General features: G+C 40.7%; 1 protein-coding gene across 1 annotated transcript; it reads right to left on the bottom strand.

Moving 5' to 3' along the window:
- Positions 1-29,335: 29,335 nt before the first annotated feature.
- Positions 29,336-139,094, bottom strand: si:dkey-246i14.3 (ephrin A4). Its single transcript, XM_062991634.1, has 3 exons — positions 138,973-139,094; positions 46,218-46,516; positions 29,336-29,418 (listed from the first exon to the last, which is right to left on the bottom strand). The coding sequence occupies exons 1-3, from the start codon at positions 139,092-139,094 to the stop codon at positions 29,336-29,338; spliced, it is 504 nt and encodes a 167-aa protein (XP_062847704.1).
- Positions 139,095-144,179: the final 5,085 nt, after the last annotated feature.

The following is a 144,179-nucleotide window of genomic DNA, read 5'->3' as shown; positions in this document are numbered from 1 at the left end:
AAATGTAATTAATAGGAAAAGTGATAAAACATAACAAACATAACCATATTGCAGGCAAATTACAAAATAGTTAGATTGGTCAGTAGTTTTGTCGGGTAAATAAAGATTCAAGAAAATTACAAATCACAAATTCTTGTTTTATTGGACTACGAAATGTCCTAACTTTTCCCAAAAAGGGATTGGTACACTCAAAGCCGCATAGGAGAGTATACTCAAGATTAACGCCCTTGGTCAGGTGTCTGCATACTTTTGGTCATATAGTGTAGCTTTTTTGTTGTCAATAAACTGTTGCAGTATAAACTGCAACATAGTCAAAACATTATTTTGTTCTTGAATTAATTACACACATTAAAAAGTGTCTATTATCAGACCACAGACAGTAGAGCAAGTATTCAGGGTAGGGACAGTATGGCCAAAAGTATGTAGAGCCTGAGCTTGTTGGGGATTCTATTGCATTGATGGGAAGTTTTCTCAACTGTTGTAACACGACTTTCCACAAGATTTTAGTGTGTCTATAGAAATGTTTATCATGTAAAAGAGCGTTTGTGTTCAGTAGGGTTAAGGTCGATTCATGTTTTGTGCACTGAGGCACATTCAGACTGGTACAGAAAAGAGCAAATCATAAAACACCTGTTGTAGGTTTGAGTGAAACACCTATACTTAATCAGAAGGGGTGTTTAGCTATAAATCAAATTAGTAAACGCTGTGTAAGCTGATAAAAATTGGTTAAAAGTTTAAAAGTGGTGTATGTTGTTTTATTTTGCTATTCTAGGTTTTGGGTGTCAGTGGCCGAGTGTTTCGGAGACAGAAAACAAATGTAAGGCAGCAGCGCCCTCTAGCGAACACAGGCGCACACAGCACTCAACAATAACTGATCCACCAACAGCTAATACACTGATTTTGAGGTTTATAATCACCCTTCTGTGCTTTCTTTTCAAGCCCACGGCAATGAATGAATGAATTTGTCTTCATGGTGCACATGTTTTGATGTTTTCAAATGTATGGTGTTAGAACTGTAGGCCTGTCATCTGTGTGTACTGTAGTTTCAGTTGTATAGCTCTAGATTGGAAGTTGTCTAGTTATTGTCTTGTGTCTTTAAATAAGAATGATTGCATTAACACCACTGCACATTGTAAACAGTGGACTGACCAGAGAATTTTGAAGTTTTTATTAATCTTGTTTAAGTTGAATCATTTAAATTTAATCTTAGATTGTACAGCTTTACCCTAAAGCAAAATCAGAAAATACAGTTGTTTTTTGCATGACTAAGAAAGCCAGTAGCAAATAAACAAGTTGCTATAGTACAGCAGCAGTTAGCACCATGAGATGTGTTAAGAAACATCACCTGCCTGAGACAAACACTGGGTGCATGGCAACAATTACCTTGGACAGGCTGCCAATCCATTGCAGGGCTTTACATTTTATTATTCAATAATGTTGAACCAGCTATTCCAAGGTTGGAGAGGGTAGCCAAGACAATGCTGTTTGCCAGTGTTTACCACTGGCTACTAAAGACACATTGTTGTGACTATTTTCACATGTTTTCTTGATGTAACACTTAACTGCTTAACAGTTCAGAGTCTCTCTCCATTGTCATATAATGCGCTTCATATTGTGCCTCACATTTTTAATATGAGACAGGTCTGCACTGCAGACAGGCCAGTCTAGCACTTGCACATTTCCACTACAAAGCCAAGCTGCTTTAAATATGCAGAATGTATCGTGCCATTGTCATGCGTTTTCTTTTTATGTAGTACTGCCTAGGGTCTGTCAAACAGGTACCCCAGTCTCAGAATTCAGAAGACAGGTACCACTTTAATGTGGACTAAAAAACACACAGAACTTGAAATGTTTAATTGAATTTTCTCTGGATAACTTCATTTAATGTGTTTTATTATACAGTACATTTGTTCCTGCATTTCAGGCCTGCAACACATTCCAAAAAAGAAGGGACGGTAAAGCATTTACTGTACCACTTTGTAAAGTTGCCATTCCTTCTCATAACACTTAAAAGACATTTTGGCACTGGTAATACTGAAGCGATGAAATCTTTCAGGTGTTATTTTGTCTCATTCTTCCTGCAAACACGTGTGCAACAGTACGGGGTCGTCATTGTCACATTTTTTGTTTCAAAATTCTCCACACATTCTCTATTGAGGACAGGTCAGGACTGCAGGCAGGCCAGTTCAGTACCAGTACCCTCTTCTTCTACAGTCATGCCTTTGTAATGTGTGCAGCATGTGGTTTTGCATTGTCTTGTTGAAAAATGCATGGACGTCCCTGGAAAAGATGACGTCTTGAAGGCAGCATATGTTGCTCTAAGATCTCAATGTACTTTTCTGCATTAATGCTGCCATCACAGAAGTGTAAATGACCTTTGCCAAGGGCACTGACACAATCCCATACCATGACAGATCCTGGCTTTTGGACTTGTTGCTGATAACAGTCTGGATGGTCCTTTTCATCTTTGTAAATCTGGTGTTTGTGTGTGTATGTTACATTGTTTTTGCATTGTGTGGGAATGCACAGTACAGCTTTAGGATTAAATATTGCTATTTATTGTGATGTTTGTGTATCATTAGTTCTTTTATACTGTGATTTCTTGCTAAGTAATGGAGTGTCCCATTTGTGTTGAGTATTTAGTATCAGACTGAACACAGTAGAGCAAGTATTCAGTGTGAGCTACAGTATGGACAAAAGTACGTAGACACCTGACTGTAAATTTGTTGGACACTACATTTCAAATCCATAAGCATATTGGTGTATATTTATGGGAATTTTCCCCCCATGTAATAAAAGCATAATTTGTGAGGGCAGGCACTGATGTTGAGCGAGAAGGCCTGGCTTACATTCACCATTTTAATAGGGTTCAATAGGGTCTTATTGGACCTTACTTTGCACACTAAAGCATTCATTTACAGCTCTGACCAACAGAGACCTGGACTCCACAAGACATCTAAAAAAGTTCTGTGGTATCTGGTACCAGGACATTACCAGCAGCTCCTTTAACTTCTAACCATTGTGAGGTAGATCGTCCTACAGTTCATCCTGGTGCCATCTGTTTCACTGTTAAATGATGCACATGTGCCCAGCCATCCACATAACCCTGGGGATATAACAGGATTCGCTGGACCAGTCGACCTTGTTTCGTTGCTCTTATGTCCAGTTTCAATGCCTGCATGACCACTGTAGGTGATTTTGATGATGAACAGGAGTTAACACAGGCACTTTGACTGACCTGTGACTATTTTAGCCCAGTTGTCTGGTCACTCAGGTCTTTATGCCTTATCATATCTGCTGGATTAAATACATAAACTACAAGTAACCGCCATCAGCCCAACATTTTATATATCTTTGACCATTACATGCACAATTGTTACAAAATAGGCATTACCATGCACATTTTGGGTGATGGCCCTAATGTGTTGCCTGACCAGCCTTAAATTGATTTTAGCATGACTGAAACACCCAAAACTTACACAATTACGGCTCATTGTGGCTTAGCTGATTCATTCACAAAAAGGTTGAGAATGCGTGTGATGGAAATAGGTCTTCCTGCCTGGCTGTGCATTTCATAATAAAAGGAAACTGCAGTTTACTGCCCTCATCTGGACACAAGAACTCACATCCGTAAACAAATACACTAAAGACACAAATGTCAAACACCCCTTTAAAAACCTGACTTTGGGTGTTTTAGCCACACCCATAAGTAAGTATGTTTTAGAGCAGGGGTGTTAAACTCATTCTCACCGAGGGCCACATCTGCATTACGGTGGCCCTCAAAGGGCCGATAGTAACGTATCCTGCTGTGATTGCAGTCTGCCTTTTAAGTCTTGGACAATTTGGCTAAATTCTTGTCTTGGCTAAATTCTGTGTTTGGTGTCAAAATGTCAAATTTATCCTCTATATCTACAATGTAAAATTTACATTTATATTGTACTCCTTTACCACAGACACGGCCTCATAACACAAGAGACGTACCGGTTTTTCTTCTTGAAGCACAAACTTGTATACACTTTCCCATCTTACATTAAATGACTTCCTTCTGCTTCAGTTTTCTCTTCTTGTACATTTTGGGATGATTTGTAAATATTTCTCAACATCATTTGTTGGAAAACTGCCTCAGTTAAACACTGATGTGGAAACACTGCTATCTAGTGGTAAGATGCGGTCACTTTGTGGGTCACAAAATCAGCATGCATTGTGGGAGATGCAGTTCATGTATGATTTCACAGTGTATTTTAAGACAGTCATACGTCTTTTAAGCTCGCGGGCCACATTCGATGACATGGCGGGCCTTGAGTTTGACACGTGTCCTAGAGAGCCATTTTGAAGGGCATAAGCAAGCTTTTCTTGTGGCATCTTCTCTCATCATTACACTCTCTACACATCAGCCAACACACTGAATAGTTTGCTATTATAGCAACACAAATGTCCAAATACACAATATAACCAAAAGTATGTAAACCTCCCTTCTAATGACTGATATCAGCTGTTTCAGCTTTTCACAGATTTTAAAAGAAAAGTGCCTCATTTCACAGCAGTCCTTAAATTACACTCATAAATTAAATGATAGAATAAATGGAAGCTACAATACACAGCACAGCCTACCTTAACGGTTGAATTTAAACCTGGAACATCCAGCGACGCTGCAAAGCTTCATGTTCTGTCTCAAAGTCGAAAATTCTTGTCCGTGTTTTGACCCAGCCCCCACGCATCCAGAGAATCAGTTCGAAGTTTTCGAAACTCAGTTACCCGAGTCGTGTTTTTAGCTGCTTTACACTTCATCTTGGACATTCTGACTAAGTGATTGCTAACTGAAGCGCCATAGGATTGCTAGGACCACCCCTAGTGCAGACTAACCAGTAGACGTAAGACACGTTCACTTGTTTGTTGTACACAAATAAAAAATGGTAAAACCTTAAAGTCTGAATTTCACAGCAAAATGCATATTACACAGGAAACGGCTCATTTCACGAGTCGTGACATTCCAACACAAGCATGTATAAATTTTTTGTCTATATTTAAATTTGTTTAAATGTTGTTGGTTAAATAATGAGTGTACAATTTTTTTTTAATATTGTAGGCCCTCTCTAAGGGCATAGAGGGCCCTGATGGTTCCCTTCTGTCTAGAAGTAGTTCCAAATTCAGAGTGCATCAATGGTAGCTAGCTTTAAGTTCAGGTCTTGATTTTTGCAATACAAATTAGTCCACAAACCTAAATGAAGCATTTTCTGCAGATTACAGTGCCAAATTTCTATTTATTGGCTGAATTTAACAAAATTGAAATGGATTAAAATATTAAATGTGTAATATCTGTTGCACATGGCACAATATGTTATGAAAAAATCACTAACCCACTCTTGCTCTGATCCAGGGTTCGAATCTTAGTGGTGCTATTGGCTGGCCGGGTGTCTACACTTACATGACTGGCTATGTCTGAGAGTGGCTGAAGCCCTGCTATGGATTGGCGTCCTGTCCAGGGTATTCCTACCTAGCGCCCACTGTTTCACAGTCATATTGGACCTGCTGCAACCCTGACCAGGATGAAGCAGTAAAAAAGGATGAAAAGAAATACTCAACAGATTCATATTCACTCACCATTATTTATTTCACAATACAGATATTCAAACCTGTAGCTCTTCACAGAAGATGCCAAGTTTTTCACTAAAATGTGAAAAATGCATTATACAAAACTGATAAAAAAGGTACAAATAATAAAAAAAAACATAGAAATGATAACCGATAAATGCTCATTTGGTTTGTATCATGTCAAAATATGATTGTTTAAAAAGTACATGAATTGTTCTTTTTCTGAAACATGGCTTGGTTTTTATACAAGCGTAATTAATTGCAATTGTTTCCATTTCATTAAAAAAACATAAATCGTTGATCATTTAATCAAGATAGTTCAGTGTCTTTCAGTGTCTATGAAATCAGAACGTTAAACCCTCTCTGAAAACAATGAAATGAAATAAAATGACAGTAATTCAAACATCTGTTTTACATTCTTTTCTATTTCAATCTATCCAGCATCTAGTGTGGTGAGCAACACTAACAAAATGCAAAAGCCTCAGACATAATTCCTTCACCTGTGAATTAAACAGTGTGTTTGTATGACGCCTGATAAAGATATTTTATCGACCCAAAAATATATGGAAAAGCATCAAGAAATGAAATGCTTCTTAGAAAATAGACATGTAAAAAACCTAATAAACTGACCTGGGAACAGTTCAGTCAACTAACATCTCTACCAAAAGTAGTGAAGAGGTCTGACCAGTCTTCATCTTCAGGCTTTACTGGCAGTGCTGCAGTGTTTGAAAGAGGCTTTTATACTATGCATATGAAGGATGTCAAAAGAAAACAGTAGTCTAGTCCTAATACCAAAATAAAAAAAGGGTCAACTCATTGTTTGACTTGTTTTTTATACCACAACTATGAACCACTCTCCTGTTTTAATAATTAGAAAGAACTTAAATACGTCTGCCATTGAGTATTTAAGTTTGTAGTTTCCTTCTCTTAAGTCTTTGTGTAAAAAACTTAAATCAGTGATGCTCAAGTTCCCTTAAGCCCAATGTTTCATGCAACTCAGAATGATATATCTCACAATTAGCTCTTAGTAACACATGTAACTCATAATTCCAGTGAAAGTAAACATATGAACGTATTATCAGTCCATGCAGCTGTTTCTCATTTGTTTCCTGAGAGCTCTTCAATTCTAAGTCACCTCAAATAATAAAACTCCTGGTTCATCTGTGGTACTTTTCAAATACAACAAAGTCTCAAGTGTCATTCGAGAATACTCACGCCTTACTTTGGCTCCAGTTCATCCATGAAGGAAAATGAACTAAATAAAGTCAGGTTCTTTTTTTTAACCTAAGCCGTCTCCTTGAATCATCCTGAGAGCTGATGAATGAGCCCTGAGCTTTAATGCCTCTTCCTCTGCACTTTTGCTTAGCAGCGCAGGTGCTACAGGGGTGTCGATTTCTCCCCTCTGCTCTCCTTTTTGGCTCAATTCAGTAGTCGTACTTTGGGTACAGGAAGAAAATGAAAAGGACTAATGGTGGAAAAGAAGGGGGGGTCCGGGTTTTTTTTTGCAGTGGAAGGATTATGTGAAAGAAGAACAGCAGGAATAGGTCTTTGAATGTAGATTAGTGTCAGTCTGATGCAGAATGAATCTATGTCAAAGAAGAGTGGACAGCAACATTTGAAAAAAGAACAGGAGCACACAGGGGGACTAATGCCACTCCAAAAACCACAGGATGAAGGACCAGTGCTGTGTGTCTGAAAGGATGTGTGTGTAGAACTACACATTGCCGATGACCTACATACATGAGGTCCAATTTGGTAATTCTGTTAGCTAGGTTTTTTAATGATCAGAAACGTAGAAACGATGGAGGTGAGAGCAAGGAGAGCTAGAGAACTTGTTCTTCTGGGCTGGGCATTACCGTTAGGCACTGGCATTCCTGTAAAAGAGTATTGTTTACTGATTTGATTGATATATTCATATACAGTCACTGTCCACTTTATTTACAAATGCAAATAGGAATATTCATATATAACCCTGCTCAAATAAGGTAAAGATTTTCATAATTCAGATTTTGCTTTAGATAGTCATTGTCAGTTGAATGATTTATTTATTTATTAGGATTGTAACATCAAGTTTACACACGTTGGTTACATTCATGAAAGGATATGTAATTACTGCTTACACAAGATTAATCAGTTCAAGTCTTTAATTTTGCATCTCAAATTCATCTCTGTGGGAGGAAAATGAAGCTCCCAGAGGAAACCCACGCAGACACGGGGAGAACATGCAAACTCCACACAGAAATGACCCAGACTGCTACACCTGGGGACTGAACCCAGGACCTTCTTGCTGTGAGGCGACAGTGCTACCCACCAAGCCATCATGCTGCCTGAACATACGGTATACTACTAATAAATCAAATGTATGTAGGTAATACTGACACACAGCTAAACGCTAACAGATCTGCTAACTAAATGCTAATAAACTGGTAAACTGGTCAGTATCCAATATATTCATATAGATTTTTACAGTGGTACCTTAAAACTCAACCTCAATTGGTTCTGGGAGTGGTTCTTGAGTTTTAAAGGCATTGAGTTTCAAGGTATTTTTCCCATAAGGATGTATGGGAAACCTGTTAATGTGTTCCATGGTCCCGTGGAACTGCATATATTTTAGGCTAATATAAAATAATGGGGTTTTCGATACGTATACACTAAAAATAACACAAAAATAATTAAAAAAACACTGAAATACAATTGAAAAACAGTTAAAAATCAATAACTTGCACAAAGCTTAACGTGACTTATTGTACTAAAACGAGCGAGGAATTTCATTAGTGGAGAGAACTTATGAGCACCAATAAATAGTGTTTCTATGTCATAATTTTAATACATTAATTTACGGTAAGCTTTTTTAACAATAAGAGTTTTAGACTCTCTCAAAAAAAAGCTGTTTCTTACAATTTCTCAGCACCCCGACAAGTTTAAAAGTAAAACAGAAGAAAAATCCAGCTAAACACAGATATATGTGGAGCTTTCAGAGTGAATTTGACACACAAATGCAGATTTGTCTTATATGTGCACTGTGATGGCGTTTTACTGCACCGCTCAAGCAAAGCGCTGAACAAAGTTCATTGTTCATTTTAAATTAAATAAATAATTTTTTTACAAAGGTGAACACATTGAGTTTAAGAGAAATGTTGAGTTTAAGGGTACAAATTTCTCAACAAAGGGTGTTGAGTTTCAAAGATTTTGAGTTTAGGGGACGTTAAGTTACAAGGTACCACTGTTTATAGTTTATAAAATTTAAATATACACTGATCAGCCATAACATTAAAACCACCTTCTTGTTTCTACACTTACTATCCATTTTAACAGCTCCACTTACCATATAGGAGCACTTTGTAGTTCTACAATTACTAACTGTAGTCAATCTGTTTATCTACATACCTTTTTAGCCCCCTTTCATGCTGTTCTTCAATGGTCAGGACTCCCACAGGACCACCACAGAGCAGGTATTATTTAGGTGGTGGATGATTCTCAGCACTGCAGTGACAATGACATGGTGGTGGTGTGTTAGTGCGTGTTGTGCTGGTATGAGTGGATCAGACACAGCAGCGCTGCTGGAGTTTTTAAATACCGTGTCTACTCTATTAGACACTCCTACCTAGTTGGTTCACCTTGTAGATGTAAAGTCAGAGACGATCGCTCATCTATTGCTGCTGTTTGAGTTGGTCATCTTCTAGACCTTCATCAGTGGTCAAAGAGGCTGCCCATGGGGCGCTGTTGGCTAGATATTTTTGGTTGGTGGACTATTCTCAGTCTAGCAGTGACAGTGAGGTGTTTAAAAGCTCCATCAGCGCTGCTGTATCTGATCCACTCATACCAGCACAACACACACTAACACACCACCACCAGTCAGTGTCACTGCAGTGCTGAGAATGATCCACCACCTAAATAATACCTGCTCTGTGGTGGTTCTGTGGGGGTCCTGACCATTGAAGAACAGCATGAAAGGAGGCTGTTTCTGTAACTAATTCATCCCCTAAACTAACAATCGGAATAATTTATAATTATATTTATAGTCAGAAAATTCTTACCATGATCCTTCCCTTTCTGAGTTGGTTCCACTAAAATCAAAGAAAAAACGAGAAAGAGTGTAAGCATTTGCCACTCTATTACTATTCTGAAGATCAACCATGAGGCAGAAACAAACTGTTTTTAGAAAAATGCACATGAAGAAGAATTTGCCATTACTCACACAGAAATGTCATGAAAAATTACGAACGGCTGTGCAGCCCCAAAATACATCCTCGCTTCTTTTAAAGGTCGCACGCGGAAAAAGATAGCAAGAAAGCAAGAAAGTGATGGGGGAAGATTAAGCATGCTGTAGAGGACCACGGAAAGAACGAGAGATAAAATAAAGAGAGAGAGAGAGGGAGAGAGAGGGAAGGTAATAAATGAAGGTCTCAGAAACAATGAAGACAGAGTGACAGGGTGTAACAAATGAAAGGACAGAGGGACGGAATGGGACAAGAGAGGAAAGGCTCAGGATGATGGCGGTTGGGAACAGAGGGAGTCAGAGACGGGTGAAGGAAGAGACAATGGACACAGACAAAGGAGGCTGTTTGCATCTAACTGTTACACTCAGCAGGGGTCAGCAGGGGACGCACCGAGAGACAGATTGCAGGAAGGAATAGATGAACTGATACATTTTTAACATAGATTTATTTCATCTGTCTGTTAGTAATTAACAATCTGCTCTACAGTGTCCAAACGTCACGTGATGTCCCATTCCAAAAATGACATATAACTATAACAGACTCCATATTTCTGGAAAGGATTTTTGAAACAAGATTTCGGAGTGCGTCTGTGGGAACTTGTGCCCGTTCAGTCAAACTAGAATTTCTGAGGTCGGGCCGCTCAGGTGGCGCAGCAGTAAAACATGCTAGCACACCAGAGCTGGGATTTCGAATACATCGTATCGAATCATAGCTCTGCCATCCGACTGGGCTGGGCAGCCACATGAACAACGATTGGCTGTTGTTCACAGGTTATTTGCACTCATAACTGGTGCAATTACGACCTCTGCTGGCTGATTGACGGCGCCTGTACAGAGTTGGGGAATAATGCTGATCAGGGTGTGGCTCTCCGTGCACAGGGCTGGTCAGCATATGAACTCGCCTCGTGCAGGTGAAAAAAAGGCAGTGGGTACTGATCACGTGCTCCTCAGTCAGCGGTGAAGGGTTGTATCGGTAGAGGTGAAGTGTTACACAGTCAGGTTGATAACAGGGTTGGTCATGGCACTGTGTAGGCCATCTGTATGGAAAGGTGAGAAAAGGCAAGACATTAGTGTGTTGTCTCAGCAAGTGGTTGTTTAGGGCTGTAGCTAAGGTCAAAATACAAAACAGGACAATTCATAATCATAATTCCAGACTTGAAATTAGAAACACAGGGAATACTGACAACATGTAAGTGGGAATTAACCAGTAAGCAGAATGGGCGGGTGAAACGAAAGCAAATCTGAAGAAACTAACATGTGACTATGTAGCTATAGGAACCACATTGCCTATCTGGAGGAAACCCAGACAGACATGGGGAGAACATGCAAACTCCATACAGAAAGGACCCGGACCGCTCCACTTGGGAATCGAACCCAAGACCTTCTTGCTGTGAGGCGACAGTGCTACCCCTGCCATAAAGAGCTTTACGGACTGCTGCAGTGATGGGTGTCCAACAGGTTCTCCTATCTTTGCACAGGACTTTCCGTGCTTGTGGAATGATTGTTGGGTTCTTTCTTAAATCCCTGACCAAGGTCCTTCTGGCCCAGATGCTCTTTCTGGCCAAACTCATAATTTCTATATAATTACAAAATGATTGAGGCCACTCAAAGCCTTGGACATTGTTTTATATGTTTGTTTTTTTTGTTTTTTCCCCCTTTTTCTTCCCCTTTAGAGCATCCAATTGTTCAATTTGCATCAAGCTTCCTCTCTGTCTATGCCGAACCCTGCCCTGACCGAGGAGATCTAAGCTAACCCATATCCCCTCCGAAACATGGGCAGCAGCTGGATGCATTTTTGCCACTCACACATTGATGAGTGTGGCGCCACCTAGCGTTGCATGCGGAGAGACACACCCTAAGGGCACTCTTCCTCATCTCTGTGCAGGCCCCACTAATCAGCCGGCAGAGGTCGTAATCGCATTCTGACAGAGAGAGAGACCCACATCCGGTTCTTTGTCCCACCGCCCAACTGAGCAACCGGCTAATCGTTGCTCATACAGCCACTCAGCCTCGAACCGGTAAGGCAGAGCTGGATTCAATACGAGGTACTCAGAATTCAGCTCTGGTTGCAGCGTGTCTTTTTACCGCTGCGCCACCTGAGCGGCGACATTGTTTTATATGTTGATATATTGATCCTGTATGTCTTGCTGCAAGCTGATGGTGGAGATCCACAGACAGTTGTTCATGGCTTGGTTTTTGGTCCAGGCACTGCAGTGTAAATTGTGGGACCTAATAGACCCAGCGTGTGCCTTTCCAAATCCATCCATCGATCCAACCATCCATCCATCCATCGTCTGTTTTACCACTGATTTATCCGACTACTAGGGTTGCAGTGGGTTAGATTCACTGGGCGAAAGGCAGGAAACACCCTGGACAGGTCGCCAGTCCTTCACAGGGCAAACACACACACACACACACAAAACACACACACACACACACACACATTTACACTCACACTTATACCTAGGTGGACTTTAGTTTCTCCAATTAACCTGACTGCATATTTTTGGACTGTGGGAGAAACCAGAGCAGCCTCCACACAGAAAGAACCCAGACCACTCCGCCTGGGAATCAAACCCAGTATCTTCTTGCTGTAAGGCATCAGTGCTACCCACCGAATACTTTTGTGAAAAACAGTTATCAGTGTTTGATTTTTAGAACACTGCATTTATAAATCAGAGTGTGAGTCTGCAGGTGGCGCAGCAGTATAATACAGTCTAATAGAGTTTAAATTCTCAGATTGGCCTCTCAGTGGTGCTACAGGATTGGCTGGGCACTCACTGGCAAGTTTAGGCATGCCTAAAAGAAAGAAGGTTGAATAGGGTTGATGCTCGTTGCTCTGGGAACAGCAACTGTGCCTTGTGATGGCAGGAGTAGTGGAGGAACACTTAGGGCATAGCGTGACAGTGGAAATTCACACATCTTCACACCTGTCAGAAGGGGGTGAGTGGTAGTATGCTGCTGTCCTCGGCCAGTGTTGGTGTGGAACAAGCAGCAGAGATATTGTAATAGGGAATTGGAAAGGTATAGATAGATGAAAAAACATGAGTAATGTCTAATATTAGGAAGGGTATCAACAATTCCATGGATCTCCTGATTAAATTTGACAGTTAAAATGTTTTTTAGGGATATGACAACAGGTTGTGTGGTGACATAGGGTATATGAGGTGTTTCAGATCTTTTAGGCAACGCAATAGGAGTATTGGGATATATAACCTGGGATATATTCATCATTCCAATTAAAAGGTAAAATAAAATACGCTAGCACACCAGAGATGGGATTTAGAATACATCGTATCGAATCTCAGCTCTGCCATCCGGCTGGGCTGGGCGGCTACATGAACAGGGATTGGCTGTTGTTCACAGGGTGGGATAAGCCAGACCAGGGTTGGAAATCTGCTGGCTGATTGATGGTGCCTGCGCAGAGTTGAGGAATAATGCCGATCAGGGTGTGGTTCTCCGTGCACAAGACTGATCCGCATATGAACCTGCCTCGTGCAGGTGAAAAGATGCTGTCGGTACTGCACATGTGTCGGAGGGGGTGTGTGTCAGCTGCAAAGCTCCTCAGTCAGCAGTGGAGGGTTGTATCAGTAGAGGTGAAGCATAACGCAATCAGGGTAATTAACTATGACTAGATTTACCATATTTCTTTTAATTTTTCATGCTCTTAATAATTTTTTTTTTTTATAGAGTAGTGTGTATGAGTGTTTGTTGACATTACTGCGGTATAATTAATCACTTATAATAACGTGTATCTCTCTTGTTTTAATTTTACATTCTATAAACTGTAGGGTATATTTTACTATATTTTCCTTTAGTTTTCATGTTCTTAATTGCTTATCTCTCTTGTTTTAATTTCATATTTTTTTAATTGTAGGGTATATTTTACAATATTTTCTTTTAATTTTTCATGTTCTTAATTTTTATCTCTCTTGTTTGAATTACATGTTCTTAATTGTAATTAAATGTTTGCAAGAAGTCTTTCTGAGGTTCTAGATCTCAGGAATGTTTTAATGCTTTTAATTTTTCCTTATGTAAAGCACTTTGAAATGCCACTGTGTATGAAAGGTGCTATACAAATAAACTTGCCTTGCCTAGATTGGGGTGTGGTTCCATAGATGCAAACTATGTTGTTTTAAGGCCTTTATCTGACCTCATAACATTTCGATAATATTTACGTATGTTCGGATTCTCTATAATTCTCTATAATGTAATTCTCAGCTTTTAATTTTTTTATTTAACTGCCGTCCACAAAAGTGCATAAAAGAAATAATTCTATATTAATCTAATTGCTTTTTTATTTTTAAATGAAATGAAAGGAAACAAATGGAAAAACACTTGGTTTATATCAGCTATGTTCTGAATTACTCCCCCAGAACCAAACTAATAAAAGAAAGAAAAAAGGCGCAAATGCACTTCACTGGGATAAAAAAAAAAAACTAATTAAGAACATAAGCCATAAAAAACGCTTTGATTTCCAGTTTGTTACACTGAGAAATTTCTAAGAGCCTCGGGAGGGATTCTGTATAAATGACTAAAAGCAACTAACAGCAATGGTTATATCTCTGTCTTCTTTTTTTGGCCTCAACCATCATTCATCTCTATCTTGCCCTGTCATGAACATCCTCCTCTGTCACCCCAACCACCAGCGTGTCCTCCCTCACCTCATCCATAAACCTCCTCTTTGGCCTTTCTCTCCTCCTGCCTGGCGGTTCCATCTATAGAGCTCTTTTCTCCTCTGCACATGCTCAAGATATCTCAATCTGGCCTTCATAGCTTTGTCTTCAAAACATCCTACCTGCACCATCCCTATTAAAAACTCCTTCCTAATCACTACCATTTTCATCTTCGCCACCTCTATCTGATGTAGCAAAATATGTAAATTGCAATTTATACCCAATTGCGTTATGCTTTCTCTCCACTGGAGCCGATCCCCGCAGTAGCCGACTGCATCTTTTCACCTGCACGAGGCGAGTTCATATGCCGATCAGCTTTGTGTACGGAGAGCCACACCCTGATCAGCATTGTTCCTTGACTCTCTGCAGGCTTGTCCTACCCTATGAACAACAGCCAATCATTGTTCATGCAGCCGCTCAGCCCAGTCAAATGGCAGAGCTGAGATTCGATACGATGTATTCAAAATCCCAGCTCTGGTGTGCTAGTGTATTTTACCGCTGTGCCACCTGAGTGGCATAAATTGCAATTTTAAAGTAGGAAAAAATATATATAAATAATATTCAACCAGAGATTACCAAAAGTATGTGGACGCATATGTGTTACATCCTGTTGGCCCCCCACTCTGCCTATTACAGTTTTTTTTCTGAAAAGCTCCACTGATTTTGGAGTGTGTCTGTGGGAAATGTGTGGGGCACAGATGTGGATGAATAATAAAGACACAGTGACGTCACTAATCCAACTCTTCCTGCCTTCTGTTTCTTATATGTAAGGCGTTTTTAAGGACGGTGGTTAAAAAAAGCGGACTAGTAATCAGAAGGTTGCCGGTTCAAGCCCCACCACCGCCAAGTTGCCACTTTTGGACCCTGAGCAAGGCACATAACTCTCAATTGCTCAAATAAAGCATCTGCTAAATGCCACAAATGTAAATGGGGTGGGTCCAGTATCCCCAGAACCCGTAGGCGCAGTGCTGCAAAAACACTCAAGAGAATCCATAACAGGGCTTCGACCACTTCTCAAGACATAGCCAATCATGTCTGTATGTAGACACCTGACCGGCAATAGAACCACTTGGGATTCAAACCATGGATCCCAGCACCAGTTGGCTAGTGTAATTTTTCACTGTGCTACCCGAGTGCCCCATTAAATATGTAAAAAAAAATAATACGCTGCTCAGGTGGCACAGCGGTAAAAAAAGACCAACCAGAGCTGGATTCTGAGTACATCGTATCGAATCCAGCTCTGCCTTACCGGTTCGAGACTGAGTGGCTGTATGAGCAACGATTGGCCGGTTGCTCAGTTGGGGGGACAAAGAACCGGATGTGGGTGTGTAATCAGAATGCGATTACAACCTCTGCCGGCTGATCAGAGGCGCCTGCACAGAGATGAGGAAGAGTGCCCTTAGGGTGTGTCTCTCCGCATGCAACGCTAGGTGGCGCCACACTCATCAATGTGTGAGTGGCAAAAATGCCTCCGGCTGCTGCCCATGTTTCGGAGGGGATATGGGTTAGCTTAGATCTCCTCGGTCAGGGCAGGGTTCGGCATAGACAGAGAGGAAGCATGATGCAAACTGAACAATTGGATGCGCTAAAGGGGGAGAAAAAGGGGAATTTGTAAAAAAAAAATTAGGGCTGTCAAACGATTACATTTTTTAATCGCGATTAATCTCAGAATTTCATATAGTTAATCGCAATTAATCGCATAAAAAAAAATCTGTGTAAATGTTATAGAAAACAAGGATTTCTAAGTGAAATGTTACAATTAAAATGGTGAACACATTTTATGCTAAATGTACTTATGTTAAAAACTGCTGGGACAAGAGAAAACTGTAAGGGAGTTTTATTCACTCACATACTAGGCAGTAATACTATCTAGCAGAGACCCTTGACTTCGTATATATGTCAGATTGTAGGTTAAAATTTCTCCATCAGCAAACATTGTAGATCAGCGGTGCTTTAGGTGGGATAAGGCGTAATTATTGTAACAGACTTTTCTGTGGTTGTATCGTGACAATGGTTTGATGGACGTTTCTACACGAAGTGAGTGTGTTTTGACCCTTTGGGGCTTCCATAGTTCATGGAATAGCATGCTTGGCTAACGACTCTAGCTGTCTGCTATTCGGTACCGTAACAGAAAAAGTAATAAAAGTGTTATGCTCCCGACAACTTGTGAATATAGCGTGTATTTATTTATTTATTAAGAAAGTGCATCACTACGATGCTCGGTTACATTTGAGAAACGCTGTCTTAATGAGAGATGTCGTGCACGGTCAAGTCTCAACATGAACTACGGATGACTCGCAGAGTCAAATAGAATTTGCCCTAAAAAAAATACAAGTGGGGGAAAAAAACTAAAATAAAATGTGAAAGTACGTAGTGCCAAAATGGCAATTTGTTTCTAACTTCTTTTTAAACATGGCTGCTGTGGTGCATGTGAGCCCGGCGATTACAGGAGAGAGGAGAGAAAATCAGGAGATACAAGCAAGAGTGCTGCACCGCTTCATTTCACTTATGCCAATTTAGACCAAAATTAGGTGTCTGGATAAAGAAAGTGCAGTGTAAAGACTCATTAAACAGATGTGTATAAGCGCGGTACGACTCAGCAGCTTGTGCGTTTGGGTAAATGTATTTAGCAGGGTGAACTGCTTGAAAAAAAAACAAAGGAGGGATGAGAGAGAGAAACTGAGATGAATCAGAACAGGAAATGGCATGCTCTCAGCAGGAACAAGAGGGAGCATGAAAGCAAGAAAAAGAGGAATCAATTAAAAAAGCAAGTGAAAGTGACTGTAATGGTTCCTCACAGTGGGAGGAGGAGAGGGGATGAGGAGCAGAACAAACAAGCACTAGGAGAGAAAAACAAGAGCAGAATGAACCTTTTAAAGCTGGTGCATGACAAACCTGTTGAAACATGGATCATTAAAAAAAAAAGCTTCAAAAAATCCTCATTTGTGTTTCGCTGTATTCTGGTCAGGGTAGCAGCGGGAACAGTGTACAGCAAGAACAGGAATACCATAGACGGGACGCCAATCCATCGCAGAGTTGTGACCCCCCCTTCCCCCCAAAATCCTTTCCGCAGACATAGCCAATTATATGTGTAGTTGCCCGGCCGGCCAAGCACTGCTAAGACCCCCATCCATCGCAGGGTTTTGCCCACCCCTCCTTCCCCTTTCCTCAGACATTGCCAATCAAATGTGTAAGTGCCAGGTCAGCCAGAAGCACTGCTGGGATTTGAACCTGGATCTCAACAGTGATGAATTACCATAATAGACCGCTGAGCCACCCATTGACGCTCCTTCAATGTAAAAAACGGCAAATTTTCTACTTTATTTTATTTACATTTTCTCCAACAATTTATTCTGGTCAGCCTTGTGGTGGGTCCGGTTTCCATGTGAACACTGGGCACAAGGCAGCAATCACCTATGTACCCCCATTTCCTCAGACACGGAGAACGGCACACTATCACGCGCCCCCTTCAACACCGCTGCTGAGACTGAGCAATGTTACAATGTTTCTCAGTATCCATGTACACAATGAGCCAAATACTAGAATCACTCGACTAATATGCCGAGACCTGGACTCCATCTGGTACATTACAAGCAGCTCCTTCAATTGTAGCTTTGGACATAGCCTGTTCTACAGTGGGGACATCACTTCAGGGGGTAAACAGTGAACACAAGCCCAGACGTCTAGACGATCGTCTTTAGTATTAATATAGTTCCTAATATAATGTCCAGTAAAAAGATAAATGAATGTACTTAGCAAAAGGCTGATATAACAGTCTACACTAGCAGCACGTCGTTAACATGAATTTAGTCAGTGACACGGCGGTGAGCCAATTAAGAGTCTACAGTCACAGCTGGACTTCACCAACTGTAGCCTTCTTTGAGACCGTGTTCACACACTCATTGGTGACTTATAATAAATGCAAAACTTCCAAGAAAAACCTTAACCCAAAGTTAAAAAGTAACATTTGCTATATGGCCAAAGGTATGTGGACATCTCTCCTAGTGTTTGTAGTAACCAAGGGTCTAGTGGTAAGATTGTTTTTGTCTTTTGATCATTTAGCTTTTTTTTGTTGTGCCAGACAAGTAACATAAGCTATATAGTCAAAAATATGGACAATTCAACTAATTTTAGTAGTAACCAAGCTGATTTTTGGCAACCAGTGTCCAAGGTCTGGTAGTAAGATTATTTGGTAATCATATATCTGTGTTGTGCCAAGAAATGTTTGACATCTTTACAGAATAAAACCATTGTCGGTTAAAGATACTGAAAAATAGATTACATGAAAAGTATGTGGACATCTTAATAGTAACCAAGCTCATTTTTGTCCAATGATGTCCAAGGCCTGGTGGCAAGATTTTTGTGTTCTTTAATCATTTGGGTGATCTGTGATGTGCCAGGCAACCTATTTTGACAAATTTACAGAATAAAACATTGTGGCTTGACGGGATTGGAAAATAGACTAAATGGCCAAAAGTATGTTGACACCCCTCCTAAATATCCTAAATAATAAGAATAATTTCCCTTTTTTCCCCCAATTTCTCTTAATGATCTAATAATAATAATAGTAATTATAATAATAATAATAATAATAATAATCTCATCCAATATTCTTTATAATAATAATAATAATAATAATAATGATCTCATTCAATATTCTTATTTTATTTTTCATAGTAATAATAATAACAAAAATATCAAAGTTTCTATTGTTTTATTAATAATAATAATAGTAATAATAATGTTTTCTATAGTTTTTTTTAATATCCTACATAATAAGAATAATTTACCTTTTCCCCAATTTTTCCTAATGGTCTAATAACAATTAATATTATCTCATCCATTATTATAAATAATAATAATAATGTCTTCTATATTTTATTGTTCACAGTAAAAATAATAATACTCCTAACAAAATAATACATTTTCTATTGTTTTCTTAAAAATAATATTAATAATAATAATGATTTATATTTTTATTTTCTTAATAATATTAATAATAATATATTTAATATTCTTAGTAACAATTATTTAAACAAGCACCCTGACCAGAATATTTAAAAAAAAATTTATAATTTAAAATTTTTCTTAATATTTATAATCTCTTTCAACATTCTTAGTAATAATAGTAATATTAACATGGATCCTGAAGAATAATAAAAAAATGTTTATTCTTCAAATTTTTTAAATAACAATAATAATAATATTAATTATACGCTTGAAGGGACTGGAAAATAGACTAAATGGCCAAAAGTATGTTGACACCCCTTCTAAATATTCTAAATAATAATTTCCCTTTTCCCCCCAATTTCTCTTAATGATCTCATAATAATAATACTAATAATAATAATAATAATAATAATAATAATGCTCTCATCAGTAATCTTATAATAATAATGTTTCTATTATTTTATTTTTTATAGTAGTAATAATAATAAAACAATAATAATAACAGTTTTCTATAGTTTTGTTAATAATAATAATAATAATATAATAACAATGTTTTCAATTTTTATTTATTTTTTAATAACATCCTAAATAATAAGAATAATTTCCCTTTTTCCCAATTTTTCCAATCTCATCCAATATTCTAAATAATAATAATAATAATGTATTCTATATTTTATTGTTCACAGTAATAATAATAATAATCCTAACAAAATAATAAGTTCTCTATTTTTATTTTTTTTAAATAATAATAATAATAATAATGATAATACATTTTAATATTCTTAGTAATAATTATATTAACTGGGACCCTGACCAGAATAATAAAAAAAATGTTTATGATTTTTAATTTTTATTAATGATAATAATAATAATAATAATAATAATAATAATAATAATATTTATTATACACTTGACGGGATTGGAAAATAGACTTAATAAATAGATAGATTCAACTTTATTGTCATTGCTCAGTACAGGTACAAAGCAATGAAATGCAGTTAGCATCTACCAAAAGTGCAAAAAAATAAAAACCCGTATATACAGTGTATCACAAAAGTGAGTACACCCCTCACATTTCTGCAGATATTTAAGTATATCTTTTCATGGGACAACACTGACAAAATGACACTTTGACACAATGAAAAGTAGTCTGTGTGCAGCTTATATAACAGTGTAAATTTATTCTTCCCTCAAAATAACTCAATATACAGCCATTAATGTCAAAACCCCCGGCAACAAAAGTGAGTACACCCCTTAGTGAAAGTTCCTGAAGTGTCAATATTTTGTGTGGCCACCATTATTTCCCAGAACTGCCTTAACTCTCCTGGGCATGGAGTTTACCAGAGCTTCACAGGTTGCCACTGGAATGCTTTTCCACTCCTCCATGACGACATCACGGAGCTGGCGGATATTCGAGACTTTGCGCTCCTCCACCTTCCGCTTGAGGATGCCCCAAAGATGTTCTATTGGGTTTAGGTCTGGAGACATGCTTGGCCAGTCCATCACCTTTACCCTCAGCCTCTTCAATAAAGCAGTGGTCGTCTTAGAGGTGGGTTTGGGGTCATTATCATGCTGGAACACTGCCCTGCGACCCAGTTTCCGGAGGGAGGGGATCATGCTCTGCTTCAGTATTTCACAGTACATATTGGAGTTCATGTGTCCCTCAATGAAATGTAACTCCCCAACACCTGCTGCACCCATGCAGCCCCAGACCATGGCATTCCCACCACCATGCTTGACTGTAGGCATGACACACTTATCTTTGTACTCCTCACCTGATTGCCACCACACATGCTTGAGACCATCTGAACCAAACAAATTAATCTTGGTCTCATCAGACCATAGGACATGGTTCCAGTAATCCATGTCCTTTGTTGACATGTCTTCAGCAAACTGTTTGCGGGCTTTCTTGTGTAGAGACTTCAGAAGAGGCTTCCTTCTGGGGTGACAGCCATGCAGACCAATTTGATGTAGTGTGCGGCGTATGGTCTGAGCACTGACAGGCTGACCCCCCACCTTTTCAATCTCTGCAGCAATGCTGACAGCACTCCTGCACCTATCTTTCAAAGACAGCAGTTGGATGTGACGCTGAGCACATGCACTCAGCTTCTTTGGACGACCAACGCGAGGTCTGTTCTGAGTGGACCCTGCTCTTTTAAAACGCCACTGATCTTGGCCACTGTGCTGCAGCTCAGTTTCAGGGTGTTGGCAATCTTCTTGTAGCCTTGGCCATCTTCATGTAGTGCAACAATTCGTCTTTTAAGATCCTCAGAGAGTTCTTTGCCATGAGGTGCCATGTTGGAACTTTCAGTGACCAGTATGAGAGAGTGTGAGAGCTGTACTACTAAACTGAACACACCTGCTCCCTATGCACACCTGAGACCTAGTAACACTAACGAGTCACATGACATTTTGGAGGGAAAATGACAAGCAGTGCTCAATTTGGACAGTTAGGGGTGTAGTCTCTTAGGGGTGTACTCACTTTTGTTGCCGGTGGTTTAGACATTAATGGCTGTATATTGAGTTATTTTGAGGGAAGAATAAATTTACACTGTTATATAAGCTGCACACAGACTACTTTTCATTGTGTCAAAGTGTCATTTTGTCAGTGTTGTCCCATGAAAAGATATACTTAAATATCTGCAGAAATGTGAGGGGTGTACTCACTTTTGTGATACACTGTATCTATGATTAGTGTAAATAAATAGTTATAACTATAGCTATTTACATATATGGAATTATATCTATGTACATAGTACTAAAACCATAATAGCAATAATAATAATAATAAGCATATGAATAAAATATGTATTATAATAATAGCAGTAATAATAATAAAAGATGTGCAAATAAATAACTATGCAACTATGCAAATGGACAAAAGTATGTTGACACCCCTCCAAATCTTTGTAGTATCCAATCTGATTTTTGGAAGGATAGTCTATGTTGTGCCAGGCACATTTTTTAGTCGTGGCCAGTTGGAGCCTATCGCTCTCTCATCGCTTATCTCCACCCCCACCCCTTATCGAGAGGGGTCGAGGCTGTCACGTGTCCATCTCTGAAATTCACACAGCCAGTAATTGGTTCTTTTGACCTTCCAGGGGCGGGGTGGAGAGCCATGCCCTGCGTCCACCCCCTGACACCCCCCTCCCCTTGCAGGCGCCTTGACCGGTCAGAAGACGCCACACTTGCACCAGCGGCGAGGAACCGTCATTTTTACAGAATAAAACATTGTCGGGTAAAGGGATTGGAAATTAGACTAAGTGGCCAAAAGTATGTGGACACTGCTTGTAATTATTGAGCTCAGGTGTTTCAGGCACCTGCACTGCTAAGGAGGTGTACAAAAATCAATTACATTATAGAAACATATGTTTCAAATATTGTGTCAACAGTTTAAGAAAGGACCTTTCCTCTTGCAGCATAAATGTGCCCCTGTGCATGAGATGAAGTTCCACAAAGACAAGGATTGAGCATGTTTTGTGTATCTTTAGAGGTGATACTGATATTGTTTCTGTAATAGACTTTGGGAACAGCTTTTTAACAGTGACACATGTTCAGCCATGATGTTAATGAGCCTAGAATTCTCATTAGACTTTAAGCAGCATGGCTTTAATTATGTACTGACACAATCACACTCGGTCATGTGAGACAGAAAGACTAAAGACAAAACTGCAATGTCATTGCAAAACCTCCACTGTGCCGACGAATGACCTGGTGAGGAAATTCCTTCAGGTATTAATGTCGACCAATCTGTCCTTCAGCTTTCCTTAAGCAGAGTTATTACAGTGCCAATGACCTATCCAGGAAAAGTGGCTTTTTATACAAGAAACTTCTTTAATTACATCTCATCACCCCTCATGGCTATGAATCTGGCTGTGGTTGCTGCAATGAGGCTTCCAGCTTAACGGCAACCATCAGTGGGATGTGTCCTGTCAGATAAAAGGCTTGCCACAGGAAGAAACCAAAGTCAGTACAGAGTCTAACCGGGGGGAACTAAATCAAGCTGCGCAGAGTCTCCCCTGGTACATAATTCCTTTAGTCTCACCTCTCATCTACTCACTTCCAGATACGACTTCAGGATGAATGTAAACTAAGAAGGAAGAAATGGATAAAAGAATTACAGAGATGTGACCTGATTAAAAGTGAGATATGCAGACGCAGAGTTTAACAGCAGTGTCAGGAAAGCTACTCAAAAGTATAGCTCAGCTACAATGAAGCTATTCCTAATAATTTTCTTAATAATATTCTAAATATTCTAATTCTTAAAAATCATTTTTCCTTTTCCCCCCAATTTCTCTTAATGATCTAATAATAATAATGATCTTTTCAAATATTCTTAATAATAATAATAAGAATAATAATGTTTTCTATTATTTTATTTCTCATAATAATAATAACAATAATAATAACAAAATAATAACAGTTTTCTATTGTTTTGTTAATAATAATAATAATAATAATAATAAAAATAATAACGTTTTCCAGTTTTATTTTAATAATAATAAGAACATTTTTTCCCAATTTCTTCTAATGGTCTAATAATAAAAAAATAATCTCATCCAATATTCTAAATAATAATAATGTATTCTATGTTTTATTGTTTATAGCAATAATAATAATAGTAGTAGCAAAGTAATAATAACAATTTTCTTTTCAGTTTTTTTAATAACAATAATAATCATAATAATGTTTTCTATTTTTATTTTTCTTAATAATAATAATAATAATAATGTTTTTTTAAATTTTTTTTAAATAATAATAACATCTTTTAATATTCTTAGTAATAATATTAACAGAAATCCTGACTAGAATAATGAAAAAATGTTCATGATTTTTAATAATAACAATAATAATAATAATTTCTTTCACCATTCTTAGTATTAATAATAATATTAGCGTGGACCCTGACCAGAATAATAAAATAATGTTTATTATTTTAAATAATAATAATAATAATTATTATTATTATTATAATTATTATTATTATTAATATTGGATAAGATAATAATTATTATTTTATCTTGTACAATAATGTAATGAATTTCTTACAATAGTCTGGAATAATTATTAAATTACTACTATTACTACTACTAATAATATAAGTAAAAATAATAATTATAACAATAATTGTAAACAAATGTAAGATATTTGTTAAAATTTAAATTAGTTGTAAGACTATTTTACACTAGAATTATTAATACGTCTAGAATTATTATAATATATAATATTAATATTATTTGTGTACAGAATAACACAAATAATATATTATGTAATAATATAATATATTTAAAAAAAAATACTATAAAACTATATTTGTCAGCAATTATTTTATTTATTTTACTATTATTATTTATGGTTTTACTGTCTATAATAACTACAGTTATAATCATAATCTAGACAGTCTAGACTAATTTACAATAAACAATTGTCTGGAATTATAATTGCTATAAATAATAATATATTGTCTTGTGAAAAAAAACCAAATGCACAGGAACAGTCATGCAGGAAAAGGCCGTAAAACTGTTGCTACAAATTTGGAAGCAAACGTCTCAACTTTGCTTATTTTATACACCATCAGTGGGATGCATCCTGTGAGATAAAAGACTTGTCAGTCATTTAACAGTCACGGAAACACCTAAACTACACACACATAAACCAAATAAATAGTTAAAAGGAAATACATTATTGAAAGGTTATTCTATTTTACTTTAAAAATGCATTGTTTGTCCCCAAATAAACGAGGAGAAAAACAGACCAGTGATGTCACTGTGTTTCTATAAAACAGAGAAAGAATGTTTATGAGCTCAAACTGTATTTTTACTTTTAAATCATGCAAATTGTATTATATTTTACCACAGTAATTTCCAGGGAGTTATTTGGAGGAATGATACAGACACAGTGATGTAATTGAACCAATTTTCTCTAGCTTTTGTACTTTGGCATTGCACAGCTTTTTCTGCTTCTTTGTCCACTTAAAGTAATGTGTCTCTTGACTAATCATTAAAAATATGACCACATACTTCTGGACATATAGCACTACAGTTAAAAAACAGTACAGCAGTTTAGTGCACAGCTTTGCTGGTAGAACTATTGAGAGGACAAAGGTGAAAGAGAGTGAAGTGTATTAAAGACCAGCACGGATACAGACGGGGAAAAAGGGGCAGTGGGAGACTAGTGCATGAAGCTCAGATTAGTTTTGCTCTGCTAGTGCCAGATCATAAAAAATGAGGATGAGGAGGGAGCAGAAATCCATCCAGAGAGAGAGGGGGAAGATTAGTGCCACTCCAGGAACGTCAGAAGACTTTAAAAAAAAGGAGGGATAAAGGAGAAGGAGAAGGAGGGCAGGAGGGATGGAGAATAGGGGATGCTACACTTTAGTCTGGATTAGTTTCGGTCAGGAAACAGAAAGAGTGTGATAGGAGAAGTTAAAAAGAGGCAGGTCATCTGAAGTGGGTGCATGGGAAAAAACGAAACGGACAAAGAGAAGAAACGCACAAGGCTGCTCGTTCTCTCGTTGGAGCATCTTCTCTGAAGAGCGCAGAGCCAACCTCCTGTCAAAATGGATAAAGAACCGCAAGAACCATCGCAAACCCACCTTATCAAATGCCTGGCTGCTCTGATCTGGTCAGTACGGTCACATCCTCCCAATCACAAACACACAGCTTGGCTGCAATTACACGCCACAACACATTACACCCCCTCGTCAATACACTAGACGACCTAAAGTATTTGCACACTTGACCATGAGTGTGTTGGACATACTATTTCAAAACCACGGGCATCAATATGAGCTAAAACCGCCTTCTTTTTCTGGCTTCCCAAAACATTTTGAAGTGTGTGTGGGGGAATTTGTGCCCATTCAGGCAAAGAAAGCATTTCTGAGTGCAGGCACTGCTGCTAAACAAGTAGACCTGGCTTGCACATGTTCCATTTATTTATTTATTAGGATTTTAACGTCACACTTTGGTTACATTCACGTTAGAAACGGTAGTTACTGGTTACAGCAGTAAGATTTATCAGTTTAAGTTTAATGTCAAACACAGCCATGGACAATTTAGTATCTCCAATTTACCTCACTTGCATGTCTTTGGACTGTGGGAGGAAACCGAAGCTCCCGGAGGAAACCCACACAGACACGGGGAGAACATGCAAACTCCACACAGAAAGGACCCGGACCGCCCCACCTGAGAATCAAACCCAGGACCTTCTTGCTGTGAGGTGACAGTGCAACCCACTGAACCACCACGCGGCCAACTTAATTCATTAATTGTCTGTTTTAGCACAGCTGTATCCGATTCGGGGTTGTGTTGGGTACAATTCACTGGGCGGTGAAGGTAGGAAACACCCTGGACAGGTCGCCAGTCCATCACAGGGCACACACACAAACATTCATATTCAGGGCAATTTAGTATCTCCAATTAACCTGACTGCATGTTTTTGGACTGTGGGAGGATATCGAAACACCAGGAGTAAACCCACACAGACACGGGGAGAACATGCAAACTCCACACAGAAAGGACCTGGACCGCTCCACCTGGGAATCAAACCCAGGGCCTTTTCGCTGTGAAGTGACAGTAATACTCAGATCTTTTAAACAAAGGAATTAACATGGTTGATTTACAGTAGAGCCAAATATTAAGAATTTATGATTTAAAATTTCACTCAAACTGTTATCCAATTAAATGATTAGTTAAAAAAAATCAACACAGTAATTAATCCGAGAATGCAAAATAGATGCATGGTAACTAGTGTTCTAACACTGTACATATACATAGAAGTGTTACTGGACAATTATTTTTGAGGCTGGTGTATAAGCAAAGAAGTTACAGCAGCATAAAAATATTCAGTCTCATAAGAGTAGAATAGGGCTGACATGCATCTATGAGCTGAATGTGTGTGTGTGTGTGTGTGTGTGTGCATGTGTGAGGCGAGAGGTGCAATTGGAGTGGACGGTTCACGGACTGGCCTGCCATTCCCACTCTAACTGGGCAGCATTTCCCACTGCTCGCTCTCGTCAGCTCAGCCAGCCGGAAGAATAACATTACTGCAGGGGGCTAAGAGTCAGTGCCCGTACACACACGCACACACACACACATTCTCATTCACACGCAAAACTCAATTTACACTCACACAATTTACTAATGAAATAACAAAAAGGGCAAACAGGGTAAATTTAAAAAAAGTGTTAAAGAAAAGGTGCTTCAGCTTTGTGGAAAAAAGCAGCATGTGTGACCTGCAAATTCCATGAACACAATGCTTTTTTGGGGGAGCAAAATATTTATTATATTGTATGATACTAAGCGCTCGGGTGGTGCATTAGTCTATTATGCTAGCCAGTCGTAGAGAATAGCCAAAGCCCTGTGATAGAATGGCTCTTTGTCCAGGTATTCCTGGTAAAACACTGATGAAAATAAAATGAAAATATATTGTGACATTACACACTTATATAAGATAACTATCAGGATCATTTCCCTATTAATAAACAGAATGTCTTAATCAATTTGGCAGTAAATTTAAAAGGAAAATGTAAATCAGAATACTATATTTATTTAAATAAACACTTTAATTCAATAAATATATTTTTTAAATGACTCACAGTGGTTCGGTTGATTTATACACAAAGTATTAAACATACAGTATATTGTTTGTATATATGTGTGTACATATACCTCCTTGTTTCTACAATCACTGTCCATTTTATCAGCTCCACTTACCATACAGAAGCACTTTGTAGTTCTACAATTACTCACTGTAGTCCATACGTTTCACTGCATGCTTTGTTAGCCCCATTTCACCCTGTTCTTCAATGGTCAGGACCCCCACAGGACCACCACAGAGCAGGTATTATTTAGGTGGTGGATCATTCTCAGCACTGCAGTGACACTGACATGGTGGTGGTGTGTTAGTGTGTGTTGAGCAGGTATGAGTGGATCAGACACAGCAGCGCTGCTGGAGTTTTTAAATACCGTGTTCACTCACTGTCCACTCTATTAGACACTCCTACCTAGTAGGTCCACCTTGTAGATGTAAAGTCAGAGACGATCGCTCATCTATTGCTGCTGTTTGAGTTGGTCATCTTTTAGACCTTCATCAGTGGTCACAGGACGCTGCCCATGGAGCGCTGTTGGATGGATATTTTTGGTTGGTGGACTATTCTCAGTCCAGCAGTGACAGTGAGGTGTTTAAAAACTCCATCGGCATTGCTGTGTCTGATCCACTCATACCAGCACAACACACACTAACACACCACCACCATGTCAGTGTCACTGCAGTGCTGAAAATGACTTATCACCCAAATAATACCTGCTCTGTAGTGGTCCTGTGGGGGTCCTGACCATTGAAGAACAGGGTGAAAGCAAAAGTATGTAGAAAAACAGATGGACTACAGTGAGTAATTGTAGAACCACAAAGTGCTTCTACATGGTAAGAGAATATATATATATATATATATATATATATATATATATACACATACACACTATATGTATATGTCTATCTATCTATCTATCTATCTATCTATCTATCTATCTATCTATCTATCTATCTATCTATCTATCTATCTATCACATTAATAAAAACAAATATATATGTATATGTATATGTAATTATCTATCTATGTATATCAATAAACACTCATGGTAATTTGGATTTATACACAAAGTATTAAAACATAACTTACATATACAGGTATATACATATATGTGTATATTTGTATATATGTGTGTGTACATATATGTAGAATTCGCAGCCATTAAAGAGAAAACAAGAACAAAAGCGAGGAAGGTTAAAGATAGGCGAGGGGATTGCGTGCAGAGAAAGAGGGTCGGCTGAGTGCGTGAGAGGGTGCGAGGCTCTTCTCCAGTAAAAAAAACCCCACAGTACATCAGCAGAAAAAAAGCTAGAGCGGGGAGTACTTACTACAGCACACTGTGACTTTCAGCTTCATACATGGAAGGGAGGGTCCATCATCAGTGGACAGGGCTAAACAGAGACAAAGAGGAGAACAGAACAAAGATTCAATTTGTGTAGGTTTTGTAAAGTAAGACTTTAAGAAAAAAGGTATAAATCCATGCTCAAAACTTTAATGGAATCGAATTGCACATGAAACAGAACCAAAAAATGGATTTTCTGTCCAGTGTTCAGGGTGGAACATGCATGGTGTATGGAAACATTGTAGAATAAATTTGATGGGTTTCAAATCTGATAGATCGACTACGTTAGGGGTGCGGATCCTGCTAAATGAGTCTGAAGTCAACAAGAACGAGTAATGATTTAATAAAAAATACATATATATTGCCTTAATAAGCTGCGCCACCCGAGCGCCCCAAACTGTCTGAGCGTTTACACAGACACGACTGCGATGAATGGACACTGTTTCCAGGGTGCTTATGTCTTGCACCCGTTGTTTCTCTGATGGAACAGGACCAGCCGTGACCATGACCAGGATAAAGAGGTTTATAAAAATAATTAAATGGAAAAACAATACAAGTACAAACTAAAGCACAATGAAACATTGATAGAATAGAGTGGTTAATAATATGAGAAGGCAAAGCTAAGGTTAAGGAACAGATTTTTCTTTAATACAAACCACATGCCATAATGTTCATCTTTTTTAATCCTACATTTCACTGGGCTAAAATGTCTTTGTGAATAAGTTGTTACTAAGTAAATAAAATGTAGATAAATGTTATTAATCACACTGCAGCTAAATCAAAACTTTGTATTTTTGCCTTCAGTCAACATTACAAAGGCTTAATTCCATAAAAATTGAATAAATAATAATACCATAATAATACCATAATAATAATAATAATAATAATAATATTTATTATTATACTAATAACAAGCAAAAAACAAACAGTAGGCAGGGTTTTAATTATGAAATTCAGAATATTTGCAAAAAATATATAGCAAATTATGTCTTTTAAAATTTACAATCAACTAAAACATATTTAGTGCTCAGGTTTACACAGACATGATTGGCCGAAGCCCTGCTACGGTTTGGGTATTTCTTTCCTTGTGCCAAGTGTTTCCCACCATGATACTGACCAGGATAAAGCAGTTGATTTATATGGAATGGTCATTATATAGAGAATTGGGGTCAGAATAATGTGGGAACCTCTCCTAATAATTCAGTTTTATTTAAAAATGTAGCCACATCCATTGCTAACAGGTGTATAAAGCAACTGCAAAAATTAAATGACATGCAATTGTTCCAGCATGACTGTGCCCATGTGCACAAAGCCATGACCACAACCCTACAGAACATTGTTAGGATTTTTACATTTGTTGTAATGAATTAAATGCATGATTAAATACAATTATCCAAGCAATTGAGAGTTAAGGGCCCTGCTCAAGGGCTTAACAATGGCAGCCTGGCAGTAGTGGGGTTAAAACTGTGCCATCTAGAAGAGGGTTTTTCAAAAGCTGAAGAAAATGGGTTGCACAGAAAAAGAATAATCATTAAAGAAACTTGTAAGCAAACGCCCCCTTATGGAGGCTTTATTTTACATTTTGTAAATCACAGTGGGACCAGATTGTACAGAGCATATGTCTTTGACAGGTGACGTGTAACCAAAGTGGATTGTGGGTTAACCTCCATTTTGGAGGTAATCGGTGGTCAAGTCAGGGAGCACTTGATTTTTGTTCATTTTTTTCTTGATGAAATGGTACGATCCTTCTTAAATATTAAACAGCCACAGAATTAAAAAGTAACATTAATACAGCTGTAATACTGATCAAAAAATGTCATTACAGTGGAACCTTGATTTAACAGGTTTTTTTTGTTTTTGCAGTGATCGTATAGTGGGGACTCTATTATAGAGTATTTATTATAGAGTATAGAGTATATAGAGTATCTATTATTCCGAGTCTGAAGCACTGCTGGTGGCTACTCGAGCAACGCTGGTGCATAACTAAGTACTGGAACTTGCAAAAATTAAGCATAAAACACAGAGAAAAAGGTGAGAACAAAGCAAGCCCCCCGACAAAATACAGCCTATCACTCAAGTAAGACATGCGTCGGCTAGCGGACAATTACTGAACTACTGGTCTTGGTACGGTTCTTTTAATTTTAAACAATCGGACCAGACATTTGGTTTTCCAGATTTTGTCCATTAAATCGAAAATCTGTTAAATGGAAGTCCGTTAAATTGAGGTTCCACTGTACATAAGTAAAGGATATTTATAGCTCTTAGACTATTGTGTCCACCTGCAGTTTCAGAATTACACTGTGTGTTGATGCTTCATCATTTGCCTCATTTGCCTTGTGTTATGAATCGAGCTGACCCAGTCATGCATGAATGTATGGAAAAGTATGTACAATCACATGTTTCATACATGTTCTTGACTCTTTCCTTATTATCAACATTTTAACTTGTCATATTAAGTATTGAAATAAGCTGCTACACCATAACAATAACAGAACCCTTTCTGGTGCTATTAAGAACTGTTTTAATTTACAGCACATTGGCTATTAATCTGAATAACCATTTCAAAGAACCCTTTAGCATGCAAATGCACCATCGTCTTGACTAAAGAACCCTAGTTTTTAAGAGTGTATGCCAGCCATGACAGTAATTAAGTACAGTTATGGAAAATTGAAATATCAGTACTTAATTTGTAAAAATTAGATGCATTGTTTTCGTGCCCTGGTCGAGTAAAAAATCATGGACAAAAAATGTTTGAAAAACCCTGATCCAGAGTACCAGTCCAGTACCTTAACCACTTAGCTATAGCTCATAAACACAGCACAGAGAATCAAAGGACATCCGCTCCCAGACCTGGACTCTGGGGTGATGTATGACTTTCTCCAGAAGAAAGTCAGCAGCATTACTACAGATCCCACCCACCCAGACCCACACAGACTGTTTGTCCCTCTGGATAATAAAAACTCCTGGATGGATGATGGATAGATTGATGATAGATGATAGATGGATGGATAAATTGATAAACAGAGTGGTTGATGATAGATGATGGATGGACGGATGATAGATGATGGATGGATGGATAGATAGATAATAGATTGATGAATGGATAGATAATAGATGGATAGATGGATGGATAGATAGATGATAGATGGATGAATGGATGGATAGATAGACAGATGATAGATGGATGGATAGGTAGATAGATGATAGATGGATGGATAGGTAGATAGATCATAGATGGATGGATAGGTAGATAGATGATAGAGGGATGGATAGATAGATAGATGATAGATGGATGGATAGATTAATAGATGACAGATGGATGGATGATGAATGTATAGATGGATGGATGGATAGATGATGGATGGATGGATGGATGGATGAATGGATGGATGGATAGATAGATGATGGATGGATAGATGGATGGATGGATAGATAGATGGATAGATAGATGGATGGATAGATAGATGATGGATAAATGGATGGATGGATGGATAGATAGATGATGGATGGATGGATAGATGGTTGGATAGATAGATGATAGATGGATGGATGGACAGATAAATGGATGGATGGATAAATAGATGATGGATGGATGGATGGATAGATGGTTGGATAGATAGATGATGGATGGATGGATAGATGGATGGATAGATAGATGGATGGATGGATAGATAGATGGATGGATGGATAGATAGATGATGGATGGATGGATGGATAGATGGTCGGATAGATAGATGATGGATGGATGGATAGATGATGGCCAGTGATAGCTCAGTGGTTAAGGTACTGGACTAGTAAACAGAAGGTTGCCGGTTCAAGCCCCGCCACCACCAAGTTGCCACTGTTGGGTCCAAGGCCCTTAACCCTCAATTGCTCATCGTGTTCAGCTCATTGTGTAAGTCGCTTTGGATAAAATGCTGAAAATGTAAATGTAATGATAGATAGATGGATGGATAGATGGATGGATGGATAAATAGATGATGGATGGATGGATGGATAGACAGATGATGGATGGATGGATAGATGATGGATGGATAGATAGATGATATATGGATGGATAGATAGATGATGGATAGATGGATGGATGGATAGATAGATGATGGATGGATGGATAGACAGATGATGGATGGATGGATAGACATATGATGGATTGATAGATGGATAGATAGATGATATATGGATGGATAGATAGATGATGGATAGATGGATGGATGGATAGATGATGGATGGATAAATAGATGATGGATGGATGGATAGATAGATGATGAATGGATAGATAGATGATGGATGGATAGATAGATGATGGATGGATAGATGATGGATGGATAGATAGATGATGTATGGATAGATAGATGATGGATGGATAGATAGATGATGTATGGATAGATGATGGATGGATAGGTAAACATATGATGGATTGATAGATAGATGGATAGATATATGATATATGGATGGATAGACAGATTGATGGATGAATGGATATATAGATGATCAATGATGGATGGATGGATAGATAGATGATATATGGATGGATAGATAGATGATGGATGGATAGATAGATGATGGATGGATGGATAGATGATGGATGGATAGATGATGGATGGATGGATAGATGATGGATGGGATGATGGATGGATAGATAGATGATGGATGGATGGATAGATGATAGATGGATGGATTGATGATGGATGGATAGATAGATGATGGATGGATGGATAGATAGATGATGGATGGATAGATAGATGATGGATGGATAGATAGATGATGGATGGATGGATAGATGATGGATGGATGGATAGATAGATGATGGATGGATGGATGGATAGATGATGGATGGATGGATAGATAGATAGATGATGGATGGATGGATAGATGATGGATGGATAGATAGATGATGGATGGATGGATGGATAGATGATGGATGGATAGATAGATGATGGATGGATGGATAGATAGATGATGGATGGATAGATAGATGATGGATGGATAGATAGATGATGGATGGATAGATGATAGATGGATGGATAGATGATGGATGGATAGATAGATGATGGATGGATGGATAGATAGATGATATGATGGATAGATGGATGGATGGATGGAAGGATGGCTGAATAGATAGATCGGACCAGACATTTGGTTTTCCAGATTTTGTCCATTAAATCTGAAATCTGTTCAATGGAAGTCCGTTAAATTGAGGTTCCACTGTACATAAGTAAAGGATATTTATAGCTCTTAGACTATTGTGTCCACCTGCAGTCCACCTGCAGTTTCAGAATTACACTGTGTGTTGATGCTTCATCATTTGCCTCATTTGCCTTGTGTTATGAATCGAGCTGACCCAGTCATGCATGAATGTATGGAAAAGTATGTACAATCACATGTTTCATACATGTTCTTGACTCTTTCCTTATTATCAACATTTTAACTTGTCATATTAAGTATTGAAATAAGCTGCTACACCATAACAATAACAGAACCCTTTCTGGTGCTATTAAGAACTGTTTTAATTTACAGCACATTGGCTATTAATCGATAGATAGATGGTTGGATAGATAGATGATAGATGGATGGATGGATAGATAGATGGATGGATGGATAAATAGATGATGGATGGATGGATGGATGGATAGATGGTTGATAGATGATGGATGGATGGATGGATGGATAGATGGATAGATAGATGGATGGATGGATAGATAGATGATGGATGGATGGATGGATAGATGGATGGATGGATAGATAGATGATGGATAGATGGATGGATAGATGGATGGATGGATAAATAGATGATGGATGGATGGATGGATAGACAGATGATGGATGGATGGATAGATGATGGATGGATAGATAGACATATGATGGATTGATAGATGGATAGATAGATGATATATGGATGGATAGATAGATGATGGATAGATAGATAGATGATGGATGGATGGATAGATAGATGATGGATGGATGGATAGATAGATGATGGATGGATAGATAAATGATGGATGGATAGATAGATGATGGATGGATGGATAGATGATGGATGGATAGATGATGGATGGATAGATAGACATATGATGGATTGATAGATAGATGAATAGATGTACAGTGTATCACAAAAGTGAGTACACCCCTCACATTTCTGCAAATATTTTATTATATCTTTTCATGGGACAACACTATAGACATGAAACTTGGATATAATTTAGAGTAGTCAGTGTACAACTTGGATAGCAGTGTAGATTTACTGTCTTCTGAAAATAACTCAACACACAGCCATTAATGTCTAAATGGCTGGCAACATAAGTGAGTACACCCCACAGTGAACATGTCCAAATTGTGCCCAAAGTGTCAATATTTTGTGTGACCACCATTATTATCCAGCACTGCCTTAACCCTCCTGGGCATGGAATTCACCAGAGCTGCACAGGTTGCTACTGGAATCCTCTTCCACTCCTCCATGATGACATCACGGAGCTGGTGGATGTTAGACACCTTGTGCTCCTCCACCTTCCACTTGAGGATGCGCCACAGGTGCTCAACTGGGTTTAGTCCATCACCTTTACCTTCAGCTTCCTCAGCAAGGCAGTTGTCATCTTGGAGGTTGTGTTTGGGGTCGTTATCCTGTTGGAAAACTGCCATGAGGCCCAGTTTTCGAAGGGAGGGGATCATGTTCTGTTTCAGAATGTCACAGTACATGTTGGAATTCATGTTTCCCTCAACGAACCGCAGCTCCCCAGTGCCAGCAACACTCATGCAGCCCAAGACCATGATGCTACCACCACCATGCTTGACTGTAGGCAAGATACAGTTGTCTTGGTACTTCTCACCAGGGTGCCGCCACACATGCTGGACACCATCTGAGCCAAACAAGTTTATCTTGGTCTCGTCAGACCACAGGGCATTCCAGTAATCCATGTTCTTGGACTGCTTGTCTTCAGCAAACTGTTAGCGGGCTTTCTTGTGTGTCAGCTTCCTTCTGGGATGACGACCATGCAGACCGAGTTGATGCAGTGTGCGGCGTATGGTCTGAGCACTGACAGGCTGACCTCCCACGTCTTCAACCTCTGCAGCAATGCTGGCAGCACTCATGTGTCTATTTTTTAAAGCCAACCTCTGGATATGACGCCGAACACGTGGACTCAACTTCTTTGGTCGACCCTGGCGAAGCCTGTTCCGAGTGGAACCTGTCCTGGAAAACCGCTGTATGACCTTGGCCACCATGCTGTAGCTCAGTTTCAGGGTGTTAGCAATCTTCTTATAGCCCAGGCCATCTTTGTGGAGAGCAACAATTCTATTTCTCACATCCTCAGAGAGTTCTTTGCCATGAGGTGCCATGTTGAATATCCAGTGGCCAGTATGAGAGAATTGTACCCAAAACACCAAATTTAACAGCCCTGCTCCCCATTTACACCTGGTACCTTGACACATGACACCAGGGAGGGACAACGACATATTTGGGCACAATTTGGACATGTTCACTGTGGGGTGTACTCACTTATGTTGCCAGCTATTTAGACATTAATGGCTGTGTGTTGAGTTATTTTCAGAAGACAGTAAATCTACACTGCTATACAAGCTGTACACTGACTACTCTAAGTTATATCCAAGTTTCATGTCTATAGTGTCGTCCCATGAAAAGATATAATGAAATATTTGCAGAAATGTGAGGGGTGTACTCACTTTTGTGATACACTGTATTTATATATGGATGGATAGATAGATTGATGGATGGATGGATATATAGATGATCAATGATGGATGGATGGATAGATAGATGATATATGGATGGATAGATGGATGGATGGATGGAAGGATGGCTGAATAGATAGATGATCAATGATAGATGGATGGATAGATAGATAGATGATATATGGATGGATAGATGGATGGATGGATGGATGGAAGGATGGCTGAATAGATAGATGATCAATGATAGATGGATGGATGAATGGATAGATAGATGATGGATGAATAGATAGATGATCAGTGATATATGGATGGATGAATAGATAGATAATAAATGGATGAATGGATGGATGAATAAATAGATGACCAATGATAGATGGATGGGTAGATTCTATTCTATTCTACGTTGAATGCAAGCCAGGCCTTCTGGTCCAACATGAGCATGTAACCTTGCGTAAATTCTCTTAACAAAATGGACACTCACTCCCACAGGGACGCTTGGAAATCTTGTGGGCAGCCTTAGACAGAGTGGAGGCCAGGTTAAACTCCATATTAATTACTGGTCATCAAACAAGCTCATGGCCAACCAGGTGTCCACATGCTCATCTAGACACCTGTGCCTTACAAAAACACACCCCACCTGCATCAACACCTGCAGATGGGAATGGAATGTACAGGATTATTGCAGTTTATGCCTGGTGCATGCAGAGTTACAGATTTACCAGTCCATATCACAGCAGTAGACGTTCTAGCAAGCCTGCTTTGTTTCTGATCATCTGCATTGACTTTAATGCAAATGAGGACCTTTGGAGAGAAAATATATTCTGCCTTTGGTCTAATTTTATTAGCCAGGATATTTTACAGGCTAAGTACACTGGCTAATGTAGCAAAAAATTCATATATCAATATAAGCACTGGAGGCTACTGTAATTTAACACCAGCTATTTGGAGAAGGAGGTGGAGATCTGCTGAATCATACAGGTTACAGGACCAATTAGAGATAATCCTTGAAATGAAATGTGCATTTTCCCAGCATCTAAGCTGGACCCGGGTGGTAAAGATAATAAAAGCTCAGTGGCGAAAAGCAGCATCAGTTCCTTCTTTAATCACATCGCTCGTAACTATGAATCCGTAATGACCATTTCAGTAAGGCATGGCTCGGTGGTGGCCAGTTCCATCTCCTCCAGTCAGGAGCTTTTTAACCGAACTCGTAAACGCACACATTTCCAGTTAGCCAGCGCTAACCGCTTTACACGGAAGCAAGCGAGAACTCCGGCTCGGCTGAGCTGAACAGTCTGTGGACGTGAAGCGGTGAGCAAGTACGCAGAGCGTTTTTAAGAACGGCAGGTCAAGCAAACCTCAGTAGGACTGGAACACGCACGACAGGTCACTGCTAAGATTGTGGGTGACACCGCACCGTGTCTGCTTGAGGATTTGTCGTGCTCTGTGTAGTTGTCGTCTGGAGACACACACAGGTGTAACCATTTATGAACGTGTTTTTGTACAGGCCAGCTAAATGGAGAATAAAAAAAACATTAAGTGGCCAAAAGTATGTGCACACGCTTCCTAATTTTCCAGCCCAGGTGTTTCGGCCACACTAACTGCACATTGATGTATAAAATCAATAATAAACGATAATAAACAATATGCGGAGGAGGATTTGTTCTGTTACAGAACCCAGACTGTACGCTTTCAGATATATTGGAATGTTGATCGCAAGCCAGGCCTCTTCTTGTCCAACAAGAGTTTCCGTCAGTGTAAAGGGGCCATTCTGCTGAATCTGTGCCATTTCCGTACCCAGGACATTATACACTGACTAGGCATAACGTTATGACCACTGACAGGTGAAGTGAATAACACTGATTATCTCTTCATCACAGCACCTGTTAGTGGGTGGGATATATTAGGCAGCAAGTGAATATTTTATCCTCAAAGTTGATGTGTTAGAAGCAAAGCAGGAAAAATGTACAAGCGTAAGGATTTAAATGGGTTTGACAAGGGCCAAATTGTGATGGCTAGACGACTGGGTCAGAGCATCTCCAAAACTGCAGCTCTTGTGGTGTGTTCCCAGTCTGCAAATTCCCCAGGTGTTGACTTGGCCTCCAAATTCCCCAGATCTCAATCCAATCGAGCATGTGTGGGATGTGCTGGACAAACAAGTCAGATCCATGGAGGCCCCACATCACAACTTACAGGAGTTAAAGGATCTGCTGCTAACATCTTGGTGCCAGATACCACAGCACACCTTTAGGGGTCTAGTGGAGTCCATGCCTCGATGGGTCAGGGCTGTTTTGGCAGCAAAAGAGGGACCAACACAATATTAGGAAGGTGGTCATAATGTTATGCCTGATCGGTGTATGTATAAATGGATATGAAAATTAATCATAAAATGCATTTTTTAATTGAGAAAATTGTCCTGCACATTAATCTTATAGCAAATTTAGGATATACAGTGTATCACAAAAGTGAGTACACCCCTCACATTTCTGCAAATATTTCATTATATCTTTTCATGGGACAACACTATAGACATGAAACTTGGATATAATTTAGAGTAGTCAGTGTACAGCTTGTATAGCAGTGTAGATTTACTGTCTTCTGAAAATAACTCAACACACAGCCATTAATGTCTAAATAGCTGGCAACATAAGTGAGTACACCCCACAGTGAACATGTCCAAATTGTGCCCAAATGTGTTGTTGTCCCTCCCTGGTGTCATGTGTCAAGGTCCCAGGTGTAAATGGGGAGCAGGGCTGTTAAATTTGGTGTTTTGGGTACAATTCTCTCATACTGGCCACTGGATATTCAACATGGCACCTCATGGCAAAGAACTCTCTGAGGATGTGAGAAATAGAATTGTTGCTCTCCACAAAGATGGCCTGGGCTATAAGAAGATTGCTAACACCCTGAAACTGAGCTACAGCATGGTGGCCAAGGTCATACAGCCGTTTTCCAGGACAGGTTCCACTCGGAACAGGCTTCGCCAGGGTCGACCAAAGAAGTTGAGTCCACGTGTTCGGCGTCATATCCAGAGGTTGGCTTTAAAAAATAGACACATGAGTGCTGCCAGCATTGCTGCAGAGGTTGAAGACGTGGGAGGTCAGCCTGTCAGTGCTCAGACCATACACCGCACACTGCATCAACTCGGTCTGCATGGTCGTCATCCCAGAAGGAAGCTGACGCACAAGAAAGCCAGCAAACAGTTTGCTGAAGACAAGCAGTCCAAGAACATGGATTACTGGAATGCCCTGTGGTCTGACGAGACCAAGATAAACTTGTTTGGCTCAGATGGTGTCCAGCATGTGTGGCGGCGCCCTGGTGAGAAGTACCAAGACAACTGTATCTTGCCTACAGTCAAGCATGGTGGTGGTAGCATCATGGTCTTGGGCTGCATGAGTGTTGCTGGCACTGGGGAGCTGCAGTTCATTGAGGGAAACATGAATTCCAACATGTACTGTGACATTCTGAAACAGAGCATGATCCCCTCCCTTCGAAAACTGGGCCTCATGGCAGTTTTCCAACAGGATAACGACCCCAAACACAACCTCCAAGATGACAACTGCCTTGCTGAGGAAGCTGAAGGTAAAGGTGATGGACTAAACCCAATTGAGCACCTGTGGCGCATCCTCAAGTGGAAGGTGGAGGAGTTCAAGGTGTCTAACATCCACCAGCTCCGTGATGTCATCATGGAGGAGTGGAAGAGGATTCCAGTAGCAACCTGTGCAGCTCTGGTGAATTCCATGCCCAGGAGGGTTAAGGCAGTGCTGGATAATAATGGTGGTCACACAAAATATTGACACTTTGGGCACAATTTGGACATGTTCACTGTGGGGTGTACTCACTTATGTTGCCAGCTATTTAGACATTAATGGCTGTGTGTTGAGTTATTTTCAGAAGACAGTAAATCTACACTGCTATACAAGTTGTACACTGACTACTCTAAGTTATATCCAAGTTTCATTTCTATAGTGTTGTCCCATGAAAAGATATAATAAAATATTTGCAGAAATGTGAGGGGTGTACTCACTTTTGTGATACACTGTATAATTTAAAATGTTTTTAAAAACACCCTATAACACTGGAAAAATAGTTTTTTCATGTCTCCACTTTCTAACACTACACTTTATGATGAAATATAATGAGTAAAATTTTTCATAAATCCTTTTTCCTTGCATTGTTTGGTGACACCACAGAAAAACCAAAAGTAAATTCTCCCTTTTTTCCTTTGTATGTTTGATAATATTGTAACTTTGATTGAGAAGATTAATTTTAACGTACATTCCCGTTACCTATTTTTTTTTAGTTGGTATTTGTTTATTTTAAAAATATATTCTTTTGATAAATCACTAGACTGTGTCCAGTGTTCTCATGCTTTTAGCATAAACTCCATGCTGCCATATGTCATGTGTTTACTAATTCTAAAAAGTCCTTTTACTTTTCAGTTTTATACATATACTCATCTTCCACTTACAAACCTTGTTAAACATGAATAAATATTTATTAACATAAAAATTAAACAAAGGTGCCTAAGACTGACCGATACACATTCGGAGTAGTTAAGTATGTGTGTTACTAGATTCAGTGTTGAACAAAGATAAAAAATTAAGTTTCATTTCATTGAGTTACTACACGCAATCGGCACCCATTCGGTGGAATGGCACAAATATTTGGGCACAGTTTCTTATAAACACTCCAAAATGTTATCAAAAGCCTTCAAAAAATGTGGGGGCAGGCTATAGGGGTTTGTCGTATCACCAGCACTGTGTAAGCATGTTTAATGTCAGGGATTTACACTAAAAGATCAGGTACAGAGCCACAAACAGAGAGCTCACGCTATGCTGTGTGTTCCTCCTCTACATGTGCATGTGTCTCAACCAGACAGCGGAGGTCGTTAGTGCAGCAACAATGCAACGCAATTTTATCCAACCCGCCCTTACTCGAACACATCCGACAGTGTCTGTTGAGTGCCCAGCGACAGATATATACAAAGAGCCTCAGGACCTACATTGATCAGCCATAACATTAAAACCACCTCCTTGTTTCTACTCTGTCCATTTTATCAGCTCCACTTACCATATAAAAGCACTTTGTAGTTTTGCAATTACTGACTGTCCATCTGTTTCTCTGCATGCTTTGTTAGCCCCCTTTCATGCTGTTCTTCAATGGTCAGGACCCCCACAGGACCACCACAAAGCAGGTATTATTTGGGTGGTGGATCATTCTCAGCACTGCAGTGACACTGACATGGTGGTTTTGTGTTAGTGTGTGTTGTGCTGGTATGAGTGGATAAGACACAGCAATGCTGCTGGAGTTTTTAAACACCTCACTGTCACTGCTGGACTGAGAATTGTCCACCAAACCAAATATATCCAGCCAACAGCGCCCCGTGGGCAGCGTCCTGTGATTACTCATGAAGGTCTAGAAGATGACCAACTCAAACAGCAGCAATAGATGAGCGATCGTCTCTGTCTTTACATCTACAGTACAAGGTGGACCAACTAGGTAGGAGTGTCTAATAGAGTGGACACCAGCAGCGCTGCTGTGTCTGATCCACTCATACCAGCACAACACACACTAACACACCACCACCATGTCATTGTCACTGCAGTGCTGAGAATGATCCACCACCTAAATAATACCTGCTCTGTGGTGGTTCTGTGGGGGTCCTGACCATTGAAGAACAGGGTGAAATGGGGCTAAAAAAGTATGTAGAGAAATTGATGGACGTATCGGTATAGAGAAGCATGCTACTCCATTCGCCAGGTCAGGTGGTAATAGTCAGGTGGGAAGTTGTAGCCTAGCGATAAGGGTACTGAACTAATGATCAGAAGGTTGCTGGTTCAAGCCCCACCACTGCCAGGTTGCTGCTGTTGGGCCATTAAGCAAGGCCCTTAACCATCAATAGCTCAGACTGTATAATGTCATACTACTGTAAGTCGCTTTGGATAAAGGCGTCTGATAAATGCTGAAAATGTAAATGTAATGGGCTAGCGTAGAGGACCGCTGTGCCACTCGAGTGCCTAACATTACAGTTTATGATATCTAATATTTAAATAAGAGGACTTGGCTGGAAGATATGTTTTTTACATTTAGGAGTCGGTACAGTGGATTGTTCTGGTCCGCATACCTGATTTGCCACAGTTTTTCTGTCGGATGCCCTTCCGGACGCAGCCCTCCTTAGTTTATGGGCTTTGGACCGGCACCCAATGGCAAAACTTTTCGCCCAATTCCCGCCCGCCAATCATGTCTGTGTAGACGCTTAACAGTAGTGGGCTGGTGTATTTTGTCACTGCACCACCTGATTGCCCCCTTTTTTTAGAATAATGCACTGGAATAATAAGGTGACGGGGTGGGGTTGCGAAAATTTTAAGCCCTCAAAATGAGGTCACTGTCCAAAAAAGAAACACTAATCTAGTGGGTAGACACTACAGAATGATTCCATCCAAGATCCTGATCCTTTGTTTTCGCTCACCGCGCTGCGAGTTTGAGCATTAGTTACAGTGAGAATGCTGAAACACATCCCCACTAATCCGAGACAGTTTCCGAGGAGGGGATGTGAAGTTTGAAGACAGAGGAACACAATAGACTCTGTGCTGTCTATACTGAGTTTCATGCATGAACAATACCTCATTGTGTTTGTAACACAGCAGTAATTTTATGCAAAAGATACTTGCACCCTGTCCGTCTCCTCTTCCGTTCTCTTCTTTTTCACCCGATCGTCTGCACATGATTGTTCGTTTTTCTCGGTTTCACATTTGCTTGTTTGCACATATTGATTTTTATTTTCCTCTCCTCTAAATCACACGTCTTGTATTTTTGTTCCTTATCATTGCATTTATGCTATGGCAGGAAAGCCAGTCATATTATTTTTATGACATTATTATTTTTATGTGGAGAATGTGTGGGCGGCACGATGGCGCAGCTGGTAGTATACGTGCCTACATACAGACGTGATCGGTTATGTCTGAGCGGGGCAGCAGTCCAGGCCCTGCGATGCATTGCGTCCAGTCATTCCAGGAGACTGGACGAGCTGTAACCCTGATCGGAAGGGGCCGGAGGTAAACCATGATAAAAAAAACTTGGTACATTCATTCATTGATTATTTTATAAGCCACACCTTCCATACAGATGAACTTCATGGACATACAATTACTGTTGGCCTGTACCATTTGTCCCCCCGTCCCCTATTTTTCAGTTAAAACCTATTAACCAAGTGTAATTTTGGTAGTAGATCATTCTAAGCATTGCAATGACATTAACATGATAAAACCTGAGTAGTGTGTGCTGTTCTGGTACAAGTGTATCAGGTGCAGCAGTGTTGTTGGGATCAGGCACGTGCACAGATAGACCCCCAGATAGACCCAAGCACCTGCCCTTTTGCCCTGGATGAGAAAAGTGCCCTTTCTGCTGGAGCCCAATTTTTTTCTACATTCATCAATATTTCAAAATAAAAATTACCCTCTCTGTCATCAATTCCCCCCAAAAGTGTTTTAATATCTGACGGGCATTTATTTGAGTTCTTGTGAGAATTCTGCCCCGACAGTTTTACTGTTTTACAAATTAGACAATTTCACTAGTTTTGTTTTATTTAAAATCGTACTTATTTTGATGTGAAAGCCTGAAGAAGAAAAAAAGCATGAGCACAAACGTTTTGCAGGAGAATGTCAAGTAGCTCTCACAGTAAAGTGTTGAAAATGGTTACAAACATACAATATTTTATAATTACAGCATCCTGGCCAAAACGTTGTGTAGGAAAAGTCACCTTTAGTCAAGGAGTTATTTTCATGCAAGCATTTATACTTCAACAGTTTACAAATGAGAAATAATTTTGCTAGGTAATTAACATTACAAACTAATATATGTAGAAGGCTAAATATAATGCGCTATGATATAGAACAGCATACAAAAAATGATGAATAAATAGGAAAATGTTATTTAGCTGTCTATTTGATTTTATTGGCATAATAATAGACCCGTTGTTCACATTAACTACCCAAAGTGGGTTTCTGATTTGAAATCAAAGGGTAGGTCTTGAGTTGAGCTACATGACAGTCTGGTGAGGTAAATTGATACTAGTAATGGTATATTATTAGTGTAATGCTTCAACTCAGAAAACAGTAAAATGATGTATACTTTGTTCTCTTCTTTATGGAGATTCAGTAAGTCACTCTTGATTATTATGCACAACATTGATTTATCTCATTTACAAATTTTGCAGCATAATGCCAAGAAAAGAAAGGTTACAAAAGCAGAAAGAAAAGGAACTACAGCAAGCAGCTCAGGGTAGCAGCTCTCTTTTATCCTGGATTAGGCCATCTACCAGTAAAGCAAATGAGGGAGATGTATCAGTATCAGTTGTTTGGTTATTAAAAAGCATGCACAATATGGCCTTGTTTTTGCCTGTTTTTCATTTATTTGATAATTTGAGTTATTTGATTAGATGTGTATTGATTGTGTTAACAAAAATAAATATATAAGTTAAATATCCTACTGTGTGTTTTTTATTTTATTTTATTAATAATTTTGGCGATGGGTGCCCTTTTTTTTTGGCTTGAGCACCTGCCCCCAAAAATATCTGTGCACGTGCCTGGTTGGGATTATCAGGGGGAGAACCAAAAATATAAAGCCAGCAGCGTCCTGCCATTAGAACGTGTCCACTGTTGAAAGACTAGAGGAAGGTTAACACACCCTGTGCATGAAAAAAGAACACAGCACTGCTCTCCAACTGTAAGCCTACAACCAGTGCCAACAAGGGACGCGTTCCTAATAAAAAGGCCAGTAAGTGTATCTAGTATTTTAAAATCCCAACACTAGTGCACCTGATATCACTGTTATTACTATGTTATTACTATGTTAATGTCACTGCAGTGATGAGAATGCTTTAACAATAAACTTACAAGTGTGTTTGATAAATGACCTGCCTTATAAGTTCGATGACTTCTTAGAATCCTCTCTACTTTCGAGCTGTAAGCAGCAAGGCAGCTGACCCACAATGTGAGCAACATGGGGCTACAGTCAGTAATTGTATTCACACAAAGTTTATCTGTATGATAGGAGACAGGAACCTAATAAAGCATTTGGTGTGTGTGTGTGTGTGAAAGAGAGATCACAAATAAGAACACACAGACAAACCCCACACTATGGTCCATCTCAAAAAACACTCACAGCTGTAGTAGTAGTGATTTCCAGGAAGGAACTCGATTCCCAGCGAGAACGGTGTGAAGCGCTGGATCTTCTCAGTAAACTGAACCGGACCAAACGGTGCATACGGATTGTTGCACTCCCACCTCTTTATAGCCTCGTTGGTCTTGTAACAGCCTCGGAACTGGGACTCAGCAACCAGATACAAAGCCAAAGTCTCCGGAAGGCCTTCCTCAGGCAAAACAGGGGAAGAATAGTGAGGGCACAGGATGTCCAGGTAGTCATTTAGGTTCACCTGGATGGAGTAGTCCTCACTCGTTAGCCTGAAAGGAGAGGGAGAGAAAGGGAGAGGGAGATTGTAAATCAGTGGGTGTATTTCTATCACACTGAGGATTCACAGCCATGGGCTTTGGGGATGACTTTTCCCCAAGGCGATGGTACAAACTTCTGGGAGGTCAGTAAATCAGGAGGGTTGGTTAGTAATCCTACTTTTATGTCAAATATCAGCAACAATCCATCACTTGGCATTTCTAATCAATATTTAGGACACAGCTGTGTGCTGTACACACCTTTGGGTTTTAATACAAACCCTATTCCCGGAAAAGTTGGGAAATTTATGTAAAATGAAACAAAAAGAAGCATCATTGTAAATATTTTTCACTGAACAACTGAATAGTTTTTACCTGTTACAGGCATTGAATTCTACATTTGTTTATCACTGTGTTTACATCATCTTTCCTATTACTTAAAAATGGTCATTATTTAGGAACTGAAGACACTAAGGGCACATTCACATAAGAAGCAGCAAAACCGTGAATCATTGCTTTGCTCAGTGCTAGGCTTGTGTGTTAAAACGTCATCAAAGCCGCTCAGGTGGCGCAGCGGTAAAAAAAAAAAAAACGCTAGCACACCAGAGCTGACATTTCAAACGCATCGGTTCATACAGGGCGGGAAGCCGGATAGGGACTTCATAACTGATGCAATTACGACCTCTGCTGGCTGATTGATGGTGCCTGCACAGAGTCGAGGAATAATGTGGACAGGGTGTGGCGTACACAAAGCTGATCCACATATGAACTCGCCTCGTGTGGGTGAAAAGATGCAGTCGGCTACAGCACACGTGTCAGTTCACTCTCCTTAATCGGCAATAGGGATCAGCATTGGTAGAGAGAAAGCATAATGCAATCAGGTAATTGGATATGACTAGATTGGGAGGAAAATTGGAAAAAAGACATAAAAGTGCATACGCATTTGTGTGAAATAACCATCAAATTTACTCTAAAAGTTTCTACATATATCTGTGTTTAGCTGGATTTTCCCCACTGTTTCACTTTTAAACTTGTGTTATACTGTAGCTCAGGGTGCTGAGCAATTGTGAGAATCAGCTTTTCTGAGAGAGTCTAAAATGTTTATCATAAAAAAAAAAGCTTAATATGACAATGTACTATAAGAACGACATAGGAACACTAAACTTATCCTAATTATTACTGCTCATAAATTCTCTCCACTAACCGTTTGTTGTTTTAGTACATTAAGTCATGTTAAGCTTCGTTTACGTTAAGCGTTGTTCATACTGATTTAGAAGCTTTTTCTACGTCATATCAAACAGTTTGTCTCATTGAATGTGCTTAGAAAAGGTCACACTGGGTCAAAGTTCAATCAGGTGAGCTTTGAGCGCCACAGCAAGCGCAAAATTCGCTAGCCAAACGCGGCAAAAGTGTGTGGTGCATGCTGCTTAGGAAAGCGCAACAGCAAACTAAGCAACACGACCACACTCCATACAAAACATAGGGTGTGTTCGAAAACCTAGTGAGCTACCTTGCTGTCTTACTGTCTACACAGGCAGCTGCCTAAGTAGAGAGGATTCTAATAAGTCATGGACTTATAAGGCAGGTTATTCGAACACATTACTTAGCCTCATGCCATTTAAACCAATGGGATGGGGTGGCACAACGTGCTAGCATGTCAACTAACATCTCCCTCCGTGTACCGAAAACGGTTAAATTCGCTGACAAGCCTAGATTTGCAAATAAATACACTTGTGCAAGTTTATACTAATTAAAAATCAATAATAATTTATTTACGTTTAAATATAACTCTTCTCCGCACCGTGCGCCATATCTTTTATTTTTCTGTGAGAAAAGTTGTGCCACACTGAATGCTGGGATTGCCTTCACCGCTAAGCAGGATCGAATTCTCACTCGTTCTTGAGTCAAAATACCACTGAAATTTTAAGATACATTACTAGTGAGCATATTAAGGCATCTAGGATTTCAAACAGCGTACTTCTTGGAAGGGCACGTAGGACGACGTAAAATGCTGTCTATGTAGAGAGCTCACTAGGTTTTCAAACACACCCAATGTCACAGCCGGCGTAAAAGCGGTTTTGCCGCTTTTCATGTGAATGTGCCCTAATCGTTGCAGTTTTGCAAATAATTTTTTACCCATTCCTGCTTGATACGAGACTTCAGCTGCTTAACAGTCTGTGGTTATCATTTTTTTGATACCCCTCTTCATAATGAGCCATACATTTTTAACAGTGGACAGAGCTGAACTGCAGAAAGGTCAGTCAAGCACACAAACTGTGTGTCTACAAAGCCACGCTGTCGTAGCATATGCAAGTCATCCATGCTGTGGGCACTGATGCACACACATTCCATGACAGATGTTGGCTTTGTCACCTATCACTGATAACATTTGGATGGATGGTTCTTTTTATCCATGGCATGGAAAACTGTGCTTGTTTTTGGCTAAAACAAGCTAAAACATGGGCTCATCTGTCCATAGCACACATTTCCACTGCCTTTCGGTCAAGAACTTTGCAGCGTTTTTGCATGGAACAGATGAATGGTTTTCTTTGTAGCGGTTGACTGTGTAAAGTAAAAATGGTTTTCAGAAGTGTTCCCAAACCCATGTTTATTTTTAAACTGATTTATAATTCTCTCAACAAGTCTGGCACAAAATGGTAAGCCACAACCCATTTTTGCTTGCAGACACTGAGGTTTTGGTGGATTCTACCTTTATACCTCATTTGTAACATTTCAAAACATAGTGTGAGTCTGCATACATGCTGGGCAGGTCTGCAGCACTCCTCTGCCAGGGTGGGGGTGGTGCAGGTGGCAAAAACTGAAAAACTGACAAAAATAAAGTGGACGGGTAGCAAAAGCACACGACAACCACACACAGCTTGACGTGTCTCTTGTTTGATGGTCGCCTGTCCATTTTAAAAATCTGGACAGTGTTTGTTTTCGTACATTATTTGTTGTTAAAACAAAGTGGGTGCAAAATGTAAATTAATATTTTCTAGACTGGTTAGCTGTATCACCCAGAAGTGACAGATATGGCAATAACCCAGTCGCTCTATGCACACCATGTAGCAACAGTATGTTTCAATCCGACTTCAGTGTTTAGCGGCATGCCCAAGTCCGCAAGCTCTAACTCAATGGCGTGAAACAGTTTTTGTACTAATTAAACAAAGAAGAAAAAGAGAAGTGTGGGTAATGAGTGCTCTGTTTGTAAAAAGATAAGTCTGAGGCCTGGAGAATTGTGGGATATTTAAGGGTCAACATGTTGCTAGTTCATGGCAGCTATATGCTAATTAGTGGGAGAGAAACTCACATGCACACATCAGAGGAGAAACTGGAGCCTCACTAATAGGCTAAGCATTAGCATACAATAGCACTTTGGTGAGCTGGCAACCACGCTAATTCTTGTTTACATCCTGATGTTTGTAGGGACCTGTTTACAAATTTACTACTGAAAGTGGGGGAGGAAAAGCCAGACGTACAGGGCTTTAAAAAATATTCATCCCTCAGCCGATTTGTTATATTTTTGCTATTTTGTCTTATTTTAATGTTTCAAATCTTCCAACAAATTTGAATTTAAGGTAAAAACAAAACAAGCAGACAGTATTTGAGTATTTTTTATGCATGTTACTTCTTTTTCTCTCAATTTAGCATAGCCACTTAGCTACTGGGGACCCCGGTGACGCCCAAGGAGGGTGTATATTCGCCTTATACCAGAGATGTTCACAAGTCACAAAATACGAGTCCGAAAGTCACGAGTCTTTAGGCTAGAGTCCGAGTCAAGTCACGAGTCTTTAGGCTAGAGTCTGAGTCGAGTCACGAGTCTTTAGGCTAGAGTCCGAGTCGAGTCACGAGTCTTTAGGCTAGAGTCCGAGTCAAGTCACGAGTCTTTAAGCTAGAGTCCAAGTCAAGTCACAAATCAATATAATATACACAAAACATATACTGGAAATGTAGGGACAGGGACAGTGGTAGCCTAGTGGGTAGAGCTTTGGGCTATCAACCGGAAGACTGGCGGTTCAAATCCAGGCTCTGCTATGCAGCCACTGTTGGGTCCTTGAACAAGGCCCTTAACCTTAACCCTGTCTGCTCCAGGGGCGCCGTACGATGGCTGACCCTGCGCTCTGACCCCAACTTCTAAACAAGCTGGGATATGCAAAGAAAGAATTTCATTGTACTGTACAACTGTATATGTATATATGCATTTTCTCTCATTTTTTCTCCTGACTTTTAGTGCATCCAATTTTTTAACCAATTGCATTACGCTTCTTCTCTACTGATCCAATCCCCGCCCTGATTGAGGAAAACGAGACTGACACACACCCCCTCTGACATGCGTGCAGTAGCCGACTGCATCTTTTTACCTGCACAAGAGCGAGTCCATATGTAAATCAGCTTTGTGTATGGAGAGCCACACCCTGATCAACGCATTATCCCTTCGACTCTGTGCAGGCGCCATCAACCAGTCAGCAGAGGTCATAATTGCATCAGTTATGAGTCTCGTCCGACTCCCACCCTGTATGAACAACAGCCAATCATTGTTCATGTAGGTGCCAAGTCCAGCTGGATGGCAGAGCTGAGTTTCGACCCGACGAGTTCAAAACGTCAGCTCTGGTGTGCTAGCGTGTTTTGCCCATTTTCAGCATTTAGCAGGCGCCTTGCACAGTCTGAGCAATTACATTTACATTTACATTTTTGGCATTTAGCAGACGCTGTTATCCAAAGCGACTTACAGTACTGTTACAGTATACAGTCTGAGCAACTGAGGGTTAAGGGTCTGTAGGAGCTCAAGGGCCCAGCAGCAGCAACCTAGCCGTGGTGGGGTTTGAACCAGTGACCTTTTGATTACAAGTCCAGTACCTTAACCGCTAGGCTACAACTGCCCTAGGCAGTAACCAGTGCAATCAAATGTTTGGGATAACACACAGAGAGTCATTTACATCGCTGTGGAGGGTTTCTAACCCACTGTTCTTTGCAGGATCATTTTAATTAAACTACAGTGGAAGGTTTTCAAGCATGAACTGGCAGTTTAAGGCCATGGAATCTCAACGGGATTCAAGTCAGTACTTCATTTTGTTTCTTTTTAGCCAGTGCGAGGTGAACTTAATTGTGTTTCGGGTCATTGTCCTGCTGCACATCCCAACTGCGCTTGAGCTTTAGGTCACGAAATGACGGGTGGACAGTCTCCCTCAGGATTTTCTGACAGAGAGCAGAATTCAGTGATGTGTCGTAACACACACTGCTTTAAACTCTTCTGTACATGGGGCTGCATAGTCGCAGGACAGTCGAAGCAGCCATGCTAACTCCTGTCCACTGTTGAAAACACCTACATGAGTATGCACACATTGGAATTGGACATCAGAGCAATGGAAGAAGGTTGACTGGTTTGCTAAATTCTGTTTTCTCCAAGAACATATGGCTGGCCAGCAAAAGAGATAGCACCAAGATGCACTGTACGAGGCTGAAGAAGCTGCCGGTAATGTTCGGGTACCAGAAACCACAGGACTCCTTCATTTGTCCTGTGGAGTCCAGGATTTGGCAAATCCGAGCTATTTTGTCAGCACATTAGACAGGTGGTCCTAATGTTTTGGCTCATCAGTGTACATGTCCTTACACTTCTAGCAATGAGGCCAATTTAGGGGTGTGCCTGAAAACCTAGTGAGCTCTCCACATAGACAGCATTTTAAGTCATTCTACGCGCTCCCGAGAAGAAGGCTGTCAGAATTCTTAGATGCCTTAAAATGCTGCCTAGTAAGGTACCTTAAATTTGAACAGCATTTTGACTGAATAACGAGGGAGCATCCGATGCTTCCTTAGCGGTGAAGGCAATCCCAGCATTCAGTGTGGCTCAACTTTTCTTAGAATCCTCTCTACTTAGGCAGCTGCCTATGTAGACAGTAAGACAGCAAGGTAGCTCACTAGGCTTTGGAACAGACCCTAGATCTTCTCAATCTCTGTTCCAAAAGCTCTTGCTGTCTGAGGAGACCTGCAGGCTAGCACACACCTTTTTGCACTGGCCAGTGGCGGATTCTGTACAGAGGACCATGGCTTTCTATTAGCGCTTTTCCACCAAAAGAATGTTGTTGTTTTAGTACAACAAGCTACGTTAAGCTTTATTTTTCACGTTAAGCAATTCTGTACTGTCTGGGTCGCTTTTACAACATCATATCAAACAGTTCATCTCATTTGAGGCACTATATCTCAAATATCAGCAGCAAACTGGCTCAAAATCTAATCAGGTGAACTTGAAAAGATGAAAGTGCAGCGTCAAGCTCCAAAAAGCGGTTTGCAGCTTCTCATGTGAAAGCACCCAAACCTCACAGATGATGTCTGCGGCTGCAAACACAAGTTTGCTGTTTGGAACCTCTTTTTTTGGTGGAAACGCATTGAACCTGTTCAAAATTAAGTTCGCAAACTGGAACGGAGACCGTTCTACATCGGTGGAAAAGGGGTCTCTGTGTATTCCTTGCCCAGGCACTAGCCTTACCCTATCCGGCATTCACTCCCTCAGAACCGGGTTTATTTCAGCAGTTCAGATGAAGTTTGAACCACTGGATACACAAGTGCTCAAGAAAGTTGCATAAAAGTGTAAAGAAGGTCTAACGTCCAGAGAAAAGAACAAAAAAGAAAGGGGGTTAGAGAACGAGAGACATGACACACTGAGCAAAGGAATGGCAGAAACCTAAAGAGACAGAAAGAGAGAGAGAGAGAGAGAGAGAGAGAGAGAGAGAGAGAGAGAGAGAGAGAGAGGGCTAAAAAGGTGGAGGGAGGTTCTACTTTAATTAGTCGCCCTAGAGAGAGTTTGGTGGGAGACAGCAAGGAGACAAGATGGATTTTAATTGGTCTTTTCTGTGTGTGTGTGTGTGTGTGTGTGTGTGCCGTTAAAAGAGAGAAAGCGAAGGATGTGAGAAGGCCCACGAGGAGAAAAAGAAAAGACAGGATGCGAGAGCAAGGAGGCCAGGCTGGGTCTGTCACCACTACTCTTAGAGAAAAAGCACCAGAGCTGCATGACATACAGAGCAGAGAAAAGTCAGCGGAGAGGAAAAGAGGAATGGGGGGGTGGGGGGGGGGGTCATCCCGGGGGGGTCATCCCGAATTAAGTGGGTGGGCACCTAGAAGACAGAAAAAGGCTAATGTAAAAGCAGAGAAAGCAGAATAAGGAAGCAGGGGAATGAGAAAGAGGCAGATTTTTAGGGGTCATAAGACAAGAGAAACTAGGAGTGAAGCGAGTATCCAACTGACTGGGAACAACACAGGTGAAAACACAGGTGTCCCAGTTATTTTATTTATTTATTTATTTTAGATTATTTGCATGTTTTACCACTGCTTTATTCTGGTCAGGTTCGTGTTGGATCTGACCCGGGACAGGACACCAATCCATCATGAGGCCTCGGACTAGCGTTCACAGCTGGCATCACAGAATACTTGTTTTTTTCAGCGCAAACCATGATGTTAACTGTGGGCGTGTCAAGTTGTTGAAGTTAGGGCGCTTTCACATGAGAAGCTGCAAAATCACTTTTGCCCTGCTGTGCTGTTGTTTCTTATGGAGCTTGACGCTGCACTTCCTTCTTTTAAAGTTATTTTAAGCCAGTTTGCCGCTAATATTTTCAAAGCACCTCCAATGAGACGAACTGTTTGATATGACGCAGTAAAAGCGAGGGCGGCACTGTCGCCTCACAGCAAGAAGGTCCTGGATTCAATCCCGGGGTGGGGCAGTCCGGGTCCCTTCTGTGTTGAGTTTACATGTTCTCCCCGTGGCTGCGTGGGTTTCCTCCGGGAGCGCCAGTTTCCTCCCACAGTCCAAAGACATGCAAGTGAGGTGAATCAGAGATACTAAATTGTCCATGACTGTGTTTGATATAACCTTGTGAACTGATAAACCTTGTGTAATGAGTAACTACCGTTCCTGTCATGAATGTAACCAAAGTGTAAAACATCACGTTACAATCCTAATAAACAAACAAACAAACAGTAAAATCGACTCAGTATGAACAACGCTTAACATGAAAAATAACACTGAACGTGGCTCTTCATCGACCGAGGAATTTCAGCAGTACAGAGCACTTATAACCAGTAATAACTGAGAGAAATGTAGTGTTCATATGTTGACTCTTTATGGCACATTATGATTTTTTGTTAAGCTTTACGTTGACTCGCCCTGAAAAGCTGATACTCAGCATTTCTCAGAGCCAAGAGCTGCATAACACAAGTTTAAAAGTAAAAACCACCACACAGTGAATTAAATCCAGCTAAACACAGATATATGTGGACGCTTTTAGAGTGGATTTGATGGTTATTTGACACAAACAGATGTTCGTGTCGTTTTACCACACTGCTTAACGATACACTCTACCCACGATACGATGCGATTCACGATACTGGGTTCACGATACGATTTTTTCCAGATTTTTTAAGCAATATTAAACTGAAGACAAATTATGACAAAGTTTCCTTTTATTATTTCTCTATAAAAAAATACAATATTTTATTTATCTAAATAATGAGTGCCCTTTTATTTCTGAGGTAGGTACAAACTATGCAAAACAATGCTGCACATTTCCCTTTTTGTGTAAAATTAAACTTTAAAACAAATCCCACATTAAATAAATAAATGAATAATACAAATAAAGAAAGTTTCCTCACATAAATACATTTGGCTGGAAAATTCCGAACCTGGCAACCCTGTAGTAACGTCAACCAGGCGAGGTGAATAGCGCCAGTGCCTTCTGCTGTTTAAAGTGAATATCGATTCATTATACATGTAAACCGATTTGAATCGTTACACATGTGAACCAATTTTTAACCGTCTTGTGATGCATCGTTACATCCCTACTGCTTAAGCCAAGCAAAAACTGGTGAAATGCAGACCAGTTCTCTAAAAAGCACCAAAGTTCAAAGAAACCCAAACAGATCCGGTTCAAGAACCAGAGTTCTATCTAGAGATGGAGCGATCGATCGGCTATGAATCGGTATCGGCCGATTTTTAATCAAAATATGCTATCGGCGATCGGCCGATATTTCCTAAAAGTAGCCGATCCGATCGTGTGATATATAAAAGATCACGTTAAGCTTAACAGCTCAGTGGATTGATCCAGACTTGGAGCTATACAAAGCACCAACCTTCACATCAACATTCGTCAACAATCGTACAGAAACCTTCGTGAAAGCTCTTCATGACCTAAAATAACATCATTAACGTTGTGCATCATACATACGATGTAATTTTGCTGATTGAAATATTTATTAGATAATTCAACCCGACCCCATCTGAGTCGATTCTATCAGCACGTTATATAAACTCCTGGTTCACTTTGGTAAATCGTAAGTGGTTCTTGCTTGTGATGTAGATGAGAACAGAAAACGTTACAGAGCCAATTGGAGGCAAAAGTTTATTCATTACCAAATTCGTTAGTTCAGGATCATCGGCTGAACTTTTAGGATAATCAGAAAACTTTAGCTCCTTAGACAGAACGAGTCTGACTCGGTTACAGATCTGTGGTAATAGCAGTTTAATTAAGCTTTTTAATTGAGCTTTTTAATGTAAGAGAGTCACACAAAATGTTCTGTAGTAGCTGGGGTTTATTTAAAACCACGACATTAATTAATAACAGTAAACACGGAGAGATAACTGAGAAGAGAAACTTACGCTTCGCGAAAAATGAATCGACTCGTGAATCACTTTAAGCGATACAGTGAACAGATCATTTCTCTTAAAGACACAAACACACACACACACACGCTGCTCCGGTTTATCTTCACTGTGAGGCTCTTTTTAAGGTTTTTTCAGACTGAACTGGATAACATTAAACCTGCGTGTGTGTGGTCAGTTAGACTAATGAAATATGTCTCCTGTGGGTACAAAAAATAATTGTTTGATGTACTTTATTTACTGCTAAATTTGCAACCCCCCCCCCCCCCCCCCCCTATCGGAATCGGCCGATATCCCTGAAAGGAGATCGGAGATCGGAATCGGTGCCAAAAACCCCGATCGGTACATCTCTAGTTCTATCTAATCTATCTAATCATGTCTGTATGTAGACGCTTAAACTCTGGATCCCAGCGTTAGTAGGTTAACATAATTGACCGGTGTGCCTCCCGAGCGCCGCCCCAGTTATTCTAAAAATATTAATGTTAAAATCTTAGTGAGAAGTTACACTGCTTTACAAACACCCACCTGTGAAAATGTGAATAAGCTTGGAACACGACAGCGTCACAAAACCAAACCATAACCTTGTTGTTTACTTCAAGCTGAGCAAAACCAGACTCATGGATTCTAAACAACTTGTAAATCATCCTATCAATCTACACACAGACACTGGTGTGTTTTTTTTTTTTTGTTTTTTTTTTAAACGTCATTACAAGTCAAGCAAGCACAGCTTTTATTGAGTATTTACACCCTGATTGATGAGAGCCAATCAGTAGGACGTAACAAGGGCTGGAGACTCATTTATAAACATTCATACATCAGATTTGATCCAAACGTCTATGGATTTTGATCCTCCATAAAAAATGATATACAAATCAGGACATAGAAAGCTGAAGCCCCCGATGTCAGAAAATAATCTTGGTCCTGGTGGTTCTAGGGCCAATTGGTAACATGGTTCATACGGCTGGAATACACCTCGTATAGTACAGCAATATCATGCAGGATGCTACACACTCCTACACTCACTCACCTACTCACTCACTCACACCTAATTTGGTCCATAAAGAGTACTGCTAATCTAAATATACTGTACAATATGGCCAAAAATATGTGGACACCTCACCAAAGGCTTGTTACAAAGCAAAGTACACTTTGGTTACATTCATGACAGAACAAGTAATTCATCAGTTCAATATCATACAGTCATGGACAAATTTGCACCTCTAATTCATCTCACTTGCATGTCTTTGGACTGTGAGCTCCCGGAGGAACCCACGCAGACACGAAGAGACCACGCAAACTCCACACAGAAAGGCCCCCGGCCGCTCCACCTGGGAATCGAACCCAGGACAAGTTCAAAGAAACCCAAACAGAACCGGTTCAAGAACCAGAGTTCTTTTGGTGGAATAGCGCTAACGGTCATATCTAGTCATGTCAGTATGTAGATGAACTCTGGATCCCAGTGGTAGTGGGCTAACATCATTGACTGCTGTGCCTCTAAAAATAATAATGGTAAAAGACACCTCACCACGCAAACTCCACTCAGAAAGGCGGCCGCTCCACCTGGGAATCGAACCCAGGACCTTTTTGCAGTGAGGCGACCAATCCACTGTGCCACCCCTAAAGCTATACACAAAACCACAAGCAATGATGTTACCACATGTATATTCCACCCCCCTCCTGACTATGACAGACCCCATTCATCTAATGCCTAGTTGACACTACACGATTTTTGCCCTGATTTTCTCTCGCCTACTGGTCGCCGCTAGATGTGCCAGCTCGGAGACAACTCGGCGTTCGCTCGGCGATCAAAACTCGACTCTTGATCGCTATGTGTGAACTGTTCAACAACTTGATCCGAGCTCCTGAAGAAAAATATCTAGAATGTTAAATATCTGGATCAGTCGGTTGACTGGCAGTGAATGCGGTGTCGAACTACAGCCAATGAGAATGCAAGATACAGGGTTGGGAAACCTGTGGGGAGGAGTTGTAAATGTGGTTTAGGGGCATAATATAGTTTCTATTAGAATACATCGACACACACGCAAGCTTTACAGTATTTGTGACCCTATCTTCCACGCCAATCCATAATACCCAACTCACTACAGAACAGACAATCCCTGCTGGTCGTGTTGCCAAATCCACTCGGATTCATTATTTTTCCTCTTTGCTTTTATGCTGCACATCAGCGCACAAACAATTTTGATCACTTGCTTATTGTTGAAGTGCATTTTTGGACAAGGTTTCATTTTTGTGACAAAACGTAGTTTGGGAGACCCGACCGACTTATCCTGGTGATAGATTGTTTAGTGTGTGACCCCCTGTAAAACACGACAACTTAAAAGACTCCCGATTGCAAAAGATCCAGTTGTGTAGTGCGATCCGGCAACTCCTAAAGTCATGTAGTGTGAACTTGGCATAAGAGGGTTATATACACAATCTGAGTCTGTAACAGGCACTGATGTTAGAAGAGAAGTCCTGGTCGGCAATCAACATTCCAATTCCTCCCAAATATGTTAGAGTTTATTAATGCCATCCTTGTCTTTACTCTTCTTGTTCCTCAGCCTTTGTACCGTTTTTCGGTTACGGGGTCGGCATTTCTGGCTTCTTCCCGTTAGGGGTCGCCGGCGGGATTTGGCACAGTTTGTACGTCGGATGCCCTTCCTGACACAACCCTCCCTATTTTATCCGGGCTTGGGACCGGCACTACAATGCACTGGTCTGTGCATCCCAGCGGCTAGGTATCTATAGGACAATTCAGTGTTTCCAATTAGCCTGGTGGCATGTTTTTGGACTGTGGGAAGAAACCGGAGCACCCGGAGGAAACCCACGCGGACACAGGGAGAACATGCAAACTCCGCACAGAAAGGACCCGGACCGCCCCACCTGGGGATCAAACCCAGGACCTTCTTGCTGTGAGGCGACAGTGCTACCCACTAAGCCACTGTGCCGCCCAATGCCATCCTTGTCTTTACAATGTCCTTATTTCCTTTGCTTTGATACCAGTGATACCAGATGGAATAAAAAAGAGGCCTACTGCACATTTTACAGCCACAAAGTTGGAAGCATATCATTTACTGCATGTTGCTGAACTAAAACATTAGCAGAGTTGCATGGACCCATATTTGTGCCTGCTGCATTATAAATAATTTATAAAAAGGTTTTAGTAACTCAGGAAATGATTAGACATTCTCATTTAGGATTATTTTATGAGCGGGCCTCAGGATTTGAGAGGTGTAGAATTAAGATGTTTCATTTCTCTGGCTCCCTTTTCCCATCATTAAGGCTCGAAGCTTGTGAAATCTAGTTAGCGCAAGAAAAATATCACAGACTGTGCTCGGTATTAGCGCTGTTCGTACATAAATATATCGGATATTAATGACTCTACAGCTTCGGCGTAAACACAAATCATCCAGGTGCTGAGCAGTAAAACCAGCGATGATTACACAGGCTTGAAAAGAGGTGAGTGGAGAGTCGGGCGTGTGTAATTATGCGGTAATAATATAAACAGGCAAACAGTAAAACCTAAACGGAAACAGCAAAGCTGAGCTTAGGCAGAGTCATTATTGTAAAAGAGCCATCATTCACACACAGGAAATGAAGCGTCCCGGCGGAAATCTTCAATCCTGTGTTCTGGCCAGGATAGTGTGTGTGTGTGTGTGTGTGTGTGTGCGTGAGGAAAAGGAAAGGAAGTAAACAAAAGAGGTTTATTGCACTACTTCTTCCGGCACGGTGTGAGCCGAGCTGTGCGTCACTAAACGGGCTCGATCAATAACCGTGACTGAGTATTGGTGATCAATCAGTGTGACGGGCTGCATCGACCGTGTATCGGTCAAACGCGACTCTGCCAAGGCCCGCCGATCAATGAAGCGTCTGTCTTCGATACCCTCGAGCTGCATGACGTCTTAATTAACACACACACGCACACACAAACACTAACTAACAGCTAGAGTAGCACTGGGTATAAGTAACAGTACCTGTTCTTACATACTTACATCTTGGCTACAAAAGATTCGTATATCTGATTGGCTGATGGAGGACATTTCTAAACAGGCCTCATCAATATAGCCAAAAGTGTGCCTCCACCCCTTTATAATATTAAGTTCGAGTGTTTCAGACACTGCTGTTGGATGACTGAGCCTGGCCCACAATTGATACTTTAATTACTGACTGTGTTGTTTCTTTAAAGTTTGTAATGAAGAAACAATTCAGTCAGTATAAGAAGATGTATTTTCTGGCTGCATTCTACATGAATATCATCACCTCAGGACAATCCTGGACTCGTGCTGTACAGACTGGGTGCACATATACAGTTTGGACAGATCTTTAAAACACTTCCTTTTTTTGTTCATGAACTAAACTGCACCAAAGCTCATTTTAATGGCTGTGGTAGCTTAGTGGTAAATGTACTTAACTAATGATCAGAAGGTCACTGGTTCAATTCCTACCACCCAAGTTGTAACTGTTGGACACCTGAGCAAGGTCCTTAAGTGTCATTTGCTCGCACTGTATTCAGATGGATGGATGGATGGATAGGTAGGTAGGTAGATCGATAGATAGATAGATAGATAGATAGATAGATAGATAGATAGATAGATAGATAGATAGATGGATGGATGGATGGATGGATGGATGGATGGATGGATGGATGGATGGATGGATGGATGGATGGATGGATGGGCGGTGTGGGTGGATGGATGGATGGATGGATGGATGGATGGATGGATGGATGGATGGGCGGTGTGGGTGGATGGATGGATGGATGGATGGATGGATGGATGGATGGATGGATGGGCGGTGTGGGTGGATGGATGGATGGATGGATGGATGGATGGATGGATGGATAGGTAGGTAGATCTATATATATATATATATATATATATATATATATATATATATATACTGTATATATATATATAGATAGATGGATGGATGGATGGATGGGTTTTAGATAGACAGATAGACAGACAGACAGACAGACAGACAGACAGACAGACAGACGAAGTCCCAGTAGCACCCATTAACAGGTTTCCCATACATGTTTATGGGAAAAAATACCTTGAAACTCAACGTCTTTTAAACTCAACGGCATATACAGTATATATATATATATATATATATATATATATATACAGTGTATCACAAAAGTGAGTACACCCCTCACATTTCTGCAAATATTTTATTATATCTTTTCATGGGACAACACTATAGAAATAAAACTTGGATATAACTTAGAGTAGTCAGTGTACAACTTGTATAGCAGTGTAGATTTACTGTCTTCTGAAAATAACTCAACACACAGCCATTAATGTCTAAATAGCTGGCAACATAAGTGAGTACACCCCACAGTGAACATGTCCAAATTGTGCCCAAAGTGTCAATATTTTGTGTGACCACCATTATTATCCAGCACTGCCTTAACCCTCCTGGGCATGGAATTCACCAGAGCTGCACAGGTTGCTACTGGAATCCTCTTCCACTCCTCCATGATGACATCACGGAGCTGGTGGATGTTAGACACCTTGAACTCCTCCACCTTCCACTTGAGGATGCGCCACAGGTGCTCAATTGGGTTTAATCCATCACCTTTACCTTCAGCTTCCTCAGCAAGGCAGCTGTCATCTTGGAGGTTGTGTTTGGGGTCGTTATCCTGTTGGAAAACTGCCATGAGGCCCAGTTTTCGAAGGGAGGGGATCATGCTCTGTTTCAGAATGTTACTGTACATGTTGGAATTCATGTTTCCCTCAATGAACCGCAGCTCCCCAGTGCCAGCAACACTCATGCAGCCCAAGACCATGATGCTACCACCACCATGCTTGACTGTAGGCAAGATACAGTTGTCTTGGTACTTCTCACCAGGGCGCCACCACACATGCTGGACACCATCTGAGCCAAACAAGTTTATCTTGGTCTCGTCAGACCACAGGGCATTCCAGTAATCCATGTTCTTGGACTGCTTGTCTTCAGCAAACTGTTTGCAGGCTTTCTTGTGCGTCAGCTTCCTTCTGGGATGACGACCATGCAGACCGAGTTGATGCAGTGTGCAGCGTATGGTCTGAGCACTGACAGGCTGACCTCCCACGTCTTCAACCTCTGCAGCAATGCTGGCAGCACTCATGTGTCTATTTTTTAAAGCTAACCTCTGGATATGACGCCGAACACGTGGACTCAACTTCTTTGGTCGACCCTGGCGAAGCCTGTTCCGAGTGGAACCTGTCCTGGAAAACCGCTGTATGACCTTGGCCACCATGCTGTAGCTCAGTTTAGCAATCTTCTTATAGCCCAGGCCATCTTTGTGGAGAGCAACAATTCTATTTCTCACATCCTCAGAGAGTTCTTTGCCATGAGGTGCCATGTTGAATATCCAGTGGCCAGTATGAGAGAATTGTACCCAAAACACCAAAGTTAACAGCCCTGCTCCCCATTTACACCTGGGACCTTGACACATGACACCAGGGAGGGACAACGACACATTTGGGCACAATTTGGACATGTTCACTGTGGGGTGTACTCACTTATGTTGCCAGCTATTTAGACATTAATGGCTGTGTGTTGAGTTATTTTCAGAAGACAGTAAATCTACACTGCTATACAAGCTGTACACTGACTACTCTAAGTTATATCCAAGTTTCATGTCTATAGTGTTATCCCATGAAAAGATATAATGAAATATTTGCAGAAATGTGAGGGGTGTACTCACTTTTGTGATACACTGTATATATATATATACTGTATATGCCGTTGAGTTTAAAAGACGTTGAGTTTCAAGGTAATAAATAAATAAATAAAGTCACTTAGGATAAAAGCGTCAATCAAATTCCCATAAGTGTCAAACGTGTATCACACGTAGTCTCTGTGCAGTTCACTTGTTCTATACCTTAGTTAAAGCAAATAAGAAAAAAAAAAAAAATCAAAGCTCCTGAATAAGCAGGAAAATTACAAAAGGGGGGGGGGGGAGGGGGGTCAAAAAAGCAAACTTCAAAAGATGTTAATCTAAGTAATATCAAGCACAACACAAAAAAATGAAGGAAAAGAAAAACAATCCTGTCTGTTTTCCAGTTGTGGTTTTCTGTATTAGGTTAAAGAATGTGGTTGTGTAAGTAACAGTCTGTTGGAACAGAGACTGATCAGGTATGTCTACACCCATTCTGTCAATCCCTGCCTCTGTCACAACTCAGCCTCTCCTAGGTCTCTGACACTACATGACAAAAATATCTTGACACTCCTCATTATTGTGTTCGGCTGTTTCAGCCACACCCATTGCTAACCGATGTGTAAAAATGCTTTTTACTTTGTGGCATCAGATTGGCAAAGATCCATTTCTGTTTCAGAATGACTGTGCCCCTTGCAAACAGGCTGCATTTCTTTAATCTCTGCAACATTGCTGAGTTCGCCCTACGCTCGCTTTTAAAGATGCTGAGATCCTGGTGCATGCTTTCATTAAATCCAGATTAGAATACTGTAATTACTTGTTTTATGGTGTACTGGCTAAAACTCTACGTTCATTACAGTATATCCTAAACTCTGCAGCAAGAGTCTTGCTATACACCAAGAAGTCACTCTCATCCGTCTTCAGTTATATTGGCTTGTAGTTACAGAATGCATCTACCGTTGTTTTTAACATCCTTTTCTATCCCACTTCTTCTAACTAACTGTTAAGCCTATTTTAGAGGTACACTATATTGCCAAAAGTATTCGCTCGTCTTCCTTCACACGCATATGAACTTGAGTGACATCCCATTCTTAATCCATAGGGTTTAATATGATGTCGGCCCACCCTTTGCAGCTATAACAGCTTCAACTCTTCTGGGAAGGCTTTCCACAAGGTTTAGGAGTGTGTTTATGGGAATTTTTGATCATTCTTTCAGAAGCGCATTTGTGAGGTCAGACACTGATGTTGGATGAGAAGGCCTGGCTCACAGTCTCTGCTCTAATTCATCCCAAATGTGTTCTATCGGGTTGAGGTCAGGACTCTGTGCAGGCCAGTCAAGTTCTTCCACACCAAACTCGCTCATCCATGTCTTTATGGACCTTTATGGTGCGCAGTCATGTTAGAACAGGAAGGGGCCATCCTCAAACTGTTCCCACAAAGTTGGGGGCATGAAATTGTCCAAAATCTCTTGGTATGCTGAAGCATTAAGTGTTCCTTTTACTGGAACTAAGGGGCCGAGCCCAACTCCTGAAAAACAACCCCACCCCATAATCCTCCCCTCCACCAAACTTCCCAATCGCTTCCACTTTGTTATAATACCACTGACAGTTGACTGTGGAATATTTAGTAGCAATATTTAGTAGAAATTTCATGACTGGACTTGTTGCACAGGTGGAATCTTATCACGGTACCACGCTGGAATTCACTGAGCTCCTGAGGGAGACCCATTCTTTCACAAATGTTTGTAGAAGCAGTCTGCATGCCTAGGTGCTTGGATTTATACACCTGTGTGATTGCAACACCTGAATTTAATTATTTGGTTGGGTGAGTAAATAATTTTGGCAATATAGTGTATGTGTCTATATAAGCTCTTGTAGTACCCAGAATGAATGGAGGCACCTCAAACTCTGACCTTGGGTCTGTCCGAAAACCTAGTGAGCTCTCTACATAGACAGCCTTAAAATGCTGGCTACTGAGGTGCCTTAATTCTAAGCGATATTCTGACTGAATAATGAGAGAGCATCCAATGCTTCCTTAGCGGTGAAGGCAATCCCAGCATTCAGTGCGGCACAATTTTTTTCACAAAAAAATTATAAATATAATGGACGGATGCAGTGCTTTTCAAATGTAAATAAATTCTCATTGACTCAATTACCCTGATTGCGTTACGCTTCACCTCCACCGATACCACCCTCCACTGCTGACTGAGGCACTTCGCAACTGTCACATGCCCCCTCCGACACGTGTGCAGTACCGACAGCATCTTTTCATCTGCCCAAGGCGAGTTCATATGTGGATCAGTCATGTGCACGAAGAGCCACACCCTGATCTGCATTATTTCTCAATTCTGTGCAGGTGCCATCAATCAGCCAGCAGAGGTCGTAATTGCACCAGTTATGAGGAACCCTGGTCCGGCCCACCCTCTGAACAACAGCCAATCGTTGTTCATGTCGCCGCCCAGCCCAGCTGGATGGCAGACCTGAAATTCGATATGACGTGTTCGAAATCCCAGCTCTGGTGTGCTAGCGTGTTTTTTCTACCGCTGCACCACCTGAGTGGCCATTTTCATTGATTTTTAATTTGTATAAACGTGTACAAGTGTCAATTATTTGCAAGTTCAAGTTCGTCAGTGACAATGTATTTTCCATGTAATGTACCATTTTCAGTACACGGACGGAGATGTTAGCTGGCATGCTAGCAGGTTGTTTCACCTCAGCTCATTTGTTTAAAGCCCTGAGGCTAACTGTGTTAATTTAGTAAGTGAAAACTGTGGTGACGTCTCATTAGAATCCTCCCTACTTAGGCAGCTTCCTAAGTAGGCAGCTTACTAGGTTTTCGGACAGACCCCTTGTCTCTTGTCTCTCCTGTTTTTTTTTTTTTTTTTTTTTTTTAATGCATTTTCTCCCGTTTTTTTCTCCCTTTTTAACGTGTCCAATTGCCAGATTGCATCATGCTTCCTCTTTACCAATGCTGATCCCTGCTCTGATTGAGGAGAATGCACATGGGCATGCCAAATGCATCTTATCACCTACACTGCAGCTCAGCTTTTCTCATGTGCAGGCGCCATCAATCAGCCAGCAAAGGTTGTAATTGCATTAGTTATGAGAGAGAGACCCTATCCGGCTTAATCCCACCCATATCTGAACAACAGGCCAATCGTTGTTTATGTGGCCGCTCAGCCTAGCCGACAGGCAGAGCCGAGATTCCATACGATGTATTCGAGATCCCAGCTCTGGTTCCAGCGTGTGTTTTTACTGCTGCGCCACCTGAGCGGCTCCTCTCCTGATCTATGTCTACAGAAGGGACATCTGTGTAGTGACTTTAGGCTCCACCTATCTGCATGCCCCATCATGCAGTCTAAGGTCCTCTGATGCTGGTCTGTTAGTATAGGCTCTACACTATGGGTGGCAGGTCCACTATTTGCTCCTCTACATCAGCAATTCTCGATTCTTTTTCTATTAGACTATTCTTACACTTTCAGCAAGGATGACAAAAGGTATTGTCTTCATGTTTATGAAAAAATCGATGAAACCATGATGAAGGTAAATATCTTGGTATTTTCAGATTCTGGTTCATGTATTGTGTTTACTTCTGGTGAACTGGTGGTGGGAGCTTCCTCCTCTGGGTCTGCTTTAGCTGGATCTGCATCAACAACTGAATCGAAATCTTTTATAGTCACCGTCCATTTACTTTTCCCCCTTTGAGGTGGGCAAATCAAATATTTGTCTGTTCAAAAAGACCCAGCATAGGCTTTGGGTAGTTTGATATGACATCTCAAGAAAGCTCCTGTACGCCAATAGCCTATTGATTTTCCCGTCCCATCACATATGATTATCAAATGCAATAGGACCCCCCTCTAGGCTTACAGAGGCCCCATAGTGGGCCGAGATCACGCTGCAGTTTCAAAGCTCAGCTAAAAACCTAACTTTTCTCTGAATACCTATATAAATATAAAGTATTATTATTATTTATTATTGACCTCAACCCAACAAAAGATCTACACCAATCAGCCATAACATTAAAACCACCTCCTTGTTTCTACACTCACTGTCCATTTTATCAGCTCCACTTACCATATAGAAGCACTTTGTAGTTCTACAATTACTGACTGTAGTCCATCTGTTTCTCTGCATGCTTTGTTAGCCCCCTTTCATGCTGTTCTTCAATGGTCAGGACTCTCCCAGGACCACCACAGAGTAGGTATTATTTGGGTGTTGGGTGATTCTCAGCAGTGACACTGACATGGTGGTGGTGTGTTAGTGTGTGTTGTGCTGGTATGAGTGGATCAGACACAGCAATGCTGATGGAGTTTTTAAACACCTCACTGTCACTGCTTGACTGAGAATAGTCCACGTACCAAAAACATCCAGCCAACAGCGCCCCATGGGCAGCGTCCTGTGACCACTGATGAAGGTCTAGAAGATGACCAACTCAAACAGCAGCAATAGATGAGCGATCATCTCTGACTTTACATCTACAAGGTGGACCAACTAGGTAGGAGTGTCTAATAGAGTGGACAGTGAGTGGACACAGTATTTAAAAACTCCAGCAGCACTGCTGTGTCTGATCCACTCATACCAGCACAACACACACTAACACACCACCACCACGTCATTGTTTCTGCAGTGCTGAGAATGATCCACCATCTAAATAATACCTGCTCTGTGGTGGCCCTGAGGGGGTCCTGACCATTAAAGAACAGGGTGAAACAGTATGTAGAGAAACAGATGGACTACAGTCAGTAATTGTAGAACTTTAAAGTGCTTCTGCATGGTAAGTGGAGCTGATAAAATGGACAGTGAGTGTAGAAACAAAGAGGTGACCCCACCAGCATTTTTTGATCAAATGAGACTCAATAAAAATGGAGACTGTTGTAGCCTTAATGATGGGCAACTTGATATTGTGGTTACTTATGGCTACTCTGGCCGTAATCATTCTTTTTAAAAATGCTTTTTAACTCCAAAATATTAAATCTCATAAGAAATGAAGTATCTGGCCTTGCAAAACTACACTAATGTATATAATCCACCCTGCACATGAAGTCTGATCACACACGTTAGTGTAGTGGAGCTAAAACGGAACAGTTACAGCGCAACACGCTTTGAATAATGAATCACATTCATAGTAAATGTTAAAAAATAATTGCGTGAGTGTGCGCCTGAATGAAAATGGGGGCTTAGTGGTGCTAGCAGCACCTTTGATCCTGTTATGAAAGAGAATAATTAAAGCATGAACAATTCCACGGGACCAGTGCAGGAATACAAACGAGGCAGGATTGCGTGCGGACAGGAACGAGCGCTGCTCTCGAGCCTTCGTTGCACTGTAAGTGAGGGCGTAATAGCTAAATGGGCCTGATAATTGAATAACAATGCCACATTGTTCCCATGCAAACATACAAACATGGTGGGAAGCTTGGTAAAATGTTACAGTGGGGAGATATGGGAGGGTTGGAGAGGGAACGGATAAATGAGTGGGAATAAAGGGCAATGGGGAGGGATGGTAAGGAAAGGAGCGGTGAGAATAGATTAGTGAAGATGGAAATGCTAAGTGTTTTGTACCAAGGAAAGAAGTTGGGTGGAAAATGAAAGAGTAAAGTGGTAAAAAAACAGATAAGGTAAAGGATAAGAAAAAGGGGTGGAAGGAAAACAGGTGGAGAATAAAGAGGTACAGTGAAGAAAGGGTGGTAGGGAACAAAACTTGGTGCAGAATGAAAGGGTGGTAAAGAAAGCAGGGCTGCAGAACTAAGATGATGAATGCAGTTAGGTGGAGGATGGTAAAGGATGGTAAAATATGAGGAGGTAAAGAGTAAGAAAGAGGGGCAGTAAGGAAGGCTGTTGGGTGTGGGATGGAGGGGTAAAGAGTGGTGGGGTTGAATGTTAAAGAAAAGCAAGTGAATGAATATGAGAGAGTAAAGGGTAAGATAGAGGGGCAGTAAGGAAGGCTGTTAGGTGTGGGATGGAGGGGTAAAGAGTGAGGAAGTTGAATGTAAAGGAAAAGCAACTGATAAAATTTGAGGGGTAAAGGGTAAGACAGAGGGGCAGCAAGGAAGGCTGTTGTGTGCAGGATGGAGGGGTTTAATCTAGGGAGTTTTATGTAAAAGGGAAGCAATTAATAAAATATGAGGGGGTAAAGGGTAAGACAGAGGGGCAGTAAGAAAGGATGTTGGATGCAGGATGGGGGGCTAACTGTAGGGAGTTGAATGTTAATGAAAAGCAATTAATTGAAGATAACAGGGTAAAGGGTAATACAGAGTAATACAGTCAGTAAGGGAAGCTATTGAGTGCAGGATGTAGGGGTAAATAGTGAGGGAGTTGAATGTTAAAGGAAAGCAATTGATTGAAGATGAGGGGGTAAAGGGTAATAAAGAGGGGCAGTAAGAAAGGCTACTAGGTACAGGATGGAGGATTTAAAGGTAAGGAAGTTGAATGCTAAGGATAAGCAACTGATAAATTAGAGGGGGCAAAGGGTAAGAAAGAGGGGTAAGGAAGGCTGTCGGGTGCAGGATGGAAGGGTAAAGAGTGAGAGAGGTAAACATTAATGAAAAGCAACTGATTAATGATGAAGGGGTAAGACAGAGGGACAGTAAGGAAGTTTTTGGATGCAGGATGGCGGGGTAAAGCGCGAGAGAGTAAAATGTAAAAAAAATGCAGTTGATTGAAAATGAGGAGTAAAGGGTAAGACAGAGGGGCAAAAAGGAAGGCTGTTGGGTGCAGGATGGAAGGGTAAAAAGTGAGAGAGGTAAGCATTCAAGAAAAGCAACTGATTAAAGATGAAGGGGTAAAGGGTAAGACAGAGGGGCAGTAAGAAAGGCTATTGGGTGCAGGGTGAAGGGGTAAAAAGTAAGGGAGCTGAATAATAAATGAAAGCAACTGATAAAATAAAAGGGGGTAAAGAGTAAGAAAGAGGGGCAGTAAGGAAGGTTTTTGGATGCAGGATGGAGGGGTAAAGAGTGAGGGTGCTCAATGTTAAAGAAAAGCAATTGATTGATGAGGGAATAAAGGGTAAGACAGAGGGGCAGTAAGGAAGGCTGTTGGGTGCAGGATGGAGGGGTAAAGCATGAGAGAGCCAAATGTAAAAGTAAAGCAATTGATTGAAGATGAGGGGGTAAAGTGTACAACAGAGGGGCAGTAAGGAATGCTGTTGGGTGCAGGATGGAGGGGTAAAGTGTGAAAGAGTTGAGTGTAAAAGGAAAGCAACTGATAAAATATGATGGGGTAAAGGGTAAGAAAGAGAGGCAGTATGAAAGGCTGTTGGGTGCAGGATGGAGGGGTTCAATGTAGGAAGTTAAATATTAAAGAAAATTAAGTTGATAAAATATGAGGGGGTAAAGGGTAAGGCAGAGGGGCAGTAGGGAATGCTGTTGGGTGCAGAATTGAGGAGTAGTGAGTAAGGGAGTTGAATGTAAAAGTAAAGCAATTGATTGAAAATGAGGGGGTAAAGGGTAAGACAGAGTAAGGAAGGCAGTTGGGTGCAGGATGGAGGGGCTCAATGTAGGGAGTTGAATGTTAATGAAAAGCAATTAATTGAAGATAACAGGGTAAAGGGTAATACAGAGGGGCAGTAAGGAAAGCTATAGGGTGCAGGATGGAGGGGTAAATACTAAGGAAGTTGAATGTTAAAGGAAAGCAATTCATTGAAGATGAAGGGGTAAGGGGTAAGGCAGACGGGTAGTAGGGAAGGCTGTATGGTGTTGAAGGGAGTTAATATTAAAGGAAAGCAATTGATTAAAGATGAGGTACGACAGAAGGGAAGTAAAGAAGGATGTTGGGTGCAGGATGGAGGAGTAAACAAGTGGGGTAGTTAAATATTATAGAAAAGCAACTGTTAAAATATGAGTGGGTACAGGGTAATATAGAGGGGCAGTAAGGAAGGATGTTGGGTGCAGGGTGGAAGGGTAAAAACTAAGGGAGCTGAATGTTAAAGGAAAGCAACCGATAAAACATGATGGGGTAAAGGGTAATAAAGAGGGGCAGTAAGGCTTTAGCATACAGGATGGAGGGTTTAAAGGTAAGAAAGTTGAATGTTAAGGAAAAGCAACTGATAAATTAGAGGGGGCAAAGGGTAAGAAAGAGGGGCAGTAAGGAAACCTGTTGGGTGTTGAAGTGAGTTGAATGTTAAAGGAAAGCAATTGATTGAAGATGATGGGGTAAAGTGTACGACAGAGGAGCCGTAATGAAGGATGTTGGGTGCCGGATGGAGGGGTAAAGCGTGAGAGAGTTGAATGTAAAAGGAAAGCAACTGATAAAATATGAGGGGGTACAGGGTAAGACAGAGGGGCATTAAGGAAGGATGTTGGTTGAAGCATAGAGGATTAATAAGTGATGGAGTTGAATGTAAAAGGAAAGCAATTGATTGAAAATGAGGAGTAAAGGGTAACACAGAGGGGCAGTAATGGAGGCTGTTGGGTGCAGGATGGAGGTGAAAGGCAAGCAATTGATTGAAGATGAGGATGTAAAGGGTAAGACAGAGGGGCAGTAAGGAATGCTGTTGGAAGAGCATAGAGGAGTAATGACTGAGGGAGTTGAATGTTAAAGAAAAGCAATTAATTGAAGATAAGGAGGTAAAGGAAGTGAGCGTGGGTCTGAATTCAACCCTCTCATGGGCTCTTTTAAAGCTTGCCGCTCAGTGGCACAGCTAGTCTAGAAAGCAGCTTAACTGGCTATTATTTGCCTCCTTTGCATCCCACAGCATAGGCACATCTGCGACATTACCATAGCAATCAGAACCAAGCTGGCAACAGGGGGAAAAGTGTAACTTCAGAACAACAGACAGATTGGATTAGTACTGGGACGAGAAAGGTGGCGCAAATGTAATTTGGGCAAAAATATGTAAAATCTCGAAGCACTCTCAGAAGTAAAGATGAAAGTTACAGAGGTAAGGATAGAAGTTTTGACAACTCTGGGGTAGTGTTAGGAAAAGCAGAGAGAAAGAGAAAGAGAAGAAAAAACGTTTTCTACAGGCTAAAGCGAGGCAGACATGCTCAGACTTCTTTTTCTTGGAGATCTTCAGCATGGAAACCGAGGGGACATAAATCAGAAAAAATTGAAACTGGCCACAGGGGAAACAAGAAGGTACAAAGATGAGAAAAGCTGAAACAAGGAGTGATCTTTAACCAAGTGCTTTTATGGATCTGATGCCTTTTATCATGGAAAGATATAAAAAAAAAACGAAAAAATTAGAAGACGTTTGTATTGTGAATAATACAGCTAATCAGAAGTCCTTCCTTCAACCCCGTCTTCTGATGCTGCAGTGTAAATATTAATTGTGACGTGGATATGACCTGCATCAAAGTCATCTTTGCCTTTTCTATTATCACTCAACCCAGCTCTCAGTTTTTTTATTTCATCGTGTCATCCCTTTTTTCCACAATTATGCATTATTACGAACATTTAAAGACTTTACCCACTTAGCTTAAAGACATGAGGGTTCTTCAAAAAGTTTCTTCCTTTTTTTACTCTTATTTATTAGGAATTTCAAAAACAAATGACATCACTTTTCTACATAGTCACTTTCTGATGCATTTTTCCCAGCATCGTACTAACTTTTTAATGCCATCAGCAAAAAACGTTTTTGGTTGAGTGTAGGGATGCATCGATACCATTTTTTCCCAATCGAGTACGAGTACAAGTACATGTATTTTTGTACTTGCCGATACTGATACCAATACCTATTTAGAATACCGTTTTTCTTTTAAACAAAAACACATGTGAGAAGTGACGAGAAGTTTAATGATACCACGTCCAAAAATGCACGTCAACAAATAGCAAGTGATCAAAGTGTTTGTGCGCTGATGTGATGAAATCAAGGAGGAAAAATAAATGAATCTGAGTGGATTTGGCAACACGAATAGCATGGATTGTTTTGTAGTGAGTTGGAGGTTAATAAATATGTTTGAAATGTTGGTGTTTTGTTGTTATGTTTTGTAGAGAACGATCAGATCAGAAATACTGTAAAACGTGTGTGTGCCGGTGTATTCTGATATAAACTATATTTTCTTCCTGTCCCACCTGTTTACACTCCTCTCCTGCGTTTCCCCTTACACCGTATCCTGCGTTCTCATTGGCTGTTCGACATGTCACTCATTCCCAGTCGCACATCTCAGATCAGATATCTGACATGCTAGAAAACTCGAGCGCTCGGTGAGCCGGTCGGATCGAGTTGTTGGATAGTTCACACTTAGCGATCGAGAGCCGAGTTTTGATCGCCGAGCGAACGCCGAGTTGCTCCCGAGCCGGCAAATCTAGCGCCGACCAGTCGCCGAGTGAAAATCAGGGCAAAAGTCGTGTAGTGTGAACTAGGCATAACGCAGCAACGTGCACTAGGCACACGGTATCGGATGTTTAGTATCGGAGCCTCGTTTGCGAGTAAGAGTACAAGTTAATGAGCGCGGTATCGGGCAAATACCAAATACCAGTATCGGTACTCATGCATCTCTAGTTGAGTGTGTACCCACTGATGCACCTCTGCTTTCACATCATCATCACATGAAAATCTTCTTCCCATTAAAGCTTCTCTGAGCGTCCAAAAAGGTGGAATTCAGATGGCGCTAAATCCGGACTATAAGCTCTCTATTACCAATTACTCCTCCTCCCGCCCTCACTATTTCCAAACAAAATATAAGTGTGGAAACTTTTCGAAGATCCCAAAAGATTTTTTTTTTTCAATTTTGCACTAATGCAACAAGCGCACTGGATACTACATAGAAGTCGCAGTGGTAGCTTAGTGGTTAATCTACTGGACTAGTAATTGGAAGGTTGCTTGTTCAGATTCCACCAATGCCAAGTGCTACTGTTGGACCCTTGAGCAAAGCCCTTGAACCTCAATTGGTTGGACTGTATTTGGTCATAACTGTAAGTTGCTTTGGATAAAAGCATCAGCTAAATGCTGTAAATCGAAAATAAATTTGATGTTTAATAAATAAATAAACTGAATTTTGGCCAAATGTGCCACACAATAATGCTACACTATCAATGTAAGGAGGGAGGGAGCAAGCTGCTTCTTTGCAAACTGTACTAGAGAATTACACACTGTGAGAGGGAACCAACAACAGACACAGAACAAGCCCTGCACCATGACTTAAAGCTATAAAGAGGGTTGTAAACTGTCTTTTCCTGGTATTTCATTTTAGCAAAAATGTCCTGCAAATTAAGAACCACATTTTCTCTGCACAACTGAAAGAGATTAAGAGATTTTACCTTCTACAGTCCATCAAGTATTGAAAGATTTAGCAGACGCTTTTATCAAAAGTGACTTACTATGACTGAACACAGACAGGCAGAAAGCAGACAGACAGACGGACAGATAGACAGACAGACAGATAGACAGACACAGACAGACACACATAGATAGATAGATATGAAGGCAGGCAGATACAGACAGAGACAGACAGTCAGAAACAAAGAGACAGACAGATAGATAGAGATAGACAGACAGACAGACAGACAGATAGAGACAGATAGACAGACAGACACATGATAGACAGACAGACACATGATAGATAGATAGATAGATAGATAGATAGATAGATAGATAGATAGATAGATAGATAGACAGGCAGACAGACAGACAGAGAGACACAGACAGACAGAGAAAGACAGAAACAGACAGTCAGACAGACGAACAGACAGACAGACAGACAGACAGACAGACAGACATCAATACAATAGATAGACAGACACACCACTACCAATAAGATAGACAGACAGACAGATATCAATACGATAGATAGACAGACACACCACTATCAATAAGATAGATAGACAGACAGACAGATATCAATACGATAGACAGACACACCACTATCAATAAGATAGATAGACAGACAGACAGACAGACAGATATCGATAAGATAGATAAACAGACTGATAGATTTTCCCCATAGTGAGATTATATATAAAAACTCACTGTGGTTGCAAGTGTCCTATGAGGCCATCACAAGTAGGATAAAAAATGTTCTGGTTACATGTCCCTATGTACAGAGTTTATTTTCTACATGATTTAAGTATTACTTTAATTAGTAAACATGGCTCAGTCTAAATGTGACCTTCATGAATACAGCGTCAGCCTCTTTTTCGTTCCCTCTCACCCTCCATCTCCATCCCTCTAGACATTGAGCAAGTTTAAGTACCTTCCTCTGCTTACCCATTTCCTCTGCATCCAATACACTTCATCAAAGCCAAATCTTGCCCTTTTCTACATACTTTAATTATTTAAGTCTGATTTGGTAAAGGTCTTTGTTACAGAAGCCTGACGCTGCATGGAGGGAAGTGTAAGTGGCTTGATGAGAAGTTGGAATGGGAATTGCCCCCACTTTCTCCCTCCCAGCAAGTATTGTCTACATATTAGTTCGTTTGGGGGTACACTATGATAGTTGTGTCTTCTGATATTTCCGGCTGCGTCCCGTGGACGAGCTGGTTTTCCTTTTTTTAACACAAACAAACTCTTCGGCCTTGCACGGTACACTTGAACGTCCCGACTCCTCATTTAATCTTGAGCGAGCTTCCTGCTCGAGCTGTTCTCAGGGTTTTATGTATCTAATGTATCTCACTGTTAAACAAAGACACAGCTTTTCTTTACAGTTCTTTGTTTCATTTCAGTCCTTTATTGCCCGAGTTAAAAGGAGGTCGGCTTGGAAAGACACAGATATTAAAACAGGTTCCATTTGTGCCACAAATAAATGAAGAAAAGAAAGTGTATTGCAGACGCTCTTGTTTATGTACATGCATTGCTGTAATAGCCATTAAGCTGGGGGTTTAGTCCTTGGGGATAATGTGTGTGATTAAGTGAGACTAGTCAAGGCCAGGGTCAGTAGTTTTAAAAGATGTTCACTACTACATTTTCATAGGATGTAATAAATGTAGTTACCATACTTACAGGGGTTAAACAAAAAATTAAGATACTTACAATTAGGGCTGCAACTATCGATTATTTTTGTAATCAAGTATTCTATCGATTATTCCAGCAATTAATCGAGTAATCGGATAAGAAATACTTTTGCTTTAATAAATACATATAAGATTAAATAAGACATGTCTCTGTACATTTTTATTCCTTGCATACAGGACAGTTTAAAGAAAACGTTTTTGAAATGCAAAAACAAATACATCAAAAATAAATCAAATACTTTAAAAATGTAAACAGGCAACCTAAAACTAAGGCATAAATAATAATAAACAATAATACATGAACATTGCCTCTAATTTGTGCAACTTTCAGAACTAAAAGTTTCAGCTACAGCTCACGCAGAACATATAAAGCTTTAATATTTTGTTGGGAGGCTTTGTGGCATTTGTAAGATGCCAAAAAAAATTCTGTCAGGATTGTATCTGTCAGCTGAGGTAGATTTGGCGTTTGTGTGCGTGTACATGTGTGTTTACCTAAGCCTTCAAAAAAGCGTGTGGTGGTTGCGATGAAGAAAAGTAAACTTATCAACAAGACGCTCTGATGGTGTGGATGTTGTTCTGAGTTTTCGTTTTTTCCAGCTTTCTGTGGTTTTCTCTGTCCGGTTCTGTTCGCTCCTCGCTATTTTTTCTCTCTCACCATTTTGCAGTCCGCGCTATCAAATCTCGGCTGTGTTTCAAATCGCAAACCTTCATACTGAACAGTACGCAGGAGCGGCGAACGTGTCCAAAAAACATAGTATTCATTGAAGTGTACGCGAAAAGTACCCGGATTAAGTCCCGTGAAGTACTGTTTAAGTATGAGATTTGGGATGCAGCCCTCGGCTTCTTCACGTCACCTGCTCACAGTGTGAACGCGTTGTGCAAAAGTGCGAAACACCGTGAGCTGTATATAGTTGTATGGATTAAACGATGCCTCGATGCGAAAAATTGGAATCAATGATTTTTAGTAATCGAATTACTCGAGTTTCTCGAGGAATCGTTTCAGCCCTACTTACAATAAGAGAACAGAATTGTGATTCTATTAGACCAACTGCATATTAACAGCATGTATGAGCTACAAAAATGAAACCTGAGATTTTAAAGCAAGATTAAACAACTCACACAGCCCCAAACTTGATTCTAAACCTGTTCAGCACAGTTCCACAAAAAAGGTTCCGAACTGTGAATGTTAACGCTGCGCTTCCACAATTTTTTTGTGCTTGCGGCACTGCTCAAAGTTCACCTGATTTAATTTTGACCCAGTTTGCCGCTAACAGTTTCCAATAAGCCGAAATGTCGGATATGATGTAGAAAAATGAAGCTACAAAACAAAAATAATGCACACCTTTGTAGCGGACAATCAATTGATACTAAGCTTAGCTTTGCCCCCAATTGACACCTAGGGATCAGAGACCACCAATCAGCAAACCACACAAATCACTACAGCAAGAGGCCTAACTTAAAAGTTACTCATACAGTTAGATTTTAGCACTTACACAGTTAGATTGTAGCACAAGTTTGTAAACAAGAAGTCTACCTTAACCAGGAAGACACCTACATTATGCCTAGTTCACACTACTTGATTTTTGCCCTGATTTTCGCTCGGTGACTGGTCGGCTCTAGAATTTGCCGGCTCGGGAGCAACTCGGTGTTTGCTCGGCGATCGAAACTCGGCTCTAAATCGCTATGTGTGACTACTCAACAACTCGATCCAAGTAGCTCGCCAAGTCGGCGATCGGAGAGAGATTTTTAGCTTGTCAAGCAATGAGTGCAGTGTCGAACAGCCAATGAGAACACAAGACACAGTGTGAGGGGAACTGCAGGGGAAGAGTTGTAAACAGGTGGGACAGGGGCATAATATAGTTTATATCAGAATACATCGGCACACACAAGTTTTAACACCAACGCTGCATAGCAAAAAATATTTGTTAACCTCCAACTCACTGTAGAACAATCCATGCTGTTCGCGTAGCCAAATCCACTCAGACTCATTTATTTTTCTCCTTGATTTTACGCTGCACATCAGCACACAAACTTGAATCGCTCGCTACTTGTTGACGTGCATTTTTGGACGTGGTATCATTAAACCCCTCGTCACTTCTCGGGTTTGTTTTTGTGACAAAACGTAGTTTGGGAGACCAGAGAAGCTCGCCTGCGATTCCAGTTGGTGATAGATAGTGTAGTGCGTTACCCTCTATCGCCGATCAGTCGTGTAGTGTGAAAGCCACACCGACTTGAAAGACTCCCGATTACAAGAGATCCAGTTGTGTAGTGTGAACCGTACAGCGACCTGACGACTTGAAGTCATGTAGTGTGAACTTGGCATTAGCAGTACAGAGCACTTATAACCAGTAATAACAGAGAGAAGTACAGTGTTCTGAGTTTGTTCTTTTAGTACATTAAGCCACAGTCTGCTTCTTTTACGTTAATTGTTTTAGACAATTTCTCAACACCCTGAGCTGTAAAACACAAGTTTAAAAGTGAAACCACCATACAGTGAGAAAAATACACAGTGGAGTTACATTATTATGACCACTTCCTACTTTCGACGGTGGCAGCGTGTAGCTCATGAACGAAGTCATGTTTCATGAGCTGGCTTGGTGGGTTTATAAGCTGTCATATATCACTTGTTGCTGTCATGGGTGAAAGTACCATGGGTAAAATTGTCTTTCCTGGGCTGGATGGGATCTTCCAGCAAGACAATGCGACATGTCACATGGCTTGAAATGTCCGACAGTGGTTGGAAGAGCATGACCAAGACTTACAAGTACTACACTGGCCCCCTAATTGCCCAGACTTAATTGACTTAATTCAATGGAGCATCTGTAGGACCACCTCGATCGTCGTGTTTGCTCTATGAATCCTCACTCACGCCCCCTCCAGCAGGTGTGGGATGCACTGCAGTCAACATGACTCCAGATACCTGTGACAACCTACCAGGATCTTATTGAGTCACTCCCAGCCTGTCCAGCTGCTGTCTGTGCTGCACACGGCGGTTACTCTGGATATTAACTGGTGGTCATAATAATGTGACTCAACTGTGTGGATGTATGTGGACGCTTTCAGAGTGGATTTGGTGGTTATTTCACACCAATGGAAACCACCATTGTGTTACTTCTGTTTACTTTCGCTGCGCAATGCCCACTGTTGATGATGCATCCTTGGTTCCCAAAAACCGGGCCGGTTCTCTAAAAAGCACCAAGGGTCGAAGATGAACGTAACCGGTTCAAGAACCAGAGTTCTTTTTGTTGAAAAACACTAACACAGTGCCAAAAAAGTCACTGGCCATGAAGTGAGTACCTAAACTGTATCAAGGGAGGAATCTTAAAGGCCATCTGTCAGGCCACCACCTTAGAGGACACATTAAAAACAAGGAAAAGTGGTCGCAAGTGAAAAACCAGTGACAGAATTGTTTTCTAAATGCCACAGCAGTTCAGTAATTAAACAAGCACCTCTATGACCCAATCTGAAAGCATGTACATGATCTGAACATATATACAGTTAGTGTAAGGCAAACCAACAGAATATCAGCATATATCTTTAGGGTGTTTGGGTTGTGTGTTGTGTGTGTGGATACGCAAGGCAGGCGGTTAGCATTTAGGAAGGCACCGGAAGCTCCCAGTGTTTAAATGCATTTATCAAGCTGGGACCAGGGGCTATTTTCTGCATGTTAGCTCTTCGGCCCTTTTACTAAGAGTCAGCAGGAGCGACGGGAATACAGAGCGCAGGGCTAGTCCACTTTAGCATGGAAGGTGTGAGTCAAGGTTTAAAAGATACGCAAATGGCCATTATAGCCTGGATGCAAGCTATATTTGGTGACACACAGGTAATGAAGTGGACAGTGGGAGACCATTCTGTGGCCAAAAGCAGATATGAAAATAGCTTTGCCTTGCCTCCCTCTTCACTTCAGTAAAACTTAATAGCGTAAAGTCAGCCTGCTATTATTTCATTCAAGGCCATATGAGTATGATAAAAATCCTCTTTACTCACATCTCATGACCAATAGTTAAAGAAAGAGCCTCTCTGGTTTCCATCACATCTGCATATTGTTGAGTTGTTTTACCACAGGAGGCGTACACATGTACAATGTGGTTGTGTAGGAGCAATTTCCTTGCATGTGGGGATGCTGGGAGGATGCAGGAACAGAGGTGTAGTGGTCTGGGAGTTTGTCTGTTTGAAACAAGACTCTGAGCCAGCCTTGCCTCCCTCAGACCTTAAGTTTTTGTAACCCTGACCTAATGAGAGCTCAGGATGCTTTGAACACTTAATATATTGTGTTTTAACATATATAATATATGTATATAATTGTGTTTTAACATATATACTGTTTTATTTTTCCAATTTTCCTCCTACTCTAGTCGTATCCAATTACCCTATTGCATTACGCTGCCTCTCTACAGATGTTGACCACTCTGACTGAGGAGAGCTGTGACTAACACACAACCCCTCTGACATGTGCAGTAGTCGACTGCATCTTTTCACCTGCACGAAACGAGTTCATATATGGATCGGCTTTGTGTACGGAGAGACACACCATGATCCTCATTATCCCTCGTCTCTGTGCAGGCGCCATCAATCAGCCAGCAGAGGTCGTAATTGTATCAGTTGTGAGGAATCCCCTCCATCACCTTCCCTGAACATTTACATTTACATTTTTAGCATTTAGCAGACGCTTTTATCCAAAGCGACTTACAGTTGTGACAGTATACAGTTTAAGCAATTGAGGGTTAAGGGCCTTGCTCAAGGGCCCAACAGATGCAACCTGGCAGAGGTGAACCGGCAACCTTCTGATTACTAGTCCAGTACCTTAACCACTAGGCTACAGCTGCCCTGAACAACAAGCCAATTGCTGTTGGTAAAGGATCCCAGCCTGCCAGCCAGCCTGCTGGGAACCGACGAGTTCGTGATGTCAGCTACAACAGATTTGAAAAGTATTTTGACCCCTTGACCTTATACACTTGTGTTATGGATTTGATTTTGAATGGATATAAACTCCCCCAACAATCTACGCTCAATCACACAGAACCACAAAAAACATATTCTTTTTAGAGTGTTTTCAATTTGGAAATCTATTCTTCACAAAAGTAATCACTCCCTTAATTGCTGCACTAGAAATTATAATCCGGTGCACCCTGTTTGCTTTAACTGCAACAGGTGGACTTAGGGACAATGTCAATTGGGCATAGTTTGGAAAGGCTGCATTTGAAAAGGCTGGTCTGCATACGATTCCACAGATGATTCTGGTCTGCATATGATTCTAGGCATATCTGGGTTTTCACGTCTAATGCCCTTCCTGAAGCAACCCTTTTTAGTTTATCCAGACTTGGGACCAGCACTGACAGCGCACTAACAAGTGCACCTCCTAATGGCTAGGTTGTTTACCCAACACCCAATGATGTTTGGTATGTAAGGGCTAAAAAGGACAAAAAAACAAGACAACAAATGTCTGTGGATTTCTGTAATTAAACTGTGATAAGACATAGATGAGGGCAAACATATAAAACCATAACTAAGTCTTTGAGTTTTCTTAAAATCACAGTGGCCTCAATCATTTTTAAATGGAAGCCTTTCTAGAGTTGCCTGTTCGGCCAAATAGGGCATCCAAACAAGAAGGGCATTGGTCAGGGTCAGAGAAGAACCCAATGATCCCTCTAAAATAATTATTTTATTAGTATTTTAACGTCACTGGTTACACAAGATTCATCAGTTCAAATCTTTAATGTCAAACACAGTCATGGACAACTTAGTATCTCCAATTCACCTCATTTGCATGTCTTTGGACTGTGGGAGGAAACCGGAGTTCCCGGAGGTAACCCACGCAGACAGGGAGAACATGCAAACTCCACATAGTAAAAGACCAGACCACTCCATATGGGAATCCCAGGACCCAGGACCTTCTTGCTAAGAGGAGACAGTGCTACCCACCGAGCCACCATGTCGCTCGCTCTTCCAACACAACAATGACCCAAAGCATACAGCCAAAACAACACTGGAGTAGCTTAGGGGAAAGTCGACCAGCCGACAAAGCTTGGGAGGATCTGCCCTGAAAAATTAACTAAACTGCCTAAGTCCAAGAGTGCAAGGGTTCCAAGAAGATTTGCAGCTATAAATGCTGCCAAAGAGGGTACATTTATGGTGGATATTAATCCTGGGAGTTTAATATCACAAAATTACAAAAACAAAAGTGGTTGAAAGATGAGTAGTTTTAAAGATAGCAATAGCAATTGCTGTTCTTTTTATTTAGGTAAGCTTTTATTTCATTCATATTGTAGTACTGAAATAACATGATATTAAAATACTGTTATTAAAGAATTAAATCAGTGTGAATATTTATATTCTGCTTGTGGAGTACGCAACTCATACAACTCATAACTTTATATTAATACAAATGTCTTTATTTAAAACTAAACCTGAAGATTTACAGTAAAACGAATTTCAGTTTAGCTCAAGCTGTTTCCTTCAAAATCCTTTTCAATCAACTCATGTTTGGCAGTTCATTATAAATCCTCAGGTCTGTCTGAGTGTCAAAGTTGCATGAAGGTCAATCAAAATTAAACACAACAAATAACGATACAATAAAATACAAAATATATTTAAAAAATTATAAAACGTGTTTCCCTTATTTATTGTTATAAAAAAAAGGGTGTGTGCTGAGAGTCTGAGCTGATTTTTAACAATATGTCAATCAAGTCTCTACACCAGAGAATTACATCAGAGAAATTCTGATGCAGAAGCTGCTTCAGCAGTTAAAGGCACCGAGTTAAAGCCACTGAAGAGAAACTACTAAATATTAATCATGACTGCTATACAGTGCACATCAGGGATTTATTTTAGATTTTTATTCACCAATACATTTTGTTTACTGGTTTTAGGGGGTGAGACAGGTAGTGGAGGTCAGGTTTTTTTTTTTTTAAACACAATTTCCTTTAAATGACCTTGCACTTCAGAACAAACAGTATTGATTTTAAACAGAGTAATAAACATATGAATGTGATCGGATTTAAAGAGAAAAATCAGAGCTAGGCTGTTCAAGTTTGCTGTAATAAAATGAAAATAGTATTTTTCACTATTCATTGCTTTTTGATTTGACAGCATACCAAGGGCAGAACTGTCATCCCCAGAATCAGCAAGTTAGCTTGATAAATTGTATTGTAGGTCACATTAAGGCAAGTTTGACTTTAATAAAGAGACTCAGGTGGTTCAGTAGTAAATTCTACTAGCCCACTACTGCTGGGATCCAGGGTTTGAATCCACAGTGGTGCTGTCGGCAAGTCAGGCGTCTATATAAAGACATGACTGGCTATGTAATGGATTGGCGTCATGTCTGGGGTGTGTTAGGGCACTGCACCTAGTGAATCCAGGAAACCCTGGTTAAGGACAAAAAGGTGGTTAAACAGTAAAAAAATGAATTCATGAAAGTCGTAATTTTCCTTTAAAATAACTTAAACCATAATTAGTTATTATTAAAGTATTTATAATGTAAATAGAAATGAAAGTTACTCATGTAAATAATTCTTCAATGTTTTTGGAGTTTTTTTTTACTGGCAAATGTTTTTTTTTGGCTGTTATTCATGAGTCACCACAGCAGATGATTCTGGTCTGCATATGATTCTGCAGATGATTCTGGTCTGCATATGATTCTGCAGATGATTCTGGTCTGGGTTTTTATGTCTAATGCCCTTTCTGAAGCAACCCTTTTTAGTTTATCCAGACTTGGGACAAGCACTGACAGCGCACTGACAAGTGCACCTCCTAATGGCTAGGTTGTTTACCCAACACCAAATCATGTTTATTTGGATTAAAAAAATGGACCTGTTGATTTGAGTTAATAAAGAAAAATAAAGAAAAATGTAAAGTTAAATATAAAAGTATACATTACATGCTGGTCTTAAGCCTGGGAAAATTGGAAGGTTGCGTCAGGAAGGGCATCTAGTGTAAAAACTAGGGCTGGCTCGATACCACTTTTTTATATCCGATACCGATACTGCAAATTGAGTATCTGCCGATACCGATACCATTCCAATATCATCATTTTTCCTCTCAAACAACTAAGCAGTAATAATACATGTCTCAATGCACCATGGTTAAACTAGCTATCTAAATAACAATGCTCAGACTGTAAAACAAATATTCTAAATGAATAAATACAGAACCTACATCACACTTATGCAAAACTGCTGCTTTTATTTAAACTTTTACACACAGAACATTTAGCAGCATTTTTGGCCTGTTTAACAAAAGTGTCTGCAATTGGAAGATGTGGATGTCAATCAAACGCGATGGACCAATTAGAATTGACGCAGAGTTGAGTTTTTTTCGTTACGTTCTGTCACGTTTTCAGATTACTAAACCCTGCTGGATTTTGAAGAGGACATCTGTGGCTAAACGAGAAACACTGTAGTTTGTTTTCTTCCATAACACTAATGGATTAAACGTTGAGGATGTGAAAGATCTCCAAGCCGGGACAAGACCGACTTATCCAAGTCCGATTTATCATTTATAAAGTGATTTATAAAGCAATTTTTATTGTGTTTAAACAGTGTTTCTAGATCTGGCAGTAGTAGATGATTTTTTCAAATGCTAAAAGTTGAAGTAAATCAGTGTGTTTTAATTTCTGAATGGCTGTTGCAGATGAGTTGTAGATCAGTGGCACATGTTAATGATGTCATTAAGAGTGAGTGGCAATAAACGGTGCTCTGTTGGAACGTATCTTTGTGTGTTATTTGCTTTACACATAAACAATGGCCTTATTTACATTAAGTGTTATTTACATTAAGTATTTTTTACATTAAGTGTTATTTACAATGTGTTATTTACATTAAGCAACAGTATCGGATCGGATTACACGTTTTTTTCCTTCCGATATCCAATCCAGTGATTTGGGCCAATATCGGACCGATACAGAGTATAAAATCTGTGCCAGCCCTAGTAAAAACTGTGCCAAATCAAACTGTTGCAACTCCTAACAGGAGCAGAATCATTCACTTGATGGGCGGGGTGGTGAAGAGATAAAAAAAAATAAACCCTGAAGCTTTTCCAAAAGCCGCTGCAAAATCAGTATTTTGAAACAATGACAAGAAGAGGACACAAGTAGTGCCAATATTAGACATAAAATACATTAGTTAAAGTAATAATAGTAGTAACATTCATTCATTTATTTTGACTAATCTTGTTATTTTGGTCTGGATCATGGTGGGTCCAGTACCACCAAAAAACACAGGGTACCTTTGAGGCAGAGTTGTACCACAACAGCTGGCTGACGCACACGTAGATACAGGAGAAAACATGCCAGCTCAAGCACGTTGCTGTGCAGCACCCAGATTTTATTGACATTAACTTTTTAATAGTACACAATCAGACCTGTGTTTTAGCAGGAGCGACTGAGCATATTGGCAAGCTAGCATTTGTTGCTGATCAATTTGCAGTAACCAAACAAATTTATTATGACCTGTATTAGCTTAGGTAAGAATACAAGTATTGCGAAACCTGGGATTGCCGGACGTTTATTTTTCCTTTAAAAAGAGCTAAGGCAGAGCAGAGAAATGAAGCAAGTGCCAAGGCATCTGCCGAAGGTGTGGCGTGACGTGCTCTGCGCTCGGTCCGGACAGCCAGCTGGATTAAGTGGGTTAGGGCGGGCACTGGAAAAAGCTCTTGCTAACAAATAAGAGCTGACGATAAATCAGTGCTGGCTCTGGGAATCCATCATCACTAAAATGGGTCACGCTTTTGATGGGCTAGAAACCAAATTGCCTGGCTTTCTCTGTGTCAGTCTCCTTTCAGTTCTTTGCCTCTCTGCCAAGATTCTCATTTCGCCATCGGCTTTTTGCTTTTCCTTTTTGACGATCCTTTCTGGCTCCAACTTGTCTTGTTCTCTCATTATTTCTCCTGTTCGTGTTCTGAGTGTGTGTGTACTGTAGGTCTGTGGAAGTGCCCATCAAGGAGGGCTGTAGATCTTGAGTCTGAATTCAGTCTGTTCAATATTGGCTTGCTAACTAGCTACATAACTGTACATTAGTTAGCACCACCACACTTCATAGTGAACAGTACCACTACTGGAATGAGATAATATGAGCAAGATGTAATAGATTTTATTTACTAAGGCCGATCGAGCGGCACGATGGCTCGTTGGATAGCACTGTAGCCTCACAGCAAGAAGGTCCTGGGTAGATACACTATATTGCCAATATTATTCACTCACCCATCCAAATCATTAAATTCAGGTGTTCCAATCACTTTCATGGCCACGGGTGTATAAAACCAAGCACCTAGGCATGCAGACTGCTTCTACAAACATTTGTGAAAGAATGCGTCTCTCTCAGATGCTCAGTAAATTCCAGCCTGGTACCGTGATAGGATGCCACCTGTGCAACAAGTCCAGTCGTGAAATTTCCTCGCTACTAAATATTCCACAGTCGACTGTCAGTGCTATTATAACAAAGTGGAAGTGATTGTGAATGACAGCAACTCAGCCACGAAGTGGTAGCCATGTAAAATGACAGAGCGGGGTCAGCAAATGCTGAGGAGCATAGCGCGCAGAGGTCGCCAACTTTCTGCAGAGTCAGTCGCTACAGACCTCCAAACTTCATGTGGCCTTCAGATTAGCTCAAGAACAGTGTGTAGAGAGCTTCATGGAATGGGTTTCCATGGTCGAGCAGCTGCATCCAAGCCTTACATCACCAAGCGCAATGCAAAGCGTCGGGTGCAGTGGTGTAAAGCACTTCCCCACTGGACTCTAGAGCAGTGGAGACGTGTTCTCTGAAGTGACGAATCACGCGTCTCTGTCTGAACATCCGATGGACAAGTCTGGGTTTGGCGGTTGCCAGGAGAACAGTACTTGTCTGACTGCATTGTGCCAAGTGTAAAGTTTGGTGGAGGGGGGGATTATGGTGTGGGGTTGTATTTCAGGAGTTGGGCTCGGCCCCTTAGTTCCGGTGAAAGGAACTCTTAATGCTTCAGCATACCAATTTTTTGCTCCCAACTTTGTGGGAACAGTTTGGGGATGGCCTCTTCCTGTTCCAACATGACTGCGTACCAGTGCACAAAGCAAGGTCCATAAAGACATGGATGAAAACAGTTTGGTGTGGAAGAACTTGACTGGCCTCAACCCGATAGAACACATTTGGGATGAATTAGAGCGGAGACTGTGGGCCAGGTCTTCTCGTCCAACATCAGTGTCTGAGCTCACAAATGCGCTTCTGGATGAATGGTCAAAAATTTCCATAAACACACTCCTAAACCTTGTGGAAAGTCTTCCCAGAAGAGTTGAAGCTGTTATAGCTGCAAAGCGTGGGCCGACATCATATTAAACCCTATGGATTAAGAATGGGATGTCACTCAAGTTCATATGCGTGTGAAGACAGACGAGCGAATACTTTTGGCAATATAGTGTACCTAGGTGGGGTGGTCCAGGTCCTTTATGCGTAAGTAAAATCCCTTACTTTCACTTTTTACCTTAATACCGTTTCTTTACTAGCCTCCTTCAGTCTCTTCATTTACTTTTACTATCATGCACATTTTTTTTAACCCTATACACTACCCGCCCCCCTTTACTCTGTTAGTCGGTTAGTCTTTTTTCAAACCGCATCCATTCTTCATGCTATTTCTCTCTCACTCAGCATTATTTAAGCTGTTTCACAGTCAGTGTGGAATCTAATGGGACAAAACTGCCTTTTCTTTATAAAAACACACTGACTCGTGCCTTCATTTCTCTCGTCCTCGCAGCCTTTGCTCCATCCGTCTCTGTCCAAATGCTTCCCATTTAGGCTGTGCGATTGGGTTCCGGTGGCCAGGCGCTGCACCTCAGGACAAGTACGGGTTGCAAAGGGCCACTCGGCAGCACGCATGCACGCAGTCATGCACGCGTTGGCATTTTATCTGAGCTTTTTAAAACTTTGTGCTTTGTTCCTCCTTCTGACTAGGACATAATTACAAGGAAATTGCAGAACTGACCTGGATTGCACATTAGCAAATGTTTAATATAAAAAGCAAAAATAAAAGTAGAAAATTATTCAAATAAGGACACCGAACAAAAAGTAACATCTCGAATATGCCTGAGGTGTTATCTTATAACTAAGATGATGCAATCTTTTAATATTGGACAAAGAAAATATATAATATATTTCAACACCTGACCAACAAAGGTCCTTTAATTTTCTTACAGGACGGTTATTGACACCGCTTGTCAGTTTGTGACTGATGACAAATGCAAAAGGTTTTAAGCTTGCAATTAAAAAAAATCTGCTTCTTGAACAAAAAGAGCTACTGTTTGGTATCTAAGTCTAACAATGCAAGAATTTTATTGACACAGTGGCCTCCAAATCCACAAAATAAACAAAAATATGTAGGCACCCCTTCTAATGAATGCTTTCAGGTATTTACATATTTTTTACAACAGGTGTATAAAAAATTAGATACAATTTATTCCGCCTTGGGCATGAATTAAAACGATTGCAAACCAAAAATCCAACATCAGTGCCTGACCTCATAAACACTTTTTCCTTCTTATTTTCTTAATATGTAATAATTGCCAAATCTCAAATGCAATTTTCTCGCCACTTGTACCACCCCGGTACTGGCTGAGGAGAGCTAGGACTTCCGAGTGCAGTCAGAGGCCGCATATTTTACCTGCCAGTAGGTCTACCAGAGAGCAGCACTGTGTAGGAGACATTCTATGAACTCCGCGAGTACCCCACTACTAGTGGTAGGAACCTCGACCATACAGCAGAGGTCGCAAATGTACAGTGACATCGAAGCCCAGTTGACCGCCCTCCCTCAGGCACAGACAATTGCGCCTGTTTGGATGCGTGGCCAGCTCAATAGCACCTCCTGGGTTTCAAACCTAAGATCTTAAGAGCTCAATAGTGGTGGATCTATGCATTAAAAGGCTGTGCCACACAAGTCCCCCTTCCTGAAGAATGCTCTTTAGACTGAATGGGCTTACAGACAAACTGAAAAAAATCTTGTGGAATGCCTTCCCAGAAAAATAAAGGCTGGGGTGTCCAATAAAATGATGGCCAGTTGTCCAAATACTTTTTTTTTGCTAAATAGTGTATCATTAAGTAAGATGTAAAATAAGAAGAATGATGCCAGACTCTATAGGTGCCAAATTCTGTAAAAGAATCCATATTTGAGCTAGTGCTAACCAAATCACTGTTACACTGATGGTACACAGCATGAGACAGCCATTTACACGAACAAACCCAATTAGTAATTAATAAATAATTAATTGTTGGCTAAGAGTTTGTTTCTTTGTTCTTATAACTAGTGGTATAGTGTTTTATGCTAGTTGTATTGGTCTTATTAGCCGTGTGACATGTCGCATTGTCTTGCTGGAAGATCCCATTCGCCCCAGGGAGGACAATTTTACCCATGATACTTTTACCCATGACAGCAATGAGGGATATATGTGCAGACTTAGCGCTGCCGTCGTCGACTGTATATGTTTTCAGTCTTATATTATTGATAAATCTGAGGATTATTTCTGTATTATCTTGGATGAGGATTTTATTTAATGTATTGGACGTATGTTATCTTTGTCCTTAACTGTTGTACCTTGGGCGTTCGTTCAGGATGTGTTTTATGATGATGGGTGTCTGACATTCTTCTCAAAGTCTGGGGTCTTCTCCTAGTATTAAGTGTTGGTGTGTCAATCTGGAATGGCCTATTCTACATCTAGTGTAGATAACTTGGTCTGTACATTTTCCATAAGGGATTATTAGTTTGTGTGTGCCATTCAAGTTTGTTGGCTATGTGGACAAACACAGCCTCAGTGGTAGCTCGGGGGTAAAGGTACAGGGCTGATATTCAGAAGGTCGCTGGTTTGAGCCCTACCACTGCCAAGATGCCACTTTTGGACTCCAAAGCAACCCCCTTAATCCTTGGTTGCTTAAATTTAATTAGGTTGCTTAAATGTAATTTAATGTAAATGTCTGTGTAGGCTCCCGGCTGGTGGACAGCATAGCTGAGATTCAAACTCAGCGCCCACTGAAAAGAAGCTGAACAGCCTATTGTATCAGTGGACAAACACAGCCTCAATGGTAGTTGTAAAGGTACTGGACTAGTATTCAGAAGGTTGCTGGTTTGAGCCCTACCACTGCCAAGATGCCACTTTTGGGCTCCTGAGCAACCCTTAACCCTTGGTTGCTTAACTTAATTAGGTCACAAGTGTAAGTCGCTCTGCTTAATGCTATAAATGTGAATGTCTGTGTAGTGCTGATAGGGTAGTGCATAAGACCTTTACGTTTTACATTTTTGGCATTTAGCAGACGCCTTTATCCAAAGCGACTTACAGTAGTGTGACAGTATACAGTCTGAGCAATTGAGGTTAAGGGCCTTGCTCAAGGGCCCAACAGCGACCCTTTTGATAACTAGTCCAGTATCTTAACCGCTAGGCTACAACTGCCCCACAGATTGATTGCAAAGCCCTGTTTGCAATAGGTGTGGCTGAAACACCTGAACTTAATAATTAAAAGGGGTGTATAATACTCTCGGCCATATAGCGTAGGAAAGCAATGACGGTGCAAAATGCTATTGTTTGTCCAGGTAGTTAAGATTATGATAACAACAGAGCAAAGTCTACACATCTGGTTCAACAAGGTGCTTCTCTTCCGCTATAAACTGTTATTATTAGTGTTATTATTATACCGAAATAAAGTGGTACATTAGCAGAGCAGCAATAACGCTTCTCTAAGTAGAGCTAGTAAAAAATAGAAGGATGAGATCTGCCATCACTGGCTGTATTTTCATAATGTATAAAAGCGTCCAGGCAGTATATTACACTCCTCCAAGATCCCAGGTAATGTAGGTATTCCTATATCACTTCAGACAGGTGCCTGTAGGTGTGTGTGCTCTAACACCCGCTGACGCAGTTAAGCGGAGAACAAGACGAGGAACGGACCCGTCCAGACGTATTCTCGGCCTCCCGCAGCAGTCCGGATGCAAATGTAATCCGGGTTGATTTTTATTTTTTCGGCGTGCGTTTAATTTGGGAACTGAAAAATGAAATATTTGTTCAGTCCAATTTCCCGCCATAATAATGCCGGTGAAGCGGCTCTACGTGAGAGTTATTATTCGGGGGACTCAGCAGGAGTGTTCAATTCTACAGAGTAGACACTTCAACAGACCAATCTGCTTGACAAATAGCACCGACATCAAACCGGCTGTGCTTCAACTTTCTGGCTCTTAGGCGCACGCGCCCGCGCTCGCAGTGGGGATAAATCCGTTTTAACAACCTGAAAATCACGAGTCACTGGTTCGAGCTGGTACAATAGCTAACGAAATAACACACCCAAACCTGCACGTACATGAAACTAAACTCCTGCACGCGTCACGCACAGGCACACGCACGTCCCTCGAACTTAAACTCTTATTAAAGCAGAATGATGTATGCGGCTTTTGACACAGCTCAACACTGCTGACATACCGTTCGTTCCAGGTAAAGTCTACTCAACAAGTAGACTGCATGATTACATAATAGGATTATGAGTAGTGGTTTGTGTACAGAAGTGGAGGACAAGGTTATTTAGTTTCAGATTTAAAGTTCAAGCAATGCAGTAGAAACATTAAAGCTAAATACACTATATTGCCAAAAGTATTCACTCACCCATCCAAATCATTGAATTCAGGTGTTCCAATCACTTCCATGGCCACGGGTGTATAAAACCAAGCACCTAGGCATGCAGACTGCTTCTACACACATTTGTGAAAGAATGGGTCACTCTCAGGAGCTCCGTGATAGGATGCCACCTGTGCAACAAGTCCAGTAGTAAAATTTCCTCACTACGAAATATTCCACAGTCAACTGTCAGTGCAATTATAACAAAGTGGAAGCAGTTGTGAACGACAGCAACTCAGCCACGAAGTGATAGGCCACGCAAAATGACAGAGCAGCACATAGTGCGCAGAGGTCGCCAACTTTCTGCAGAGTCAGTCGCTACAGACCTCCAAACTTCATGTGGCCTTCAGATTAGCTCAAGAACAGTGCGTAGAGAGCTTCATGGAATGGGTTTTCATGGCCGATCAGCTGCATCCAAGCCTTACATCACCAAGTACAATGCAAAGAGTCGGATGCAGTGGTGTAAAGCACGCCGCCACTGGACGTGTTCTCTGGAGTGACGAATCATGCTTCCCTGTCTGGCAATCTGATGGACGAGTCTGGGTTTGGCGGTTGCCAGGAGAACTGTACTTGTCTGACTGCATTGTGCCAAGTGTAAAGTTTGGTGGAGGGGGGATTATGGGGTGGAATTGTTTTTCAGGAGTTGGGCTCGGCCCCTTAGTTCCAGTGAAAGGAACTCTTAATGCTTCAGCATACCAAGAGATTTTGGACAATTTCATGCTCCCAACTTTGTGGGAACAGTTTGGGGATGGCCCCTTCCTGTTACAACATGACTGCGCACCAGTGCACAAAGCAAGGTCCATAAAGACATGGATGAGAGAGTTTGGTGTGGAAGAACTTGACAGCCCTGCAGAGTCCTGACCTCAACCCGATAGAACACCTTCGGGATGAATTAGAGCGGAGACTGTGAGCCAGGCCTTCTCGTCCAACATCAGTGTCTGACCTCACAAATTAGCTTCTGGAAGAATGGTCAAAAATTCCCATAAACACACTCCTAAACCTTGTGGAAAGCCTTCCCTGAAGAGTTGAATCTGTTACAGCTGCAAATGGTGGGCCGACATCATATTAAACCCTATGGATTAAGAATGGGACGTCACTCAAGTTCATATGCGTGTGAAGGCAGACGAGTGAATACTTTTGGCAATATAGTGTACCTACCTGAAGACCTCAGAGAGTCTACAGTGGATTCAGAAAGTACAGTATTTAGACCCCTTGACTTTGCACACGTTCAAATTGCCCTTCTCCCAAACAACCTACATTTACAACAATCTACATCACACAGAATGATACAGTGAAAACGTTAGGATTAAGAATTTTGAAAAAGTGCCCAGTGGTGCAAGGGGGAAATTACGCTAGCCAACTACTGCTGGGATCCAGGCTTCAAATCCCTGACTGTGGTATCAGCCGGTCAAACGTCTACATACAAATATGATTGGCTTTCTGAGGGGGGCCCCCTGCAATCAACTGTTGTTCTGTCTGAGGTGTGTATGCATTGCACCCAGTGATTTCGGGGAAACCGGACCAACCCTAACCAGAATAAAGGAGTGTCAAAGCATTAAAAGGGCGGCACGGTGGCTCTGTGGGTAGCACTGTCGCCTCACAGCAAGAAGGTCCTGGGTTCGATCCCTATGTGGGGCGGTCCGGGTCCTTTGTGTGTGGAGTTTGCATGTTCTTCCCGTGTCTAGTGTGGGTTTCCTCCTACAGTCCAAAGTCATATAAGTGAGGTGAATTGGAGATACAAAATTGTCCATGACTGTGTTTGATATTAAACTTGTGAACTGATGAATCTTGTGTAATGAGTAACTACCGTTCCTGTCATGAATGTAACCAAAGTGTAAAACATGACGTTAAAATCCTAATAAATCAATAAATAAATGTGCTTGTAACTTCCATTGTGTTCATTTGTATTCCTGAGTAAAGTAGGCTTCTGGTTGAAGTATATTCTTAACTGTGCTAAAATTTAACTATTTGTAAGAAACTAAAGCTAGTCTGTTGCTGCATTAATCTGTGTTTTGCTGATTGGTTAAAGTGGTTTCAGGTGTCTATTGTTAGAGGCCTAGCTGTGAATTGAGGGGCAGGGCTAAGCTTAGTATAAAATTTAATCTAGGTTTTAATGTCTGTCTGGACTCTTTAATCTATTTAACTTTTACTACTTATCTACACTAAACTAACTTTGGGTAAGTACTATCAGTCTCTGACACTGTTTCATTTACCAAACTTTTCTCAACATGTGCTACTCAATCATTCCTGTGCTCATATCTCACAGACCCTGCAGACATCAGAAGTCACATTACAGGAACAGCAACGCCAGCAACATCATCTACCCCCAACTGTTGCAACAGACTCAAACAGTGGTGGTAGGTGGGGTCTGGAACTGTCAATCAGCCATCCAAAAAGCTGACTTCATCTCAGCTTTTGCACTTTCTCACAGCCTTGACTTCCTGGCACTGACTGAGACATGGATCACCACTGAGAACTCAGCAACAACAGCAGCCTTATCCTCTGCCTACACCTTCTCTTATACACCGAGAGGATCTGGTAGGGGTGGTGGTACAGGTTTGCTCTTGACCAGGAAATGGCAATTACTGTTACTTTTCCAATTACTCTTCATATCATTGTCATCTACAGACCACCAGGCTCATTGGGAGACTTCATAGAAGAGCTGGATGTTCTTCTGAGTTTCTTCCCTTTAGATGGAACTCCTCTGACTCTTCTTGGTGACTTTAATCTCCCTACACTTCAGTTCTCCTGTCTTCTTCCTCTTCTTTCATCTTTCGACCTCCTCTTTAACCACAGCCCTCCGACACACAAAGGAGGCAATCTTCTGGACCCTCACCGTCGCCCCACTTCACCTCTCCGACCATCACTTTGTGTCCTTCTCTCTTTATCTCCCAACTCTTTCTACCTCCAACCACGCTTACACCCTTAAAACACGCCCCAATCTTCACACTTTATCTTCCTCCCTGCTGATCTCCAACATCCTAACTTCACTACCGAAGGTGTTGTCCCTACTGCTTTTAAGAAGGCTCAGGTCATTCCCCTTCTTAAGAAACCTACACTAGACACTACAGACATTAACATCTACAGACCTGTCTCACTCCTCTTTTTTCTATCCAAAATTCTTGAATGTGCTGTCTATAACCAACTATCTGCCTTTCTTACTCAGAATGACCTCCACGATCCGTACCAGTCTGGCTTCAAGGCAGCGCATTCTACGGAAACAGCACTTGTAGCTGTTACTAAGAAGCTTCATGCAGCCAAAGCAGCCAAACTGTCATCGGTCCTCATTCTTCTTGACTTCTCCGCAGCCTTCAACACAGTGAATCACAGCATTCTCTTGTCCACTCTCTCCAACCTTGGAGTAACAGGTTCAGCATGGCAATGGATGGCCTCCTACCTCGAAGGGCGCTCCTACCAAGTGTCATGGAGGGGATCCATAACTCCCCCATGCACTCTCTCAACTGGTGTTCCTCAGGGCTCTGTACTTGGCCCACTTCTTTTCTCTATCTACACCCGCTCTCTGGGTAAGGTCATAGCCTCCCAAGGCTTCTCCTACCACTCCTATGCAGATGACACTCAGCTAGTTCTGTCATTTCCTCCTTCAGACACACAAGTCTCAGCTCGCATCTCAGCATGTCTGCGAGATATCTCACAATGGATGTCAGCTCATCAGCTAAAACTTAATCCCAGCAAGACAGAGATGTTGCTCATTCCCGGAGATCAGTCTCCAACCCAGGACCTAGTCATTTCTCTTGATGACTCCCAGATCAGACCATCTGATAAGGTAAGAAGCCTTGGTGTTGTCCTGGATAACCAGCTGACCTTCTCTGCCACATGAAAAGATCGTGCCGGTTCCTCCTGTACAACATCAGGAAGATTCGACCATTTCTCTCCAGGGAAGCTACCCAGATTCTGGTCCAATCACTTGTAATCTCACGGTTGGACTACTGCAACTCCTTCCTGGCAGGAGCTCCCATGTCCACTATTAAACCCTTGCACCTCATTCAAAATGCAGCTGCCCGTCTGGTTTTTAACCAACCTAAACACTGCCACATCACCCCACTGCTGTGTTCTCTTCACTGGCTTCCTGTAGCTGCACGCATTCAGTTTAAAACTCTGTTGTTCGCCTACAAAGCCAAAAATGGACCAGCCCCCAGCTACCTTCGTGGTCTAATCAAACCCCGCTCTGTAACACGCAACCTCCGAGCCACTAGTCTCACTCAACTTGAGCCTCCACCCAGGACTAAAGGAAGACAAGCATCAAGGTGGAATGAACTTCCTCTGTCTGTCCGAACATCTGAGTCTCTTGCTGTCTTTAAAAAACGATTAAAAACCCACCTTTTTACTAAGCACTTAAGCTGACTTGTACTTATTTACTAACATTTTTTTTTTCCATTTCCAAAAAAAAAACCCACTTTGGTTGTAACAGGTTTCAGCAGATTTGTGTTCTTTGACTGTTGTTTACTAAAACTTAAGAAATGAAATGTTTACTATGGAAGCACTTCTGTAAGTCGCTCTGGATAAGAGTGTCTGCTAAATGCAGAAAATGTAAATGTAAAATGTAAATAAAGCCTGAAAATAAAAATAAAACATTTCTAGAATAATCAACTTGACGTCCACCTGTTGTTTATGAGCCATCTGGATTGGCACACACCCGGGTCTTTAATTAAGCAATATGACACTCCAGGGTGACAACAAATCATGACGTCATTTCTTTGACTCCACAAACACAAACAGTCCTGGACTGTTTCCAGGCAACACAAACATATCCGTGCATACTAGATAGTGTCTACTTTGTCTGGTTAGGTCTACACCTTACCGCAGGTTGGCTACGTCGTACCATGTGCATTTCTTTGTAAATTTTTATTTATTGTGCAACCAGAAAAATGATCTGTTGACAGAAGATTCATGGCAGGCGTGATTCTGACGAGTTAGAACAACCACAAAGTACATTGCTTCATCGTTTCCTGCTCTCCAGTAACTTATTAGGCTTCTTTTCTCCCCTTTGTGGTCTCCTGATGAGCATTCAAACTTGAATCGAGTGATTTTTTGAGAATGCGTTCGTCATTGCAATACAATCTAAGCTGTAACGATTGCTAACATATCTCATTAATTATTATTACACCTGTAAAGCAGAGTAATGTGTAGTTAAAAGTCCATGTGCTGTTATACTGTATAGCAGCACTTCTCAGACGCCTCTTGTCCAATCAGATTACTTGATTAGTACTACATTTACATTTATAGCATTCAGCACTCAGCAGACGCTTTTGTCCAAAGTGACTTACAGTACTGTGACAGTATATTGTCTAAGCAATTGAGGATTAAGGGTCTTGCTCAAGCGCCCAACAGTGGCAGCCTGGCAGTGGTGGGACTTGAACCAGTGATCTTTTTGATTACTAGTCCAGTACTCTAACCACTACACTACAACTGCCCACAAGAGTCCACAATTTATCCGTCATTGTTGGGACAAAAGCCAAGTCATGTAGTCCAATGAATTGTCTGTGGATCTTCATGATCAAAATGTAGCAAAGCACAAAACAAGGGCCTTGCTCAAGGACCCAACAGTGGCAGCCTGGCAGTGGTGGGGCTTGAACCAGTGACCTTTTTCATGACTAGTAGGGATGTCCCGATCCGATCTCAAAGATTAGAATCGGGGCCGATCAAGGCATTTTTTAACATATCGGTATCGGCTTTACTAAGGCCGATCGTAATCCCGATCCTTTGTTTTACGTCAGCATGTCCACTGTATAGTGGTGCACTTGCTTAATAAAGAAATAAATACGCGGTATATTCACAAATTGTCGCGAGCATAACACTTTATTAATTTCTTCTGTTACGGTACCGAATAGCGGACAGCTAGAGTCATTGCATTAGCCAAGCACGCTATTCCATGCACTATGGAAGCCCCAAAGGGTCAAAACACACTCACTTCGGGTAGAAACGTCCATCAAACAATTGTCACAACATTTTGAGTGTTCTAGTTTTACTACTACAATGCTGCACTAAGTTTGTTTACTTTTATTTTGTAAAAATAAAAGAACATTAAGCAATAGCTTGGATGCAGGCATTTTTTTTCCTACAGCACTGCAGAGCTATTCAGTTGTTAAACATATACATTGGATTCATTTGAATAACTGTAATGTACTTGAAGTGTGCACTGTGTGAACAGTATTATCTAGTTCTTATCTAGACAATATCTAGAGAATACAAGTATCGGTTTGAGACTCGGTATCGGATCAGGATCAAAATTAAAGATCGGGAATAAAAAAACGTGATCGGGACATCCCTAATTACTAGTCCAGTACTCTAACGACTAGGCTACAACTGCCCACAAGAGCCCACAATTTATCCATCATTGTTGGGACAAAAGCCAAGTCATGTAGTCCAATGAACTGTCTGTGGATCTCCATGATCAAAATTTATGGAAATTGGAGCAGGAAGGACCTTGTTCAGGCAGTTAAGAAAGAACCCAAAGGTCATGGTTCTAATTACAGAGGGGATTCGGGAGGGTCTGACCCCCCCAATTAATACTTGAACCTTGCAAAAAGTGGTAAAAACAACACTGGTGTGGGGTCGTTATTTAGCTGAGATGTAACTCCAGGCAAAATGTGCGCAATTGCAACCTTATTGAAGACGCAACCAATAAAACAGGCAGATGAGATGTGAAATGATACAGTCCACTTAGGGGTGTCTGAGATCGTATCCTTTCAGGCATGAATAAAGGAAATAAAATATAACATACCCCCCCCCCCCCCTCCCCCCTCCCAATCATCACTCTATAACACTGCCAATGCCAATGCTCCCTCTAAAAGAGCCCCATGTCCTGTGCAGAGATGGGAGAATCGTCTCTATAGTACTGCATAAATCAGGACTTTATGGCAGAGTAGCAGGACAGAAGTGAATGTTATGTAAAGCACACATAACAGCACTTGTAAAAAAGCTTTCAGGTCTAATGAGATAAAAACTCTTTGGACAGAACAGCAATCACTACGTCTGATGGAAAACAAGTAAAACAAACACACCACCCAGCTAATACCGCTGATGAGATAAAGCATGATGGTGGCATCATCACGCTATGGGGGTGCGTCTTAGCAACAGGGACAGAAAAACTGGTAAGAATTGGGGAAGGACTCTAAACTACCCGAGTTCGAACCTCGGCTCTGCTACCGATCGGCTGGCAGTGTCTGCAGCAGACTAAACTGGCCATTGAAGTCTGCCGGGTGCGTAAAAACTAGACTACAAGTGGGCGGGATCTTCGACGCTGTGTAAAGACCCTGGTTAGTATCCCGAGGCGCTTGTACAGAAAGCACGGAGAACAACAACCCTGGAGTGGCATTAGGTTTCTTAATGTTCCAATGATACCACTCCAAACCACGGGCAATTATATGGACTTGGCACCCCCTTTGTGGCTGACTAAGATTTTGTAGTGCGTCCGTGAAAAGTTGTGCTCATTCACTCACTTACTCCCTTTCTTAACCACTTATCCAATTAGGGTCGTGGGGGAGTGCTGGAGCCTATCCCAGCTTCTCAATGGGCGCAAGGCACACAGTAACACCCTGGACGGGGCTCCAGTCCATCGCACATACACACACCCATTCACCTATAGGGCAATTCAGTGTCTCCAATTACCTGACTGCATGTTTTTGGACTGTGGGAGGAAACCGGAGCTCCCAAAGGAAACTCACACAGACACGGGGAGAACATGCAAACTCTGCACAGAAAGGCCCCCCGCTTGGGGATCGAACCCAGGACCTTCTTGCTGTAAGGCGACAGTTCAGTCAAAGATAAATGTGTGGGTCAGATTTGTGAGGTCAGGCAGTAATGCTGGAGGAGAAGGCCTGGATGGCAAACAGCGTCATAGGAGTTGAATAGGGTTAAGGTCGGGGCTGTGCAGGCCACTGGTGTACTTCCACACCAGTGTCTTCATGGACGTTAATTTGAGCATAAGGGGGCCAGTCATGATGAAACCTGGAAGCATTTTCAAAACTACTGATAGAAAAGCAGGTGGCAAGTAATGTACGCCGATCAACCATAACATTAAAACCACCTCCTTGTTTCTACACTCACTGTCCATTTGATCAGCTCAACCTACCATATAGAAGCACTTTGTAGTTCTACAATTACTGACTGTAGTCCATCTGTTTCTCTGCATGCTTTTTAGCCTGCTTTCACCCTGTTCTTCAATGGTCAGGACCCCCACAGGCCCACCACAGAGTGGTGGATCATTCTCAGCACTGCAGTGACACTGACATGGTGGTGGTGTGTTAGTGTGTGTTGTGCTGGTATGAGTGGATCAGACACAGCAGCACTGCTGGAGTTTTTAAACACTGTGTCCACTCACTGTCCACTCTATTAGGCACTCCTACCTAGTTGGTCCACCTTGTAGATGTAAGGTCAGAGACGATCGCTCATCTATTGCTGCTGTTTGAGTTGGTCATCTTCTAGACCTTCATCAGTGGTCACAGGACGCTGTCCAAGGGGCGCTGTTGGTTGGTGGACTATTCTCAGTCCAGCAATGACAGTGAGGTGTTTAAAAACTCCAGCAGTGCTGCTGTGTCTGATCCACTCATACCAGCACAACACACACTAACAGTGCTGAGATCCAATGATTCACCACCCAAGTAATACCTACTCTGTTGTGGTCCTGTGGGGGTCCTGACCATTAAAGAACAGGGTGAAAGCATGCAGAGAAACAGATGGACTACAGTCAGTAATTGTAGAACTACAAAGTGCTTCTATATGGTAGGTTGAACTGATCAAATGGACAGTGAGTGTAGAAACAAGGAGGTGGTCCAAACTGGAATGAAATAAAAGAAAATATAATAATGCAGAAGGTGGACTGGATACTTGTATTATAAAGTGCAAGTGAGAGAGTTGGGTGGATTGGTCCAGCAGACCCACTGCGTCCCTGATCAGGAGAAAGCGGTTAGTAAGACGAAAGCATGAATAAATGGGACAAAAGCTTGTGAAAACTGTCACAAAAAAAACAGTCACACTTGGTTTCACAGTCGCGCTCTCTCTCTTTCACACACCATCATTACTCACACAACCCTCGCATGCTAACCCATTAAGCTAATTTAGCATGAACCCACTGTTGTATAATTATGTAATTACAGGCAAATGTAAACATCAACAACCCACACACGCTGCATCATGTTGTCTCCTTAAATAATACAACGTACGATCGGTGAAAAACACGGACGCATGACAGTCTGATGTCGGATACTCGTCCCTGAAGTCCGCCCTTCAAATTCAGCAAATCTGACAGGTGTTTTTCCTTGTCGTTCCTACAATCTGGCATGGATATTAATACCCGCCGACATTTTTTACTCCCTTGCTCCCTCTCCCAGCTCCACAATCCCCGCACCCCCACCCCACAAGAGGTGCTGCCCTACCTCTTAGGCTACCGAAAGCTGTTCGCTCTTTCTTTCCCTTTTCCATCTAATGTCTTTCATGTCCTCTCCTCCATCCATCTGTCCATCCAGCATGAACGTAATGTCTTTTCCATCTCAGGAGAGAGAGCAAGAGATTCAGAGTGCAACGCTGGAACAATGGGGTTAATGGAGAGCGAAGAATGGGATGATGAATTACAAATTGAAACATGAACCGGCCGTGTAAGCATGAAGCTATGAAATTAATGTTCGCCGCCTGACGTGGGTCCGCGCTGAACTTCCAAAACACTTTTTAAAGCCGCAGAGCGAACAGGGAGGAGAGCTGCACCATAGTATGAAGCTGCACAACAAAAAGCCAACCCTCCCTTTAGATAAGACATTCAACACAGACAAGAAAGCAAAGTGAAGTCAGAACTGCCCATATATACACGCTAACACGGAAAATCATAGCAATAATAACAGTCCAAAAATGTTTATTTATTTATTAGGACTTAACATCATGTTTTATGGAATTTGGTTACATTCATGACAGGACAGGTAAGTACTGGTTACACAAGATTCATCAGTTCAAGTTTAAAGTCAAACACAGTCATGGACAATTTTGTATCTCTTGCATATCTTTGGACTGTGGGAGAAAACTGGAGCTTCTGGAGTAAACCCACGCAGTCAAGGGGAGAACATGCAAACTCCACACAGAAGGGACCCGGACCTTGTGGCCTCTCTCTCTCTCTCTCTCTCTATGTATATATATATATATATATATATATATATATATATATATATATATATATATATATATATATATATATATATATATATATATTAGGGCTGTCAAACGATTAAAAATTTTAATCGCGATTAATCTCAGAATTTCATATAGTTAATCGCGATTAATCGCATTAAATAAAATCTGTGTAAATGTTATAGAAAACAAGGTTTTTTAAGTGAAATGTGAAAAGTGGACGTTTCTACACGAAGTGAGTGTGTTTTGACCCTTTTGGGGCTTCCATAGTTCATGGACTAGCGTGCTTGACTCCGGTATTCAGTGCCGTAACAGATTAAGTTAATAAAGTGTTTTGCTCCCGACAACTTGTGAATATACCGTGTATTTATTTCTTTATTATGCAAGTGCATCCCTACGACGCTCAGTTATATTATTTTAACAAACCGCAAATGAAAAACGGTGGCAAGTCCGACATTAAAACGTTTGTTCTACCAGTCAAGTCTCAACATGAACTAGAATCTGCGTTAACGGCACTATTTTTTTTAATCGCGTTAAATTGAGATTGCGTTAATGCGTTATTATCGCGTTAACTTCGACAGCCCTAATATATATATATTAGGGTTGGGCGGTATGACGATATTACCGTATACCGCGGTATTAAAAAATGGTGACGGTATTCAAAAATGGTGACGTATTTTTTAAATGTGAAGCGCCAAATTTCTGCTTCAGGTTTACCTTGAAAACTGAGACTTTAGGACATGCGCGCATCCACAGTGAGGGAGGGGTGGGAGGGGTAGGCGGTTGGAGCTCGCTGATTGGCTGTGGGGTTCTCACTGGTGTAAGCTGATAACACAGAGAGACGAGTGAAGAGCCACACTGGCTAGCGTTAGCTGTGAGCTAACAAGCAGAAACTGAAAAACGGCTCGTCTTTTAATTTTTCAAAATCAACATTTTTTATCAGTTGAACCGGAAATGAACTCAAGCGCGTGCATGCGCGGACATGTACTTATTTACTAAATATATCTTCAGTGTAAATCGAGCACAAGTGTTGAGAAAAAGGAGCAAACAGTAATAACGTTACGCCCAATCCGCTGTTCTGACTCGTCTGCCATAGATTTTCCTGCCTATGTAAGAACTATTTTTTCCTAAATAAAAGCGCTATATTAAGAAAAAAGAACGTCTCACCTGTCGTGTAATGTGAATTATAAAATATGTTGTCTGGCCCTTTAAGAATGTTATGTGCACTATAGGGCGTAGGGAGCGAGTGTGTAGGGAAGAGATCGGATTTGTACCGTTTCTGTGCTCGTGTTTTGTACGGAGCTTGTGTGACATTTAAAGTAGCGTTCTCGTTAACCACTCAAATGTTTGGACTTTGAATTATTTTAACATTATTTTACATCACCGTCATCGCAACATGAACATTTACATTCATATTTTTTGTTACGGTATAGAACTTAATTCTGGATTACAGGCATAACTAATCGTACACGTTGATACACATGCATTTATACTTATGCGTATTTATTATAGATCAGACAAGATAAGCAATGTTTGACGTTCAGATTGTTAAATCTTTTTATAATAAAACATTGAAATATTGTAATTACACTCAAGTGTGTACACTGTAAAGTTTGTGTCCCTATATACTGTATATATACAGGGTGGGCCATTTATATGGATACACCTAAATAAAATGGGAATGGTTGGTGATATTAACTTCCTGTTTGTGGCACATTAGTATATAGGAGGGGGGAAAACTTTTCAAGATGGGTGGTGACCATGGTGGCCATTTTGAAGTCGGCCATTTTTGATCCAACTTTAGTTTTTTCAATGGGAAGAGGGTCATGTGACACAACAAACTTATTGAGAATTTCACAAGAAAAACAATGGTGTGCTTGGTTTTAATATAACTTTATTCTTTCATGAGTTATTTACAAGTTTCTGACCACTTATAAAATGTGTTCAAAGTGCTGCCCATTGTGTTGGATTGTCAATGCAACCCTCTTCTCCCACTCTTCACACACTGATAGCAACACCGCAGAAGAAATGCTAGCACAGGCTTCCAGTATCCATAGTTTCAGGTGCTGCACATCTCGTATCTTCACAGCATAGACAATTGCCTTTAGATGACCCCAAAGATAAAAGTCTAAGGGGGTCAGATCGGGAGACCTTGGGGGCCATTCAACTGGCCCACGACGACCAATCCACTTTCCAGGAAACTGTTCATCTAGGAATGCTCGGACCTGACACCTATAATGTGGTGGTGCACCATCTTGCTGGAAAAACTCAGGGAACGTGCCAGCTTCAGTGCATAAAGAGGGAAACACATCATCATGTACCAATTTCAAATATCCAGTGGCCTTGAGGTTTCCATTGATGAAGAATGGCCCCACTATCTTTGTACCCCATATACCACACCATACCATCAATTTTTGTGTTCCAACAGTCTTGGAGGGATCTATCCAATGTGGGTTAGTGTCAGACCAATAGCGGTGGTTTTGTTTGTTAACTTCACCATTCACATAAAAGTTTGCCTCATCACTCTACAAAATGTTCTGTGTAAACTGAGGGTCCTGTTCCAATTTTTGTTTTGCCCATTCTGCAAATTCAGTGCGCCGATCTGGGTCATCCTCGTTGAGATGCTGCAGCAGCTGGAGTTTGTAAGGGTGCCATTTGTGAGTAGCTAATATCCGCCGAAGGGATGTTCGACTGATGCCACTCTCCAGTGACATGCGGCGAGTGCTACGCTGTGGGCTCTTGCTGAATGAAGCTAGGACAGCCACTGATGTTTCTTCATTAGTGACAGTTTTCATGCGTCCACATTTTGGCAAATCCAACACTGAACCAGTTTCACGAAACTTGGCAAGCAGTTTGCTAACTGTAGCATGGGAGATGGGTGGTCTCGTAGGGTGTCTTGCATTGAAATCTGCTGCAATGACCCGGGTACTGTGTTCACCAGACATCAACACAATTTCTATCCGCTCCTCACGTGTTAAGCTCTGCGACATGTCAATGGCTGTAAACAAAGAGAAGCTTGTAAATAACTCATGAAAGAATAAAGAGCACACCATTGTTTTTCTTGTGAAATTCTCAATAAGTTTCATGTGTCACATGCCCCTCTTCCCATTGAAAAAACTAAAGTTGGATCAAAAATGGCCGACTTCAAAATGGCCGCCATGGTCACCACCCATCTTGAAAAGTTTTCCCCCTCCCATATACTAATGTGCCACAAACAGGAAGTTAATATCACCAACCATTCCCATTTTATTTAGGTGTATCCATATAAATGCCCCACCCTGTATATACAGTATATATATATATATATATATATATATATATATATATATATATATATATATATATACTGTATATCATGCTGTTCTTCAATGGTAAGGACAAGAACAGCATGATATATATATATATATATACAGTGTATCACAAAAGTGAGTACACCCCTCACATTTCTGCAGATATTTAAGTATATCTTTTCATTTGACAACACTAACAAAATGACACTTTGACACAATGAAAAGTAGTCTGTGTGCAGCTTATATAACAGTGTAAATTTATTCTTCCCTCAAAATAACTCAATATACAGCCATTAATGTCTAAACCACCGGCAACAAAAGTGAGTACACCCCTTAGTGAAAGTTCCTGAAGTGTCAATATTTTGTGTGGCCACCATTATTTCCCAGAACTGCCTTAACTCTCCTGGGCATGGAGTTTACCAGAGCTTCACAGGTTGCCACTGGAATGCTTTTTCACTCCTCCATGACGACATCACGGAGCTGGCGGATATTCGAGACTTTGCGCTCCTCCACCTTCCGCTTGAGGATGCCCCAAAGATGTTCTATTGGGTTTAGGTCTGGAGACATGCTTGGCCAGTCCATCACCTTTACCCTCAGCCTCTTCAATAAAGCAGTGGTCGTCTTAGAGGTGTGTTTGGAGTCATTATCATGCTGGAACACTGCCCTGCGACCCAGTTTCTGGAGGGAGGGGATCATGCTCTGCTCAGTATTTCACAGTACATATTGGAGTTCATGTGTCCCTCAATGAAATGTAACTCCCCAACACCTGCTGCACTCATGCATCCCCAGACCATGGCATTCCCACCACCATGCTTGACTGTAGGCATGACACACTTATCTTTGTACTCCTCACCTGATTGCCGCCACACATGCTTGAGACCATCTGAACCAAACAAATTAATATTGGTCTCATCAGACCATAGTACATGGTTCCAGTAATCCATGTCCTTTGTTGACATGTCTTCAGCAAACTGTTTGCGGGCTTTCTTGTGTAGAGACTTCAGAAGAGGCTTCCTTCTAGGGTGACAGCCATGCAGACCAATTTGATGTAGTGTGCGGCGTATGGTCTGAGCACTGACAGGCTGACCCCCCACCTTTTCAATCTCTGCAGCAATGCTGACAGCACTCCTGCACCTATCTTTCAAAGACAGCAGTTGGATGTGACGCTGAGCACGTGCACTCAGCTTCTTTGGACGACCAACGCGAGGTCTGTTCTGAGTGGACCCTGCTCTTTTAAAACGCTGGATGATCTTGGCCACTGTGCTGCAGCTCAGTTTCAGGGTGTTGGCAATCTTCTTGTAGCCTTGGCCATCTTCATGTAGCGCAACAATTCGTCTTTTAAGATCCTCAGAGAGTTCTTTGCCATGAGGTGCCATGTTGGAACTTTCAGTGACCAGTATGAGAGAGTGTGAGAGCTGTACTACTAAATTGAACACACCTGCTCCCTATGCACACCTGAGACCTAGTAACACTAACAAATCACATGACATTTTGGAGGGAAAATGACAAGCAGTGCTCAATTTGGACATTTAGGGGTGTAGTCTCTTAGGGGTGTACTCACTTTTGTTGCCGGTGGTTTAGACATTAATGGCTGTATATTGAGTTATTTTGAGGGAAGAATAAATTTACACTGTTATATAAGCTGCACACAGACTACTTTTCATTGTCTCAAAGTGTCATTTTGTCAGTGTTGTCCCATGAAAAGATATACTTAAATATCTGCAGAAATGTGAGGGGTGTACTCACTTTTGTGATACACTGTATATATATATATATATATATATATATACAGTGTATCACAAAAGTGAGTACACCCCTCACATTTCTGCAGATATTTAAGTATATCTTTTCATGGGACAACACTGACAAAATGACACATTGACACAATGAAAAGTAGTCTGTGTGCAGCTTATATAACAGTGTAAATTTATTCTTCCCTCAAAATAACTCAATATACAGCCATTAATGTCTAAACCACCGGCAACAAAAGTGAGTACACCCCTAAGAGACTACACCCCTAAATGTCCAAATTGAGCACTGCTTGTCATTTTCCCTCCAAAATGTCATGTGATTTGTTAGTGTTACTAGGTCTCAGGTGTGCATAGGGAGCAGGTGTGTTCAATTTAGTAGTACAGCTCTCACACTCTCTCATACTGGTCACTGAAAGTTTCAACATGGCACCTCATGGCAAAGAACTCTCTGAGGATCTTAAAAGACGAATTGTTGCGCTACATGAAGATGGCCAAGGCTACAAGAAGATTGCCAACACCCTGAAACTGAGCTGCAGCACAGTGGCCAAGATCATCCAGCGTTTTAAAAGAGCAGGGTCCACTCAGAACAGACCTCGCGTTGGTCGTCCAAAGAAGCTGAGTGCACGTGCTCAGCGTCACATCCAACTGCTGTCTTTGAAAGATAGGCGCAGGAGTGCTGTCAGCATTGCTGCAGAGATTGAAAAGGTGGGGGGTCAGCCTGTCAGTGCTCAGACCATACGCCGCACACTACATCAAATTGGTCTGCATGGCTGTCACCCCAGAAGGAAGCCTCTTCTGAAGTCTCTACACAAGAAAGCCCGCAAACAGTTTGCTGAAGACATGTCAACAAAGGACATGGATTACTGGAACCATGTCCTATGGTCTGATGAGACCAAGATTCATTTGTTTGGTTCAGATGGTCTCAAGCATGTGTGGCGGCAATCAGGTGAGGAGTACAAAGATAAGTGTGTCATGCCTACAGTCAAGCATGGTGGTGGGAATGCCATGGTCTGGGGCTGCATGAGTGCAGCAGGTGTTGGGGAGTTACATTTCATTGAGGGACACATGAACTCCAATATGTACTGTGAAATACTGAGCAGAGCATGATCCCCTCCCTCCGGAAACTGGGTCGCAGGGCAGTGATCCAGCATGATAATGACCTCAAACAGACCTTTAAGACGACCACTGCTTTATTGAAGAGGCTGAGGGTAAAGGTGATGGACTGGCCAAGCATGTCTCCAGACCTAAACCCAATAGAACATCTTTGGGGCATCCTCAAGCGGAAGGTGGAGGAGCGCAAAGTCTCGAATATGAATATGCTCCGTGATGTCGTCATGGAGGAGTGGAAAAGCATTCCAGTGGCAACCTGTGAAGCTCTGGTAAACTCCATGCCCAGGAGAGTTAAGGCAGTTCTGAGAAATAATGGTGGCCACACAAAATATTGACACTTCAGAAACTTTCACTAAGGGGTGTACTCACTTTTGTTGCCGGTGGTTTAGACATTAATGGCTGTATATTGAGTTATTTTGAGGGAAGAATAAATTTACACTGTTATATAAGCTGCACACAGACTACTTTTCATTGTGTCAAAGTGTCATTTTGTCAGTGTTGTCCCATGAAAAGATATACATAAATATCTGCAGAAATGTGAGGGGTGTACTCACTTTTGTGATACACTGTATATCATGCTGTTCTTCAATGGTCAGGACTCTCCCAGGACAACTACAGAGCAGGTTTATTTGGGTGGTAGATCATTCTCAGCACTGCAGTGACACTGATATGGTGGTGGTGTGTTAGTGTGTGTTGTGCTGTGTGTTGTGTGGTATGAGTGGATAAGACAGCAATGCTGATGGAGTTTTTAAACACCTCACTGTCACTGCTGGACTGAGAACAGTCCACCAACCAAAAATATATCCAGCCAACAGCGCCCCGTGGGCAGCGTCCTGTGACCACTGATGAAGGTCTAGAAAATGACCAACTCAAACAGCAGCAATAGATGAGCGATCGTCTCTGACTTTACATCTACAAGGTGGACCAACTAGGTAGGAGTGTCTAATAGAGTGGACAGTGAGTGGACACGGTATTTAAAAACTCCATCAGCGCTGCTGTGTCTGATCCACTCATACCAGCACAACACACACTAACACACCACCACCATGGCAGTGTCACTGCAGTGCTGAGAATGATCCACCACCTAAATAATACCTGCTCTGTGGTGGCCCTGAGGGGTCCTGACCATTGAAGAACAGCATGAAAGGGGGCTAACAAAGCATGCAGAGAAACAGATGGACTACAGTCAGTAATTGTAACTAGAAAGTGCTTCTATATGGTAAGTGGAGCTTGTCATGCACTGCTTCTCAGCTAGATCTCTTGGAGCCAGGCCCCACTGGCCCCTTATGTAAAGACGCCTCTGTTATCAAGCCTTCAATAGACTTGCATTGCTGATACAAAGCTCCAGTATGGAATAGCACAGCCAGTAATCAGCAATCTTGTGTAATATTTAACCAGCAGAGAAGGATGATAACAGCTATTGAGCTGGGTGTATTATTTTTAACCAAGCTACTGCTATTCTAATGATCGCTAGGATACAGTTATCCATAAAAAACATTTTGCTGTATCACATTTTAACTTTTCCTTTCACGTCAATCAATAATGAAACATAAACAGCAGATTTATATAACATAAAACGTCTCCTTTCAGGTGGTAAAATTGACAGTAAAATTAAATTGTACCTGTGTGATTGGATGGCTTGTCAAAAAAAAATGAATCTTCCACATTTACGGCTGAATCCCACATACTCACCTTACAAAAAGGAATAAAGAGCAGTTGTATATCTCCCTCTAGGCTTTTCTTTCTTGCCCTATAATCTCATTCACACACTCCACAGTGGAACAATAACGGCAAAGTATGCCTGTATTGTTCAGTAAGTACAGTCTTATTCAAACACACCTGAGGTTTGGGAGCATGTGTGCACTTTTCTTTTCTGCTACAACGCTGACATAAAGAATCACAGATTTAGAGCGTGTGTCCTGCACAGTCTGCGATGGAACATCATACTGCTTTGTGTTATTTAATACGATTCCAGTACAAACATCTACTTTACATTTACACATGATGTTATTTGACTTTGTACACATAAATATAAACTAGGGATCCACCAATACAATCATTTATTACTATTTAAAAATGTTACATGATTTTACTATAGTGAAGCCAACATTGTGTCACCGTTTTATATTGATCAGTATTGTAATATAACATTTAGTAATGTTTGTTGGGACAGTGGAGGCAATGTGGAGAGAGCTTTGGGCTATCAATGGGAAGGTTGTGGGTTCAAATTTCTGTATGGGCAACATACGATGGCTAACCCTGCTCTCTGACCGAACTAGCTAAAAGAATGTGATTGTACTGTACATGTGTGTATGTAAATATGACAAATAAATAAAAAATGGACTACACAACAATGGACTACACGGTGGTAAACATGCCCCTGTCCCAACTTTTCTGGAACATAACTAAGTTAGGAGGTAAAAGGGAGAAAATGCAAAAAAATAATTAAAATAATGAAGCTCAATACACAATAATGGACAACACTGTGGTAAAAATGACCCTGTCCCAACCTTTTTTTTCCAGAGCATGACTAGGTTAGATGGTAAAATGGAGAAAATGAAAAAAATAATAATAATAATAATAGGCAACTACACAACACTGTGGTAAACATGCCACTGTCCCAACTTTTTTGGAACACAACTAGACTGGGAGAAAAAAGGAAGTACATGCAAAAAATATTTTAATTCTACGAAGCTCAAAACACAACAATGGACAACACAATGGTAGACATGTCCCTGTCCAAGCTTTTTTGGAACATGACTAAATTAGAAGGTAAAAGTGAGAAAATGCAAAAATAGAATTAAAATAATGAAGCTCACTACACAACAGTGGACAACACGGTGGTAAACATGCCCCTGTCCCGGCTTATTTGGAACATAACTAAATTAGAAGGTAAAAGGGAGAAAAAAAATAAATAAATAAAAAATAAATAAATAAATAATTAAAATAATGACACTTATTACACAACAACAGACAACCCGGTGGTAAACATGCCCCTGTCCAATTTTTTTTGGAACACAACTACACTGGGAGAAGAAGTGCAAGTAAATGCAAAAAAATATTTTAATTCTATAAAGTTCAATACACAACAATGTACAAGACTAGGTTATGAGGTAAAATGGAGAAAATGCAAAAAAAATTTTTTTTATAAAATAATGACACTCACTACACAACTATGGACAACACGGTGGTAAAGACGACTTTGTCCCAGCTTTTTTAAAACACAACTAGACTGGGAGGAGAAATGGAAGTAAATGCAAAACAAATATTTTAATTCTATGAAGCTTAAAACACAACAATGTACAACGCAATGTTAAACATGCCTCATCCCAAATTTTTCAGAACTTAACTACACTGAGAAAAAAAAGGAGAAAATGCAAAAATAGAATTAAAGTAATGAAGCTCAATACACAACAAACAGTAGTAAAAATGATCCTGACCCCTCCCTGTTTAGGGGAAAAAGGGAAAATGCAAAATAATTAAGCTCATTACACAACAAAACACAACACGGTGGTAAACTTGTTACTTGTCCCCACTTTTCTGGAACAGAACTAGACTGGGAGCAAAATGAGAGAAAATACAAAAATACAGTTAAAATATTGAAGCTCACTACACAACAATGAACAACGAGGTGGCAAAAATGACCCTGTCCTGGCTTTTCTGGAACACAAGAATTAAAATAATAAAGCTCACTATGCAACAATGGACAACATGGTGGTAAACATGCTCCTGTCCCAACTTTTCTGGAACATAACTAGGTTAGAAGGTAAAAGGGAGACCATGCAAAAATAGAAAAATAGAATTAAAATAATGAAGCTCAATACACAGCAATCGACAAAACAGTAGTAAAAATGACCCTGTCCCAACTCTTTTTGGAACATGAAAAAACTGGCGTTGAAGTAGATACATTAAATATCTTGTCTTTTTACTGTTTTCAATAATAGACGGGTCAAAAATGATTTGCTAATCAATGCTAATCAATACTTTTTCTATAAATATGATTTTGGACCCCACATTGACTCCGAAGCTTAAGAGGTTAATTTAACACCCCAGCGTTTATTTTACACCACGCCTGGTTGACAGCGTTCATTTTTTACCATGCAGTGGAAAAAAAAGGCTCTGTAAGATTGCCAATTCACAATTGATCCCCATGACAAGTGATGGTGTAAATGGAATATCTCGGCGGATACCTCTCGGTTACACTCTAATATAATTTCAGGAACGCAGTAATACCTCGGCAGCTCGCCGTAATTCGGTTTTCTCCCCAGAGTGCGTGTGCGCTCAGAGTTTGTGGCGGTTTCTGGATGGAAGGTGGGGAACTCGCCGGGGTTCGTGTTCAGAACAAAAGAGCAAAACGCTCGGCTTCAATCGACGGCGAAACCCTACTGAGCGCAACTGAGAGGCGGCGTTCAGTCAGACGAGCAGAAACACTCGGAAGAAGAACACCTGCGGATACGGAGAACAGCTTTAGACGCCGCGGGTCCAATCAACATTCACTTAACACAGCAAGTGTATGGTTCACTCAGAACGAGCGAAGCGTTCTTGCAATGGCGGGGTCATAACATGTAGTAAACACGCCACAGAGGAGGCCATTCGCTCCTAAAACACAGAGAAGCGCATATCAAGCGCTTCCCTACTGTGTGTGTGTGTGTAAATCCTAGATACGAACGACACAAACACACTGCAGTGAGGACGTTTCTGTTTCAAACGTGTTTTCCTTCAAAAACTATAAATCATAAACCTGACTCATGACTCAAACGTAAAGCAGCCAAGCTGCGTCCACACAGTTCTTACACCCTGATTCACTTACATTCACTCAATCCCACGAGGCTATTGCATAAGATCCAGACTGAACGGATGGGAACTAGTACACACTAGCAGAAGCAATGCTGTGACTCTAATGCCAAATTCACACTACACGACTTTCCAAGTAGTCAGGTCACTGTACAGTTCACACTACATGAGTGGATCTCTTGTAATCGGGAGTCTTTCAAATCTGTGTGGCTTTCACACTACACGACTGATTGGCGATAGGGGGGTTCACACTACATGATCTATCACCAACTGGAATCGCAGGCGAGCTTCTCTGTTCTCCCAAACTACGTTTTAAGGTGGCGACCAGCATGGATTGTTCTATAGTGAGTTGGAGGTTAATAAATATTTTTGCAATGCAGCATTAATGTTATGTTTTGTAGAGAACGATAAGGTCAGAAATACTGTATAAAACGTGTGTGCCGATGTATTCTGATATAAACTATATTATGCCCCTGTCCCACCTTTTTACAACTCCTCCCCTGCAGTTCCCCCCACCCCGTATCTTGCGTTCTCATTGGCTGTTCGACACCGCACTCATTGCCAGTTGGGCAACTCAGATCCAGATATTTGACATGCTAGATATCTCTCTTCGGTCGCCGAGCGCTCTGCGAGCCCCTAGGATCGAGTTGTTGAGTAGTTCACACATAGCGATTGAGAGTCGAGTTTCGATCGCCAAGCAAACGCCAGGTTGCTCCCGAGCCAGCAAATCTAGCACCAACCAGTCGCGAGCAAAAATCAGGGCAAAAATCGTGTAGTGTCAACTAGGCATAATGTGGCTTTCACACTTTAAGTCTGTCACATGACACACGGCAAAATCGCATTCTGCTCCCTGTGCCACTGAACGCCAAGCTTAAAAACAATACACAATACTGACAGACCACATTAACAGTTTTTTAGATTTTAGCATTTTTCTCTGGACAGAGGTCAAGAAATGCAACCTGAAGCTATTATGCATATATTAATTTTGAGTGTCAGTGCCCACAGTATGGGTGATCTGCATATATGTAAAGGTACCATTGATGCAGATGCTTTCATTGGTATTTTGGAGAGACATATGCTACCATCAAGACGAGGTCTGAAAACCCATGACTATTTCAGCAGGACAATGCCAGGCCTCATTCGGCACAAGTTACAACAGAATGGCTTCATAGACATACAGTGCATGTGCTTGACTGGCCTGACTGCAGTCCAGATCAGTCTCCTATTGAAAATGTATGGTGGGCGCCCAGCCAGGTGGCGCAGCGATAAAAACACACGCTGGAACTAGAGCTGGGATCTCGAATACATCATGTCGAATCTCAGCTCTGCCTGCCGTCTAAGGCTGAGCGGCCACATTAACAACGATTGGCCTGTTGTTCAAATATGGGCGGGTCTAAGCCGGATGGGGTCTCTCTCCCATGACTGGTGCAATTATGCCCTCTGCTGGATGATTGATGGCGCCTGCACAGAGATGAGAAAAGAGTGCTCTCAGGGTGTGTCTCTCCATACACAACGCTGAGCTGCACTGCACTCGTCAAAGTGCAGGCGATAAGATGTATACGGCTGCTGCCCACCTGTCGGAGGGGGCGTGGGTTAGCTTCATTCTCCTCAATCAGAGCAGGGATCGGCATTGGTGGAGAGGAAGCATGGTGCAATCGGGCAATTGGACACGCTAAAAGGGAGAAAAAGGAGAGAAAATGCATAAAGAAAATATTTTAAAAAATTAAAAAAAGAAAAGAAAAGAAAACGTATGGTGGGCGCAGTGGGATATTCCACTAGCACACCAGTGCCAAGACTCTGAACACCCCGGTTTGAATCTCGGCTCTGCTACCGGTCAGCTGGGTGCCAACTAGCGGGCACAGTTGGCAGTGCCTGCAGCAGACACAAATTGGCCACCGTGTCTGCTGGGTGGGGAAATGACCGGACCAAGTGGGTGAGGGCTTCAAACGGCTGAGGCGCCTGTGCAGAAGCATGGGCGTAAAGAAGGGGTCTGCTAGGACTGCACGTGAGCAGCAATATACCCTCCTCGAACGCAATCAGGAATCCACAGCAGCGGAAGACAAATTGACTACGCTAAATTGGGAGAAAAAAAAGAACATTTAAAATGATTAAGCAACATTACTGCCGGGGCGAAAATATTTTAGTTTAATTGCTATACCAATGTTATATCAACAACATTAAAGCAAGCTGGAAGCATAGAAATATAAAGTCGTCCACTTTTCTACAACAAACCTGTGATCAAGTACAAGTACAATCAGTGGAGTCATACTTCAGTATAACAGTATAACTGTGCACTTCATTAGTGGAGACTGGGAGACTGCAAACATTGTTTTATTAGTTAAAGGGAGAGCTAAGGGCAATTGTATAATACTTAAATACTATATTAATAATAAACATCGTATATATAAACAGTATATGTTGCACCTGTTTCACGTGTACTGATTCCATCATATATTGTGTCATTTTGTGGGGCCAAGCAAAGCTTATAAAATTCAAAACCTTCATTATGTACATGGTGAAATTAAAACTTTTTATATTCTATGTACAGTAGACCCTTGAGTTATGAACGGTTTACCATATGAACAACATACAAACAAATTTTGGATTACGAACCGAAATTCGCAAAACACGTGTTATATATATATCAGTGGCGATTTCTCTAAGACTGCAAGGGAAGCCTTCCCCTAAAATGTCAAAAATTAAATGGTCAAATATGTACAGTTGTGTTAACATTTCATTGACTACAAATGTGTTAGAACACGTTCATCTCGAAGACGAGTTCGTTCAGAATCAGCTACTTATCACAAATCGACTGACCCGAACTTCTCATACATTCCCTTAGCGTCAATGCATTTACCCGCAGAAGCTGAGCGTCTCTTCACTTCAATAGGACTGCATGGGAGGTTTTTTTTTCATTGCTTCAAAACTCGCCGGTCATTGGATAAATGCCACGATTTTGTCCCGCCCCCGGACGCTGAGCGCCTCTGGGGGTGAATGGAGCTGTGGGCGGGTCTGGACGCTGAGCTTCTGCAAGATGATTGGAGGATCAGTCAAAAGGCTGAATCCCATTTTGATTGACAGCTATTTTGAGATCTACACCTTCAATTAATCACTGGGAGCTTCAGTCCCATCGCGGATTTTGCGAGTGAAGTCGAAAGACAAACTGCATCCCATTTCAGGCCATTTTCTTGAAAAGGAACAGAGGGCAGAATTTATATATAAATAAATTGACAAATTTTATGATGTAAGCCGACAATGAGCTACCCCTCTTTGAAAGACCAGAAGCCACTGATATATATATACAGAGAGCGAACATTCGGACAGCGAACTGTGTTTTTCCGGTCTTTCTTTATATTTTGTAAAATTCAATATTACAATGTTCCCAAAGAAGGTGCAGAGAAAGCTCAGTTTTTTGATGTTGTATAATTACTCCTGTGTATCAGACAGAGGGGACAGTGAGTGAGAGAGAAGAAGGAAGTTATTCTTTCATGAAATTACACATACAAAAAAAACAACACTATAGAAATTAAAAAGGAAATAATCGAGAAATATGAGAGTTATTGTTGTTTCTGGTAGATACAATGTATAATGGTGTATGATACAGCACACGTACTGTACTGAAATGTGATGTGTTTTTGTACAGTACAGTACTACTGTGTATTGTTGTTTATTATTGTTTATTACAGGAATGTCTATTCTATTATTTAAGATTTAAGAGCAAAAATACTTGTATTTATAACAAAAAAGACCATTTAAGACATTAGAAAGGTTAGGTAAGAGGGTGGTTTGGGAGGTCTGGCACAGATTAATTCTATTTACATGTTTTTTTAAGGGAAAAATTCGTTTAACTAACAGAACAGCCCTTCGGAACCAATTAAATTTGTAAGTCAAGGGTCTACTGAAAATACTATATTAATAACAAACATTGTCTATATAGCACCCTGTTTCACACGTACTGATTCCATCATATATTGTGTCATTTTGTGGGGCCAAGCAAAGCTTATAGTACTCAAAACCTTCATTATATACATGGTGAAATTAAAACGTTTTATATTCTATGTACTTATGACAGTAAAATCAGCCACAGACATATAAAAAGTCCCAGTCATACAAAAAAAAAAAACATACCGTGATACACCGCAAAACCGTCTGAATCTTAGAAAATACCGCAATAAAAACATTTTTTGGTAATACTGCCCAGCCCTAGTTTTATTAAAAATCATGGTTCCACTTTAAAATAAGACTACCCTTATAAAGAGTTTATAAATGGTTAATAATTTGTTTATTAAGGGTTATTAATTAGGTTGTAAATACCGTATAAGTCATTAATAAGCAGTTATAAAGCATAAATAGAAAGGGCAACAGGAACTTTATTTGCCAAATAGTGAACCTACATCAATCTGTAATGTTAAACCTCAGATCTTGTTAGATACTTATCTTGCTTTGTCTTCTCTATCAGTCAGCATTAAACCTGTCAGCTTCATCACGTGTTAATAAGTTTAACCATTTAACCACCAACAGGATGCATTTTTAGCGTCATATCGTCATTAACGATAATGTGGCATACATTAACATATGAAATGACTAAATTTACAAGGTCTTAGCAGTATTTACTTTTACCTTGACATTTTCAGCATACTATCTGACACCTTCATCATGGTTGGCACAGGTATTGATTAGAAATAAAAGAAGCCCATCAGGATAACGAGAGCCAAGCCAGGATGACTGCCTGGAATGCTGTCTTAAAGGGAATGCCACCCCACCCCAATGATTACAATTGTATCTTAATTTTTTTGTACATTAGCACCTGGTAGCATTATAATCAATACCTGTGCAAACCATGAGGAAGATGTCATTACAGATTGATGTGGATTCACTATTTGGCAAATAACGTTCCTGTTGCCCTTTCTATTTATGCTTCATAACTGCTTATCAATGACTTATAAGGTATTTACAACCTAAAAACCCTTAATAAACACATTTTTAACCATTTATAAACCTTTATGAGGATAGTTTTATTTTAAAGTGGAACCAAAATCATTTTCTGTTCATGGACATTCCATACCTCCTGCACTACATGTTACCAAATCAAAACAGAAGCCTGTTTCACCTGCACATACGAAGACGGTTTAAAACACAGTATGCAGAAACTGCTTCATTTGGTCTGACAGCAGATACAATCAAATGAGACCTATATATACACACACAGGGCATCCGAAGGGTAGGAGAAATTGTGCGATATTGACGTGGCCCTACCGCGAGAAGTGCTACTAGTCAATATGGAGGTGAGAGATAATGGTGCAGCAGGGATGATAACATCTGCATGAAGAATGTCTATCAATATTAGCCGCGCATCCAGGAAACCTGCGGTTTGCTTTCTTCACTGTTCGGATCCGGTTCGCACGGAAGCCGAGCGGCTCTAATCACTCTGATCTCATACATACAGTCCGAAAAGTTATTAGCTCTAACAGGTTATGCCTGAAGACCTCACCTGAGGTTGTCTGAACGTTTCAAGGTGAGACTCGGTATGAGTCCGAGCTGAATTCATTCTGTTCCAGTCTATGGTAATTGATGTACTGGATAAAACACAGATCCCAGTGGATTTGGGAAAGTATTCAGACCCTTTGCGACAGCATTCCGAATTGTGTTTAGGTGCATCTTGTTTTAATTATCCTTGAGATTCCACGTGCTGCAATGTGTATTGATTGGACACAGTTTGGAAAGGTGCATGCTAAAATCAATAAAATTCCACAATATACACTGCATGGTCATGATTAAAAAAAAAAAACAAGCCAAGAAGTCCAAGGATCTCCATGTTCAAACTGTACCAAAGTATAGATTTGGGAAAGAAAATAAAACAAGCAATATACACCGATTAGGCATAACATTATGACCACCTCCTTGTCTCTACACTCACTGTCCATTTTATCAGCTCCACTTAGCATATAGAAGCACTTTGTAGTTCTACACAGCCCACTTTCATGCTTTTCTTCAATGGTCAGGACCACCACAGTTCCACTACAGAGCAGGTATTATTTGGGTGTTGGATCATTCTCAGCACTGCAGTGACACTGACATGGTGGTGGTGTATTAGTGTGTGTTGTGCTGGTATGAGTGGATAAGACACAGCAGCGCTGCTGGAGTTTTTAAACACCTCACTGTCACTGCTGGACTGAGAATAGTCCACCAACCAAAAACATTCAGCCAACAGCGCCCCGTGGGCAGCGTCCTGCGACCACTGATAAAGGTCTAGAAGATGACCAACTCAAACAGCAGCAATAGATGAGCGATCGTCTCTGACTTTACATCTAGGTAGAAGTGTCTAATAGAGTGGACAGTGAGTGTACATGGTATTTAAAAACTCCAGCAGCGCTGCTGTGTCTGATTCACTCATACCAGCACAACACACACTAACACACCACCACCATGTCAGTGTCACTGCAGTGCTGAGAATGATCCACCACCTAAATACCTGCTCTGTGGTGGTCCTGTGGGGGTCCTGACCATTGAAGAACAGGGTGAAAGCAGTTTAACAAGTATGTAGAGAAATAGATGGACTACAGTCAGTGATTGTAGAACAAGAAAGTGCTTCTATATGGTAAGTGGAGCTGATAAAATGGACAGTGAGTGTAGAAACAAGGAGGTGGTTTTAATGTTATGGCTGATCAGTGTAGTTTCAAGTGTTCCAAGGACCCACAGTGACCTTAAACATTTTAAAATAGAATAAGTGAAAATCCACAACATGAAAAAAGTGTGCAATTGCACCCAGGTGGCGCAGCAGAACATTCCCCTAGCACACCAGTGCTGAGATTCTGAACTTCTCGGTTTAAAACTTGGCGTTGCCTCCGGTCAGCTGGGCACCATCTAGCAGGCATAATTGGCAGTGCCTGCAGCAGACACTAATTGCCACCGTGTCTGCTTGGGTGGGATGACCGAACTATGTGGGTGGAGTCTTTAAACGCTGTGTAAGGACCCTGATTAGCAGATAGATGTGCCTGTGGAGAAAGCATGGGTGAAAAGAAGGGGTCCGCTAAGGCAGAAAATATACCCTCATTGAATGCAATCAGGGATCCCCAGCAGCGGAAGACGAATTGACTACGCTAAATCGTGAGAATAATGGGAGAAAATGCATAAATAAATAGAATAAAGTGTCCAAAAGGACAAGGGGTCTGGATGTACTGTATATTTTGGAAGTAATTTTGGCAATTATGTTTTGAGAAAATGCTTCAAAGCAAGGGGTCTGCCAAATAAATAAGAATTGGGATGTGTCCTTTCTGGTAAAGAGCAATATTGGCAAATTTTACAGGGACGCCTGAATGTTTTAGCTTTTAGGGTTTTTAGAAGGTCAAGCTCAATGTCATCATTGGCGGTTATGACACCATTACAGGTGTGCTTGGGTTGTACAGCAATCTAACACGTTAACACACCACTGCTCAGAGTTAGCTCTTGAGTTCTGACCGGCCTGGCTGAGCACTCAACATACAATTAGGATGCATTTACATGAAAAGTACAAAACTGCGAGTCTTTGCTTTGTGCTTTGCTCAGCGCTTGGCTTGAGCGGTGCGTTAAAACGTCATCAAGGTGGCCATGACAAGAATCTGCATTTGTGTAAAATAACCGTCAAATCCACTCTGAAAACGGCCACATGTATCTGTGTTTAGTAGGGTTGGGCGATATTGCCGATTTTCATACCGTCATACCGTCTTCAGAAAATACCGCGGTATACGGTATCACCGCGGGGTGGGCTCTCTGTTAGTAATGGGTCGTTTGCGAGCGATCCGATTCTATTGAACGGCTCTTTCAAATGAACCGAGTCACACCTCTGGGAGCCATTATATATATATATATATATATATATATTGGGGATGTCCCGATCAAGTTTTTTTGTTCCCGATCCCGATCCCGATCTTTAATTTTTATCCCGATCCGATACCGATTCTCAAACCGATACTTGTATTTTCTAGATATTGTCTAGATAAGAACTAGATAATACTGTTCACACAGTGCACACTTCAAGTACATTATAGTTATTCAAATTAATCCAATGTACATGTTTAACAACTGAATAGCTCTGCAGTGCTGTAGGAAAAAATGCTGCATCCAAGCTATTGCTTAATGTTCTTTTACAAAATAAAAGTAAACAAACTTAGTGCAGCATTGTAGTAAAAATGAAGTGAGATAATTACAGTTTCTCTTTGAACTTTATATTCAAAGAACATTCTGTTTAATGCAGTGATACACTAAAAATGAACAAAAATCTCCACTCACAAGTGGTGTAGCAGCTTAACTTGAATATAAAAAAAACAAATAAGTTACTTAACAGCATTACAGTAAAACCTGAATACCAAAATAAAATGGAAAGTCATTCTTTTGTTATGAAGGAAAGCCAGTTCTTAAAGTGTTTGTATTGTGACAATGGTTTGATGGACGGGTCTACGCAAAGTGAGTGTGTTTTAACCCTTTGGGGCTTCCATAGTGCATGGGATAGCGTGGTCGGCTCTGGCTGTCCGCTATTCGGAACAGAAGAAGTTAATAAAGTGTTTTGCTCCCGACAATTAGTGAATATACCGTGTATTTTATTTCTTTATTAAGCGAGTGCATCACTACTCGTAAACTCGTAAAAGCTGTATGTTATGGTCCTGAAGTTTTCATACTCGGATTAAAAGTTATTGTTTTGTAAACCGGAGTGATCCTCGACTCACACACCATATAAATAGTAAAATTCTACAGTAATGAACGCAGCTCTGCTCCTACCGCCTCGTGAAACGCTCGCATTGCAGACATTACACCGCTGTTGGACTTGTTTCACTTTCCAATTTAAAGTATTTCCACACAGCGGACATGCTGACGTAAAACAAAAGATCGGGTTATGATCGGCATTAGTAAAGCCGATTTCCGATCAGTTAAAAATGCCTTGATCGGCCCCGATCTGTGAGATCGGATCGGGACATCCCTAATATATATATACGTATATACATATATATATATATATATATATATATATATATATATATATATATATGTGTGTATGTATGTATGTATGTTGTATGTTATATATATGTTTTCATTTTTGTGCCGTTCTTATCGGCTGTAATACACCCATTCTGCTTCACATCAGTACAGGGAATTAATCAGTCATAACAAAAACTTTTGTTGTTTGTTTATTGTCGGAATTCAAATCTAAAACACTTTTAGTATCGCAAAGAGTGAGCGCGACACACACACACACACACACACACACAGAGATAATATTATATTGTATAAACTTGCACAAATGTGAATTTTTTTGCAAGTTCGGGCTTGTCAGTGAATGTAACCGTATTCGGTACACGGAGATAATATATTGACATGCTAGCGCGTTGTGCCACCCCATCCCATGGTTTTGAATGGCAAGATGCTAACTGTTAGCTTAGCGAGCAAAACCCGATGGAATCGCTGTCTAAGTAGCGCGTTCGAATAACCTGCCTTAAAATAAGTCATTGACTTATTAGAATCCTCTCTACTGAGGCAGCTGCCTATGTAGGCAATAAGACAGCAAGGCAACTTACTAGGTGTTTGAACACACCCTATGCAGAGAGCTCCCTAGCTTTTGTGTTATCAGTTCAAACAGTGAGCACCCCCACAACCAATCAGTGAGCTCCAACCGCCTACCACTCCCACCCCTCCCTTACTGTGGATGCGCGAAGGTCTTAAAGTCTCCGTTTTCAAGGCAGACCTGAAGCAGAAATTTGGTGCTTCACATTTTTAAAATACCGTCACCATTTTTAAATACCGTCAACATTTTTAACTACCGCGGTATACCGCAACACCGTCATTCCGCCCAACCCTAGTGTTTAGTTGTATTTTCTTTATTGTTTCACTTTTAAACTTGTGTTATAGCTCGGGGTGCTGAGAAATTGTAAGAATCTAAAACGTGTATTGTTAAAAAAGCTTAACGTGGTTAAATGTACTAAAAAACGACACAGGACCACTAAACCTCTCTTAATTATTACTGCTTATAAGTTCTCTCCACTAATTAAATTCCTCGGTCGCTGTTTTAATACAATAAGTCACGTTAAGTTTCGTTCATGTTAAGCGTTGTTCGTACTGCTTTTATTATGTCATATCAGAAAGTTCATCTCATTGGACGTGCTTTGAAAAGGTCAGCAGCAAACTGGGTCGAAGTTCAATTAGAAAAACTCTGAGCGCCGCAGCAGGTGCAAAAATCGTAAGCCCTACGCGGCAAAAAAGCGTGGTGCGCACCGCTTAGGGATGTTACGAATCAGTGTACAGAAGCAGCACTCTGCACTTATCAGAGGAGACGTGTGCTGGCCTGTGACCCTCCTCGGTCAGTGTCGCCAGGGTGTCGGAATCGACTTGACGTAGTTAAATTATAATGATATTTGGAAGCAAAATACAATTCAAAAGCTTCAATATGGAATCACCAAGAACGCATTTGGTACCAGAGTGATATACATGCATGTCACAAAAGAACACTACACAACAGTATTTGTATACATTCCAAACAGAAACATCATATGGAATATTTATTAATAATTACAGTATTTTTAGAATTTGATGATTTAATTAGCTTTGGCTTCTTCTTAAAGCTTTGTGAAATGAACCCAATCTAACTGTTTGTGTCCACCGGGGTCAAGCACAGAAAAAGAACGTGCGCACAGAAAAGGAAAAAAAAAAAGAACCCATACCCATGCACAATCTCTCCGCCTTTGCTATTAGCGTTAAATGTGATTTGTTGTTCTGCATTTGCTTGAAATACAATATGTGCAAACAACATTACTACAATTGATTTCTTAAGTCTATCATGTTTAATCTTTAAACGAGATTACTTAGCCGAGCCCATGGGGCGGGGAGGAGGGCTGCGGTGGGGTTGCAACATTTCAAGCCCATTTAATGGGGTCACTAAGCAAAAAAGCTTGAAAGCCCATGCCCTATAGACTTAGTGGGTTGGTGTTAAATTTCCTTTAATTAAATGAGGAAATAAGATATTGTATTTGGCAAAAAAACATAATCGACTTTAAATAAAAATCATGATGTTACATTATACTTAAATTCGCTGGGCCTTGGCCATCTCTCCCTTACCCCAATCATGTCTGTGTAGATGCCTGGCAAGAATGTAACACTGATCAGACTTGAACCTGGATCTCAGCAAAGGTTGGCTAGTCTAATATAAGGTGCACCATCCAAGCGCCCAGTATATGACTTCTTTTATGTAACTTATTCTGTACACCTGTTAGCAATGGGTGTGGCTAAAATAGGCTGAGATGTGTGGCTATTTTTTGGCCATACTTAATAATTTTTGCCATTTCTCCCCCTGATTTTCTTCCCAATCTAGTCGTATCCAATTTCCAATTACCTGACTGCATTACGCTTCCTCTCTACTGATGTTGACCTCCATTCTGACTGAGGAGAGCCGTGACTAACACACGCCCTCTCTGACACGTGTGAAGTATCTGACTGCATCTTTTCACCTGCATGAGGCGAGTTCATATGTGGATCAGCTTTGTGTCTGGAGAGACACACCTTGTTTTGGGGGCGTTTAAACTGACATTTTATAAATCTGATTTCAGCCTTGTGTTCTTGTGGGGTGTTTTCTTGTTTAAATGCTTCTTTTATTGATTTTGGTATTTGAAATGATTTTCTGGTATGTATGAGGGACATTTAATAAACAGATTTTTGATGGTCAAGGGTATGTCGCACATCTCATACTTGTGGTGTAATGGTAGGAGCCATCCTGCTGGTTAACAAGGGGGTTGAATCACAGGCTGGGCTCACAAACACAGAAGGCACATTGCATAACATGAACCTAGCCATTGGGAGGCATGTATGAGTGCACCCTTAGTGCCGGTCCCAACCCTGATAAATACACTATACACATATTGCAAAAAGTATTCGCTCGTCTGCCTTCACAGGCATATGAACTTGAGTGACATCCCATTCTTAATCCATAGGGTTTAATATGATGTCGGCCCACGCTTTGCAGCTATAACAGCTTCAACTCGTCTGGGAAGGCTTTCCACAAGGTTTAGGAGTGTGTTTATGGAAATTTTTTATCATTCTTTCAGAAGAGCATTTGTGAGGTCAGACACTGATGTTGGACGAGAAGACCTGGCTCACAGTCTCCGCTCTAATTCATCCCAAAGGTGTTCTATCAAGTTGAGGTCAGGACTCTGTGCAGGCCAGTCAAGTTCTTCCACACCAAACTCGCTCATCCATGTCTTTATGGACCTTGCTTTGTGCACTGGTACGCAAGTCATGTTGTAACAGGAAGGGGCCATCCCCAAAATGTCTTGGTATGCTGGAACTAAGGGGCCGAGCCCAACTTCTGGAAAAACAACCCCACACCATAATCCCCCCTCCACCAAACTTTACACTTGGCACAATGCAGTTAGACAAGTACCGTTCTCCTGGCAACCACCAAACCCAGACTCGTCCATCGGATTGCCAGACGGAGAAGCGCGATTCGTCACTCCAGAGAAGACGTCTCCACTGCTCTAGAGTCCAGTGGCGGCGTGCTTTACACCACTGCATCTGATGCTTCGCATTGCGCTTGGTGATGTAAGGCTTGGATGCAGCTGCTCGGCCATGGAAACCCATTCCATGAAGCTCTACGCACTGTTCTTGAGCTAATCTGAAGGCCACATGAAGTTTGGAGGTCTGTAGCGACTGACTCTGAAAGTTGGCGACCTCTGCGCACTATGCGCCTCAGCATCCGCTGACCCCGCTCTGTCATTTTACGTGGCCTAACACTTCGTGGCTGAGTTTCTGTCGTTCCCAATCGCTTCCACTTTGTTATAATAGCACTGACAGTTAGGAAATTTCACGACTGGACTTGTTGCACAGGTGGCATCCTATCGCGGTACCACGCTGGAATTCACTGAGCTTCTAAGAGTGACCCGTTCATTCACAAATGTGTGTAGAATCAGTCTGCATGCCTAGGTGCTCGGTTTTATACACCTGTGGCCATGGAAGTGATTGGAACACCTGAATTTAATGATTTGGAAGGGTGAGTGAATACTGTAGGAAGTTCGCATGAAGAAGGGCCTCTGGCATGAAGAATGAAATATGAGGAGAATAAAATAAATACACTCTTTATAAGTGAACTACATATTACACACCTGCAAATAACAGTAGACAAGAAGAGCTTGGGATCAGTAAACACAGGTTAAGCAAAATGTTCTCCTAATTTGAACCAAAAAAGGCATACTATTAAACAGCTGGAAAGAACTGGTTTAGAGGTTTAGACTTAAAATAATAATGCTGTCTGCATCTAGTACAGAAGCATGATTCACCTTATGAACAATGATACATTTATGCAAAGTGCACAATTATTTAGAAGTAGGTTTTTGATTGCGGAGCACAGGTTCCTGTAACCACCATTTTCCAAAAATGAGGAGGCATTCTGAGGACTTTGCCAGAATTAGCCTTCAGAAGTCGGTGCAATCACGCCCGCTCTGATGGGGAAAAATTACAGTCGAGGTTGAAAAACTCATTTGAATACACACGTCTTGGAGTACGTGCTGAGCAGTCCCAGTGTCACCCTGTCCGCTGCAACTACAAAAATACGCATGGCTTTGTTTGTGCGCGCGAGACAAAGACTGGGAGAGACAGCGGCGCGCTTTTATGCATGCATTAGCATTCCCGTGAAGACAATCGACTCAATTATGCATAAAAACAATTGGACTTAATAATATGAAATTCTCAGCCGCTTTTTTTTGGAGAAATAGAGCATAATTAATTTCAAAAAGAGGCTTTTGAACAGCAGCGTGATTATAATGATCCAGACTCACAGGCTTTACTTCAACAGGTGAGAGGGAAGTGGGTGGGGAGGCAAAGAAACAAGCTCGTGGTATTTCACACTGACAAGAAATGTGTCCAAACTTGTTACATGAGTCAGTCTGATGATGGACAGAGAAAACACACATATGTACAAAGAGAGACAAAACAAGAACAGAAGGGTGAGGAGTGTGCATTCAGAGCAGCCACAATAAGAATTACAGCACCAGGGTTTAATGCTCTTTAGTGATCAGATGTTTCAATACACTAAAGCTGTTTACACTTCAGTGATGCGTGTTTATGTGCAAACTAATAATTCTATCAAGTGTTTATGTAAACCACATATGGAAGAACAAACATACTCCGATTTCTAAAAATCCAACGATGACAGTTAATAAGTTATTTAGTGCATGAAGTCTGTATTATATACACACCATCAGATTTCTGTAACTGCACACAAGGAAACACTGCAAACTCACAGCAGACTGCATAACAAATAAATAGTCACTGGTTTACTGACCTACAACATCGCAAAAAATACAGACACTTTTTACACTTAGTGCAGCACAGTGGCTCGGTGGGTAGGACTGTTGCCTAACAGCAAAAAAAGTCCTGGGTTTGATTCCTAGATGGAGCAGTCTGGTCTTATCTGTGTGTAGTTTGCATGTCCTCCCTGTGTCCGCATGGGTTTCTTTCAGATGCACAGTCCAAAGACATGCAGTCAGGTTAACTAGAGATACTAAATAGCCCGAGGTGTGAGTGTGTGTGACCCCTGAGGTGTGAGTTTTCTAGTATAAACTAAAATACATTTTATTATTGTTTGTTTGTTTATTGGGATTTTAATGTCATGTTTTACACTTTGGTTACATTCATGACAGGTAGTTACTGGTCACACATTCATCAGTTCAATTTCCATGTCAAACACAGTCAAGGACAATTTTGTATCTCCAATTTACCTCACTTGCATGTCTTTGGACTGTGGGAGGAAACCGGAGCTCCCGAAGGAAACCCACGCAGACATGGGGAGAACATGCAAACTCCACACAGAAAGGACCCGGACCGCCCCACCTGGGGATCGAACCCAGGACCTTCTTGCTGTGAGGCGACAGTGCTACCCACTGAGCCACCGTGCTGCCCCCATTCCATTATAATGTAATAATAATAATAATAGTAATAACATTTTATTTATAAGCGCCTTTCAGAAAACCCAAGGACACTGTACAACACAGGCCTAAAAACAGCATGGAAATTATTAACATAGTCATACATAACTAAATAACTAAATAAATAAAAATAAAATAACCAGCAACTATCTGTTTAAAATTCAATAAAGCGAAACACAGCAATAAACAATACAACAAGTGAATAAACAATTAGTTGTCAGGAAAGGCTGAGAGAAAAAGGTGGGTATTAAGTTGTTGTTTAAAGGAGGTGACTGACGAGCAGAGTAGAAAGGAAGCATAACGCAATTGGGTAAAAATTAGAGGCGCTACAAATCGGGAGAAAAAGGGAGAAAATGCATTAAAAACTGCATAGGAATAAACTGTCAATATTGTCAGTTAATATTGCATAGGCCAATTGTTTTTAAGCTTGGGCCTCATTGGCACAGCCAGGGGTGGGGTTTGGCCAAGGCCCCAGGATGGATTGGCGTCATGTCCGGGGTGTGTTACTACATTGGCACCCAGGACAGGCATATGTCTTAAAGAATGAGTTTGAGTGGATGCTTGATAAAAAAGTGATAATATGGAATGTAGGTGTTTCACCCCATACAGTGCATATCATTATCAAAAGATTCAGTGACCATTTCTAAAAAATCTGAAAAGCATCACTGATTGCCTGTGATATTTACTCCCTAATAAACTTTGATAAAGCATGAATCTCAGAATCATATGATGTACTTCTATCACTGTTTGGCATACATCCGGGGTATTCCTGAGTTTAAGAAGCGCAGGTTCCGTGTATAGCAACGTTGTGCCAATGTGCTATTTTTGTCCACTACAGAAAAAACTACAGAAGCCATCCAAAATTCAAACTGAATAAAACCAGACTAAACACGGAGCACCTGTGAGTGGGAACTAGTGAGAAGAAAAGACCAAGGAGTGAATATAAACCAAAGCACTAAAACATTCCTCCCTGCTTTTATATGGAGGGGAGAGCAGGAACTAAAGCAAGGAGCTCAAAATAAAAAGGCATCAGAACACAGCCATTACTGTTGCACTTATCGGACCCTCGAGACGCGACTGGCTTAGGACTAGGAGCCCGGCTGCTTGCTTCAATAAATCAGTGCTTTATTGTTTTGTTTTGTATTACTCCACTCTGCATACTCATTTCCCAAGCACCAGCGCATGGAAGCAGTTTAATAAATATGCAGCACTGATTTGTTGTTTTTAAAGACATTTTATAATATATATCTTATATATTATTTAAGATTGCAAAATAATATATATTACACTGGTCCTCATGCTTTATTAACAATGTTATTGCTCTATTTTGTATATTTGTATATTAATTAGGCCAGCTAGGCCAACTTGAAAAATGAGCTGCAAAAACCTCAAATTTATGGGTAAAATTGTTGTCAACAAGAATATACACTGATTAGGCATAACATTATGACCACCTTCCTTATATTGTCTTGGTCCCCCTTTTGCTGCCCCATACGCAACAAACTGCGATACGCTGCGTATTCGGACACCTTTCTATTAGAACCAGCATTAACTTCTTCAGCAGTTTGAGATACGGTAGCTCGTCTGTTGGATCGGACCATGCGGTCCAGCCTTCGCTCCCCACGTGCATCAGTGAGTCCTGGCCGCCCATGACCCTGTCGCCGGTTTACCACTGTTCCTTCCTTGGACCACTTTTGATAGATACTGACAGATACTGACCACTGCAGACCGGGAACACCCCACAAGAGCTGCAGTTTTGGAGATGCTCTGACCCAGTCGTCTAGACATCACAATTTGGCCCTTGTCAAACTCGCTTAAATCCTTACGCTTGCCCATTTTTCCTGCTTCTAACACATCAACTTTGAGGATAAAATGTTCACTTGGTGCCTAATATACCCCACCCACTAACAGGTGCCGTGATGAAGAGATAATCAGTGTTATTCAGTGTTATCAGTGTTACTTGATAATTAAGCCAGGATGGTATGTACTTTCCTGTTCTGTAGAGCTCTGGTGGCACAGCAGTCGACCCGGGTTTGAATCTCAACTGTGCTATCTGCCAGACAGGTGTGTACACAGACATGACTGCTATCCCTATGGAGGGGGTGTTAAGTCCGTGAAGGATTGGCTCTCTGTCTTGAGCTCTGTGCATAAACTTGAACGTGACTGTTGGCATTTGTGCCCATTTGGTCATTTCTGAGGTCTGATGTTGCACTGATGTTGAATGAGAAGTCCTGATTCACAATCGACATTTCAATACTTCAAAAGGTCTTCATTGGGGTTGGGTGGGTGTCCACGTATCTTTGATTATATAAAAGGGTACCTCATTTTTACTTTAAAAATCGACAAAACCTGAAATCTGACAAGAGGTGTCCAAAATATTGTGCGTATACAGCCGACCCTGACTCGGAATCACCCTACCTTCCCCCACTTGTGAATTAGCGAGCAGGAGCAGACAGTACATGTCCACACCTTACACAGAAAGGTGGGGCTCACCTGGCCCCTAAGGCTATTTAAACTAAGCAGCCAATCAGGATTCATGAAACACCTGGACGTGCAGGTGCATCTAAATAAAGTGCTGAAGAGCTGGAGGATGGAACATCCCCAAACACCCCTACACACACACACACACACACAGAGCTCTGAAGCAACCACACTCCCACAGACCAGTAATCACCAGGCCTGTTTCTTGGAATAGATTTTGATCATGAGTGCTGTATCTGAAACCAGATGATTTCTCTATAATTCATCTGAGTGATTTTGAAATGTCTATGTGTAAGCATGTGTAAGTATTCAAAGCAAACTGGCTTGTGCAAGACAAAGCCTAGTGCAGAACTGCTCAGTATACATACACTTATTATTATCACAGCTGACAGAGATGGTATCAAAGAGGCATGTTCATATACTCCTTAAGCTCATTCGGTACACTTATCTGGTAGGTTCATTCGTTAATTCTTTTATAGTTCAACTTTGTGCATATTAGGGCTGCAACGATTAGTCGACGTAATCGATAACGTCGACTATAAAAATTTGTCGACGTGGAATTTCATTGTCGACGCGTCGTTAGTATTGCAATGCACTAAAGGGACTGCAGGGGGCGCAGCATCGCTTCCATGGCGCAGCGGGGAGTTTATGAAGACAGAGAGGCAAAGATAAAGAGACTGAAACTTTCTAAAGTATTTCAGCCAGAATAACCCAAAGAAACGAGCTGGACGCAGACACTACAGAGCAGAGTTATAGTTTCACGCCGGCACTCCGGTGAAACGCCTTGCAGCCGTGATGAGCAGCGTTATTCCGGTAAGTTTTTACACCGCTTTGTGCTTTAACCAACGTAGTTAATGTTTGTTAATGCTAGAGTACTTGTCGGAAAACTATCTAAGAGATCGCTATTTTTCAGGTTTGTTTGCTAGCTAACGCATTAAGTGCAATAGTTAATCAGTTATTTATATGAGTAACGTTATATAACTTAACATTATAGCCTAACGTTACCCTGTCTCGTCTTCCATATTTTTAGCTCTCGTTAATGAGAGCATTCGTTCTAAATAATTAGCCTCCTCCACTTAATGATAGCTAGTTAGCTCAGCAGATAATTCAGTTAAGATATTGAACCTGTTATGGTTTAGTTGGCATAGCCAGTACACTATTTATAATAAACTATGATACATAGCCTTCAGTTTGTGATAATTAATACAGCTTTCTCTTTTGCTCTTTCTATTAATAGCACTAAGCAATGGAGTGTGGATGACTTTGACCAGAGAAGAGGTTCATGCACCCCTCAGATGGCTAAGATCTCCACAGACAGCATTCACATGTTTCTCAACCACATGTTATAAATGTTTTTGATTTCCAGAGTGATAACTTCTGAAACATCCATAATGCTGTCCAAAGCTTTCTTATTTCATTGAATTTTTTTATTGTGATTGTGTATTAATGTTTCAAATATATTTAATTAAACTATCAAGCTTAAGTTTCATATTCATGTTTCATGGGTCATTATTTTAATTTGATATTGGAACTTAAATAACATAAGTTATAATATAGAGTTTTGTTATGTTAAGGCAGAGATGGAGGGTATGACATAAATAATCGTTGACTAGTCGACCAATCGAAAAAATAATCGTCAGATTAGTCGACTACTAAAATAATCATTAGTTGCAGCCCTAGTGCATATACAATTACTGACTGTAGCCCATCTGTTGCTATGCATGCTTGGTTACCCATTCTGTACTCTATTTATCAATCAACTGTCCAAATGATGTTTGGGTGGTGGGCCACTGAAAATGACATAGTAATATATTCTGGTTTAAGTGTACTGGTATTCGATGCAGCAGTGTTGTTGGGATTTTTAAATATTGGGTACACTACACTTACAGGCATCTGTTTGCACTCACTGTAGGTGTACAGTTAGAGAGCAGAGCTATTTTCTTTTTTCATCCACAATGTGTGTTAATCTTCCTATAGTCCTTTATTATTGGACATTTTCTGATCACATGACACTGTTGGCTTTATATTTTTGGTTGGAGCACTATTGCCCTTCCAGCATTAATCGAATACACTCGTAACGGTACATACTACCCACTGAACATAACATACTATTCACTGAAGTACACATTGTATACCACACAGTACATGCTGTAAACTGCATACTACCCATCTGTAGTACAAGTCACATACTGCATACTGCAGAGTACATACTGCATACTACTCATCTGTAGTACAAGTCATAATGCATACTGCACAGTACATACTGCATACTACCCATCTGTAGTTCAAGTCATATACTGCATACTGCACAGTACATACTGCATACTACTCATCTGTAGTACAAGTCATAATGCATACTGCACAGTAAATACTGCATACTACCCATCTGTAGTTCAAGTCATATACTGCATACTGCACAGTACATACTGCATACTACTCATCTGTGGTACAAGTCTCACACTGCAAATGCACAGTACATACAGCATACTGTATACTGCCTATCTGTACTACACATTGTATACTGCATACTGCACAGTACATACTGCATGCTACTCATCTGTAGAACAAGTCATATACTGCATACAGCACAGTACATACTGCATACTACCCATCTGTAGGTCAAGTCATATACTGTATACTGCACAGTACATACTGCATACTACCCTTCTGTAGGTCAAGTTATATACTGCATACTGCACAGTACATACTGCATACTACCCATCTGTAGTACAAGTCATATACTGCATACTGCACAGTACATACTGCATACTGTATACTACCATCTGTAGTATATAAATTACATGTGTACTACCCATCTGAAGTACACATTGTATACTGCAAACTGCACAATACATACTGCATACTGTATACTACCCTTCTGAGATCCACATAATGTACTGCAAACTGCACAGTACATACTGCATATTGTATACCATCCACTGTAGTACATGTCTCATTCAACACACTGCACAGTACATACTGCACACTGTATACTATCCACTGTAGTACATGTCTTATTCAGAACACTGCACAGCACATACTGCATACTGTATACTATCCACTGTAGTACATGTCTTATTCAGAACACTGCACAGCACATACTGCATACTGTATACTATCCACTGTAGTACATGTCTTATTCAGAACACTGCACAGCACATACTGCATACTGTATACTATCCACTGTAGTACGTCTTATTCAGCATACTGCACAGTACATATTGCACACTGTATACTATCCACTGTAGTACATGTCTTATTCAGAACACTACACAGCACATAATGCATACTGCATACTATCCACTGTAGTACATGTCTTATTCAGCATACTGCACAGTACATACTGCATACTGTATACTATCCACTGTAGTGCATGACTTATTCAGAACACTGCACAGCACATAATGCACACTGTATACTATCCACTGTAGTACATGTCTTATTCAGCATACTGCACAGTACATATTGCACACTGTACACTATCCACTGTAGTACATGTCTTATTCAGCATACTGCACAGTACATACTGCACACTGTATACTATCCACTGTAGTACATGTCTTATTCAGCACACTGCACAGTACATACTGCACACTGTATACTATCCACTGTAGTACATGTCTTATTCAGCATACTGCACAGTACATACTGCACACTGTATACTATCCACTGTAGTACATGTCTTATTCAGAACACTGCACAGTACATACTGCACACTGTATACTATCCACTGTAGTACATGTCTTATTCAGCACACTGCACAGTACATACTGCACACTGTATACTATCCACTGTAGTACATGTCTTATTCAGCATACTGCACAGTACATACTGCACACTGTATACTATCCACTGTAGTACATGTCTTATTCAGAACACTGCACAGTACATACTGCACACTGTATACTATCCACTGTAGTACATGTCTTATTCAGCATACTGCACAGTACATACTGCACACTGTATACTATCCACTGTAGTACATGTCTTATTCAGCATACTGCACAGTACATACTGCACACTGTATACTATCCACTGTATACTATCCACTGTAGTACATGTCTTATTCAGAACACTGCACAGTACATACTGCACACTGTATACTATCCACTGTAGTACATGTCTTATTCAGCATACTGCACAGTACATACTGCACACTGTATACTATCCACTGTAGTACATGTCTTATTCAGAACACTGCACAGTACATGCTGCATATTGTATACTATCCACTGTAGTACATGTCTTATTCAGCACACTGCACAGTACATACTGCATACTGTATACTATCCACTGTAGTACGTCTTATTCAGCACACTGCACAGTACATACTGCACACTGTATACTATCCACTGTAGTACATGTCTTATTCAGCATACTGCACAGTACATACTGCACACTGTATACTATCCACTGTAGTACATGTCTTATTCAGAACACTGCACAGTACATACTGCACACTGTATACTATCCACTGTAGTACATGTCTTATTCAGCACACTGCACAGTACATACTGCACACTGTATACTATCCACTGTAGTACATGTCTTATTCAGCATACTGCACAGTACATACTGCACACTGTATACTATCCACTGTAGTACATGTCTTATTCAGAACACTGCACAGTACATACTGCACACTGTATACTATCCACTGTAGTACATGTCTTATTCAGCATACTGCACAGTACATACTGCACACTGTATACTATCCACTGTAGTACATGTCTTATTCAGCATACTGCACAGTACATACTGCACACTGTATACTATCCACTGTATACTATCCACTGTAGTACATGTCTTATTCAGAACACTGCACAGTACATACTGCACACTGTATACTATCCACTGTAGTACATGTCTTATTCAGCATACTGCACAGTACATACTGCACACTGTATACTATCCACTGTAGTACATGTCTTATTCAGAACACTGCACAGTACATGCTGCATATTGTATACTATCCACTGTAGTACATGTCTTATTCAGCACACTGCACAGTACATACTGCATACTGTATACTATCCACTGTAGTACGTCTTATTCAGCACACTGCACAGTACATACTGCACACTGTATACTATCCACTGTAGTACATGTCTTATTCAGCATACTGCACAGTACATACTGCACACTGTATACTATCCACTGTAGTACATGTCTTATTCAGAACACTGCACAGTACATACTGCACACTGTACACTATCCACTGTAGTACATGTCTTATTCAGCATACTGCACAGTACATACTGCATACTGTATACTATCCACTGTAGTACATGTCTTATTCAGAACACTGCACAGTACATACTGCATACTGTATACTATCCACTGTAGTACATGTCTTATTCAGCATACTGCACAGTACATACTGCACACTGTATACTATCCACTGTAGTACATGTCTTATTCAGCATACTGCACAGTACATACTGCACACTGTATACTATCCACTGTAGTACATGTCTTATTCAGAATACTGCACAGTACATGCTACATGCTGCATACTGTATACTATCCACTGTAGTACATGTCTTATTCAGCACACTGCACAGTACATACTGCACACTGTATACTATCCACTCTAGTACATGTCTTATTCAGCACACTGCACAGTACATACTGCACACTGTATACTATCCACTGTAGTACGTCTTATTCAGCACACTGCACAGTACATACTGCACACTGTATACTATCCACTGTAGTACATGTCTTATTCAGAACACTGCACAGTACATATTGCATACTGTATACTATCCACTGTAGTACATGTCTCATTCAGCATACTGCACAGTACATACTGCACACTGTATACTATCCACTGTAGTACATGTCTTATTCAGAACACTGCACAGTACATACTGCACACTGTACACTATCCACTGTAGTACATGTCTTATTCAGCATACTGCACAGTACATACTGCACACTGTATACTATCCACTGTAGTACATGTCTTATTCAGAACACTGCACAGTACATACTGCACACTGTATACTATCCACTGTAGTACATGTCTTATTCAGAACACTGCACAGTACATACTGCATACTGTATACTATCCACTGTAGTACATGTCTTATTCAGCATACTGCACAGTACATACTGCACACTGTATACTATCCACTGTAGTACATGTCTTATTCAGCACACTGCACAGTACATACTGCACACTGTACACTATCCACTGTAGTACATGTCTTATTCAGCATACTGCACAGTACATACTGCATACTGTATACTATCCACTGTAGTACATGTCTCATTCAGCACACTGCACAGTACATACTGCACACTGTATACTATCCACTGTAGTACATGTCTCATTCAGCACACTGCACAGTACATACTGCATACTGTATACTATCCACTGTAGTGCATTACTTATTCAGAACACTGCACAGCACATAATGCACACTGTATACTATCCACTGTAGTACATGTCTCATTCAGCACACTGCACAGTACATACTGCACACTGTATACTATCCACTGTAGTTTATGTCTCATTCAGCACACTGGACAGTACATACTGCACACTGTATACTATCCACTGTAGTACATGTCTCATTCAGCATACTGCACAGTACATACTGCACACTGTATACTATCCACTGTAGTTTATGTCTCATTCAGCACACTGGACAGTACATCCTGCACACTGTATACTATCCACTGTAGTACATGTCTCATTCAGCATACTGCACAGTACATACTGCACACTGTATACTATCCACTGTAGTTTATGTCTCATTCAGCACACTGCACAGTACATACTGCACACTGTATACTATCCACTGTAGTACATGTCTTATTCAGCACACTGCACAGTACATACTGCACACTGTATACTATCCACTGTAGTACATGTCTTATTCAGCACACTGCACAGTACATACTGCACACTGTATACTATCCACTGTAGTACAAGTTGTTTGCTGTAACTATTAATGTCACAGATGAAAAAATGAAGAACAAATCACCATTTGCCAAAACTCCATCGACATTTCTTCCTCTGAGGTTCACTGAACATGTGAGATCTGTGTAATCAGTTTTCTTCTGCAGTCACTAATTCAATATGACATTATTTAAGTCATATAAGCAACTAGACAAAACATATGACTATGTGCTATCATTACCTGGTCTGCTGCATGGCTGATTTTCTTTTAAATATTTACATATGTCCATTACTCCATGTGAAAAACCAAAAGAAACTGGGTCTGACTGAAAGAATAAGCCGCTCAAGCCTGTGGAAGGATACCGGGGCATTACTGCAAACGCAGTGCCTGTAGTGAATTTGTGTTGTATGTCCTGTAACTCTGCTCAGCAACAGAGAATAAAACAAAATACTTCATGGCTATCTTATTTTTTTTTTTTTTGCCTAGATTTCACAGGGTCACAGCAACATTTTACTGAAGCACGATTCCCAATAAATTGGGTCTAATGACACCCCTGCTATCCACTGTAGTATACATGCGTGCTGAATAAATACTGCACCACAATATGACAACAGACATAAAAATGCTACAAACCCTGAACTAAATAATGGAAGCACCTATTCTCTAGGCCACCCAAAGAGAATGGAGTGCTTTGTTGAGTCTGGTCCCTGTCAAGGTTTCTTTATTGTAATATTTTACTTTGCCATTGTTGACCTTGGCTTGCTTAGTAGTGTTTTTGGTCATGGAATCTGGAAAGTTGCTTTGAGACAATGTCCATTGTAAAAAGCACTAAACAAATACATTTTACTTTTTAGCAGAACGTAAAGATAGATAGATAGATAGATAGATAGATAGATAGATAGATAGATAGATAGATAGATAGATAGATAGATAGATTTTTACTCACTACAGCTGGTGACTTTTCTGTAAATTAAAAAAGTGCATCTGCGCCCATTAAATCAATTACCTACATGGAATAGTGGTCTTTGCCAAGGTTGGAAAGAAAACCCAAACTGTTTCCTTATTCTAAGAGTGTGTGTGATCAGTGGCAGTAATTCATCCCTGACCATTTGGACGTATTTCCATGACAGCATAAACTGACAGTTCAGTACTGTTCCATGCACTTTGCAATAGTTGCAGGCAAACTAGGCCTATTCATATGGGCACAGAAAAGTCACATTCTACTCAATTATAAGAAAGCAAACTAACAATAAAGCTTGTTAATGCTGCTGATCACATGGACAAAAAGCAGTACAATACAGTACAATACAGTACAATACAGTACAATACAGTACAATACAGTACAATACAGTACATATGGCAATGTAAAGCTGGCTTGACTGTGGACAGTGTAATCCCTGTTCCAGGAGTCTGTAATTCATCCCTGACCATTTGGTCATATTTCCACTACAGCATAAGCTGACTGTTCAGAACAGTTCCTCGCACTTTGCAATAGTTGCAGGCAAACTAGGCATATTTATATGGGCACAGAAGAGTCACAGACTACTCAATTATAAGAAAGCAAACTAACAATAATTAAAGCTTGTTAATGCTGCTGATAACATGGACAAACAGGTAGGATCAGAGATGTATTGCTTGCATCGTAAACTTAAAGCACATTAAAATGTAAAGCTCGCTTGACTGTGGACAGTGTAATCCCCGTTCCAGGAGCCTGTAATTCATCCCTGACCATTTGGACGTATTTCCACTGCTCTGGCAGTTCAGTACTGTTCTATGCATTAAACTAGGCCCATTTATATGGGCACACTTAAACTATAGTCAATTATTAGCAAGCAACTATCTTTAACTAAAGCTAGTTAATGCTGCTGATTAAATGTACAAACAGGCAGGAGCAGAGGTGCATTGCTTGCATTTTAAGCTCTAAGCACATGGCAATGTAAAGCTCGCTTGACTGTGGACGGTGTAATCTTTAATCCAGGAGTCTGTAATTCATCCCTGACCCTTTGGACATATTGTATTTTCACTGCAGCATAAGCTGACTGTTCAGAACTGTTCCATGCACTTTGCAATAATTGCAGGCAAACTAGGCCTATTTATATGGGCACAGAAAAGTCACATTCTACTCAATTATAAGAAAGCAAACTAACAAGGAATTGGTAGGACATGGCACATTATAGAAAAGCATAAATATTTATAATCTCTAGCCTCAGTGTCTCCAGCAGGAGTATTACACCTTGTATTACAGAAGTGACAGTGTGATTTATGATCTTACCTGGTATTGGTGGAGTTCCAGTACACGACGTGTCTTTTTGCTAATGCACTGGAGAGCACATACATGAGAAACGTCAATACTGTGAGTATGTGTGAGGCTCCTGGGCACCCTGGAAGACTCATATCACCATTCATCCCACCAGTATTCACTTTTTCATGAGAAAGAAAGTAGTGCAGGTATCGGTGGGGGAAGTCAGAAACCCAGCAAGTCCTCAGAACCTTTTTGACTTCTGACAGCAGAGCATATCCTCAGAGTTCAGAGGTTCTGAAACTTGGAGAGAAACGCAGCATGTAGGAACTCAGCAAAGTAGAAAAATCAGCTTTTTACCTTTAGTTCCAACTCGAGTAATAGTGTAAAGTTTAAAAAGTGTAGTAATTCCTGATAATGAGACAGAACGAGGGAGCGCTTGTTGGTCGTTAACAATCACAGCCGTTGTGAAACTGTCACTGATTAGATTTGACGCGTCGCGAGCCCGTTCACATATTCCACTGAAGACGCTGGACTAGAAAAGCGAGGTGAACAGGGGCGGGACACCGAAAACTTTAGACCAATCAGTGAACAGCAGGGGTGAAGCAAACGCGTTGAGGTGTGTTGCAGGCCGAAATGCACGTGTTATGTCATCTCAGTTCTTCTCTGCATACTACATAGTGTTTAAGTACTGTACTACACTGGAATATACTACATAGTGTTTAAGTACTGTACTACACTGGAATATAATACATAGTGTTTAGTACTGTACTACACTGAAATATAATACATAGTGTTTAAGTACTGTACTACACTGGAATATACTACATAGTGTTTAAATACTGTACTACACTGGAATATACTACATAGTGTTTAAATACTGTACTACACTGGAATATACTACATAGTGTTTAAGTACTGTACTACACTGGAATATACTACATAGTGTTTAGTACTGTACTACACTGAAATATAATACATAGTGTTTAAGTACTGTACTACACTGGAATATACTACATAGTGTTTAAGTACTGTACTACACTGGAATATACTACATAGTGTTTAAGTACTGTACTACACTGGAATATACTACATAGTGTTTAAGTACTGTACTACACTGGAATATAATACATAGTGTTTAGTACTGTACTACACTGAAATATAATACATAGTGTTTAAGTACTGTACTACACTGGAATATACTACATAGTGTTTAAATACTGTACTACACTGGAATATACTACATAGTGTTTAAATACTGTACTACACTGGAATATACTACATAGTGTTTAAGTACTGTACTACACTGGAATATAATACATAGTGTTTAGTACTGTACTACACTGGAATATAATAGATAGTGTTTAGTACTGTACTACACTGGAATATAATACATAGTGTTTAAGTACTGTACTACACTGGAATATAATACATAGTGTTTAGTATTGTACTACACTGGAATATAATACATAGTGTTTAGTACCATACTACACTGGAATATACTACATAGTGTTTAGTACTTTACTACACTGGAATATACTACATAGTGTTTAAGTACTGTACTACAGTGGAATATACTACATAGTGTTTAAGTACTGTACTACACTGGAATATACTACATAGTGTTTAGCACTGCACTACACAGAAAAATACTACATAGTGTTTTAGTACTGTACTACACTGGAATATACATGTACTGTACTACACTGGAATATACTACATAGTGTTTTAGTACTGTACTACACTGGAATATACACATACTGTACTACACTGAAATATACTACATAGTGTTTTAGTACTTTACTACACTCGAATATACTACATAGTGTTTTAGTACTAAACTACACTGTGATATACACATACTGTACTACACTGGAATATACTACATAGGGTTTTATTACTGTACTACACTGGAATATACACGTACTGTACTACACTGGAATATACTACATAGTGTTTTAGTACTGTACTACACTGGAATTTACACGTACTGTACTACACTGGAATATACTACATAGTGTTTTAGTACTGTACTACACTGGAATATACACCTACTGTACTCCACTGGAATATACTACATAGTGTTTAAGTACTGTACTACACTGGAATATACTACATAGTGTTTTAGAACTGTACTACATAGTGTTTTAGTACTGTACTACACTGGAATATACTACATAGTGTTTTAGAACTGTACTACACTGGAATATACACATACTGTGCTACACTGGAATACACTACATAGTGTTTTAGTACTGTACTACACTGGAATATACTTCATAGTGTTTAGTACTGTACTACACTGGAATATACACATACTGTATATTAGAATAATATAATGCATACTATATAATGCTTTAGTATATACTGCATACTACATACTAAGTATATATACTAATGCATTATGTTATATGTAGTATATACAGGTGCAGTATGTGGTATTCAGTATTTAAGGGTGCACTATGTAGTATGCAGTATATACTAGTGCATTATGTTGTATGCATTTTGTACTGGTGTAGTATGCAATATATACTGGTGAACTACTGTATGTAATGTGCAAAATATACAATTGCAGTATGTAGTTTACAGTATTTACTGGTGCACTATGTAGTATGCCGTATATACTATAGCATTATGTTGTACGCATATTATACTGGTGCACTATGTAGTGTGCAGTATAGACAACTGTAGTATGTCCTATGCAGTATATACTGGTGCAGTATGTAGTATGCAGTAAACAGTATTGCAAGATGTAGATGGATGGATGGATGGATGGATGGATGGATGGATGGATGGATGGATGGATGGATCATGAGGGAAATGATTAAAATTATATACTGGTGCAGAATGTAGCTTGTAGTATATACTGATACATTTTGGAGTATGAAGTGTAATATAATGCAAACTACATAATGCACTAGTATATACTGCATACAATATGAGTATGTAGTGCATTATGTAGTATTCTGTATTTACTGGTGCAGTATGTAGTATGCAGTATATACTGGTACACTATGTAGTATGCACTAGATGCCTACCCTGACCGAGGAGCTGAGGTGGTGGAAAGTCATCTCTAACAGGCTGGTTTAAAATCCCTGGACAAAAATAAGGAGTGTTGCGTTAGGAAGGGCATATAGCATCTATAAAAACTGCGGTGGTAAATAAGACAGCGAATGAATATATTGAACAGAGGATCAGTCAGAACAATATAGCATTCATTTTCAATGATCCTTCCCTCTAAACAGACAACCTGAACCAAACCATGCCAGCAAAATGCCATCCACAGCATCACAGAGCCAGCAGACATCTTCAGTCTAGAGGTCGAGCATTTAGCCCTGTTACGCAGCCTTTGTGATTAAACCTCATGGGCTTGCTAACCTGCCATCTTAATCCAAAGTCGAGGTCAACTGGGTCTGCTGAGCTATTTTTTAAACGCTTCAGGGCATGACAGAATGTTAATTGCTTGTACTGTATCATGCACATTGTTGTTTGTACGTAATTAATCATTGGTTTCTTGTCAATTTACTTTATTAAAACCTCATAATAAGGGGTTACTGATGTTTGTTTTTAATTAAAAGTGTCACTTATTATAAATGAAACATTCTTTTAACCCTTGCTCACTTTTAATCAGGGGGTATGAATTCAATTGTAAGTACTTACAATTGAAGTTTGCATTTAGCTGTCTAGTTTTGTTTGATGTTTTGGAGAATAAAGTATATAATCAAAGGTAAGTGGACAAATTACCATAAGCAAACCTTGGGCATCAATATAAATTTATAACAGACTCCATTCTCTGGGGAATGTGTCTGTGACAAGTTGTTCCCATTAGGCTAAAGTACTGCTGGGACAGTGGTAGCCTAGTGGGTAGAGTTTTGGGCTATCAACTAAAAGGTTGAGAGTTCGAATCCCAGCTCTATTTTGCAGCCATTGTTGGGCCTTTGAGCAAGGCCCTTAACCCTATCTGCTCCAGGGGCACCATACGATGGCTGACCCTTCGCTCTGACCCCAGCGAAGAAAGACTTTTGTTGCACTGTACGTAGATCAGGCACTGATGTTGGATGAGTAGGCCTTGCAATGAGTATTCCAGTTCATCCCAAACGTGTTAAGTTGGGTCAAGGCTTTAAACCCACCATTGTGGTTCCTTTACACCACACCTGTCAAATCGTGTCTTTATGGACCCTACTTCGCGCATACCAGCTCACTCATGCTCACTCAAGTTGGAGGCATATAATTTATTTAATATAATTATGTTATACACCTATTATAAATTGGTGTGGCTGAAAGACTTAAACTTGATCATTTAAAGGAGTGATGAATTATTAAATATTTTTTATGTTGTATCTAGTTAAATGTGTGAGTCCAAAATATGGGTCTAGCTAGTTCCTGTTCACAAAGCTGTGAGCATTACAAGGCTGAAATAGATAGAAAAGTTCATTAGAATTGTTTTTGGATCAGTGGAGAGTCGACAGTTGTACCAACCACAACCAAACTGTGAGATCTTGCATACAGAACAGTTAATAACAGTCCTGAAATGCTTTTAAAATGTTTTCCCCGAGCAGGTTGAATTGTCCTGAATGCATGGTAGTGGACGCATCTGCTTACACTGGAAGCTGGTGGAAATAGGCAATGACTAAATAGGCTAAAATGCAGTAAAAATAGTTGCCCTTACTCACAAATTCATGTTACTGCTACAGAACAATTAAGATAATCGCCAGGTGGCACGGTGGCTCAGTAGGTTGCACTGTCGCCTTACAGCAAGAAGATCCTGGGTTTAATCCCCAGGTGGGGCGGTCCGGGTCCTTTCTTTGTAGAGTTTGCATGTTCTCCCTATGTCTGTGTGGCTTTCCTCTGGGAGCTTCCCTCCATAGTCCAAAAACATGCAAGTGAGGTGAATTGGAGATACAAAATTATCCATGACTGTGTTTGACATTAAACTTGTGAACTGATGAATCTTGTGTAATGAATAACTACCATTTCTGTCATATATGTTACTAAAGTGTGTAAAACATGATGTTAAAATCCTAATGAATAATTAAAGATAATGAGTGCTTCTAATTCTTACCATGTTGTGGGATTCCTGACCATTCTTGACCAGCTTTGTAGTGAATGAAGTGGTCCAGCAATCCTTTTGAATAGTAAAAGTTAAGATGTCTCAAAGAAAGTAATAAATCTTTGTATTAATTCTTTTTTTTATTTAATTAACCTCCACAATCTTTAGAATTGTGCCAGCCAAGAGATGA

This window comes from Trichomycterus rosablanca, chromosome 3 (assembly GCF_030014385.1).
Source record: "Trichomycterus rosablanca isolate fTriRos1 chromosome 3, fTriRos1.hap1, whole genome shotgun sequence".
Classification (NCBI taxonomy): Eukaryota; Metazoa; Chordata; class Actinopteri; order Siluriformes; family Trichomycteridae; genus Trichomycterus; species Trichomycterus rosablanca.
This window is presented reverse-complemented; position numbering and strand designations above follow the sequence as displayed.

What these genes read in the sequence shown, in the direction of transcription:
- si:dkey-246i14.3 (XM_062991634.1), bottom strand. Translation starts at nt 139,094, where the DNA reads ATGAGTCTTCCAGGGTGCCCAGGAGCCTCACACATACTCACAGTATTG. An exon ending in TGGAACTCCACCAATACCAG is followed by an intron (nt 46,517 to 138,972) that starts GTAAGATCATAA and finishes CTCTCCTTTCAG; the next exon opens with GCTAACGAGTGAGGACTACT. An exon ending in AAATCACTACTACTACAGCT is followed by an intron (nt 29,419 to 46,217) that starts GTGAGTGTTTTT and finishes GTCTCTGTTTAG; the next exon opens with CCCTGTCCACTGATGATGGA.